This window comes from Mesoplodon mirus, assembly GCF_964341445.2.
Source record: "Mesoplodon mirus genome assembly, chromosome: 12".
Taxonomy (NCBI): Eukaryota; Metazoa; Chordata; class Mammalia; order Artiodactyla; family Ziphiidae; genus Mesoplodon; species Mesoplodon mirus.
In genome coordinates this window covers 80,367,760-80,511,938 of record NC_138988.1, presented here as the reverse complement: position 1 = coordinate 80,511,938, position 144,179 = coordinate 80,367,760, and the positions used below count along the sequence as shown (strand labels likewise).

Below are 144,179 nucleotides of genomic sequence, written 5' to 3'. Positions count from 1 at the left end.
CATCTCTTTTTGGTATATCATTGCTTAGTCTATAATAAATAAACTCTAAAACTTGAAACTAAAAGAAAACCTCAGAGGGATATTTTATATTAAAAAACTACTTAAAAATATATATGTTTTAGTGTAACTATTTATATAGCCATATATACATAGATATAATTTCAAATTTTCATATGTAATTTTATTTTATGGTAAAATAGATATTTTTAAAATTAGAAACGTCTGGAAATATTTGGTTAACATTTATGTAAACTCTTCAGAAAAACTGAAATCTGGTTTATTAAGAATGAAGCATAAATTTAAAAATATACATACATATAAAGAGATACCCAAAAAAATACATAAGTACAATTAAAGTCCGAGTCAATTTTTCAACGTGGGCCTTATTCAAAAAATCCTAGAAATTGCAAGGGAAATTTTTCTTAGGGAACCTTCCGTAAGTCATTGAACGGGCAACAGCGCCCTCTGTCGGGATTTTGTGTAAGCAAATCCTGCACGGCCGCTAGATTTTTTTTTTTTTTTTTTCTCCAGCGATATCTTCCGGTTCTTGAAAACCTTTTATTGCTTAAGAGAATTTTAAAAGCTCATTTTTTAGCATATCTACTAATTTTTGAAATGATTGTTTAAGCATCTATAAAGTTCAAGTGCCTCAAAAAATGTACAAATAAAATCTCATTCTCTACTAAGAAAAATTTCCTAACTTGAGCCAGCTTCTCTCGCTCTTAACTTTCTGTTGCATTTCGCTTTAACCTTCCAATCAACGTGAGGTAAGGAAAGATTTCCGCAAGGACTCAATAAATGCAAAACAAAATAAAGGCAAACGCAAAAACCCCTCTGGTTTTGAAGGGAAGATAAACGAGCAAAATATGTATTTTCATCATCATTTCATTTTCCATTTCGTCTTGCCCTATGCCCATTTTTTTGTTTTGTTTTTGTTTTTTCAGGGGTGGCACACGCTTGCCTAAATAGAAGCGCACTGGAGACATCCCAAGTAGTTATATTCGTATTTTCCCCTCTCACTTATATTTATTTCACTTATATTTATATATATTATTTCACTTATAATAGCAGAGAGGCGAGTTAGTAATACCTCCCCCCCCCCCACTTTTCTCAGCCTCGGATAGAGGGACTATTTTCCGATAAATGTAGGAGCCACTAATGGAGGTGAATGCACCTAGCATGGAGCCCTCTGCTGGCGGTTTTCCGAGTAAGTTTCTAAATTTTTTTTTTAATTTCACCGAAAAATATCATTATATTAAATCAAAGTCAGCTGTTAGCACTCTCTGTCTCACTTCTTCTTTCTTCTAAAAATCTAATTAAGAATTGTCTAAAGTTCTCAGACTTCCTTCCTTCCTCCCCCTATTCCTCACCTTGGCACCTGTGATTTAAGGCTTCATAAGCTCTCTCCCTCTGCGGCTGCCTGATGGACTGCCTTTTCTTTTACACAATACACAGTCCGCCTGGGTTTCCCTTTTCCATCTTCCCAAGACACACAAATAATAAAATGGTAAACACCAAGACTTAGAATTATTGTGATAAGTCAGGACCCCGACCCCTCTCATTATGGGCGGTCGTGTAAGCTATTTAACAGCCAGGGTACTGAGCTATACGATGGGAATGTATGTGAGAATTCGTTACGACAACACAGTATGAAAGGAATCTATTCCATACTGTCACTTTGTAAAACAATTTAATTTCCCCTCATCAACTCAAGACACGAGCTGGGTGTCAAGAAAGTGAAGACTTCCATCAGCTAGGGACGTGCATAATTTCCTGTTTAGAAAGTGCCGGTGGGAGCCCCAGCCTAGATCTCCCGACTATGTACAGACTGAGCGGTTTGCCCACAGCGCTGTGATGCTGTCTTTCTTTCTTCTGTCCTTCCTCCCTCTCTCCCTCCCTTCCTTATTTCCTTGCTCCTTCCCTTCCCTCCTTGCTTCCTTCCTTCCGAAATGAAGAAGACAGTCTTTTTGGACAATTACTTTTTTCCAGAGTTATTTTTGTCCTGGATTCATAAACAGGCAAAGGAAGAGAGACAAGGGAGCACCGACCTGTGACATACCAAGATACTACCTCCACCTCTTACTCCTCAAGAAGCATGATCGTCCACCAAGTCGATTAATAAGACGTGACAGGAGCACGTTTCATTGTGGTAGTCTAACTCTAGTTTTCTACCATGTTTCTATCTGGAAGCTTTCTCATGATCATATTTTGGGGGAATCTTATGTATTTTTAACATCAATTTGGAAAAATTACTGTTGAATGTGTGAAACTACAATTCGAACCCCTGCCCTTAGATTTATAGGGCTTTGCTACCACATAAGTGTCCGCGATCTGGGTGAGAGAACAAAATAAGAGGGACTAATGTTTGCATAAGGGGGTTTTAAAAAAATTAAACGGGGGTAGAATGATCTCCAGAACGACTCTGCGTGATTTTACAGATTGAGGCAAACATTGAAAAGGAAATAGCATTTCTTACTTTAACCACAATATTTAATCAAGGGCACATTGTGAATTTTTAAAGTGGTGTTTAAATTGAAATCCCTTGTGAGAATGAAAAGCAGTGTGACTATGGAAACTTGTACTTGGTCTTGAACTTTGAGGAGGAGCAGTAATTTTATTGCATATTTTAGATGTTCTGAAGTCCTCAGGCTTTTCTGTTTACTTGTGGGCTGTGAAGTTGCCAAAGGGACAGGTTTCAAATTTCTATCTCCTGGAGATAAAGAGGTTAAGGAATGGAAGATGGGGGCAGGGGGCGGGGAGTGGGCTTGGAGTAAATGGTGCAAACAGCCAGAGAACAATTGTTTCCAATACCAATGGATACTTCACATACACAGTGTGAGAGGTGCTCATCTTCCTTGGTGTGACCAGTGCAGAAGGACAGGTATTTCCATCATTGTGGATACTTTCCATATTATTGATTTAAGAAGGGGCAATCTCAAAGGGTGAGAACACTAAACAATTTGGTTTCAAAATGCAACCAATAGACCAATACACATCGGAGAGGAAAAATTTGCAAATAAAGACATGGAAAGATGTAGAGCAGAAATCTAACTTTTAAAGCATGAATAAACACAAAACGATGCATAACATCAGAGCTGAAATGTCTCTTAAGCACAAGGAACATTTAGGAGAAATTAGCATTACATTGGAACTACTTCCTAAAACTCATATTCATGCATTTTGAGAAAAATAGAGAATGATATGTATTCTATGACTCTCTTTATTTCTTTAACATAAGAAGATTCTTTCACTTACCAGCTATGTTATCTTGGGCAAGTCCTTTGACCTTTCCATGTCTCAGTCTTCTCATCTATAAAATGAGGCGAATTTACTGGATGATATCTAAGGTTTTTTTTTCTTAGAAACAGACTTAATGAGATTTAAAAGCAGCAAATAGTAATGAATAAAAAGTTTAAAATGAAAGTATTTCTTTCTGAACATGTTGCAGCAAAATCTCAGCTCTCTGGGACCCTCTAGGGTAGAGTTTAAGAGAACTGACCCTGATCTTTTGATAAATACTAATCACATGCACACACACACACACACACACACATTTTTAGGAATATCATCTTAGAAGAAAACAAAGAAAGGATAAGAATACAGCTTGAGCAGCTCATGCAGCCCAATAGCAAAAAACCAAACAACCCAATCAAAAAATAGGCAGAAGACCTAAATAGACATTTCTCCAAAGATATACAGATTGCCAAGAAACACATGAAAGAATGCTCAACATCACTAATCATTAGAGAAATGCAAATCAAAACCACAATGAGGTATCACCTCACACAGGTCAGAAGGGCCATCATCAAAAAATCTACAAACGATAAATGCTGGAGAGGGTGTGGAAAAAAGGGAACCCTTTTGCACTGTTGGTGGGAATGTAAATTGATAAAGCCACTATGGAGAACAGTATGGAAGTTCCTTAAAAAACTAAAAATAGAACTACCATATGACCTAGCAATCCCACTACTGGGCATATATCCTAAGAAAACCATAATACAAAAAGAGACATGTACCAAAATGTTCATCACAGCACTATTTACAATACCCAGGACATGGAAGCAACCCAAGTGTCCATCGATAGATGAATGAATAAAGTAGATGTAGCACATATATACAATGGAATATAACTCGGCCATAAAAAGAAACAAAATTGAGTTATTTGTGGTGAGGTGGATGGACATTACTTCATACAGAGTGAAGTAAGTCAGAAAGAGAAAAACAAATACCGTATGCTAACACACATAGATGGAATCTAAAAAAAAACAAAAAAAAATGGTTCTAATGAACCTAGGGGCAGGACAGGAATAAAGACGCAGGTGTAGTGAATGGACTTGAGGACGTGGGGTGTGGGGGAAAGGTAAGCTGGGAGGAAGTGAGAGAGTGGCATGGACATATACACACTACCAAATGTAAAATAGATAGCTAGTGGGAAGCAGCCACATAGCACAGGGAGATCAGCTCAGTGCTTTGTGACCACCTAGAGGGGTGGAATAGGGAGGGTGGGAGGGAGGGAGACGCAAGAGGGAGGGGATATGGGGATATGTGTATATGTACAGCCGATTCACTTTGTTATACAGCAGAAACTAGCACAACGTTGTAAAGCAATTATACTCCAATAAGGATGTAAAGAAAAAAAGAATACAGCTTGAGGGAAGAGGCTATCATTTTAATAGTTAGTACCTAACTAACGCTTTGAAAGAGATGGAGCATCAAGTCTAGATGAGTGACATCTTAATATAGTCAAGAGTTTGAAGTTTTGATCTTGAAATTATGATCAGTAACCTTTGATAACACATGCAAAAGGGAAGCAATGTGTAATAGCTGAGGCTGGAAAAAAACTTCATTTTTCAGAAAGAGGGAAGAAGAGGAGTTCTAGAAGTTACAGCTGGGGAATTACGCGATTGTTTCCTCAGAAAAATGATAGTTTCGGTTGTCAAAGTGGTTAGTCATGCACTCTGGGAGGGAAAGAGGGGATATCCCGAGGCACCAGCATGGCTTCAGGAAGAAGAGATCATTCCATGTATCCTCATGTCCTTTGCTATAGATTTCCTAGACTGAGTATCAGGCCCATAATGTATCTGGAGCTCACGGAGACATTTCAAAACTTTCTCATTGGCTCCCCAGTCTGAGCTGAGCGATGCCATGGTATATGGAGACGGCCTGCCTTCTGACTCAGGACATGGGCTTTGGAGTGGGACAGACATGTGTGATTGCAGATCCACCCCTTACTCTCTTGGATAGTAAAAAATTACTTAACCTCCCTGACCCACAATTTTCCTGTATGAGACACTTGAGGGACTTCCCTTGCCGTCCAGTGGTTAAGACTCAGCGCTTCCACTGCAAGGGGTGTGGGTTGAATCCCTGGTCTGGGAACTAAGATCCTGCATGCCACGCAGCCAAAAAATTAAAATTAAAAAAAAAAAAGAAAGAAACACTTGAAATATATTTCCATATAAGAGACACATTCATTATATGAAACATGTGCATAGCAATAATCATTGCATGGGTGTGTTCATGATGATTAAATGAGATAATACATAAGAAATGCTTATGACCTCCAGCATAAGGAAAGCACTCAGTATGTTGTAGTTACTGTTACAACCACAGATTTGCAGCTATTTGAATAATTCTCTCCCAAGAGGTTGATTGATTAATGGAAACCAATTTGAGGCAATTGTTTCAATAGTTTTCTATGGGGCTCGTTCTTAGTCTTATTCTTTCTAATATTAAAGAAAAATGGTGACTCAGAAGAAGAATTAGAATATGTGTTCATTATTTTTCAGGTGCTAAACATTGGGGAGAAGAGTTAGTTCCTTGGATTACAGGATGAGGATTCAAAAATATTTTAACAGGCTAATACTCTGGAACAAATCCCCAAAGCTATAATTTAACAAAGGTAAAAGTAGCAAAAACATTAAGTGTGAAGGGGAGGATCAGAGACTGATAGAGGAAGACATGAACATATGTACAGTTTGGGAATTCCCTGGCGGTCCAGTGGTTAGGACTCTGTGCTTTCACTGCCGAGGGCACGAGTTCAGTTTCTGGTGGTGGAACTAAGATCCTGCAAACCGCGCAGAGCAGCACAAAAGAAAATATGTACAGTTTTCCCCTGCAGAAGGTCCTTGTGGTTTCTGGAACACAATGATCACATCAGCATCATACCCAACAACTTACTGAGACTGACAAACCCAGAGAGTGAGTGAAATCCCAGGTTACATTAGTAAATTTCAGGGGTGACCTGCTTAAGACCTCATTGATAAATACAAATATCCCTAAAAGAAAGCAACCAGATTAAAGAAAATCCTGGACACCATGTCAAGGGAGAAGGAGTTGAGGAGACTGGGATAGTCATCCTAGAATAGAGAAAACTTAGGGATGTGAACCCTGTCTTCTAATATTTGGGGCTGGTTTTGGGGAAGAAGGTATAGACTGGGGGAGAAGTTGGCATTTGTCAATTTAATTTTACATTGCCAGCATATAGCAAAGTGGCTGGCCCAGATGTGCTCAAAGCATTTTAGGTGAAATAATGCTCTTTTCCTGTAAAGATACAGGATAAAGATCAGTACAGACATGTTACCAGGAGGCCGATTAAACTCAACGTGAGAAAATTTTTTTTCTAAAAATTTAAAGTGCTGGGAAAGGCAGCTTTGATTGTGAACTGACCATCCCTGCAAAATACAAGCAGAGCCTGGGCGACCTCTGTCAGGGGTGGTGCAACACAGCCTGTATAGAGCTGGGTGGGAGGTCCTTAATGAGGCCAAGGTATTGGGATTCTACTCCATGAGCTTAGCTTGACATTCTGTTGCAAGTTTAGCAGGTTACTAATTGTAAAGAACTGGCATTGAGAGGAATATGTGGAAGATCCCATTATTTCTGCATCTGTATAAGTATTATCTGATTGGGGAATTATACACATTTACTGAGCCCATGTTTCCATGTACTGCACATGTTATCTGATTTCTGTTAGTAGAAATAACATCACAGTAATTATACTCAATAGCCTTATTGGTCTGTCAGTCTCTGATTGTTTTGCTTCTGTCATTATCACTTTTTTTCTATATTTAATTGGATTTCTGTAGGTAGCTTTATAGAATTAAAAAAGGAAATTTATTTATTTAGGTTATGGATGAAGGGCACTTAGGCTTTCATTTGTCATCATTTTTGAGGGACATTTGTTTGATCCAGAAAAGTAATAAACCCTTTGCAGAGGATTTATCCACTGGTCACACTCCAAACAAGTTTGGAGCCAGTTTCAAAACTCTTTAAGCTATTAGAGCTTTGTTGCTTTAAACAATGAACAGTAACGTTTATTTCTGGATTCTTTTGTGTAATCAAATCTTTTTGCTCCCCATACTACAGTAATACTGTGTCAATTTAACTCACAGAAAGATATATATAAATGATTTTAAACAATGACAACAACAAAATCTTTAGACAATTTAATGAGCACACAATAATAGAAAAGTCATTCTTTCTAAATCTTTCCTTAATTGCTTTCACTATTGTTTCTAAAGAAATTATGAAGTGTGTTCTTTTCCTGTTGTATTGTAAAATATTTTTATTAACTCCACCATCACAACCTAAACAAAGAGTGAAAAAGTATTTTAAGACCCAACTAAGCATGGACAGTCAGTTTTTAATCATCTCTCTCTCTCTCACCAGTTTCCTTCAGAATTTTGGTCAATATATGAAATATGGAGTTTTTGGCATGAAAACTCTCTGAAAGCTTCCAGGGAATTGAAATGGAAATTTGCATTAGGTCATATTTGCAACTTCTGAAGCTGATGCTTTTATGGGGCTCGTTCTTTCAATAAATATTTACCAAGAGCCTTTTTTTTTTTTTTTTTTTTGCAGCACATTATGCAGATGTAAAGGCAAATCAGAGAAGGAAGTTGCTTGGAAAGATTTTACTGTCTTATCAAAGGAAGTGAAATATTATAGGATGAGAAGAGTTCGTGATTTCGACTATGAAACTAGATTAAATGGTATTTTATATTCTAATGTAAAGCCTTAAGTAACTTATCACTTTCTATCTAGAGTTTAAATGCCCTAGTTCAGACAAATTACTTTTTTGCCTAGGAGTTTTGTTTTATTTCAAATAGAAATCATGATTAGTGATTAGTAAATGAAATGCATGTGTGTGTGTATGTGTAAGGGGGAGGGTCTATTTGTTCTTTATCAGGCTCTACGATCCCAGAGTTTTCATTTCTTTTTTTGGCGTGGGGTGGGGGGTGCGGTACATGGGCCTCTCACTGTTGTGGCCTCTCCCGTTGCGGAGCACAGGCTCCGGACGCACAGGCTCAGCAGCCATGGCTCACGGGCTGAGCCGCTCTGCAGCATGTGGGACCTTCCCGGACCGGGGCACGAACCCGTGTCCCCTGCATCGGCAGGCAGACTCTCAACCACTGCACCACCAGGGAAGCCCAGCCCTTCATTTCTTAATAGGAGAAACTGTTCCCTATTCTGCCACTGGTGACTGTGTCCCATAAAGTCTCACCCTGAGCATCCCCAGATCTTGATTTACACACTCACTAGTGGAAGCCTACCTTCAGGGCCACATCTCTTATCATCCTTGGCCCAAGGAAAAAAAACAGCATTGGACTGTAAACCAAAGAGGAGGCTACTCCTGGCCTTGACACCAGTGTACCTACTATCTGGTCTTTTGACCTCCCTGGGTCTCAGAATCCAAGATCAGGATTCTGTGACTCACTGTGCCTGCCTGCTGAATGACAGATCATGGAGGGAGCTGGCTCCGGCAGTAACGCAACAACGGGTCAGTTGTTGGAGATGGTAAAAAGGATCTGTTCCAGGACTTAACAGCTTTACCAGCTTTTCTGATTTTCACAAATCTTGAATGCAAGCCTGACCTTAGATCATTCTTAACTTGGTTTCTTGGGACAATGGCTCTTTTTTTTAATCAGTGGGCTTGATGTTATTTTTGCAAATACTTTTCATTTCGGTTCTAGTATGGCGACAGTACTAGAAAATGAGGAATACAACTTTAAAGCATGTTCTAATGTTGGCTGCAAAGAGACCTATTACCCAAGTGATTCCAACAACAACAAAAATGACTTTGGACATATATACACTACCAAACGTAAGGTAGATAGCTAGTGGGAAGCAGCCGCATAGCACAGGGAGATCAGCTCGCTGCTTTGTGACCGCCTGGAGGGGTGGGATAGGGAGGTTGGGAGGGAGATGCAAAAGGGAGGGGATATGGAAACATATGTATATGTATAACTGATTAAATTTGTTATAAAGCAACAAAAAAAAATTAACCATTCATGGTGAAAAATAAAAATTTCTTATTAAAAAAAAAAAATGACTTTGGCTACAAAAAGAGGCCTTCCAAGTCACATTCAACCTGATGGGAAGCAGCATATCAGCTCAAGCCTTTGGAAATCAGGGTGTTTCAAAAATTTTCTCCAAACATTATTTAGTGAGTTTAATTATTGTTTCCAGCTAACATTTTTTTCTTCAATAGAAGAAGGGAGCAATTACTTTTGGAATGATTATTATATTAATATATCTTCTAGTACCACTGACTTACATTTGAGAATAAATGCAGTTGTTCCTGTGAAACGGTCACATTACAGACACTTTGACAGAATTAGCAATTTTTTTATGTAACTCGGCAGAAAGACTGAAAGGATGACCATCATTAACTTTGCCCTTTATTCTACATTTATTTTCTTAGGCTAATTAGATTGTACCTCTTTTGACAACTAATAATAATAATGCTTTAATTTTTTTTTATTTTGAAGTTGAAACTGTACTGATTTTTTTCCAGCTTTATCAATATACAATGGACGTATGACAATGTATAATTTTAAGGCAAACAATGTGAATTCGATACACATATATGTATATTGTGGAATGTTTACCACAGTAAGGTTAGTTACATCCTTCATTTAATGTAATTCTCATTTTGTTGTTGTTATGGTGGGAACATTAAAGCTCTACTCACAGCAACTTTCAAGTCTATAATATAATATAATATAATAATATAATACAACCATAATGCAACTATAATTTCACCACACCATACATTAGATCACTGGAACTTATTCAACTTTTAACTGAAAGGGTTTTTTTTACATCAACCTATATATATACATACAGTATACATATATACTGTAGTATATACTATATACAGTATATATATATAGTGATAATGCTTTAATTTCTATTGTGAGTTCTTATATTCTTAAAATCTCTTCACTGTGACTGAGGTATAGCTTCCTCATTTCTAGTAACATAATGTTATTAGTAATAGCTGCTGCCTATTGAGACCTCCCCATGTTCCATGCCCTCAGCTAAGGACATTATAGTTTAGCTCACTTAATTTAATCTTCACAAGGTCTATGAAAAAGGCATTTCAGATGAGGAAACCAAGGCCCAAAGAGATTAAGCAACTTTGCCAAATTTTCACAGAATGAGTAAATGTTGCAGAAAAAGGATTTGAGCCCAACCTTGACTTCAAAGCTGTCCCCTTAGCCTTATACCCATTCTATGGGTGCCCATCAAGGCCCAGAGTCAGCTTCTCTCTCACCTCCTAGTGCCAGTGGTTTGGACAATGGAAAAGCTAAATAGAGACAGAAAAAAGAAACAGAGAAGAATAAAAGGAAGAGAAAAAAAAGAAATCAAATTGAGGAAAGGGAACAAAGATGAATAGGGAAAGAAAGTTAGAAAATGGACAGAAAGGGAGGTAAACAGATACAGCCAGTGGTGGGCTGTTGACTTTCTGTCTAGGAAGTGGTCCTCGACATGGAGATGATCTTAATTCCCCAAAGACATTTGGAAATGTCTGGAAACATTTTTTAATTGTCACGATTTGGCATGTAGGGGGTGATACTGGCATCTAGTGAGTAGAGACCAGGAATGCTGCTAAACATTAAACAATGCATAAGACAGCTTCCACAGCAAAGAATCATCAAAAGATAAAAAGTGCTGAGGTTGGCTTCCCTGGTGGCGCAGTGGTTGAGAGTTCGCCTGCCGATGCAGGGGACACGGGTTCGTGTCCCGGTCCGGGAAGATCCCACATGCCGCGGAGCGGCTGGGCCCGTGAGCCATGGCCACTGAACCTGTGCGTCCGGAGCCTATGCTCCGCAATGGGAGTGGCCACAACAGTGAGAGGCCCGCATAGCAAAAAAAAAAAAAAAAAAAAAAGTGCTGAGGTTGAGAAACACTAGTCTAGGGTTTGCTGGTCCAACCATTAAGATGGGACATTTTGGAATAACTTTGTAATTTTCTAAGAGATTTTAAAGCATAATCCTCAAACAAGTCTAGGGCACATAAAAGAAAGAAGCCTTAGTACTGTCAATCTCTCTTTTTTTTTTCCTACAGGATTTGAAAGAAAAAAAATTCTATAGTGTAGTTTTAGAGTGATACAGTTTATATTTTTAATATAAATTGAAAATATGTATTATTCCATTCAATTCAATGGAATTCAATTCAACTAAATCCAGCCAGCTCTAAGGAAGCAGCCCTGGGTTGAACAATTAGTTCTAACTGTTGTGTGTGAGGACTTTGGGAGGCCAGTATTGGAGCTGGGAGGAACATAAGGAATCATTATGCCAGGCCCTTCATTTTACAGAGGAGCAAGTTAGGGCTCAGAAAGATGAAATGCCCTGCCTGAGATCACAGGTGCTGGGCTGGGACTAAACTCCAGTTCTTCCACCTTCTAATTCTTAGTTTTTCACCTTCACCTAATTTGCTTCTGTAGTTCATTACTAACCCTCACGTGGAAATGACTTTTTAAGCATCTTTCTCTTTAATTCCACGGGTCTACTGATTAAAAGCATCTAAAGACACAAGCATGTCCCCTAACACACACACTAACATTGGCACACTCTCTTAAAAGCTTTGTGATGATGGATACAATATTTGCTCTTTCTTCTGTGGAGAGAAATATAAGAATAATGAAGTACTGCAGTTGATAGAACCAGATTACAGTTTTGCCATGACTGTAGTTCATGAACTTTTATAACTCACAGTAACGGATGAAAATACTAATTGAATGTTTCTCTTCATTGAATGCAGTTTTCAAATGTGTCTGACTTCCGTATCAGTGTAATTTAACCACAGAAGAATGAGCTCAACAATTAAAATCAAATACATGAATGAACTGTGCATTAATATGTAAACATTTGTGAGATGCCTATTACTTGTTGTCAGCACTTAAGGTGATGATAAGGATGGCTAACACTTTTTAGGTGCTTCTCTGTGTCAGACAAAGCTCTAAGTGTATAGGTGTTATCCCATGTACTGCACTAACCACTGGATGATCTGGAAATGAGAAGAAATAGAAGTAGGATTCCTTTGTCCTTTGGGAATATGTATTTAATTAGAGAAGCAATGCATACGAGACTGAAACCCACTTATATATGTAAATGCCTGACCCAGGGAAACGGGTAGGAGGGAAAGCTAGTACTAGTCAGAACATGATTGTATTCATAAAGAATTTCTAGGAGAATGTAGATGTGCAGCTAAAACTTAAGGGAAGCAAGAAACAAAACAAAACAAACAAACAAACATGAACAAAAAACAACTTAAGGGAAGCAGAGGAGAAGGAAAAACACAAAGAGAGGCGCAGGAGAAATGGGTGCCAGGCATTGTGAAAATATAAAGACACCCCCTCCCAATGGCAACTGAGAAATCCTGTGAATGATACTAGAACGTGCCCTTGATTGATCTTTTTCCATGGTTATATCTGAAGGTGGAGCTCTAAAGCTAATGAAATGATTCAAGATGAATTCAAGATGAATCTAATTCAACTCGACACTCCTGAATTTGGGACCTGAATGAAGCCTTTGTGTGTAAGCCAGAGGCAGCCAGAGCTGGGTGGGGCTCCAGCAGGGGGACTGCGCTCTCTTCTTGGATGCAGAAATGGAGGTCCATGCCTCCAAAGTGCATTCAGTAGTTTGTTTCTTCATCCAGCTAACAATCTTACTCAGTGGGAGGAAAAAAGAAAAAAAAATTATCTATTTTCCTGGTTGACCAGAAATGTGCATAGGATGGTGGATAATTGGCTTACTGATGTAGTCAAATATTTTTGTTCAGTGGTGTAACTCATTCAAACCTTATATATATGAGTTGATTTTTAAAAAGCAGAAATAATACCACCTTTGGTTTAATAACACTACTTAATTACTTTAAAATTATTTTAGAGACATTGTAACAAAATCCTAAAGCTTAGGTGTGAAATTTCATTACGTGGTTTATTTAAAATATGTTTAAAAAGAATGGTTTTGGTTAAAAAATATAGTCTACTAATTTACTATAATATTTTTTGGGGAGCTACCTCTAGTTAAACTAATGCAAGAGAGACCTGGTTATCTTTTTTGTTATGTAAGGAAATCAGGAGGAATGGCAAGGTTCAGGGACACTCCTGGGTCCATGCAGTGACTTGTATCATTAGGGAGTAGACCGTTCTGTTTGTAAAGCAAATCTGGCTCTACTTTTACTTACTGATTTATGTTTGCTTTTACCTCTTTGATTTTTTTCCCAGCAATTCTCACATGTCTATTCCCTGGATCTTTACTTTTGAAATCTTTAAAAGAAAGTTGTTATAAGCCTTTGACATTCCCTATCCACAAGATCTCAGGTTAGGAATAAATTATATTAAAAATCATATTTAGGCAGTCCAGTGGTTAAGACTCCACGCTTCCACTGCAGGGAGCACAGGTTCGATTCCTGATTGGGGAATTAAGATCCCACATGTCACATGGCGTGGCCAAAAAAAAAAAAAAATCATATTTAAAAAGTTTTGTATAAAGGGGATTTGTAATTAAAATCAGACATTTCAGATTAATCCCTGATACAAAATGAAATAAATAAAATGAATGAAATATGGTGAAGGAAGATAAATAGCAAATGCTGATAAAGAAAATATTTCTTTTCACTAGCATGTAGCTTGGGTTTCATAAGGAATGAAACTTCATATGGCTCTGAAAATTTGAACTTTGGCATAGTTTGCTATTAGACAATGGGAAAAATATAGCTTTCAATTTCTATGCAAATAATAGCAATATTATACTTCGAGCATTCATGGGAAAAGAGAAAGAAAATTTATTTTAACAAATATTTAAAAAATATTTTGGGCGTTTAATCCAAGTGAGAAAGTCTACACCAGCTTCAAGGAATCAGATAAAAAATAACATAATAAGCAATCTTTTTTTTTTCCAAATTCTGGAACATTGGATAGCAACTAAATTTTCACTTCAACTTTCCAGATTATGGGTGTACATATTTACATACAGAGAAATAGTGAGAACATAATTGGTTAGATATAAAGGGTAGAGGAAATGATGGGAGCCTTGAAACCCAGGTGTGATTACAAGTGAAAAAAATATACTTGGAGTTGTCTTTGTAGCACTCACCCTTTCCTTGCTCTCTAGATCATGAAGTAAATAAGGTGGTAGAACTCAGTCCTTGTGAACTAATGACACATGGTTCATCCTGCAATTATGACACTTAGACAAGGGTAGAATGCAAGTAGAGACATTTTGCTTGAATGTTTTGGGCATATTACTAGACACAAAAGAACAAAATTAGATTCATGTTATGAATTTTGGGTAGGAATAGCACAGGAATTATGTGTTCTCATTGCATCCTATCAGGAGGCAAATGATGTTCAGCCTGTGCCATGGCTGGTGCTATTAACTCTGATTGCTTGGCTCCAGTGGTGTCTGCCACGTGTCTCTACTGTAAAAATTACTCCTTTTCCCTTATGAGGAGGGAACATGGGGCACATGCAATTTGAGAGATATATGACAAAATAATTGCTCATATAATAAAAGAAAGATGGAGAAACTGTTCCATATTAAAGGAGATTAAAGAGATAGGACAACCGAATGCAGTGCATAATTTGATATTTTCTTTTTCTTTAAAAGACCTTATTGGTATAATTAGTAAAATCTAAATAAGGTTGTAGATTATAAATAGTATCCTATCAATACTAAGTTCCTGACTTTGAAAGTTGTGTTGTGGCTATATAAGAGAATACTTTCGCCCACTATATATAAAATAGATAGCCTAATAAGAACTTACTGTATAGCACAGGGAACTCTACTCAGTACTCTGTAATGACCTATATGAGAATAGAATCTAAAAAAGAGCGGATATATGTATATGTATAACTGATTCGCTTTGCTGTACAGCAGAAACTAACACAACATTGTAAATCAACAATACTCCAATAAAAATTAATTTAAAAAAAAAAGAGAGAATACCTTTACACTTAGGAAACATACACTGAAGTATTCCAGGATGAAGCAGCATTACGTCTGCAGTTTGTTCTCAAATGGATATATAAAAAGCAAATGAGGGCCTCCCTGGTGGCGCAGTAGTTGAGAGTCCGCCTGCTGATTCAGGGGACGTGGGTTCGTGCCCTGGTCCGGGAAGATCCCACATGCCGCGGAGCGGCTGGGCCCGTGAGCCACGGCCGCTGAGCCTGCGCGTCCGGAGCCTGTGCTCCACAACGGGAGAGGCCACAACAGTGAGAGGCCCGCGTACCGCAAAAAAAAAAAAAAAAAAGCAAATGAGGTACAATGTTAATATTTGTTCTTCTTTAGGTTTACAGAGGGAGGCTGAGTCAAGACTTTTGCTTCACCTTTGGATCTTCCCAAATAGCTGCAGGTGGAGGACCTATAGGTATAGTGATGACAGGTTTCTTCTAGTGCACAAGGGGTACATATATTTCTCCTCTTCTTCCAAGACTTCAGAAGTTCACTAGGTCTGGAAAAGGAAGGCTTCTGATCCCTGGGAGAGGCTGACAATGTCAGGACATGCCTATTTTTGAGGGAAACTTACAGCAGACTCAGTATCTAGCTTAGATCCTCCTAAGACAGCACTGTTGGCGTCTCCCCTACATGCTTGAGACTTCCACTCTATTGCATCAAACTCTCTATCTGGTCTTTAAGGCCTCCAAAATGTTTCTCCATGCCCTTCGTAGGGCTTATTGTTTCTCTCAGTCCTTATCAAGCAATTTTCATAATTGTACATCATTACATCATTGTACATTTCATAATTGTTACATCATTCCAATCCCCATTAGTGACTTTTGTTACTCTCTTCCCAATTTCAATATTATTTAGGAGCAGTCCAAGTTTTACCTTCTCCTTGAATCATCCCCCAGTAGTTAGTGCTCCTTGATTTCTCCAACTGCAGTTAAAGCCAGCAGTACGCAGTTCAGTGATTAATCATTATCCATCTCATGGCATAGCCATCTCCTTGCACAAGATTAACACTTCCTTGAGGGTAGACAATACAGCTTATCCCTAGTCTATCCCATAAATGCCTCCTCTATTCTTTTGTGTACGTGGCTTTCTGTACCCTTGCTATTTTAAATTTCAAAACACTCAAATGAGGTGGATAAAAGGTATCTTAAAAAACAATTATTTAGGGCTTCCCTGGTGGCGCAGTGGTTGGGAGCCCGCCTGCCGATGCAGGGGACGCGGGTTCGTGCCCCGGTCTGGGAGGATCCCGCATGCCGCGGAGCAGCTGGGCCTGTGGGCCATGGCCGCTGGGCCTGCGCGTCCAGGGCCTGTGCTCCGCGGCGGGAGGGGCTGCAGCGGTGAGAGGCCCGCCTATGGCAAAAAAAACCCAAAAAAACAAAAAAACAATTATTTAATAGGAAGGAAAGCCATAAGGCTAAGAGAAGTGAAATGATCAATGGAGAATAAATTGGACAATAAAGATTTGAACTCAAATCTTGTTTCCTAGATCTTCCATTAGGTAACACAAATTAGAATGCAAGCTCCATGAGGGCAGGGACATCAGTTTGTTTTATTTGCTGATATATCCCCAGTGCCTAGAAGAGTGTCTGGAACACAGTAGGTCCTCAGTAAACATTTACTGATTAACTGATGGGAGCTTTTGAGCCTAGATAATAATTTGCTCTTTATTTAAAAAGACCATATGGGCAAATAAGTGTTGGTGAGGATGTTGAGGAAAGGGAACCCTCCTGCACTACTGGTGGGAATGCAAATTGGGGCAGCCACTATGGAAAACGGTTTCCTCCAAAAATTAAAAATAGAAATATCATATGATCCAGCAATTCCACTTCTGAGTATTTACATGAAGAAAATAAAAATACTAATTCGAAAACACATATGCACCCCCATGTTCATTATAGCATTATTTACAATAGCCAAGCTATGGAAGAAACCTAAGTGCTCATCAACAGACAAATGAATAAAGAAGATGTAGTTTGTATATATGTATGTATATATGTACACAATTGAATATTATTCAGCCATAAAAAAGAATGAAATCTTGCCATTTGTGACAACATGGATGGACCTAGAGGGTGTTATGAAAAAAGTCAGATGAGAAAGAAAAATACTGTATGATTTCGTTTTAATGTGGAATCTAAAATAAATAAATAGGGCTTCCCTGGTGGCGCAGTGGTTGAGAGTCTGCCTGCCAATGCGGGGGACACGGGTTCGGGCCCTGGTCTGGGAAGATCCCACATGCCGCGGAGCAACTAGGCCCATGAGCCATAACTACTGAGCCTGTGCGTCTGGAGCCAGTGCTCCACAACAGGAGGGGCCGCAATAGTGAGAGGCCCGCACACCACGATGAAGAGTGGCCCCCGCTTGCCACAACTGGAGGAGGCCCTCGTACAGAAATGAAGACCCAACACAGCAAAAATAAAGTAAATAAATTAATAAAGTTATGAAGGCTACCAATATAAGAATAAATATAGTAATAATAAAAGAGAAAAAAAATTAATAAAATAAATAAATAAATAAACAAAACAGAAACAGACTTACAGATGCATAGAGAAAACAGGTGGTTGCCAAAGCGCACCAGATGGAGGGGGGAGGGTGAAATAGGTGAAGAGGATTAAGAAGCACAAACTTCCAGTTATAAAATAAGTCATGGGGGTATAAGGTACAAGATAGGAAATATTGTAATAATTTTAAATTATGGTACCTAGACTTACGGTGGTAACCATCTCATAATGTGTATAAATGTCAAATCACTATGTTGTACACCTGAAACTAATATAACATTTGTACTTCAAAAAAAAAAACAAAGACCGTGGACATATAAGCTATTTTCCCATATATTCAAGAAGGTGTCAGAAGAAGGTCCGTCAATTTAATGGCAGGAAGCAAATAAAAATACAAGGTATGTTTAAAACAAAGAAAAATATGCATAAATATATATGAAGCACCTATTTCTCTCACGTTCTTAATTAGCTAATAAAATGAGACTTCAAAAACCAGGTTAGTAAAATTGCTATTTTTTGTGTTTACAAAACAAAGCATATTTTTAAGACACTAAAAGATCATTTATAAAAAAGGAAACTGATAATATATTTTGAGAAGTGAAGAATTCTTAAATGTGACTTTATTGCCATATAAATTTGTATTATATTTACAGGGGTAGTAATTTAGAGTATTTTTTAAGAAATAAAGACGGGGCTTCCCTGGTGGCGCAGTGGTTGAGAATCTGCCTGCCAATGCAGGGGACACAGGTTCGAGCCCTGGGCTTGGAGGATCCCACATGCCGCGGAGCAATTGGGCCCGTGAGCCACAACTACTGAGCCTGCGCGTCGGGAGCCTGTGCTCCGCAACAAGAGAGGCCGTAATACTGAGAGGCCTGCGCACCGCAATGAAGAGTGGCCCCGCTTGCCGCAACTAGAGAAAGCCCTCACACAGAAACGAAGACCCAACGCAGCTAAAAATAAATAAATTAAAAAAAAAAAAAAAGAAATAAAGACACCACATGCAGTTGGAATGTACTGATTAGTACCATGGAAACTAATATTTAGTACCGTGGAAATCCCCTCAAATTTTCCAACTTAGAGTCATAAAAGCCTGTTTCACCAGAGGGTTTATGAATGAAGCATATAATTTCATGGCTCACAAGTAAGGTGTAGTCATGGCACCGTCCCGTCTGTTACATACTTATGCAGGTTGGAGCTTCAGACACATGAGGAAAGATTTGAAGGATAACATTTTGATCCTTTGGAGTAACCACTTCAGCTGGTTAAGGCAACCAAGGAGTGTAAACATTCTGTACAGGGGAGGACATTATGGAATGATTAATGGAGTAATCTGGGCTGAAGACATGCCTGCTGAAAGGAAACAAAACACATCTTTCCTAAAGCCATTGAACCTGCAGGGAGGACACCTCAATGCCCAAGAGACTCTGTGAGTCGAGAATGACAACCTAGGGGCTTCCCTGGTGGCGCAGTGGTTGGGAGTCCGCCTGCTGATTCAGGGGACACGGGTTCGTGCCCTGGTCTGGGAGGATCCCACGTGCCGCGGAGCGGCTGGGCCCGTGAGCCATGGCCGCTGAGCCTGCGCGTCCGGAGCCTGTGCTCTGCAACGGGAGAGGCCACGGCAGTGAGAAGCCCGCGTACCGCAAAAAAAAAAAAAAAGAATGACAACCTAATACATCTCTACTGTGGTCCCCGGATCTCACGTTGCTTCTAAATAATGACTCATGAGAATGGATTGATTTTCACTTGTTCTATGCATTTGGGACATGTAGATTCTTATAATAAATATCAAGTTCAAATAGGGTGGGCTGGTCCAGGTCGCGGCAAGTCATGGGATTACACCATTAGTTAAGATGTGAGTGCTGGAAGTAGGAAAACCTCACCTTCATAGCTGCTCTGGTTGCGAACACCATCTCAGCTAGGTCAGAGAAAGGGAAACCGTCTTATGGCTGCGTCTAACCAAGCTGGTCACGAATAAATAAGGGGGAAAGAGCTGGGGAAGCAATAGCACATGTAAAAAGAAGGGTATTTCTCTCTCTCTTCCGATTCTCTACAGGGGCTCCAGTTTCTCCTAGCTGGTCACATGCTCTTGGGTCTCCACCCTCCAAATGGAGGGTCTAGGAAAGGTCGTTTTTTGGTTTTCTTCTAGCCCTGAATTCTGCAGAAAGACTCTGCAGTGGCTTTATTGAGTGATTTACTGCTGTTAGAAACTGGATAAATGTCAGGTAGTCCATAAGGACCAAGTCGTTAAGGGACAAAAATACCAGCTACAATTTTTTTCAGCACCTACTAGGTACAAGGATCTGTGCTCCACACTCTGTATACATTTTCCCTCATCCTGCCCCAAATCCAGCAAGCTGGGTCTCTTTACTCTCATTTTATAAATGAGGATAATATAATTCAGGGAAGAGACTGCATGACTTACTAACTCTGGGGCTTAAGTATGTGAAAGTTACTTAACACTTCCTGTGCCTTAGTTTCTTCACTGGTAAAATTGACACCTCTCTCCCGGGGCTCTTAAACACGCACATACTACACAAGTGTTTGCTCTAACAGTTATTCAGTGTTTTGTTAGAGCCGAGATCAAATTCCAAGTTTATTTGAGTCTAAAACCCATGCCTGTTCCCTGCCTGATGATAGGATAACATCCTTGAGCCAGTGTTCCAGCCCAAACACGACCGCAATGAGTCATGAATGGAGGCATCATTCAGAAGGGAGTGTCAGCAGTACCTGTCAAGGAAGGATACAGCATGTTCCCAAACGAAGACCTATCAAATTTTTAAGCCATTATATTTCACATAACCCTTCTGGAAACTTTGAGTTAAATCTATGCTTCTGATAATACTATGACATTAAATATAGCATCCATATTTTAAGAAAATTTACACAGAAGCACACACAGTTTATTTGTCACCCTCAGTGTGCTCAGAATGTTGGAGTAAAAACTTTAAAGGTAGGTGAGCTAAGGCACAAAGCAATGCAGCTATTTATTAAATGTTGTATTAAGTGCTCTCATGGACTTCACATAAGTAAATGGAGATTTGACAATTTTCCTGTGTCTAACCTAGATCTTTCCCCTCTCCTGTGCATCTTCAGCTTATCAGTTATCTGTACATTGGTTAGGAGCATCTCCTTCCACATTCCTTACTTGTCAAGTGCTTACCAATTAAAAAGTGTTATCCTAGATTTATTTTGCAGGTTTATAGAAGTTTGACTTAGATCGGAAAATAGATCTAATATAGTGGCAGAATATACTCAGTCTTGTCTCTGAATAATAGTCTATCTATCTATCTATACACCTATCAATTATCTATCATCTCTATCTATCTATCATCTATTATCCATCATCTATCTATCATTCATCTAGTATCTATCTATCTAGCTATCCATCGATCTATTCATCTATCTTCTGTCTATCTATATCTATATCCATCATCTACATTAGATGATACATTAGCTGTCTGGTGATAACTAGTAGTTGAAGGGATTATGGAGAGAGCAGCCATTTCCTCTCCAGTTGATGGGTGATAACTCCATCTCCCAGCAGAGGGCAGTAGAATATGCTCTCTTGCTTATCAAGGCCTTGGGAGCTATTGCTGATATTTGGAAAAGAAGTATACGTCTGAAGACAGAGTAATGTGAAAATTCTGGGTGCAAAAATTTAGAGGAACAGTAAGGGTTACATTCATTCCTGTTATGAGAATGAAAATTTATTTTTTATTGTAACTTTTTCTTCTTCAGGGAATTGGTACATGACTCAGAAACATTCATCATGACATAACCCTGTACTTTTCCTGTATCTTTGTGAATTATCTTCTATATCTGAATAATATTTCATCCATTTTGTATTTCCTTGTGAAATGAGTTATAGGGAAAATAAATATAACCCCTACGGTTACTAGTTTATTTAGCAAGGTAAATCTGTGCCTTATGGTTCCTAAAATATTTAGTAGTCAGATAAACCTGTGCCCTATAATTACTTGTTTGTTTACTAGTTATTCAAGAAACATTTAAAAATAACTTTAAAAAAGTTTTGGGGGCAGAGATCCTCTCCCAGAGCCCCGCCTCTATAGATGATTTTATCCCAAACCTTGTGTATTTATGCCACTCCTGTAAGTGTGTGAAGATATGCAGGAAGTTCCCTCAGTGTTTGATCTCACTGCCTGTTTGATCATATTTTCGTTCCCTGTCACCTGCATGTACACATCTCCACCATCCACAGATATCCCCACCGCCCTCATGCCTTCTTCCACTGCAGTGATCACTGTCGGTGCCAAGTTTCGATTAGGAAGACAAAGTGCAAGGAGTTAAGAAAATGGAACTGTTCCCCCAGATCACAGCTCCTTGGGGTCTCCTGGTGCTGGAGACACTCAGCTGCTTCTTAGCCGTGATGAAGGTGAAACTAGAATTTGGGGAACCAATGTGGAGGAAAGGAGGATGGGCCACCATAGAAGAGACGGAGGGTTTGCTGAGCAAAGTCACAAAGTGACACAGTTTTTAGTAGCTGTTCTCGCTAAGATTTAAAGTCTGTATCACCTCAAATACTGTATTCATTCTTATTTTTAGGACTAAGAGACTGAATTGTATTACACGTATGGTTCATTCCAACTCCATATTCTTTAATTAGCTGCTCTTACCTAAGAGTTTGTCTGAGTTGTTTGATGCAATATTTCCAACAACTCTTCCTGCTGTCCTAGGCAGTGTAGGAATAAGACAGATGAAGACCCTGCTCTCCCGTGGACATTACAGCTCATCAGAGCTCACAAGTGAATAGATAAATCTAATCAAGGATTATAGTGTTGCCCCTTCATTTAGCCTTTGTTTATTTATTTGACTAACATGTATCGATGACCTACTCTGTGTCAGGTACCCCACTCCCATGGAGACATGAAACAAATTACGAAACAAATAGATAAGATACTTTCAAAGATAAGTGCTATGAAAAAAGTAATCAGAGTAATACAATATGGAGTGGATGGGAGAAGCGTATGCTCTGATCGCATTCAACCTTGATTTGGGTGGTAGTTTTGGTGGTGGTGAGGGACATCAGAGAATGCTTCCCAAAGGATATAATATGTAAATGAAGACCCAAAGGGTTCACAGGTGTGAAAGGTAAAGGGGAAGGTGGTGGATGGAGACTGTTCCAGCATGTTCAGGATCTAGATGGTATGACTTGCTCTTTCAGATTGTTGAAAATGTTCAGAATCTTCCCAGGATCTCTGAGTGAGTGTGGTGGGTGGTGGAATTGGAGAGGTTGACAGAGCAAAATAATTGAAGGGTCCCTATGGCTAGTCAAGGTATTCGGACTTTGCCACTGAGTAGTGGAAAACTAATATTCACTTCAATAGAATTGCTTAAAGTTTTAAGAAATATTTTCTGGATGCACTTTGGTATTGGGTGCCATTTTCTACTTCGTGAATTCTTACTTAGGGGATGGCAGAAACAGTTTTTTGTAAGGACCCTGTTTCAAATGTGTATTTTCCAAAGATTACTTTTCATTTATTCATCAATATTTGAGTGAACACTTACATCAGTGAAAAAAACATTAAATTTTCCCACACATGGAAGTTCATTTGAAGGAATAAATTAGAAGAAAATTTCCCAGAGAATGGTTTTGTTAAGTACTGTGTAGAGTCTGAGATTTTACCCTACTTGCAAGCCAACAAGTTAGCTTGGCTTGATTTCATATAAGCTGGCAGAAGACATGAGACTTCTGGGTCAGAGACAAAGGACTTTATTACTCATGGTAATAGCAGGAACTAGAATGTTAGCATTTGTACCAGTTCCTACAGGTCAGTGTGAAGAGGGTCCATTGATACCTGTACATGCAGTGAGTTGTGTTATAAGAGAGGAAACCTCAGCTTATGGAACACGTCTTTTTTTTTTTTTTTTTTTTTTTTTTTGCGGTACGCAGGCCTCTCACTGTTGTGGCCTCTCCCGTTGCGGAGCACAGGCTCTGGACGTGCAGGCTCAGGGACCATGGCTCACGGGCCCGGCCGCTCCGCGGCATGTGGGATCTTCCCGGACCGGGGCACGAACCTGTGCCCCTGCATCGGCAGGTGGACTCTCAACCACTGCGCCACCAGGGAAGCCCCTGGAACACATCTTTTATAAAGGGCAGTAAACAGAAGCATGATTATCCCCTGCCCCAGAAGGAGACACTATTTTATCTCCCACGAATGTTTACAATACAAACAACCTCGAAGAGCTAGTTCAGACCAGAGTAGTCAGTGCAAAAGAGAGAAACACAGGACACTCACGGAGAACAGTCTTCCAACAGATTTGTCTTTGTTTTAGTCAACTTAAAACCTGGGCCCCAATATTATTACATGGCCAAACTAAGACTGAAGTTCATCGGCTCCTTTTATTAGAAACAGTATATCTAGACCTATCCTTAGTGGGTCTGTACAGGTGAGCTTTTGTGACTAGCTGGTCTCTGTACATTAGATCTGCAGAGTTTAGTCCTGCCTACAGACATGTTCTGAGGGGCTGGGAGGTTTGGGTTTTATATACTCCCTTTTATTATTGCTGGAAGTTTGTTACACATTTTAGCAAACTTCAAGGCAGCATTTTCTGTTTATGTGGCCATTTATGTGTTTATATAAAAAGATAAGAACAAGGTAGGATAAAATATACCCAGAAATAGGGGATTCCCTGGTGGCGCAGTGGTTGAGAGTCCACCTGCCGATGCAGGGGACACGGGTTTGTGCCCCGGTCCGGGAAGATCCCACATGCCACGGAGCGGCTGGGCCCGTGAGCCATGGCCGCTGAGCCTGCGCATCCGGACCCTGTGCTCCGCAACGGGAGAGGCCACAACAGTGAGAGGCCCGCATACTGTGAAAAAAAAAAAATTAACACAGCATGAACTGGAGTTCTTTAGGCTAGTCTCAGTGTTTTTTGCTTATTTTGTGCATCAGTTTTGGGAACAATCTCATTCATGTGACAATGTTAAACTTTACGGGAGCCCTGTGTTCTTGGGAAACAGCAATGGTTAAGAAATCCTCCCACTCTTCTATGTTCAGGGGAATGCCTTACTGCCAAGAAACATTCTTCCCCATATGACTTAGATAAGAGCCAGATGTCCCCTTGCTGACCTTTGGCAATGCCAGACACATACCCTCCACATTCTCATTCCTTGTCTCATAAATGATGGGTTGAACTGTTTGTACCCACTGACTAATCTGAACAAAATACCTGACTTGATCAAACTAGAGTGAAGCTGGTCTCTCTCCCCCAAGCCCTTGAACTCAGTTACTCTCATTCTGAGCCAGTGTACAAGCCTTCCTTAACCACCCTTCTGAGAATCAGCTGACCCAAAGGAAAGACATTCCTGGATTAACTGTCCTTCCACTCCACTTATTTCCCCACACCAGATTCCTTCTAGCCTTGTTTACTCCCCACCCTGTATTAAAGAAAAATCCTTTTCTGCTGGACCGTTGAGATCCCGCAGATCTTCCAGTTGGGGGGTTCTCTCTACTACAAGAGGCCCTCTTCCCTTCCTGACCCCTTTGAATGACCCATTTGAATGAAGCTTCTCCTTAACTAAGCCCAGATTAGTTTTTTTTGTTTTTTTCTTTTTTTTTGCGGTACGCGGGCCTCTCACTGTTGTGGCTTCTCCCGTTGCAGAGCACAGGCTCCGGACACGCAGGCTCAGCGGCCATGGCTCACGGGCCCAGCCGCTCCGTGGCATGTGGGATCTTCCCGGACCGGGGTGCGAACCCATGTCCCCTGCATTGGCAGGCGGACTCTCAACCACTGTGCCACCACGGAAGCCCCCAGACTAGTTTTTATTTAACACATGTTTAGTCTCCAATACTGTTCTTTTCACCTCTCTGCAAGGAAACTGTCAACCTTGTTTACATGGAAAATTAAGTTTAGTTCACAGACATGTTCAAAACACTTGACTGTAGATGGTGATGAATGTTAACTAGGTTTATTGTGGTGCTCATTTCACAATACATACGACTATTCAATCATTATATTGTACACCTGAAACCAAGATAATGATTTTTGGTTTTTGTTTTTAATGGTGGGAGTATGGTTTATTAAGCTGCGCCTTAGTACAGGCACTGGGTCTTGCCCATGGTCCTCTTAATGTACAAAGCCTGGACATTCTGCCAGTTCTTCTTGAGCAATGACACCAGGAAGTTGGCAGCTAAGTGGATGTTGAACACAAGCTCATCGTGTGTCATCTTCAGGTGGCCAACAGCCACTGCCAGACACAGCACCTTCTTCACATGGAACTTGATTGTGGACTTCACTTCATCAACTTTGGCCACCATGTTCTCATTGTGGATCAGCAAGGAAGGGAACTTGCCAGCCTTATTCAGGCCTGGGTCCAGGATTCATGGGATCTGCTTGATCAGCGACTCTTAAGACAAAAAGGCATCATCCTTTCTTGGCCAGCTTCTTGACCAGTTGCTATTCTTGTTGAGTTTCTTCAGTGCCTCAATGTCCATATACGGAATACTCACAGCCTTTGTCACATCACTATGCTGCTGGTCCCCCAGAACACATACGGAGAACTTGGGGTGGGAGTGGATTTAAGCCGGACAGTGCCTGAGAGGCATTTGTCCTTCTGAGGGTCATAGTTCTTCAGGCACATCTGAAGCTACACTGTCTCCAAAAACTTCCAGCGCTCGAGCTGATTCCCCTGCAGCACTTCGCGCACCACCTCGTAGAGGGAGTCGCCTGAGACTTTGCTGCTCACGGTGCCTCGGGCTGTGATAACGGGGAAAGAGCAATATAATGCTATTTGTCAATTATATCTCAATGAAAAACAAAACAGAAACACACTTGACTATACTTCACAAAAATGGTTGGAATACATATAAAATGTCAAGTTCACTTCCTAAGGAAGCCATATACTAAAGATAAAACATGATGTGGCAAATACCCAAATATCAATTGACTGCCAGATCCACTATCAGCAAGCTCCTTCCAGGGAATTTGAAACCTCGACATCAAAGAAAGTGGCTCTGACATGATCTTTATTTGGGTGTCTTCACTGAGGGCTTTAGCATCCCTGTTTTTTTTTTTTTGTTTTTTTTTTTGCAGTACGCGGGCCTCTCACTGTTGTGGCCTCTCCCGTTGCAGAGCACAGGCTCCGGGTGCACAGGCTCAGTGGCCGTGGCTCACGGGCCCAGCCACTCCACGGCATGTGGGATCTTCCCGGACCGGGGCACGAACCCGTGTCCCCTGCATCGGCAGGCGGACTCTCAACCACTGCGCCACCAGGGAAGCCCAAGTTGTCAGTTTTATTTTGCATTGCTCTTTTATTCATAATCTTGGTTTTAGCAACATGCTTACAGGGTTTATACATTGGAGACTGAATATGACAATGACTTTCTGGGTTAATGCAGGAGATATTTTGCACCTATCACTTTTCTTTCTAGCACTGTGAATCTGAAAACGCTTCTGGGGCTCCCAGTAATTTACGATTGTCTCTTTTCTTAGAAAGAACCTTACATATTTTCTCTGTAGACCTTGGACAAGTCCTTGAATTTGCCTCATTTGCCCATCATTCGTGTCTTACCAGTCGTATGCCAGGTAGGCGCTGGGCTAGTTGCTGACAGCACAATAATAGGCAAGATACATGGATTCCCACTTCAAAACCTAATGATGTTTAATACTAACAATTCCAATATTTGCAATAATATTAACAGCTAACATCATTTGGGCCCTTACTATGTCTCAGGCTCAGTTATTGTTTTACATGGACATTTTCATTTAATCCTTATAACAACCTACTGATGTGAATGCTATAATTATCTTCATTTTACAGTTATGGAAACTGGGGATTATCTGTCTGATAGGAAAGATAATTGAGCAAATTATTATTAAAACGTCTTTAATAAGTGACATGATAGGGATAAATGACGGTATGAGGGCACAAAGGAGAGAAAAGCAACTTGGTTTAGGGAATCAGAAAAGGTCTCTGTGGTAGGACCATTTCTAAAGATGAACTCCCATGATTTCCCACCCTAATCCCCGGGGATTCTGAATATAATGTGATATCACATTCATAAGCATATTAACTTGGGTGATCAAGGAATTTTGCAGAAGTAATTAATGCCACTACTCAGTTGATGCTGAGTTAATCAAAAGGAAGATCACCTGGGTGGGCATAATCTAATCATGTGAGCCCTTTGAAAGCAGTTTTCTCCAGCTGGTAGCAGAAGGAAAAGTCACAGAGATACTTGTGATTTGATGTGCTGTCACTGGCTTTGAACATGGAGGGAGGCATGTGATAAAGACCTGGGAGCTCTGAGTGACCCCGGATGACAGCCAGCAAAGAGATGGGGACCTCAGTATACTACAACCACAAGGAAATGAATTTGGCCAACCATCTGAATGAGCTTGGAAGTGGATTCTTCCCAGCCTGGCTGCTTTCTTGAATTCAGCCTTCTGAGAGTCTAAGAGGAGAATCCAGTTAAGCCTGGCTGGCTTGTGATCTATAGAAATGTGTGCAAATAAATGGATGCTGTTTTAAGCCACTAAGTTTGTGGCAAAATGTTATGTAGCAATAGAAAACTCATAAAAGTTGCACCAAATTAGTGAATTCAAAGTTGATATGCCAAAGATAAACAGGAGCTGGCTTGTGAAGGAGGTTAGGTAGAACATAATGTTTCAAGCTAAGAGGACTAATAAGCTAAATCTTAGATCATGGAGAGTTTCAGGAATTTAAAAAAGGCTTATGTGTCTGGACCATGGAGTGTGTGTGTGGTTGGGAGGAGGAGGGAATGTGATGGGGGAAACAGAGATACTAGATAAAGCTGGAGGAGGCTGGAGAAGAGTGCAAACGCCAGGTCAGAAGGATGTTGTAAATCTTCTAGAAGAGTTTGACTTTATTGTAAGGGCAACAGTAAGCCATGAAGTGTTTTATTTGCGATGTGCAAATCAGATTTGCTTTTCAGAATGATTCTCTGCGGTGTGGAGAATGGAATAAAAAAGAGCAAGGCCAGAGGCTGGAAAACCAGTGGAGATATGGATTTGGAATTCATCAGTACTGTGTTAGGGTAGGCTAACAAATAGACCCTCCTGCCCTCCACGCCCACCTCCAATTTCAGTGGTTTAATGTAGTAGAAGTTTAGCTTGGAGTAATGTGCACTTCTCTTCCATATGGTCATTCAGGGATCCAGGTACTTTCCATCTTGTGTTTCTGGCATCTCTAAGACAGTGGTTCCTAGCTAGGAGTGATTTTCTCCCCCCGGAGACATTTAACAATGTCTGGAGACAATTTTGATTGTCACAATTAGGAGAGATGTTACTGGCATCTAGTACATAGAAGCCAAGGATCTGTTAAACATCCTACAACACACAGGACAGCCCCTCACAATGAAGGCCCAGTAGAGAGCCAAGGTTGAGAATTCTTGCCCTAGGGCCTCATTGTCATCTCATGCAGCAGGAAGAAAAGGACATAACATGAAGGAAAGTAAGTACAGGGCTGGTTTTTATTGGTAAAATCTGGACATGGCAAATATCACTTCTATTCCTCTAATGGAGAGAACTTAATCATATAGCTACAAACAGTAGGAAATGCTGAGAAATTTAATCTAGGTTAGAAGTTAGCAAACTACAGGAATGCATGCTCTAATCCATCCCAATGCCTATTTTTGTAAATAAAGATTTATTGGAACAGTCATGGCCACTTGCTTACATATTGTCAATGGCTACTTTCATGCTACAATGGCAGAGTAGTTGCAACAGAGATCATATGGCCTGTGTAGCCTAGAATATTTACTATCTGGCCCTTTACAGAGAAAGTTTGCCAACCCTTGAAATAGGTAAACACCCAGGACAAATGTCCAATGGACTTTCATCAGATGGCTATTGGTCTTTGCCACAAGAAAAGACATGATAGTTGAAATTATACAAGAAGATATTGCCCAGGGAGAATGGATGTGGTAGGAAGATAAATGATACTAATATTTATACATACATTTAGCTTTTATTGACTACAACATCATGGTTGAACTTGGAAGGAAGACTAAACACAAACTTAAATATCATCTTAGTGCTCTTTCTCCAAATAGCTCTTGACATGAAAGAAATAATTAGGGAAATACAATGTTAAAGAAAAATAGCTTTGAAAACTTACATTAGACTTTAACTGGGAATAACTCACTCACATGTCCATATTCCATGTTTATTTATTTTTATATTTTTCTGCCTTTTATGGGGGGTTATTTCAAATTTTCTTAAGTGTCTTGGTCCTTTTCAATCCTCTGCGATGCACATGGGAAGTAGCTGAAATACAGTTTTTAAAAGTAGTATGTATGGGACTTCCCTGGTGGTGCAGTGGTTGAGAGTCCGCTTGCTGATGCAGGGGACACGGGTTCGTGCCCCGGTCCGGGAAGATCCCACATGTCACGGAGCGGCTGGGCCCGTGAGCCATGGCCGCTGAGCCTGCGCGTCCGGAGCCTGTGCTCCGCAACGGGAGAGGCCGCAACAGTGAGAGGCCCGCGTACCACAAAAAAAAAAAAAAAAAAAAAAAAAAAAAAAAAATCCTCTCTCTTTGAAATCCCTAAAAAGGTTTTTGTTCTCCTGACTGGACTCCAAGTGGTACAACTGAATATCCCATCTGGTCTTTGATTGACATGTGTCATGTTCCTTCTGTGTGTACGTGGGTCCAACCTGCATTGCTTGCCCACTACCTGGGTTGCTTCTGGCTGTGCCTGAAATATCCATTTTTTTGCTGCATCTCTATGGGTTGCAGGAATAGCTGCTTCTTTGTTTTCAGCTCCCACACACATCATCCTTGTCTCTCCAGGCCATGTTGAGAGAATCTCCTTGGGAGAAACCCTGTGAGGTTGTCTGAGAACCATCTGCCTAGACACACCCACATAGACAGCACCTCTGCTTCTGCATGATGCTGGGTGGTCTTCCTCCCTGGACCTTCCTCTGGGGTGAAGACATGGTTCCCTCTATCACCAAACACACCCCCAGAATGTGGCCCCTTCTCAGAGAGATGCAACGATAGCTACCCTTTCTTCAATTCTTCTTTAATCCTCTCCTTCTTTCACCAAACTGGGAACTGTTTTATGGGCTCCAATGTGTCTGGGTCTGTGTCTCCGTGTGTGTGGGGGGGGGGGGGGGGGAGGAAGGAAGAAGGTTCGGACTGATATACTTTTAAACCTCAAGTCCTCCTTAAGGCCTAGGATTTTGAAACTGAAAACTTGTATAAAAGTTCAATTCCTTTGTTGCCTGCATTCCCTTGGGTCACGTTCATTCTCTGAGGCAGTATGGACAAAATGTTAGGTGCCGTCGAAAATGGAGCGGAGGTATAGGAATAACCAGAAATACAAATGGCATTGGTTAGTTTTCAAAATCGCATCCTGCCCCAAATATTTTTAATTCACCCAGAACTGTAAAGTCTCCTCTTCCTGGTTTCCACCTTTCCCTTCCCTTTCACCTTTACAAACCCTCCTTTGATTTCTCCCTCTCCCCCTCCTCCCCTCAGTTCCCAGGACCTGGGTCTGGTTTGTGTTGGGATAACTTGTGCACATTTACATCAGGGCACTTACCATATTATAATGGCTGGGATCTTCATAGGAGACTGCGAGAAACTCATAAGAAAAATGCTTTATTCCTCACTTTATCTTCAGTCTCTAAGACAGAGCCTGACATATAGGAAGGATTCAATAAACTGAGGAGAAACTGATATCTAGATAAAAAATATGGTTTGTCCCAACTCTAAGTATTAATGACAATAGCTAACACTCACATAGCACTAACCATGCCCCTATTCTGCTCTTAGCAATTTATATATATTAACTCTGATTCTGACAGTAGTTCTGTGAGTAGGTATCTATTATTATCCTTATTTTACAGATGGGGAAATGGAGACCCAGAGAGGTTCAGCTATTTGCCCAAGGCCACACAGAAGCAAACGAAAGATCCATGATTTGAACCCAGGTTATTTGGCTTTAGAGTCTATGCTCTTAGTCTCTATGTCAGGTCATCTCTCATATATTGACTTGGCCTTTGTAGGGAGATGGCATATTCATTGTGTAAAGGATGCTGATACATTTTAAAAATTGCACTGGTCAAAAATGCCTCCAAAGAAGCCCAAAAGGAAGAAAATATAGGGTAATGAAATTATATTGTTTTACTCATTTTAACAAGGATAATTCATTGACATATTTACTTTAAAAGTGCCAAGTGACAAAAGGTCAAATCCTTATCACTGTCACACTAGGGTCAGGATGCTCATAGGTGCTAGAGGGTCATGTTGTGTCTTAGACAGTGAAGAAAACACACCCTCAAAGAAGGGAAAGGAAAAAGGAACTGCAAAGCCAGAAAGAATTGCCCATTTTTAAAGCATCTGAAAAGAAGGGTGCAGGAGAATAGACTAGGCATCTTCCCAGTAATCTGATCTTTCCAGAGAAGAAGATATAGAATAATTCAGAGTTTTCCGTTATTTTTCGAGAACCACCAAACTTAAGTCAAATGGTAACTCTAGTGAAATAGCCATAGAAGTGACATTTAAATGGTTATTGAAACAGCATTAAAATGAACATTTCTTTTTATAGGAGTTTGACTCAATTTTTCATAAGTTTAAGTATATTAATTTTGAGTAAGTATGAGAGGTTTGGACAAATTGTCTTGGCCAGTGATAGTTAATCTGGAAAGCTTTTTCATTGCTTTATTATTATTATTATTTATTTAATTTTTTTTTTTTTTTCTGTGGTACGCGGGCCTCTCACTGTTGTGGTCTCTCCCGTTGCGGAGCACAGGCTCCGGACGCACAGGCTCAGCGGCCATGGCTCACGGGCCCAGCCGCTCCGTGGCATGTGGGACCTTCCTGGACCGGGGCACGAACCTGTGTCCCCTTCATCGGCAGGCAGACTCTCAACCACTGCGCCACCAGGGAAGCCCCTCATTGCTTTATTATTGACTGCAACACTGAAAATCAGATTTTGGTGACCTACCTTCCTTAACTATAAACTATGATACTGATAACAATTATAACTTTACTTTTGTTGAAATTATGGTACTTACCTACTTGTTTTTATTGTTCTATATTAAATGCATCTAGGTGCAACTAATGTGATAGAGTGGAAATATTTCCCTATTCATTAAAATGTGTTATCCATAAATTACCATGGAAGAAGCCAACCAGATTGAAGCAATGGGTATCAAAGAAAAAAAAAATCAAAAGTAAAAAGTCCTTTGGCCCACTTTGGACAAAGAACACACACACATTCATTTACTCATTTATTTAAAAAGTGTTGAGTACCTTATATACAAGGTAAAAGTAGGTATGTTAACAATGTCTATTAAATATGATAATAAATAATTATTCTAAACATGACCAGTCCATTAATTCATTTATGTCCTAATGGCTGGTTAAGTTAAATGATGGGTGCTGTCCATTTAAGGCTCTGAAGACACCCAAAATCCTGGTAAATAATATGCACTGTAGTTATAGTTATACTTCTGTTTCCAAGGCTAATAAATAATAACACCCCATTGAGGTGTTAAGAACCCCAACTAGTCACAACTATGGGTTGAGAAGTAAGCTGGTACTATAAGCCAGATCTAATTTTTTATCTGATTATGGGTAAACATTTGACATGGTATATAACTACATTAAGTACTTCACATATATGCATATGAAAATGCCATATTAAATACATATGTATTGTTAATAATAAAAGGAATAAAAGTCAATGTGGAAATTTCATTAAGGAAATATTAGTAGCCCACATTATATGCATATAGCTTTCTACTACTTATTAAACTGAAATATTCATCATTTTTGTTTCACATGTATATTTTACAGTATGAGAATTTTCATGTAAATGGAAACTATTTTGTGATGAAATTTGGAACTGCAGCCAAATCTCAGCTTTATTCTATTTCAAAAAATTTAAAGCCATGAATAACGGTAAAATTTAAAAAATGGAACTAGATAAACTCATGAAGTCACAATTCATTACTTTTACATTTTCTTTATTTTAAATTCTTCTACTGTGTAACTGTAAAACCCCTTTATTATAGAATTCCTTACTAGTGTGTTTGGTTAATTGAATTTAGTCTAGAAAATTTAGATATTCATTGATTATGTTCCTCTTTTCTGTATAAGATTGAAGATAAAAGTTGAATGATTTTAAGTATTGTTAGATAAAAACATTTTTTGTGATCTCTTGATGAAAACTCTTAAGCAATTTTCTCTCAATTAAAAATAATAATAATATTCCTCATGGGGTTATAATGTGGCAGAGACATTCTGAAAGTAATTGATATATGTTAATGAGAGGAGAATATTTTCATGCTAAACAATGTCTGGAGTCCACATATTTTTTAAATGATTTTTATCATAGACGATGACCTACATCTTTATTTGCTTAGAACTTCGAAAACTGTTAACAGTAGAAAGGTTAGTACTATGTGGTACCAATCAGGTTTCTTGACACATTCAGGTTTTTTGTTTGTTTGTTTGTTTTTTCACATTCAGATTTTAATGGTCTGAACTTTCATTCAATTAGCCCTTGGCCTTTGCAGCCAGGAACCTCTTGTTTTCAGTATTTTAATTACAGGACAATAAAGCTTAAGAACAAGCTATGAAAAAAGGAAGCATCTTAAAAGCAAAAGCCTTCTCTGATCATTCTGTTTTTGTTTTCTTTATTGAACACAGACCTGTGTTCTGTGCCTCTAAAGGTTTAGAACACAGCTATCGGGCAGGTAGCAGAATCACAAAAGTAGAAAAAGAATAACGGCTGTCATTTTAACCATACAATCATTGGCTGCTAACACTTTGAGGGGCCTCCACTAGTTCCCTGGGCTCCTCTTCTGTCTCTGAGGGGCAGGGCTTCCTGGAAAGATCGCTGTTCCTATTCCCTTGCTTTTCCAGGCAAGACAATACCACAGCTTTCTGTCAGGACCCCAAGGGGCAAAGCTACCCTTTCCTATATCCAGCCTGCCCTGACCCACTATTTGCAGTCTGTTTCCTTGAACTGTTAGGTTGGGGAAGTAAGGAGAATGGATAGGCGAGGTCATCTCTTTTCTCTTCAATATTCTGCTGAGTCTCTTCTTTAAAAAAATGGACGTAGGGTGGGGTGGGAATAGTCACACAAAGAGGGGACAGATTTTTCTGGAATTTTTAAATACCACCAAGGCACTGGTAGTTAAGTGGGTTAGCGGTGACCGAAATTTTTAACTTGCTGTCAATTCACAGGACAAAGATTCATGACTGCCCTTTTCAGTTCCCAAAGCATTTACTGATGTATTGATTGCCAGATTGGTCTATTTAATGGAAGGAGGCACTGTTTTGTTATAGGGAATTAAGTCAAGAAAGCCTGGCGCTGTCTGCGCTGGTGGTGGAGTCACTGGTCTCTGGTGGAGTCCAGTTTGGTCATGCTTCCTGATCCCTAACTACAGAGTTGGATAAGAAAGTGCATCAGTTAGATGTGAAAAAGCATGTGCTGCCTCTCCAAAGTCCAGAAGTGCTTAAAAACTGTGATGTATATAATTCGGAACAATAAATTACGTGCACAAAAGAAGTTTATCATAACATAAAATGAAAAAGTGACAATTTCATCACACAGTTACACTGCTCTTTTCCTTTTTTTTTGTCTTTTTTTTTTGGTTTTGTCCTTTTTTGTTTCATTTTTCATTTCCATTTTTGTTTTTTATGGAGGGTTGGGGGAGGGCAGAGATTTGGTCCACTGAAGATTAATCACCCTCAATGATATATATATTAGAAAAAATATCAGCAGCAAGACTCTGGAAATAGATTCTGTTTGATGTAGCTAGTCTGTCTTTTCTGTTTTGCCCTCTTTCACAGCAGCCTCTGAAGTTTTCCGCAGGGGGGCTTTCTCCGAGGTGCCATGTCCTTGGCCAGAATCCGCCGCTCCGCCATTTTTGTGAGTAGTGTGTTTTTCCAAGTAGTTTAGCATTTCACTGAGGACTGTTTGGAAAGTGCTTAGGGCTGCGCATATTGCTGGGGTCCCAAAGCCATGAGTGATCAAACTGGAAATGAGAAGCGGTAGGAAAAAGAGATGAGCAATTTGCAGTATGATATGGGGCAACAAATCCCCCCCATTTAATCCAGAACAGTCCATTAAACAGGCATTTATTGTGATCCTAAACGGCACCAAGCATTGTGGAAGGTAGACGCAAGTCAGTGTATTGCTCTGAACAATAAGAAAGTCAGGGACTATCTGGAAGAAAACATCACTGATAGACTTGATAGGCACTGATTATTAGCAGGTCTGAGTGTTTAACACACGACTTGACTCTGAGTCTCTATCTCATTCAGAAAGCCAGAAAATACAACTTTCTATGGTGTGGGAATCATCTCGTTTTTAAGAATGGCACATATGCTTATATAAGCATATATCACACAAGAAGAGATCAAAATTGGCTGAGTGTGCCTGATGTTTAGCTGCTCCTCTAACTTCATTCTTCTCTTCTTCAAGGTTATGGAGTCTTATCTGGGCACAAGGCCATCCCGCTGGAGACAACATTCCCAAGCTTCCCTTGCCGCTAAGTTTAGACACGGAACTAATCCTTCCACTATAGACCACAGAGGAAGTGATGTTTGCAATTCCCATCTGCTTAAAAGGAAAGGGTGTGCCTTCTATTTCCTCTCAAAATAGCTATGGAGCTGTGCAGCTGAGGACAAAACAAGATGGCATGAACCTACTCACCTCCAGTCTCCTAAATGAGAGAAAAATAAAATTCTATCTAATGGAAGCCACTCTTTTGGGGGGTTTCAGCAGCTAACTAATTCATTAATAATCATAACTAGTGAGCCAGCATAGGGAGGGTTGTAGCAACTTCAGCATCGGTAGCCCTTCCAACCACAACAAATATCATCTCTAGCTGAACAAATATATAAGTGTAGATTCACTCTTTCTGTGAACAAAACCCACCCAGATGGTTCATTTGCGTCCACTGTTTCTGAAGTGACACTGCCAGGTTCTCCCCATAACTCATATCTTGTAAAATATAGAAAAACATGACTGACATATACCACGTATATATCTATCTATAAATAACATGGCATATATATTGTATATTAATATATGAAGCCATTAATTGCTTACAAGTCCTAGGTTGTTACAGTTAGTGTGATATTAGCAGTTTTTTAAATTAATTAATTAATTAATTTTAATTTATTTATTTTGGCTGCGTTGAGTCTTTGTTGCTGTATGTGGGCTTTCTCTAGCTGTGGCGAGTGGGGGCTACTCTGTTGCGGTGCATGGGCTTCTCATTGTGGTGGCTTCTCTTGTTGTGGATCACGGGCTCTAGGCAAGCAGGCTTCAGTAGTTGTGGCACTTGGGTTCTAGGGGGAGTGGGCTCAGTAGTTGTGGCTCACAGTTGCTCCACGGCATGTGGGATCTTCCCGGACCGGGGATCAAACCTGTGTCCCCTGCATTGGCAGGCGGATTCTTGACCACTGCGCCACCAGGGAAGTCCCATTAGCAGTTTTAAAATCAGATAGTACCATCCTTCACAATCTGTTAACTAGCTAGTTATCCTTCTTAGGGTATGTAATCTTTAGGGGCAAAAATCACAAGATCTTAAAATATTTCAGATGAGGGATTTAGGATCTTAGGCAGACTTTTTTTTTTTTTTTTTTTTTTTTTTGTGGCACGCGGGCCTCTCACTGTTGTGGCCTCTCCCGTTGCGGAGCACAGGCTCCGGATGCGCAGACTCAGCGGCCATGGCTCACGGGCCCAGCCGCTCCGTGGCATGTGGGATCTCCCTGGACTGGGGCACGAACCCATGTCCCCTGCATCAGCAGGCGGACTCTCAACCACTGCGCCACCAGGGAAGCCCATCAGGCAGCCTATTGATATGCCTCAGTGGTGATAATAATAATATTAGCACATGGAGTTGTTGCTCTGTTAATACACACATAAGACTCAAGATGATGCCAGACTTTCAGGAAGTGCTCCAGTAAATGGTTGCTATTGTTGGCTGTGGGATGTTCATGGTGAGAGTAAATTTTTCTCCATGTCCTTTATATTTTATAGGTTGCCACCATCTTTTTTTTTTTTTTTTTTTTCGGTATCCAGGCCTCTCACTGTTGTGGCCTCTCCCGTTGCAGAGCACAGGCTCCGGGTGCACAGGCTCAGTGGCCGTGGCTCACGGGCCCAGCCACTCCACGGCATGTGGGATCTTCCCGGACCGGGGCACGAACCCGTGTCCCCTGCATCGGCAGGCGGACTCTCAACCACTGTGCCACCAGGGAAGCCCGCCACCATCTTTCATCCAGTCATTTTACAAAGCCTGTCCTATGCCTAAGTCATAATTAACATATGTTAAAAAGAAAAAAAGATTTCAGTCTCCAATTATTTAGAAAACAAGACTAGTCAATGTTTTGCCAACTATGTATACCAAAGTTTGTAATGTAAGGCATCATCATAGTTCAAGCATATGCAGATGTTGCATTGCTGAGCAGGAAAACAGCTCTATTTCTACAATGATATAAGTAGAGGGGAATCCAAATGTTTTAGGACTTAATCAGGGAGGAAGGACATAAATGGAATTAACTGAAGTGATAGAAGAACTAATCATGGCGACACCCCCAAAAAAGAACCAAATAAAGCCATTTATTAGTGTCTAGATGCTTGGCCCTGGGCACAAACTGCTTCTTTTCTCTTGTTTTATTCCTGTTCAGGGCTCCTTGTACCATTAGATAATTTGTTTTTCCTCTCTATTACCATGTCCTCTTAGTTGTGACTCCCCTTTTCATCTAGGCTGAATATACAGAATTTAGTTCCACTTGGGTAAATATTAAGGTTAATAGCCAATATTTGAGTCCTGACCATATGCCAGGCCCTGTTCTAAATGCTTTATTCTGTACCCCCTCACATAATCCTGTCAACAACTGTAAGAAGTAAGTATTATTATTTCCATTTTACAGGTGAAGAAACTGATATCCAGAAATGTTAAATAATCTGCCTGAGAAATTCCGTATTGCCTCTGTGCTTATTTATGTTCCTCTCAGGCTGTGGGTGCATTTTACATCTTCACTGTGAGAAATCACATTCTGTTGGCAGTTTTAGCTCAGCTTCTCTAACTTAACTTTGTTCTATGGGCAGGCTCGTAGACCTGGAAGATCATTCTTACTCACTTTCCTGTCTAAGACCAAGGTTCTAAAAGGCCAGATACAAAGTAGATGGGTCTGTATAAATGTTTTACTTTTCCATGTTGAGAAGAGTGGTTGCCATGATGAAAACTTCTCAGGCTGGCATCCCTTCTTGACTGATGGCCTTCCTTACCTCTATCAATAGATTATTTCTTTTTATTGCTGGTAGGTATTCCATTGAATGGGATTATTGCAATTTGTTCATGTAATGGGTTATTACTAATTTAAGGGCTAATATTTAAGAAATAGAAGTGATCACTGAAGTGCTGCATGGCTTCAGTAATAATTGAGTTCACAAGGGCTAAAGGTTCCTCAGTTTCCAGTGGAGTGCTGCAAGACTTTCCCATTAATCCCACTCTGCTCCACATCTTAATTGACAATGTGACTGACAGTGTCATGGATTTGTAACTTAATGGCTATTATTAAAACAGAGAGAAAAATTCCTGCACTGGTTAGCAGAACCAAAGTGTTGAAATACCTTCATGTGGTAAAAAGCTTAGTTGGTGAGCTAAATCAATGATGTGAAATTTAGGAAAGATTAAGGAAAACATATCTGTTTGCAGTATGTTGAAAGAGGGAGAGAGTTGACTCAAGCAATTCTTAGGGAAAAGGCACACCAAGTCAGTAAGTCTAAACCATGAAGGGAGGATCAAAATGTGAGCTTCGGATCATAGCTAGTCAGGCTTAGAACTCCATTTACCTTGAACTATTCTCTCTCTGTCTAAGCAGATTCCAGCTCATTGATTTAATTTTCCTATTACTAATTTCACCCTGAGGAGCAGGAAGGTTCTGACAGACACCTGCTGAGAAAATCCAGACTGTTGAAGTTTACGCACCTGATGTTCTAGAAAATGTAACTTATATTTAAGTCATCTTCTTAATTTTATTCATGGTTTTAAAAACTCCTATTTTGCTAGACTTCCTAATTAACATTCTTTAGAGCATCTTTCTTCCACATAAATCATCTCTTCAAATTGGCTGTTTGCTGGATCCAGAGGTGAAGCTCTACTTTTGACTTTCCCCCTAAGTGTTAAAGTGTGTTCACATCTCAGCAACTGGAGAGATACCACAGGGTAGAACCACCCTTTCTAGGGAGACAGTGTTTGTTTGAGTGTACATGCACATGTACATGTTGTTGACTTACACTGTTTTTATTAACCTGAATACATCCTATAGATATAGATTTTAACTTTTTAAAGGAAAATATATTGCAACAGCTCAAAATGTATTCTCTATCAGTGGGATTAAAAATGAAGAAATTGAGACAGAAATGAAAGAGAAAATAGAGGATGGTAGAAAAGAGATTGCTATTTGAAAAAGAATAAATTATAATCCTTTCTCCTTTTTCCCCATGTAATTTTGCTAATAAGGTGTTATTAACAACCCATCTTTAACTCCAACAGTATTTATACTTACGAACTATTTGACGTTAATGATGAGGAGTTATCAGGAGACTTCCATATAATAGAAATTTCACAAACTCCCTATGATCTCTGGCTAAATGAATTTCTTTTGCTTGTGGACAAGGCCTTACGTATTTATCTTTAGACTCTCCAAAGCTTCAGTGCTTACTTGGAATATAGGTTAATATAGGATTCTGAATGAACATATACCAGAGGAACAAGAGCTGCTTAACTTTCCTTAATCTAAGTAAATATGGTTTACATTTCACCAGCTTTCTTGTCCGCTAGAGACATGGTGCAAAGCTGTTTCCATATTGCTCTAATTGTCCTTCAGAAATGTTTTATCATCACTTCAATTGATTTGTCTAAACGAATTCAAATTAAACCACTCAGGCAGTTTTCTAAAACACAGCCTAAAGCAAATTCCTATGGAATCTTCCCTTGAATTCTTCCTATCTTGGCAAGAGTTGGGCCTGGCATATGAAAAGATGCACAACACTGCTAATTATTAGAGCAATTCAAATCAAAACAACAATGAGACATCACCCCACACCTGTCAGAATGGCTATCATCAAAAAGTCTGCAAATAACAAAGGCTGGTGATGATGTGGAGAAAAGGAAACCCTTATACACTATTGATGGGAATGTAAATTGGGGGAAAACCATATGGAGGGTTCTCAAAAAACTAAAAAGAGAGCTATCGATACGATCCAGCAATTCCACTCCTGGGTATATATCCAGAAAAAAAAAGGAGAGCACTAGTGCAAAAAGATACATGTACCCCAGTGTTCAGAGCATCATTATTTACAATTGCCAACATATGGAAGCAACCCAACTGTCCATCAACAGATAAATAGACAAAGAAGATGTGGTATGTATTAGCCACACCCATAAAATTAAAGCCTCCCATTTGCAGCAATGTGGATGAACCTAGAGAATATCATGCTTAGTGAAATAAGTCAGACAGAGAAAGACAAATACTGTATGAAATCACTTATATGTGGAATCTAAAAAATAACACAAATGAATGACTATAGCAAAACAGAAACAGACTCATAGATATAGAAAACAAACTAGTGGTTACCAGAGGGTACAGGGAAGGGGGGAGGGGCAAGTTAGGGTTATAGGATTAAGAGATAAAACTACTTTGTATAAAATAGATAAGCAACAAGGATATACTGTAGAGCACAGGGAATTACAGTCATTATCTTATAACATTTAATAAAGTATAATCTGTAAAAATACTGAATCACTGTGCTGTACACGTGAAACTAATATAATATTGTAAGTCAACTATACTTGAATTAAAAAAAAAGAGTTGGGCCTGGGCTCAAACACATCCTTTCCACCTACTAAGGGAACACTGATTTAACAGGATTAAAAGGAAAATAAAAGTCTCATTCCTATTCGCCACTGAGGACTGCCTCACTCAGTTGTGTCTGACAACCAAGGACGGATTCGTCTAGCTTTTGGGATACAAAAAGCTGGAAGTAGTAGATACTATTATACTACAAGCTAGAAGACTGAAAATCAAGAGAAAATACTCTATCATCATCATTTGGATAATTAAAGCAAAAGCTGATTTTTTTGTGTCAAATTTCAACTTTCTATCTGGAAAAGTTTTTGGTGTGTGTAAAGGTTGAAATAGTTTGGGCTATCGTTCCTATTATTTTGTTATGCTGCATCATTCCAGGGGGTGTTTGGTCTCATGTACCTTTGATTTTCCGAATAGCATAGAGATGCCACTGTTATCAACCTCATTTCTGCTTTCCGGCCTCTGGGAGGCATGCAGGCAGCAAGATTTAAAGGGAAGACAAGCCTCCTTTTCCTTCTCTCCTGGATTATTCAGAGACTGCAGGTTTAGGTCCAGCTGTAGCCTGAGGCTCAGTCTGTACTCCTCACTACTCTTTTACATGGCAGATGGAAAAATGCCTTCTTCCACTCATGAGAACAGCCATGAGGGCAGGAGGCTGGGAGACAGACCCTGGAGAACACCAGCAAAGGATTGTGGGGCTTCTCTGCGAAACCTTAGTTCTTTTCAGAATCATGAGGGGAAGATGCTTCATCTCTCTGAAGTGGCACAACTCCTGAATATAGGTCATGGGAAGAGACCTCAGCCTGAGGAAAGCAGCTGGGTCTTATGCACCCAGAACTTGATGGCATCTATCCTTTGTAGCCAAACTGGTTGAGGAAGCAGAGAAAAAGGAAACTGACTGATTGTGTTTATTTTCTACATAAATTGTATTATCCCCTAGACCCCGGGGCTTTTAAAATGGAGTTTAATTGAGGTGCATAATTAAGGTATATGGTTCTCTGGTGGTGAGTAGCAACCCACTTGTTAGCAAGGCCTTGTCAGCACCCACAAATGTTCTATGGTTTCTTTAGCTGGTGGTTCTCAACCCTAGATACATGCAAGAATCACCCAGGGAATTTATTTTAAAAAATGCCAACGTGCGGGTCCCACCCCACAGATCCTGATTTAGCTGGTTTGGGATGGATCCAAAACATCAGTATTTTAGAAACAGTACTGAATAGTTTAAATGTAGCTAGGGAGTTAGGCGTGTTCCCTTAGAGCCAAGAAATGACACCTAAATACCGGGTTGGTTATCCTCCCTGGGTAAAAGAGGAAGATGAACTTTTCCAGCATTTCCCCCAAGAACTTCTGCAGAACCTTAGTTCCATGGAATGTTAATAGGTATTCTGAGAAAAAAACAGTTTCTGTGATCAAGTTTTGGAGACAGGAAGCTAAGCATTCCTTCCATTCAAAAACATTTTTGGGAGCTTATAATATGCCAATTGCATTGGCGTACCTCTAGAGGAGTATGGTAGTCAGGGTTTCTTGAGCCAAAAAAAACACTTGACCATGACACACTTTCAAGGAGCAGCTCATGGGACTATGAAACTCACTTTGGAGAAGTGCATTTATGACTGTCCTGAACCTCTGCCAGGTTGGGAGACGTGATTGCCTATCCACCACTCTAAGGTCACATTTCTCCTGTTTTTCTCAGCCACTTACTCTGAGGTCCCAAAGGGATTGAGTCCTTGTGATTCCATTTTACTTCACTCCATCTCATTAGCAAAGGAAGCTAAGGGTATAATCATTGCACACACATTAGGAGAGACCAAAGTCAATCACATCCAAGTCAATTTTTTGAAGGTAAAGACATTTTTTTTATATCTCCACCCTATTTTTTACATATGGAAATAGAGCTTTTGGGGATAAATTAACCATGTCCTTATATTCCTCCCTATCAGACAATTCATATTTTCTTTGTGGAATACGGGAAGGAAAATGCTAAGCTGAGGACTTGTGCTCTCTTAGATGAATTTAGTCAACTGTTGACTTCTGGGGAAATTTTTTTATTGAAGTAACCTTGGTTTATAACATTATGTGAGTTTCATGTGCACATTATATTTCTACTTCTGTATATACAACAGTATGCTCACTACCAAATATATAGTTTCCATCAACTGTTGACTTTTTTAAATGAACAAGTTGCTAAAACATAAAGAGAGGAAGTGAGATCACATGGAAACACAGCATAAATGATTGAGCAGTAAATGGAGAATGGAATAAAGAAGCTTAGAAGGAGCCTTCCAGATCATCCAGCTTAACTGTTGTCAATTTACAGATGAACCTGCAGAGGCCAGACTAGTAAATGTCTGCTCTAAATCCACACTTCCAGCTGGAAACCGAGAGGAGACTGAGCTAGACGCCCTGACATCCATTCTGAGTATTTCCCATGACTTCGTGCTGTCTCTCCCCCAACCCACAGATCAACAAAGATAGAAATTATTTAAATACAAATTTACCAAATTATTCACATGTAATTGTTAGGGGACAACGTTTGCAAATTTTTATTAGAAACAGTTGCTTCTGGTTTCTCTTGTTTGAATTACTAGTCTCCTATGTGCTGAACCTAAAAATCCATTAAAATGTCATCAAATGACTTGCAATAGATGTTTTTATGTTCATATCTCCTGCAGCATTTGGTTTGGGGCCACGCACTTTGTGAAGTACAATAAATACTGGCAACAGATTTACACTTTAATTTCCTGCTTAATGTTAAATAAAGGTAAGTAATTTAATGTAGATTTATGCAAGAAGGGCACCATGGTTCTACGTATCTGCTAAGGAATTGAAAACTGTTGCCTGTTTTATTTTATAGACTACATTTTTTTCTATTGAAAGTTTTACTTCAAGGGAAAGAGGTTTTTTTCTCTTACGTAAATACAGGCTGTCCTTTTTTATTTAAGTAGTGAATAAGACCACTTACAGGTATGTTTTTCTTTGCAGTTGAGAATGTAAGTGCACTTTTGGAGTCTAGGTTAAAGTTTTAAAGTTTAATTTCAGCCTTACCTAAAGGAGCTTAAGTTTGGAAAACATAGGATTTTTTTTCCTTCACAATTCAGGCCTATTATTTCCAACATTCTTAAATAAAATGGTCTTCAAAGTCCCCTTGAACTGGCAGAACATCCTGAAGGAGTCAATAATTCTGTTTCTTAAATCTAAGCCTAGGCATGTAATTTATTTTATGATGTTTTCTTTTGGGATTAGAGATTTAATTGAAATTTCTTTATTTCTCTTCTGACACTAAAAATGCTTTCACAAGATTAATAAAATCATCCACTCCTGATTACCTTCCCCACCATTTTCCCATCCCAAGAAAATGAAAAAATAAAAACAAAAAACAGAAACTATACACATCTTGGGCTCCTTGGAGAAGACGTGCTCACATTTAAGTAGAGACACACATCCTATCTTCAGTGTGTTGCCAAGCACATAGCACTCAGAAGATTCTAGTTGAGTTGGCTGGAATGCATGTCATATGTAGAACACAAAGAGAAGGGGGATGAACAGCCCAGGAAGAGAAAATTCAGAGAGACATGAGCGCTGCCTCTAGAAACTGGGAGGGAAACAGGATTAAACTGACTCTATAGGGCCCCCAAGTAGTGGGATGTTAGGGAGACAGATCTTGCCGCAACGGAGGGAAGGCATTTCTAATAGAGTTGTCAGAGATAGAAGGGATGCTGAGGCACGAAAAGAGCAGCCTATCATTGGAAGTTATCAAGCCTGGGATGGGTGACAGCTTGACAGGGATGTTGGAGGGAAGATCCAAATGTTGGAGGAGAGTGGGAAACTTAAGGGGCCTTCCAACACTGAGAATCAATGATGAAAATTTAATCTCCAGCAAACAAAGACATCTGGGACAGCCTATGCATTTCTTATTTCCAAAGTGTTACGGGAGTTGTAGGAGGGTCTATTTCTAAGAAGATGTGATGTCAGTATACTTTGTGACTCAAATAGAAGAATTTAAGCACATTGAACATTTCAGTTCCCCAGCCCATGGTCCAATTAAAACACCAAGGCCCTGGGAATGAACCAGAGGAGAATATATCCAAGACATAACAGAGTTAGTATCATATTCTACATTTAGTAACATATAGGTATTGGGCACATACTATGTACTAAGTACTGTGGATAGACAGAGGAAATCCTACAAGGACCTACTGTATAACACAGGGAACTATACTCAATATTTTGCAATAACCTATAAGGGAAAAGAATCTGAAAAAAAACATATGTATGTAAAACTGTACACCTGAAACTGACACGGTATTGTAAATCAACTATATTTCAATAAAAAATATTTACAGTAAAAAAAAAGGGGAGAAATCCTTTCCCAATTATCCCACATAATTACCTGCACTCTACTTAACACTCTTATAATCTCTCTATGTTATATTTTAAGTCTTTGTATGTAACTGTCTTCCACTTCAGAAGTACTTAAAGATGGGACAATCCTTTAGCCATCTTTGCACCACCTACCATTAGCACAGTAAAATACAAGAAACAGTAAAATATCAGGCTCCCAAGGTGGGTGTTGAGAAAGAAAACAACCTCATTTTTCCAACAGGTTGTTTTCTCTGAACTGAGCATTAAAAATAGTCTCGCTTCCTCCCCTTATTTACGTTGTTCAACGTGCTTTTGCTTGACTTTAGATTCAAGGATATTATAAGAACATAAGACACAAAGAAGGGCAAAGTTATTAAGATTTCTTGAGATCTCAAAGAAGGGAACTCCTAACATTTCAGAAAATTAGGGCTCTGGTTTCATCTGAGCTGAGTCTGTTCTGTCCATGAAGCCCCACGCCACCTTGGTCTAATTGCCATCACCATTCTGGGGAACTGTGTCTGTGGGGACTTCTGAAGATTTCAATCAATCGTCTTCCCCTTTCCAGTAGATGCTGTGGTGTCTGCTCTGTTCTCTAAAGCAATATACACTTTGGATGGTATTCAGTAAATTATAAATAATGGATAAACCTGCCTCCTGTCATTTTGATAGAAACAAGCAGCTTTCCAGGCTGTGAGTCAATCACAAGAAGGGTCACTACTCTCCCCACAGTTTCCCAGAGCACCCTGATATGTCAGCTACCACAGAAAACTGGAAGTAGTTATCTGGGCTTTACAAGGCCAGATCATTCCCTAGCTCTACCTAGACATATTCAATCTGCTGAAAGTAAGCCATGGTTCTCCAGGTACCAAATCAGCCACCCTGGAAGATGTAATTCAAGTGGTTTGCACTGGGAAGGAGATTCTGACGAAATAAAATAGTAGCATTAGTTGATGCGACTAATTAGATTCGTCTCTATGCTTATCCAGTCACACTCTCTCCTTACCTCTTTCCCAGCCAGCACTCAGCAAAAACAGTGGAAAATCAGACTCTGCTAATGGACTGTTTTCAACGCCAGATGTGATATGTTTCCTTTCTAACACATTTTTCTCTTGAGCTGATGCTTCTTTCAAATTAAAGTTACCACCGTCAGTAGGAAATTATGAAAGAGACACCTTCCATGCTAACACATTGTTACCCAGATTATTAGCAGGATAATAGATGTAGAATCTCTTTAATTCATTAGAGTATAAGACAGAACTTTACATAATTCTCAATGTCACTTTAAAAATGAATTAGAGGGCTTCCCTGGTGGCGCAGTGGTTGAGAGTCCGCCTGCCGATACAGGGGACACGGGTTCGTGCCCCGGTCCGGGAAGATCCCACATGTCACGGAGCGGCTGGGCCCGTGAGCCATGGACGCTGAGCCTGTGCGTCCAGAGCCTGTGCTCCGCAATGGGAGAGGCCACAATAGTGAGAGGCCCACGTACCGCAAAAAAAAAAAAAAAAAAAAAAAAAAAAAAAAAGAATTAGAAATGTCAAGGGAAAAGAAGCTAATAGTCTAGGAATATCCTAGGGCTGTGGTTCTTAAAGCTGTCTAATTATCAGAATCAACTTCAGGTTTTGCAAATTATACAGATGCCTGAGTCCAATCCTAGACTTGACCTATTGAATCAGATCTTTAAAAGTGTACTTCAGGACTCAAGATTTTTTTTTTTTGGCAACGCCACACAGCTTGCAGGATCTTAGTTCCCCAACCAGGGATCGAACCCGTGCCCTCGGCAGTGAAATAGAATTCTAGCCACTGGACAGTCAGGGAATTTTTGTCTTCTTTTTTTGGCTTTTTTTTTTTTTTTGGCCTCAAGACTTTTAAAAAGCTCTAAGGGAAATTCCACTATGAACCCGGGTTTAAGAGCTACACTTTTAAAGTGTGAGGTATTTTTCCAAGGTCAGGCAACAAGCTGATTTTACAGTCCTATTAAGATATTTTATTGAGGCTACTTTTAATAAATGCACAATGTAAATACAAAAAACCCCCACACATTTAAATTTGGTTTACATCAGAAGAATTAAATTTGGATTTTAATTGGAAATGTCAACCATGTTTAAAACTTTTGTTTAAAAGAATATTGTTTAAGACATGCAAAAAAATAAAGTTGGACACATCTTACACCATATACAAAAATTAACTCAAAATGGATCAAAGATCTAAGCATAAGACCTAAAACTCTAAAACTCTTAGAAGAAAACACAGTTGGGGGAAAGCTTCATGACACTAGATATGGCAAGGATTTCCCGGATATAACACCAGAAACACAGGCAACAAAAATAAAAATAGGCAAATTGAACTACATCAAAAACCCCTGTGCATCAAAGAACACAACAGAATAAAAAGGCAACCTACAGAGTGGGAGAAAATATTTACAAATTGTATATCTAATACGGGGTTAATATCCAGAATATATAAAGAACTCCTACAACTCAACAACAAAAAGCAAATAACCAGATTTACAAATGGGCAAAGGATGTGAATAAAGAGCTCTTCAAAGATGCCATAGAAATGGCCAACAAGCATATTAAAAGATGCTTAGCAACATAATCATTAAGGAAATGCAAATCAAAACTTCAATGAGATATCACCTCACACTCATTAGGATAGCTACTATCTACCCCGCAAATAAAATCACAACAGTAAATAACAAGAGGTAGAGGTATTAGAACACTGTGCCCTGTTGGTGGGAATGTAAAATGGTGCAGGCACATTGGAAAACAATATGACATTTTCTCAAAAATTAAAAATAGAATGACCATGGACATAGTGATTCTACTTATGGACATATATCCAAAAAAATTGAAAGCAGGATCTTCAAAAGATATTTGCACACCCATGTTCAGAGCAGCACTATTCACAATAGCCAAGAGGTAGAAGCAACCCAAGTATCCACTAATGGAGGACTGGGTAAGCGAAATGTGGTACACATGTACAATAGAATATTATTCAGTCTTAGAGGAAAGGAAATTTAACATGTGCTACAACATAGATGAACCTTGAAAACATTATGCTAAGTGAAATAAGTCAATCACAAAAAGACAAATACTGTATGAGTTTACTTATTTAAAGTATTTAGTCAAATTCATAGGGACAGAAAGTAGAATGGTGGTTGCCAAGGGCTGGGGGGAAGGGGAAATTTGTTGTTTAATGGCTATAGAGTTTCAGATTCGCAAAATGAAAAAAATCCTGGAGACTGGTTGCCCAACAATGTGAATATACTTAACATTACTGAACTGTACACTTAGAAATGATTAAGATGGTAAATGCTGTGTTGTGTTTTTTTAATCACAATTTTAAAAAAAGATATAATTAAGGAAATTTGCTGTAAAGTGAATTTTGGTTAAGTGATTTTTAATGTCATACTACCCACCATTGTGAAATCCAGAAGATTTCGTCTAAATAAATAATCAGAATGTAGTTAAAGCAAAATATATGAAAAAATCTGACCAACATTACAAAAGCATAATAAATGAGAGTCATAACTTTCTGATAGCAAACTACTCAACATATCAATAATAATACCAAAGTTTTATAGGTGATACATTTATAAGTAGATATACCATGTAATGTTAAATGTGTTAAGATACGGCTGTACATTTCAAATTGTTGTGACTGAGAATCTGCAGCCATATATCTTCTTGAGAGTTTTATACCCAAAATGTAATCTCTCTTTTTTACAGAGAATGAGGAGGAGCAATTTACCATATATTTAGCTTTTCTCTGGGAAACATCAGACTAGTTTCTCTGGGTAATTCTAGACTAGCTTGTTACTATATTTTGCATGGGGAGGAACCAAAGAGCATATAAAGCACATGTAGGAAACATTCAGCTCAAGTTTAGAAATGAAAGTTTTCTCTAAAGAGTTCTGTGGCATTAAGTTGGCAAATGACTCAGGTATCAACAAATTAGCAGATTGTGTGTACGCTAAACAGACAAATAGTTTGCCTATTTATTTTACACTGTAGCTGATATCCAATTTACCCATTGATGCTGTAGTCTGTTTTGAGCCTGAAAAAGGACAGCTCACTGTCCAATAAAGGCTGTGACCTCTGTGATTGGACATGACACAGAGCCCCAGTTCTCTGTATTCCAACAGTAAGCTCCTTCTTGGAGTAAATCTGTAACTCAACAAACTTTCTTAAATCCAGAATTGAACTTGTGTAAAAATTATTAAGCTGTGAATTGAACTTCTGTAAAAACTATTAATCTCTTAAGTATGTATACAAATAAAAATGTGGAAAACATTTGTACAGATATGATACTTTTTAAATAGATATGGCAAGGATTTTAAATAGATATGGTAAAAAGTACAATATTTAGATATTGTACTTTTTAAACTTGGATCAGTGGTGCAGTAAACAGTATATCATTTATTGAATGCTTACTCTGTATTCATTTTCTCATTTTAGCTCACTACCACCATGTAATGGAGTGATTCTTATTCCATTAAAAGCTAGGGAAAGAAAAGCTTGAGAAGAGTACATACATTACCCCAAATAACCCAGCTCAAATGTATTAAGGGTCTGGATTTGAAGACCATTCTCTTGACTCCAAAGTCTTTTGCTCTTAACTTTTGAGCATTATGCTTTCTCCCAGTTTTAGTACACTCACCTTCACTAACCCAATTGAATGGTAGAAGAAAAGTCCTGGGAACTTATCCTACATTTGGTGCATTTTTAGAAAACAAATCCTTTAGTCTTCAGAGATGTGTCTATTACACCTTGAGGAGTATTGTGACATTATAAAAAATTAAGTATTTTATTTAAAAGTCTCTGATGTTGCAGATAAAATTCCAACTTCCTTAAATATCCATTATTTTGTGTAACGGAATATCTTCCTCAAAAGCATTATAAACATTGAGAGGTATTGAAAGCATTTTGAAATTTAATTATGTTGGTCTTTCCTTACCATTGTTTTTTTAAACTAAATGATAATAATAAAAAGAGGATAAATAAATATTTTTATTGATGAGATATGTCATGTAGGCATTAGAATTCTAGAGTTTAACATTTGGAAGGCACCTGAAAAATTATCATGTTCGTTTCCACATTGCAACCAGGGCATAAATTAACCAAGAAAAATAGTCTATTCTCTTCCAAAGAATTTCAGAAAATGAAATTTAAGATATACTTTCAATAATACATCCTGGGTTCTTTAAAATATGCTTGTGTGGTCTAACTTAAGAACCATGCACTGTTTCTAACTGCAGAGAAATCATTAGCGTACTCCTGGAAAATCAGTCTAGGATGTCCCATTAGTTTCTGTCACATCGTCTGCCCATTCAACAATTCACCTAATCAAGGTAAAGAACTGTGTAAAGGATTTCAGGATCCTGATCTAAAAGTGCTATTGTTTGAAATAATAGTGCTCACAGTCACAGGTTCTTTGAAATCACACAAAGATATAAATTTTCTGATCCAAAGTGCTTCATGCTTGAGCTATTTTTACAATTTGTTCTTAGGTGCTTGGAATTTCAAAAATTTCAGGCAGTCACCATATATATACATATGTTTTATCTCTAAATGGAACTGTGATAGGACTACAAACATGTCTGGGTTAATAAAGATGGCTTTAACAATTTAAAAGAGAGTCTTAACAAATTGAAAAAACAGTCTTACCTGAAATGTGTTAAGTGTCTCTGGATGTCAAGGTCTAGAATTGGAGTGGGTCTGGAGGATCCCAGTGGTGATCTATCTTGGCTCAAGAGGTCTTGAAATTCTTTACAAATTTGTCTAAAATAAAAGATTCAAAATTAAAGTTGAACTCTTGAAATGGGGCTTTACTTTCATCCCATGATATTTTTTCAAAGGCTTGTTTTCTCTTTTAAAAGAGGACTAGATAAATATCATAAAGCAACCTCTGAAGTACCATCTACAACATACAGATGAGGTTACAATGAGTTACAATAGTAACTATGCTCTCAAGTTGATCATGCTCTCAAGATGATCATGAAACCTTTCAAGTGAGTAACAGTCCATGAACATTGACAAAACCAATGTCCATTTTTAAGGTGAATATTCATAGATTAACATCAGTATAAGGGGAAAATCTATACAACAGGATCACAATTAATAATTCCTTTTAAAAAAATTAAAATGTGATTCTGGGGGTGGGGTATCATGTTTGTAAACAAGTTTAAATCAGGCTATAGGCTTATTTCAGAGCCAGGATTCAAGTAGACTTTGGGAAATCCCTTTCCCCAATATTTCATTATAATTCAGACTCTTCTGGACTAAATTTGTAGTTTTAATATTTGAAGTAGACAATCACCCAAATTTAGTCTACTAGCCTCATTTTGTCTCAGAAAGATGATTACATTGTGCTCCATGTAAGATAGTTTCTTGCAAAAAAGTATCAGCAAGGGCATTTTTCTGCTGCTTTTCTTAATTAAAATGATTATGATTTCTGATCATTGGTTTCAGTTTTAATTACCATATTACCATGATTGTTCAATAACAGTAAAGCCCTTGTGATACATAGTCCAAAAGATATGTCTGAAGAAGCAAACATATGAAGGAACCGTGTGTGTGTGTGTTTTTTTTTAACAACAAAACACTAGATTAATGCAGAAGCTGAAGAGTGAAGTAAAAGACTGCTGAGGAATTGCTCAAAAGAATCCATCAACTAAGTGAAACCACTCCATATTCAAGGCATAATATGATAGTGATTAGGTTTTTTGTCTGGATTTACAATGGGCAGTCACAAAATGTCATAATGTAGCCCTGACTATAATTACCTATGGAGCCAAAATCAAGTACAGAAGGGTCAAATTATTCCAAGTGAAAGTCACTCCATGGGCCCAGCCACTAAGTCCTCTCCAAAGCATTTGTGTCATTAAGCAAAAAACTACTACAAAGGGACAAAATGTCTTGAAGCCCAAATAACGTACCATTGAGTTAAAATCAGAGGAGCCTTGTTTATTATAAGGTACCCCATATTTATCGAATTCTTCTGGAGATCATTTGAGACTTTTTTTTTTTTACAAGCAGTGAGTCTCAGTTTTAATGCCAGTGTTCAAATATCATCATTTCACAGAATTTGCCTTACTCATTTTGAACAGAGGTGAAAGTAAAAGAGGGTCATAGGGAAAGGAAAAGCCAAACAACAAACAAACAGATAAGTCCTTACCTGCTCTAAATCAAACAGGATCCTCCATACCCCCCTGCTAATGTTTGGTTGAGTCTCAGATGTAGCATCTAAAGGCATGTTTTAACAGTGCATGTGTGTACTTCCACTGAAAATATTTGATCCTGAACTTCTCACTTTTTCTGTTCTGAGTTAGACTCAGTTGGCTGACTTTCAGGTGTATTGCCTATTTTTAATTAACGAGTAGCAACTTAAATTAAATGTTGATGTTATTTGTTGGCATCAAATGATGACATTTGGTGGGACATCGTTATCTGTTGCGCTTTATGTTATTTAATAGAGTTAGATGTATTGTTATCTTTGTTTTTAGAAGATGTCTTACTAAATTTTAAAATACAGACTCTTGCTATCATTTTTCAGACTAGCAATGTGAATTACTACATGGTAGGTCATCAGTATGATGCATTATTACAAAGGAATATTGGAGTTGTTTAACGACTGGTCTCTTAATTTTCTATCAAATTAAAATGTATTAAAAATTTAAATGGAGGTTAAAACATTGCTTTACTTTGTGTGTTATGATATGGGAATTTCTCAGATAATTGAATAAACTAATGTATAAGTTGGCAAATCAACTTCTTTACTGTTTAAACAACAGAGCAAGTTACAATAAACTTAAAGTTGAGGAAGAAATGAGGAAAAGGCAAGTGTGGAAAAATGTAACTTATGCTAAGCAAGTCAACTACTCCACACATGAAGCTGTATCAGGAGAAGTTTCAGAATTTTCAACCTTGATATTTGATTCTTCTGCTTAACTCACTGACTTCGGACAGCCTCCAGACTTAAAAACAGATGACAATTTTGTAGATTTCCTTTAGGCAATTATCATCATCACATTATGACAGTAACAGAGTTATTATTTTTATGCTTAGTTTTATTCTTATTTAAATTATTATTTATGAAGCTACAGTAAGAAATACTCTTATTTCTCCAAACAAAATGTCACATTATGAATTACGTAACACAAGGTGATCTTCGATGAATCATAAATTCTAACTTTATCACTTATGTCATTGTTCTTAAGGATATAATTTTTTAGCTGATGTCTGAATTTAAAGTTCTGTTTCTCCTTTTGACTATTAATGTTATGGTAAAAATTAAAACTCACTAACTATTCCGCTTTACCCTAATGCAGATCAAGTGTTCATCATATTTAGTTCTAAATTCAATGAAGAGGTTTAAATGTGTTTTTCATAAATCAAATAAATGTTTTGTCCAGTACATTTTTAGATTTCAAAAACTGTCTAACTCAGTTTCTATTACTCCCTTAAATAATTATCTAATTACACGAAAATATTTGGTTAATCAACAAAGCACTGGGAATAAAGAGGAATTAGGAGGGTAACGGCACTTAATCAATGAGTCTTTCTTACAGTTGTATACTCGGCAATATAATTAAATACAACAGAATCTGTTATTCATAGAGGTAAAAAAGAAATACGTAAGCCATTGTGCCCATGTGGATCAGCAAATGGATCTCTCATCTAAAGGATTTTGAATTTTGTATATATTTTTGATACAATTGTCACAGTCTTGTGAACAAAGGTGAACTGATTAGAATGTAATGAATATCCATGTAGATTATTTAATTTCAACACTGAGCATTTTAATTGAAAACAGCCAATGCTTTACCATTGGAAAATTTAGAAACTACTCAGAACACATGTTGGATCCATTAATATGTTGCAGAAAGGCATTTATTCCCACACACCCCTTAATTTATCTACTTATATTGATGACTACTTGTATTGAGTATGTTTGCTATGACTGCAGAGTCTCCGATTCTTCAATTCTTGTTTCACATGATCTAATAAGGAGATGGAATGGCTATAAATAACCACAAAAACAAAACATTTAGTCTGTCTCCTAATTTCTAGATGTTTATAGCCTATTTACTCTTACTTAAAGTAAGGTAATTGGAATTAGTGAATTCAATTCTTGCTTGACATTTAATGGTCTGCAAATGTCCAGCTATGGGCAGAGGGATCAAAGAGAATTACATGTTCTTGAAATATTTCATGAAATCAAAGTTCAAAATATCACCTAAAATAATATACATTACTTAGATCCCATGTAAAAGGGAAATACTACTCCCTAGTTGAATCCACTACTATAAAATAGATGTCTCCATACAACTTTGACAAATATGAAAGTACTTCTCTTACTTCTCCCAAGTTCTTCTAACATTTACTTCTGTGAAAACAAACTCTCAACATCAGTTTGAATGCACTGACTCCCAAACACTTAAACAGAGTGATGGGAATTCCCAAGAAAATGGGAACTTATGTCTGGAAATTTAATGGTGGCCTTGCTGTGGATGGTGGGAGTGAACAGTTTGAAAATCTGGAGGAAGGAAGACAAGAAGGATTTCTCTGGATCGGGGGTGAAAGTCTTAGAAAATGCATGATAAAACCACAATCGAGTAATTTTGAGGTAGGAAACATGAAGGTGTTTTCTCTTGGATAATTAGTATTTGGGGTTAATAGTATCGTTCAGAGGTATCACATGGGTATGTTGGGAAATTTGTAAAATCCTACCAGCTAGAATGATATGCTTTGGGAACACCTAGGAGATACTACCTAACTTCTAGCACTGTCTGTTTCTCCTGATCTGTAACAATTTGTTATAGTCTCCTGAGATTTACATTAAGGATACAAACTAATGAACTAAATGTACTTTCAGTTCCTTCTGGAAAAACTGAAATATGGAGGATGAAGACCCCTCTGGGTCAAAAACTGTTTGGAAGAGGGAAAAAGTAGAAGCAAAGTAGAAGTGAAGACCACCCCCCGACCCCCCCCCACCCAGGGAGATAAACTGCACAAAAAATCTAGGTTTAGGTCTTTCTACTAGCAAGTGTTCAGCAGCTTCCCTAGCACAGAGCTCCTCTCAAAATTTTAAATCCAAGTGTTATATCCCTTATAATGTTCTTTCTCTAACTCTTAGTCTTACTTCTGTCTTTCTGCTATTCCTTTCCCCTTTATCTCCTTGTTTTGTCTTTTCTCTTCTTTTGCCACCACCTTTCATTGCCCTTTTCTTTGGGGCAAGATGAGAGAATTATCTAGTACTCTCATAAGAGCAATGAATAAATATATCTGAAACCCAAACAGTGACAGCCACAAGCAGCACAAACCCCAAATAATGGACTTAACGTTTCTTGGGCAAGCCTGTTGAGTGGTAGGTATGCCATACAAAACCTTAAATTTATAAGAAGATCTATGTTACTTTAGATGTAGTAGAAGGAGGAGTATTTATTTTTGGTTTTGTGCATTCTGAGACATTTACATTTTAGCCAACATATCGTAAAGTCATTTTAAAAAATCAGTTTCTAAGAAGCAATGTTTCTAACACTACCTACCACACACTTTCTCTTTAAAAGTTTTCCCCAAATAAGAAACAATTTATAAATGATAATTTAACCACCTGGGACTCTTAGTTCTAAAATCTGAATATAGAGTTAGGAAATTAAATAAGATTATTAATGGTTTATCTGTAGCAATAACTTGTTTTAGTAAAGAGAAGAGAGCAAGAATTAGCTACCACTTGAAAGATTTTCATCTAAATTTTTTTTTGTCCATGCAGTGCAGCATACGGGATCTTAGTTTCCCGACCAGGGATCGAACCCGCAACCCCTGCAGTAGAAGCATGGAGTCCCAACATGCACTGTTTTTAGAAGTCCTCTAAAAATTTGAACGTGATTTGAGTAGTACTTAAGGTTCTGCTGGGTTTTCACACAGTAAATAGTAGTTCTTTCATTAATTATCAAAGAACTTTCAAGTTTGAGGGAGTTTGAAGTTATCTTATGAAAGCTTCCCCTTTTCCACATCATTTCCCTCATTATTTTAATTCACATTTTAATTGAACTTTTTACAATTTTCAGGAGCTTTCTCACACATTCTATCTTTTCTTTTTGACAATATCACTACAGGGGCTGGGGCAGTTCAGAGATTATTTGCTTAATTATATACAAGAAAAAATGGGGCACTGATGCCAATCCTTGATGCCAATCCTTGATCCCAGAGGTCTCTCTGTTACCTCTCATGCATCTGGGTCTTCAATTTTTCACATTCTCCGAGAACTTATAGTGTTTTAAGATCTTTCTCCTCATTTATTAAGGCACAGTGAGTGGCTTAGACCGAATTGCATAGCAACCAACCAGCATATTTGCCTGGAATCTACATCTCTTAAACATGTTAGGCATTCCTACTATTCCGAAGAGGTTTTCTAAGAACTTTTGTCAGTGTCAGTGGTAGCTCCATCACTATACAGTTTGCAAATCTTGCTATGGGTGCAATGTTGGGGAAGTCCTTGTTTAATACATCTAGCTGCTGGTGTGTGAGACCCCCCTTAGAGACCAGGTGCTTTCTAAACTGTTTCCCTCATTCAAAGAAAATGAAAAAAAAAAAAAAATAGGATGAACGCACACAGTCTTCCCCATTCTGCTTACTTGGTCGCTAGGATCATCTTTTTTCTTGCTGTCTGTTCTTTCTGTTCCATGTGTTGTCTGGCAAGATGTTCTCCTACTGCTTTGGCTGGAAACTCTGTTTCACAAGTGTAGCCAAAATCTCGAGCCAAGTGTAACGCCTCCCCTGTTGGCAGACAATAAAAGTCAGTTTCTCACTAATTTCGTTGGAAGACAATAGAAGTCCGCTTCTCACTAATGTCCAAATTCAACAAGAGGAACACTTTCTCTTTCCTCAAGCCACATTCCTGGTTGTGGTCATGTGGATCATTTTTCCTATTCATTCTAAATAATCCAAGGGAAAGGAGCTTTGGGGGTGGGGTGGGGTTAAGAAACATGGAGAAACAGAAGCTACTTACCCGGCAGGGGTATGTGGGAAATTGAGGGGGAAAATCAGAAGCACAGTCTAGGAGTTTTGATTCCCCTCGAGGCTCTGACCATTAGACCAGATGGACATCTGAGATCTTACACATGAATGCCCTGGGGGAAAAGCTCTACGGGCATGTCATTTTGTTGCTGCCCAACCTACAACCTATTCTCAATGTATCCTAAATATTCAGATATCTTTTCCATGAGACCTATCAGAACACTGGCAAAAGGTCCACATAAATTTTCAAATAAGTGGGAACACTTTGGAAAGGGAAATAATTGAATTATATCAATTTCACCACATTATGTTGCTAAAGAGATTATACTGCCTAGTTATGGTACTAGCATTATCCGGCTTTATGGTGAGCCTCAGTACCTTTTAGTACTATGTATAGTACTTCTTCAGTACCTTATAAAAAATACAGTGCTTCTTAAGTACAGTATAATGATAAATAACTTTTGTTCTTTCACAAAATCTGAAAGAAATGGGGTAAAAATGATTTATTGGCAAGGTAAGATTTGGCCATGGACTCCAGTTTGGAAAACAACAGTTTGTTTGTTTTTTTTTTTTTGCAGTACGCGGGCCTCTCACTGCTGTGGCCTCTCCCGTTGTGGAGCACAGGCTCCAGACGCGCAGGCTCAGCGGCCATGGCTCACGGGCCCAACCGCTCCGCGGCATGTGGGATCTTCCCGGACCGGGGCACAAACCCGTGTCCCCTGCATCGGCAGGCGGACTCTCAACCACTGCACCACCAGGGAAGCCCAAACAACAGTATTTTTAAAGCTCAATCAAGCCAGTACTTACTTGACCATTAAAACTTTAAAAAAGCAAGCTCTCACTACATATATATTGAGCACCTACTTCATTCAAGGCAAAGTGCTAGGGAGGAGTAAAGGCAGATGTAAAAGGGCACCAAAGATTGTCCCTGTTTCTAGGAAGATGACGATCATATCAATGATAGTAGTCACAGCAACAACAAATCCAGAAACACCTTAGTAGCACTTTATAAGTTATATTGCATCTACATAAGCATTATCTATAACCTGTACATGTTCATTGACATTATATTGATATTATATATAATACAAGCTATTGTATTACACGTATCAAATAAATGTTAGAGATAAAACGTTTGACACAAGTTCAAAAGAGGAGAAGGTGGTACTCATGGAGAGGTGATCCAACAGCTACGTAGTCAATCAAATTTTGCCATGAAGAAATTAAAAACTAGTCAGGTTTGATGACCAAACCTCATGACACTTGTTTGGTGACTGGCCAAAGTAATGGATTTGATCCTGCTTTATATTCATAGAATAACAAAGTAGTCGATGAATTAATATCAGCAAGAAGTAAAAATGATTAATATTACTATAGAAAAGGAGGAAAAGTTTATAGATATACACAATAGGCTAGTTAATATCAATGAAACATTCCTTAGTAAAGATACTATTTTTTTCTCTAAAAACAAAGAAATATTAATCTTTCAGATTGGGAAACTCATATTTATAAAAATGACTAAAAAATTACCAACAATGGAAAACAGGAAAACATTTTAGAACAGTATAGAGCTGAAAAAATATAATCCTAAGAGTGTTTGTCCCTTAAATTTTTCTTGGATATATGTTTTCCTCTTAGGATTTTTAATTGTAAAAAATGTAAATAATGACGTTCAATGTTTGTGTGTGAGTTTTTCTTTTTCCCTAAAATCTTCTATCTCAAAAATTTTCCCTTATATGTATTAAGGCGAAGAAGGAACAAGACTAAGGGCTCTTCAATGATGGTTTATTTATGTGATTTATGCCCACAGAGCTAATAGGAACGGGTGGGGTTCTCACCCTTGTTTGTTTGACAGAAAGGCACATTTAGGCTATGGAAATCTCCACTGTGACTATGCAGATATTAGTTAATACCCTGATTTGAAGTTTCAGTGTGTGCAAATATTAACCACACATTAAAATTAGACTCGAGTTTATACAAGTGTGTTTAATTTTTATTTATGTTACTGTGAGACACGAACATTGTAATTCATCCTTTTCATGCATTCCCTGAGTCTTTAACAACTTTTTTTCATTCACAAAATGTGAGAAGCCCTGTTCTAAGCCTTGGAAGAGTCCAATAAAAATATGACTATGTGGTAAACGTATTAGATCAGATAATGTTTTGTGAACTATCCAATCATGATTTCCCCCTCAGTCTGTTTCAAAGCAGCAGCAGGTCTTTAGTTAAGATTTTTATATTCCTGTGGTAGAAAACATCGTTTTCCCTCCATTTTAAGCAGAAAGATGACAAAAGTGGATGAAAAGTGTCTCTATATTGACTAGTCTAGGTAGTGCTAATTATTGAGGGGGGTCACATTTTTGGGTAAACTGCAATGTACAAACAATATTTTTTTTTTTTTTTTTTTGCGGTACGCGGGCCTCTCCCGTTGCGGAGCACAGGCTCCAGACGCGCAGGTTCAGCGGCCATGGCTCACGGGCCCAGCCGCTCCGCGGCATGTGGGATCTTCCCGGACCGGGGCACGAACCCGTGTCCCCTGCATCGGCAGGCGGACTCTCAACCACTGCGCCACCAGGGAAGCCCTAACAATATTTTTAAAGCACTTATTACCAGCAGTTTATCACCCTAACCAAATAGGAAAGAAAATGTGTGCTTATTTGGCAGAAGAAAAGGCATGAAGATTTTTTAAAAAGAGACATTGTAATGCCATGTAGGATGGTGATTTTTGCTAAGAAAATGACAGAAGGGAGATAATTCAATAAATTTCAAATCTGAGGTAAAAAGTCATAAAGCTTGACCCATCAAAGAATGGCTACAGCACCTGACCAGAAGATAAGCTCATGTGACCTTAGGACTCAGAAGAATTTTGCACCTAGCCCAATAGCACTGTTCCTAACATCATGCTTGTATAGCAAATCGAGTTATGTGAACTGATATATCTTCATATTGCAATATTGACACAGAAATAGATATTTAAATAAAAACTTAAGAGATTATTTTACATATATACAATATATACAAGTCTCTCTCTATATATATATACAATATATACAAGTCTCTCTATATAGAGACTATTATATATATGAGACTATTATATATATATATACACACACACACACACATACACACATATGCATATATGTGTGTATATATATATTTTTTCCCCCTCTATTGTTTGTGCCATAGTAAGAGAAGTGAAACAGTGCAAACAGGAGGATGGCAGCATGCCTCTTAAATTTTGTGTTAAAACCTGATTCTTGAGGATCTGGCCCATTTTATGCAAACCTCTCACCGTGTGGTAGTTTTAAAAACAGTTTGAATGGAACAGCTGCTATTTACATTTACACTGACAGCCAGATCCTTCCTTCCCTTAGCTCTGTTTACTGCTTTCTCCTGCTTGCGACGTAACATTGTTACTGGATGTATAGTGATGCTACATCAAAAGAAGTGGCAAGTGAAGACACTCTGATGTGTAGTTAAAATGTGTAGACCATGCCACAAAAGCTTTGTGCGTGAGGACCCAAGAATGAACGAATTAATGGATCCACGAATTAAAAGACACATGATATTCAGGAAAAATGACAAATCTACAGTTCAATCCTGTACCACAGATACCTTAGAGTCAACAGGTTTAAGAAAAATAGAAATTTTTGGAGCAGAAAAGCATGTGAATAAGACTCTAGGGGATTTGACTGATTTGTGAAAATAAAGAACTATGAGCTTCTCTGTCTCTGTGGGGAGATGAAGTACCCACGTGAACAAGTAGGTGCAGTAACCTGGGGTGACAGTGTGATCCCTGGAGGGCTAGATCCCATATAGCAAACATGGCGGCTGTTGTCTCATTTCTGTGCACGATGAGATGGGATGCCCCGTGGTGGCTGTTTTCCAGAGAGGATTTAAGCTCTTCCTTTATTTCAGTGCAATGTGCCACCTGACAAACCAGTACCACCCCACCCCTGCTTCTTTACGCCACTGAAGCAACACAGTAACTTTGGCAAATACGTCCACTGTACTTCATGTCATTCCAAAAATTACTGTTTTAGAAGTAGGATACATGGGGGATAGTTTGAGAGCTTGGACAGGATATTCTAAGTGCAAGGCTTTAGGCTCTCTACGCCAAGTAGTGAGACCCCCCTTCCAAAAAAGGGGAAACCATTTTTCAATAGTAACAGCGGCAGTTAATGACTCATGCTGAGGACCTCTCTCTCAAAAAACCAACACAAGCAAAGTTACAGAATACGGGAAGAGCATAAAAAGAGAATTTGCTCTTTTTCAGGGCATTCATTTTTCACACTCAAAAGCAAAAAGTAAAAAACTAAGGGTAAATATTAGGAAACACTTATATGGCAATTATTGTTGAAGCCCAGAAATGGAAAGTTAATGCGAAAAATGTTTTCTGAGGAAAGTGGATTGATCATTTTACTGAGATTCTCGGTTCCCACATTATTTTACCTGAAGCAGGTCTAAATGCATTTTTAAAATAGAAATGAACACACCTCATTTCAACATTTTATCCAGTCATTAAGGATTTTTTCTCCTTTTAGAATTATTGTATTTTAGAAGAAAATGTACTTTAGACAACTGTAAATCAATATCTAAAACTAATTTGTACTAAAGGATACTTGTACATTGTTATTCACTAGACAATTCTCACCAACTGTCACTAAATTCATTGCCTTAGAAAGAACTCAGGTTTAACTTCTTATTGTAATACCCTATATTATTAAATGAAAGCAACAATTCATATGTGTTAAATTCCAGTCACATATCTGTGATTTCAATTTTAATTACATGTATGGAAAATAGCACATTCAAATCTATCTCTGGGATTATTCTGAGAAGCATCTATTAGATAGCAAATTTGAGAATATTTTCAAATCTGGATGAGATATTTTAAAAGTTATTAAAAAAAATATCAAGCTTCAGTAAACCCTAGAGCTGAAGGACAGGTTTAATGTACCTGTTACAGGCTTCCAGAACGATTCTAAAAGGAGTGCACTCTGTGACACTATATATCATATAATCTACACTATAGGTAAGTGTCTTATAATGTGGTAGTTTCCCTAATTAACGAGGACTTTGTTTAAATACCAACACTTTGTTCCTCAGAGTGATAGTTTTGTTCCCCATTCCATACTCTGTGCTTAGTACAGTACCTGACTCATAATAGGTACTTAGTAAACATTTGTTAAATGGAAAAGCTTTCAAATATTTTATTGGTTAATTATAACAATAATCTTGCGGGGCACCCCTTCCAAAGAATATAAGTGAAAAACTAGAGCAAAAGAAAATTGCTAGAAAGAATGAAACATATAAAATACCCGTTGAGTATATCATTGTATCAGTGGAGCCATTTAATAAAATAGATTATGCTTGAAGACAGTGTTTTTCAATCCTTGCTATTCCCATAGCCTGGGAGTTTGTTTAATATGTGTGTATACAAGCATGTGTGCATACACACACACACACACACACACACACACACACACACACACACTAGGGTTTTACCCCCTGTCATTCAATCTCTGGAGCCAGGGCATCTGCATTTTTTGAAAGCTCCTGACCTCATCTCAAGCCACGGTTGTCCTAAGGTGAAGGGAAAGCATTATGTGGGGATGAAATATACACCTTCCCCCAAAACAAGGATTCTGTGGCTTATATCAGTAAAAAAGAAAACAGTTACTATGGAGTTAATATTAAACTGTAAAGACCTCTGTCTATCTGGGTTCTTGCATACTGAGTTCTGCCTTATTTGGCTGATATATAATACACACTCTAGAAACAAAAATGGCTATGTGGTGGGGTAAAGGAGAGATATTGTTAGGGGAACAAAGTCATCAGTCAATTTAAAAAGTATATTTGTTTAAGGAGATTTAGTGTAAGATGAAACTTGCTTTTCATAACAGTAGGGGAAAATGGATTATCAATAAAAGATGTTGGGACAACTGGCTGGCCATCTGGGAAAAAAAAACAAGTAAAATTAGATCTATATCATACATCCAACAACAACAAAAAGTCCAGATGGATCAAAGATTTAAACATAAAATATAGATCCACAAAGTAATTAGAAGGTAACATGGGAGAAATATTTTATAATCTTGGGATGAAAAAGGACTTTCAAAATATTACAATAAAAATGAAAGGCCATGGAATAAAATATATGAGAAATATGATTATATCAATATAAAAAAGTTCTGCATGACATAGATCTGAACAAATAAGCAACTAAACAAAAAACTCATAATAGCGAACAGACAAACCAGAGCCAGGGGTGGAGACGCTTAGCAACTCATATCAGAGGCACACAGCCCGTTTTCCTTATATACGATGAGCACTTACAAATGAATGAGAAAAATGTAAAAAATTACCCTATTGGTACAAAGCAAGTGAACAGACAAAAAAGCTCATAAAATTCTCCTAAGAATATACTCAACCTCCTTCATAATAGAGGTAGTCTATTTTTTTTCCACTCAAATTAGCAAAGATCAAAAAATTGATAGCGCCGTGCTTGGGCTAGAGTATAGGGGAGTACTAGCATATCAATGCTTCTTACCCCCATCACTGATAGAATTATAAATTTACAACCACTGTAAAGAGCAATCTTCCAATAATCTTTTAAAATTACAAATGCGAATATCTTTTGACCCTGCAACACATTCTTAGGAATTTATTGAATAGATATACTTGCATATCTGAAGAATTATTTATCTAAGTGTGAGGTTGCTTATTGTAGCACTATTAGTAATAGCCAAAGATTAAAAACACCCATATGATATTTAGTAGGTCACTGGTTAAATAAGTTATGATGCACTCAAACAACGGAATACTGTGCATGTTCAAAAGAATGAACAACTTGTAAAAACTGAAAATAAAACTAAGATAATGTGTGAAAAAATGTGTAGAACAGTGTGTATAGAATGCTATAATTTTTAAAATAAAAACCAAAACTATGCATACACATATATATCCTTGGAAGGAAATAGAGAAACCAGTAACATTTGTTTCTTCCAGGAGAGGATCTAAATGGGGAATAGAGTGAAAAGGAGACATTTCACTATATACCCTTTGTAACTTTTGAATTTTTACCATCTAACGAATGACCTACTTAAAATTATATTAATTAAAAAGCAAAACTACCCTCTGACTCAGTTCTTAGAAAGATTTCATCTAAACTCAAATACTTGTTGTAAATGGAAACCTAAGCAATTCCAAAACTTTCATTACTATTCAGTAGGAGTTAGACATCATTAGGAATAATTATAATCTACAATTTTATTAGAACACCGACAAATTTTGACAAACGTAAACAATGGAAAAAAGCAGACACTGAGTTTTGAAAAGCACATTAGTTGGCATGAACTTTGAAAGAGAGAATAGTAGAAAAAAGAAAAAACCTAGGAAAGTCACGCAGAGACGTGCTTCTAAGGAAGCTTTGTGATTTGCAAGAGTGAGTAGTATGCTGGACCAAAGGGGCAAAGGCAGGACTGAGCCAAACAGGCTTGGATACATCTGTTTTTTTGTGCCAGAATAGGAGTAGGAATCTAAGCACGCCACAAGCACACAGACAGACACAAGGGCATATGTGCAATAGCCTATTTCCTCTACCCCCTACATGTAAACACCTTTCTCCCTGAAAATGAATGAAACCATAAGATGCAGGTCACGGGAGCACTATTAGGAAGTAAGCAAATGATTTAAGAAGATTCCTCTGAGATGATGTGTATTAATCCATAATATTGTAAGACACTGAGATCAATTATTGAAAATTCTGATAGACATGAGTTCTCAGATATTAGACAACAATATCGAATTGCTACCTAATGATCAATTATCAAAGCAGGGTCTCTCGAGAGAAACTATTCCATGACTTAGAATAAGAAATTTACAGGGGCTTCCCTGGTGGCGCAGTGGTTGAGAGTCCGTCTGCCGATGCAGGGGACACAGGTTCGTGCCCCGGTCCGGGAAGATCCCACATGCCGCGGAGCGGCTGGGCCCGTGAGCCATGGCCGCTGAGCCTGCACGTCCGGAGCCTGTGCTCCGCAACGGGAGAGGCCACAGCAGTGAGAGGCCCGCGTACCGCAAAAAAAAAAAAAAAAAAAAAAAAAAAAAAAAGAATAAGAAATTTACAGATAATACCTATAAGTCTGAAAAAAAAAGCCATTTTCCAAGAAAGACCTTAAGATGACTGACTAACATAGACTGCACTAGCATTTACTTATTGAGCCCAATTCCACTGGCAGCTCTGAAATGCAAAGCTGTGCCCAAGAAGACATTGTCAATGCCAGAGTGTTTGTGTGCAAAAGGGGACACCAGGGTCCCCTAGTGATTAGGCTCTTCCAGGTCATCGTGTGACTAAAGTGAGCACCAATTAGAACTATTATAACAATATAACAAGGGGTCAATGTATGACCCTTTTAATATCACATACATTTTTAGAAGAAAGCTGGAAACCTTTATCCCAGAGGAGGGACTTAGGTGGAAATGTGATGTCTGGAATGGCTGGTGAAGGAGTTATGTTGGGATGATGGTCCTTTCAGACCTACAGCCATGCTGTGCGTCCTTGGAGATTAGCCCTAAGCTCCACACACCCAGAGAAACCCACTCTGGTACCTGTGTGAAGACAAGGGGAATAGCACCTCTGTTCTAAATTCCATGAGAAGAGCAAATAATGCTGAGTGTGCCCTGTGCGTGTATTATCACTGATGCTTGGCAAAAGGATTTTGGCATTTGAATCCTACAAGCCTCAAGCAGTGAACAATACCTCTTCCTAAATTAAAAAGCCATGGACTAATCATACGAAGAAAATTGCTCCCTAATAGCTCATTTATAGGAAAGCGTTCATTGTCAAGTTGATCGTTCTTTTCCCTGGTTTCTTGGAAATGCAATCATATAGGCTCAGGATTAAAGACAAAGGGGGAAATAGCACCAAGTGATTGCATTCCTGTCTCCTACCTTAGGTTGATTTGGCTGAAGTGGAAGGAAAAGGTTTTGTAGGATAGTCTCCTAACTAACTAACTAACTAGACTGGCACCCTTTTGAAAGTACAAGAGACACTATTGATAATTTTATTCCAGAAAAACAGAAAGAAGCAAGATTTAATGTCATCCTAACTTTGGAGGATTAAGTGGCAGCAGATGGTGCATCAGGATGTTAAAAACAGCTTGTCCTATTGGATGCAGAAAAGCCCAACAAGCTTGCCCAGGATTCCTAGCAGCATGGATGTCCAATCCATGGTGAAAAACAGGCTCAGGAATTGATAACTTCTTTCTATTCCTTAGTTATATTGTTATAACTGTTGTAACTCTAACTATAAATATATAGTTAAATTCAGAAGTAGTTCAGCAATGCAACTGTTCAGAATCCATGCCACTAACATAAATCCGAGTGGAAAACACATGGTGATGTTGCAAACCAGAAGAACTGGGTTCTCCTCCTTGCTGCTCCCCCAATCCTGTGCAAAATGGTTAATCTCACTGTCCCTTAGTTTTCTCATTTGAGAATAAAGATAACTAAAATTTATCGACACAAACTTTTTGCTGGGCACCCTGTGAACTGCTTTATAAACATTCTGATTTCACTCCAACAACAACCTTATTATTAACACCCCTTTATAGGTAAGGACACTGATGCTCAGAGAGGTTGTGAGTCTTTCCCTATAGCACACAGCTAGTAAGTGGTAGAAGCGGGTTCAAACAAGGCTATTTGGCTCCGGAAGCACACTCTTTAACCATGTGTGCTATGTCCCACTGCCTTAGACTACTCAATCTTCCATTTCCCTCCAGGGTTAAAGTTTTATGATCCTGAGTAAATTCTGCTACTAAGTAACACTATTGTTTAGGGAGAAAGAGACAAGAGAACAGGTACTAATTTTTATTAAGTGCCTCTTTGCCCCACGGTGTCAAGTGTTTAATGTAGCGAATGCATTTAATTCTACAAAAGACACACAAAGCAGATGTGGCGGAAATGGGAGCTGGACCATCCAAGATTTGTCCTTTCTTTTATACTATAGAGTTGTTGCTGAGAAGATTCTGCCCAGCTAGGCACTACATTTTCTGGCATATCTCATGCCTCTGGAATTAGGCATAGCCATGGGACTAGTTGTCATGGAATGTAGACGGTAGCAATGTAGGCCAATTCCTGGCCAAGTGGGTTGGAAGCTGTGTCCTTTCACCATCGTGTCTTTCCTTATGGTGAGCTGAATGCATAGGGCTCCCAGGACCTAGAGGAGGGCATAGCTAGAGGTGGAAGTACTCTGGTCCCTGAATGAGACTAAGAGGAAGGAAGGGCCCGGGGGAGGAACACCCACGTCATCTGTGAAGAGTGAGAAAGAAGCTTCTATCGTGTTAAGCCACTGAAAATTTGGAAATTAACTGTTATAACAGCTAGCATTACCCTAAACATCACAGATAGTGTGATCCTTATCTGTAAATTAGGAAAATGAAGCTCAGTCAGGTTAAGCAACCTGCCCAAAGTCAGCCAAATGTCAAAAGTGTTATTACTGGGGGCAGAGGTGGAGGTACTAGTCCAAGGGATGAGGTGAGAAGCGCAGGACAGGGGCTGGGAGCTTACTTTAAAAAGAAAGGAAAGAGGGCTTCCCTGGTGGCACAGTGGTTAAGAATCTGCCTGCCAACGCAGGGGACATGGGTTCGAGCCCTGGTCCGGGAAGATCCCACATGCCACGGAGCAACTAAGCCCGTGCACCACAACTACTGAGCCTGCGCTCTAGAGCCCGTGAGCCACAACTACTGAGCCCGTGTGCCACAACTGCTGAAACCCACGCGCCTAGAGCCTGTGCTCCGCAACAAGAGAAGCCACCGCAAAGAGAAGCTTGTGCACCACAACGAAGAGTAGCCCCCACTCGCCTCAACTAGAGAAAGCCCGCGCGCAGCAACAAAGACCCAATGCAGCCAAAAATAAATAAATAAATAAATTTATTTTTTAAAAAAAGGAAAGAAAGAATTAAGGAAGGAAGGAAAGAAAGAAAGAAAGGAAGGAAGGAAGACGGGAGGGAGAGAGGCAAGAAAGGAGGGAAGAAAGGAAGGAAGGAGGGAGGGAAAACTAAAGAAAGAGGCAAAAGGGACAAAAGGTTTAGATTTGAAAAGAGTGAATAGATATCACACACAATATTTGTAAATGGTCCCCTTTCTTTTGTTGATGCATATTTATACCCTTCACTGCCCCATACTGTTTTTTAAATATATATATAAACAGAATTTGATACCTGGTCATGATAAACTGAAAGCCAAGGTATTTATGTTTAAGGACTTAACTATGCTTGTGGAACTCCTGGTGTTGCCTGAGAATGCTATATGAGCCCCTGTAAATTGAGCAGAACTGTCCCAGGAAAGCACCCCACTCAAGTGAACAAAACTTCCCTCCAGCAACACTCCGTAACTTTGGCCATCTTGGAAAACCTCAAGTGAGGTGGGAGTGATACACAGGAATGACTCCTCATTCCTGCCATAATCGACTCCTTATACTTGTTTTAACAACCGCCAACGCTGCAAAGATTGTTCTGGAATAAAATATAGAGGAAGCAGCTAATTGGTGATTCATAAATAACAAATACATAGCAAGAGTATTAGAACTAGAACAATAATATTGGTCAAACTCTTTGAATGTTCTCCAGATATAGAATTTCTCCCACTCTGGAAGAGTCTGGGATTATCCCAAGATCTCAGGAAGATCAGCGAATCAGGTTAAGCAATTCTAATCCACTGAATTTTCCAGAAAATGACAACTCTCTAATGTTATAGATACCAGAGTGGACAAAGGAGAAGTCATAGCAATGTGATTAACAAGGGAAAATAAAAAGAACTCCAGGCTTATGATAAAGTGGGTACAAGAAGGTGTACCAACCATTAGTTATATATTTAAACCCCATTAACTGAAGACATATGGGTAAAAAAGGAATATTTTCTAGTATTACATTCAGTGGACTCTGAATTCAAATACTCATATCTCATTGTAGGTCAAATATATCTGTGCTATGTGGACCAAAAAAAAATCCCCACTCTAAATACGTGCCTTACTAAAATGTTCACTTTTCAAACAACTTTATCTGGTGAAAAAAGTTAGTCATGAGTTCTTCATCCCACTGGTTATTAGGCACAATGCTATTTGTAACAGAAATGTTGTGGATAATTTAAATATTATAAATTTGCATGAAATAGCCCTCTCATAAATTCCTAAAATATTCCCTAAAATAATGACTCTAATATGTTGATTTGACAACGATGCAAGAAGGGCACTATTAGTAGAGTGACTCCATTTAAGAGAAATACAGGGGGAAATGATTATAAAATAATTAAAAACAAAATGATTGGAAACCCAAGGCAAATGTGGAAACCCAGGAATATCACGATGAAACCACTGTGAGGTTAGTGACAAGGGTAGTGTTTGAAAACCATACCTTCATTTGCTAATTTCATTCCCTGTTATAAGGTACCTTACTGTTCACTGATTGAATCTTGACAAAGGGTAAATCATGTCTGCATGGAGAGTCTAGCAGTGTCCCCATACACTACTCTTTCTTTGGGATTTTTATCATAATAGCATCAATGGCAAGGCTGTATTCAAAGCATCCCCACAAAGGGGCCGAGACAAGTACTAAAAAGTCACAGAAGGTCGACCTTAAGGAGATTTATTTCCAAGTGTGGTCAATGAGGAATAAAGCCAGTCAGAATTATCTTGGTCTCAAGTGCTGTACCAAAATGGGGAAGGACTGAACCATTGCTGGATTGAACCCCAGCAATGTCTTGGGCCATCAGGGAGATAAAGAGTTTCTAAATGATGAAAAGGATTAGTATTCTTTCCTACAGAGCCTTAGGTTTATAAGAAAGCTGATGGACCATTTCTGACAATTAGAAATCTCATTTTAGAATTTCTGGAAAAAATTAATCTAAAATGTCACTGGCTCCCGCAAAAATGTTTGATTGAGGGGCAAAAATATTACCAAAGACATGGTCAATTCAAGGTCTATGAATACCAACCAGTAACCATGGTAAAGTTTTAATTTACCAGCTAAAATGGTATAAGCAAAACAAACTTGAAATAACTGAATCAAATCCATGTTAGCACAAAGAGGACGAAGGTCACAAAATATTAGGTTCTCCTCTTGTCCTAAGACCACTTGTAGTTTTTTAAACCATGGGTCATGACCCATGACTCAACAGTGAGTCTTGAAATAAATTTAGTGGGCTTACATTCAGCATTTAAAAGTAGTGGGTTTACAATCAGCATTTTAAAAGAATACAAAAATATGGAATAGAATAAAAATACCATAGAACATAGTACATAGTAGTGAAACTTAAGGCGCATGCGCGTGTGTGTGTGTGAGAGAGAGAATGCACACATTTGAGGGTCATAATGTAACATGTGGGGAGTTGAGGAATACAAAAGGTCCCTTTGCCCCTAAATCTCATTTCCTCAGTTCCATCAGAATGCCTGGAATTCAACAATAAAATATTTATTTCTCTACACCATGAATATTTGGGGGATTTCAAAAGCATCCAGTTAAAGTGAGATGCATCTGAGAAGGATAAAATCTTAAGTTCCATCAGCCGAGGCTGATGTGACACCTCTGTGAGCAGAGGTGAACACAAGCCAAGCACTTCTGTGATAGGAGAGTTTTGCTGGAAGAGTAGCTGGCAAGACCACGAGATGGTCCTAGGATTTCACGTTTTAACCTGTATCCTTTCTGTGAGCATCCATCAATGATTCCCACACAGGGTGCTCTGGTGTTTTGGGCTAACATAAAAATCAATAAGAAGAATTTTGACTATACCCTTTTAGGGTTCTTCAGGTTTTACTGGATGGACATTCACAGACACCTTGGATAAAGGTCTCTCTTAGGGCCTTTACTTTTCACACCAGTTACATGAAAAGTATCTCAAGGAACATTTAAGTCAATGATCCTTAAACCTCATTATACATCAGGGGGTGTTTTTAAAAATGTAGATAGCTGTGCCATACCCCCAGAGATTGCATTTCAAGTGGTTTGGGAATGGGGCCCAGGCCCATGATTTTACTGTGGAACTGGGCTTGAGAACCAATCATGTTCTACGATTCATATGATTCTTGAACCCACTCTTATATTTTGAACATATTTTGTTCTTTTGTTAGATAGCTATAATTTTCATGATGTTTTCACTTATATTAAGCAGGAATCTGTCTCTCTTTAGAATCAATCCATTAGTCATTTTTTTCTACTTTGCTCTTCCTTTAGTACGCCCAACCCCCATGGATGGATTATGGGTCAACTCCCTTTACCATATGCCAGCTCTTAGTATTAGCGCACACAGGCAAACAGCACAAGATATATACCATAGTAACAGTTAACACTTATTAAATGTTCATGACCAATAATATTATTGTGGTTGTTATCATTATTACAATTAGGAAGTAAAGCAAAGATACCTGTTAATAGCAAAATCAGGGACTTCCCTGGTTGCCCAGTGGGTAAAACTCTGCGCTCCCAATGCAGAGGGCCCGAGTTTGATCCCTGGTCAGGGAACTAGGTCCCACATACATGCTGCAACTAAAGATCCCATGTGTCACAACTAAGACCTGGCACAGCCTAAATAAATAAATTAATTAATTTTAAAAAAAAATCACCAAAATAATTTTGCCAAGACCAAGGTCAAGAACACACTATTTCACAGAGTTGTTCAGTAAATAGTGTGTGTTGATAATCTGGAAAAAGGCAAGATGTTTGTTTGTATGTTTCACTTACCTTTTACTTCCTACAGTGTCTTATGGTCAAGTGAGAAACCAATGCAAGAAAAGTGTCATAGGTGTGTTCAGATTAGGCTTGGCAAAAGGGATTCTTCGTTCATATTTAAAACAATAGCATTCTAGGTTATGGAAGAACTCTCCTTTGAATTCAAAAGCTCTTCCACAAAGTTTAAAAGGTCTCCAATAATACCTCTTCTTAGAAGACTGAATGAGAATATGTAAAGTTTAGTTCTTACAGAAGAAACACAAGGGAAAAGGTAAATTGGAAAAAAAAAAAAACTTCTGGGAGTATGTTTCCACGTCTGCATCTACCCCACTGGCTAACCTTAACCTTTCTGTGAGTCAGCTTACCCACACATAAAGCCGTGGAACTTCACTGTACTTTAAGAGATGTCTATCGGATTAATACAATGTGCTCTCAGGCTTGGTGCCATGCCTTGACTCCTGTGAACTCTCTATAAAGGATTATTATTTATCCTGTAGATCATGTTGCACTGAATAACAATGAGTTAAACCAGATTTATCTGAACGCTAAAATAAACAATAATAAAAATGACAATTGCAGAGTTTTTTTGTTGCTGTTATGTGGGGAATACTTATCTAAGTACCTAAATCTTCTATTGTTATCTTCTTTCCTATTACTGCCAAGATTAGTAAATCAGATGATAGTTTATGAATCAATGTCTAAGCCTTATATTAAGTCGAATTTAATCTTCATTATCATGATTAGTTGGGAAATTCACCTGTAACTATCTTAACAGTATAGACAAAAATGACACAGCGTAATCAAACAAACCTGAATTTCAAAGAATTGCTAACCCTCCATCATTAACTTGCGGAGCTAAAAAGTCATACCTTCAACTAAGGAAGTGAGGAGGGTAACATTGGCTGCTTTCCGTCTTCCGGCTGGCAAGTTCAGGCCAAGCCTATCCAGCTTCTCCCTCAGGCAGCGACCCCCATTCTTGGATTTTGCTCTGTCCGAAAACCAACAAAAGCTAGGTTTTGAAAGTTGAAATTTGGAGTAAAATGACGAGAAGACTTGACCACGTGGGGTATTCAACATGGGACAGAAAACGTAAGGGCTGAGGGTTGGGGAGCATGGTGCCAGTACAGTTAGAAGACCGCAGTGCCAGAAAACACCTTTTTCTTACCTTCTCAAAATGCCTCCCAAGAGTGAAGCATTGAGGCATTCAGGTGGTGAGAGGCGTCTCTTCACCTCAGCAATGGTCACCTTGTATTTGGAAGTAGAACTGAGAAGGGACAAACGACCGGGGACAGAGCAAAACAAGTCTGTGGGGTTGACCATGCAGGTGCCACCTTTGGAGGGAAAAGTATATTATATATTAGTGACTGTGTGAGCAGATAACAACATGAAACACATGCGATAAACTTACTATCACAACACTACATAGGATTTGGAAACACATGGCACAATTTTCCTTATACATCTACCACCTGGATTGTCTCAGAAAGCTGCTCTGAAGATGTCCTTTCAAATAACACTCAAGGTTTTCCTTTCAAATATCACACAGAAAATATTTGTGAGGGTATAAAAATTAAACTATTTTAGCCAAAATTAGCATCCTGTGGAGTGTTGGCTGGCCCACCAAAGTTAATTTTGACATCATCCACATCAAGAAACACTTCAATTAGGTAAATACCCACAAAGGGTAGGTATTATATATCCATGGCTCTGTGTGTGTATGTTTTTGTATGTGCACGCATATACACAATAGATAGATTTTTTTAATCCATGACTTACTATATAGACAAAACTTTTGAAGCTCATTTCTAAAATGTTTGAGAAGTGCCATCTCTCTCCCCTCGTCCAACTAACAACTATAGGCACCAGAGTCATTCAATCCCCAGGTACCACTAAAAATCATGTGCCCATTGCCAGAAACTCTCAACCCATGTGAGTGGATAATTGGTCAAATTTCTCTACATATGTCAGCCGTCAGGATCAGCACACACAGTCAATCAAACACAGCACCAGACTTAGAACATAGTAATAGTTACATATTAAATGTTAATGGCCAATAATATTACTGTATTTGTTATTATCGTTATTACTAGTAGAGAACAAAGCAAAGTTAACTGCTGTTAGCAAAATCACTAAAGCTGGGGCTTCCCTGGTGGCGCAGTGGTTGAGAGTCCGCCTGCTGATGCAGGGGACACGGGTTCGTGCCCCGGTCCGGGAAGATCCCAAATGCCACGGAGCAGCTGGGCCCGTGAGCGATGGCCGCTGAGCCTGCGCGTCTGGAGCCTGTGCTCCGCAACGGGAGAGGCCACAACAGTGAGAGGCCCGCGTACCGCAAAAACAAAACAAAACAAAACAAAAAAATCACTAACGCTATTTCGCCCTGCTGGGGCTCCTGGAGCAGAAGCCTTCCGTCTCCAAGGTCCAGAAAGCCCCCTGGAGCTTTTCTCTCCTCCAGGAATAACAGAGAACATCCCCTAACCTCAGGCAGCTGCAGTAGACTCGAGGACCCAAAGCGATCATCAGTGGGGAGGGTTTCCTACTGCCAGATCCTCCCTTAAAGCAAAAATCCTGAGCCAGTGTCCACGCTGCTAATGCAGTGGCTGTACAGCCTCAGGATCCAAGGCTCCTCCCTGTGCACTGAACAATCTGAGGGCAGAGCTTTGGAGGCTCAGTGGCAAGTTCAAATTCAAAGGTTGCTTTTCTGAGCATACATTGTATTTCTTCAGTTATGGGTAATCTTAAGACCCATCTCCAGAAAATGGTCAAGTTCCATGAGGGAAATGAAAAAAAAAGTAGGTGGAGGGAGAAAAATGGGCAGGAGAGTGTTGTCCAATATTTTTACTCAAAGGGTAGTTCTCAGCTGGCAGCATTGGCATCTCCTTGGCAGCTTGTTAGAAATGCAGAATCTCAGGCCCAACCGCAGACCTTCTGAGTCAGAATCTGCATTTGAACGAGTCCCTCAGGTGACTCATGTGCTCATTATGTTTTGAGAAGCACTGGTCTAGGACTCACCACCTGCCTTCCCTTCCTTGACTAAGCAGCTCAGATGGAATGTCATGTCGATCAGGTCTGTGGCATTCAGATTCAGGTGTGTTTTCTAGGCACAGGGGCTAAGGAATCTGGGAGGATGTTTAAAAGGGCAAAGGGGCCCTGGACCTGGGTGCAGAGAACAGGCTAACTTTGCCCCACTCTTAAAGTGTTTCTACCCCTGTGCTTTCTGGAATTCCTCCTGCTGTCCTACAGTTATCCAAGATTCCCCTGAAAGTGCTAGGACCCGGGTCTTTCTCCCTAAGCATTCCGAGGCTGGAGATCACCCTGAATGCCCCCTACTCCAAAACATGAGACCGGATATTGAGAACATCCAAGCAGCCAGCTCTCTACAGGCTGGAAGACGAGTCCTGTACACTTGGCTAAATTCCCAATGCTAGTGTCTGGAAACCTGCCCTCAGTTTGAAGCCTGAAAGGTCATAGTCTCAATGATCGAAATGAAATCTTCTTCTTGGCAGTTAAACTTGTGGCCAACATAGTGAAAAAATGTACAAATGCCTGCCTCAGGAGCTGGAAAACCAAATTCAACTGTGCTTCCCCACCGCACATTCTCACAGAGAATTTTTAAACAAATAATAATAATAATAATAATTTCTGCAGATTTCTGGTCTAGAAACTACCACTATACTTTCACTGATACTCTCACTTTTTACCTCTAGATGCAAAATGTATTTTAAAAGTAAACTCAAGTGACCTGTCAAAAGTTGAGATGAACAGGAAAGTAAGCTAGATATCAGTGAATCTGGGTTTTATTGTCATGTTGTAAGAATCATGACCCTGTTAGCTTTAGGACTTAGGCAATAGTAAGGTCATCTGAAGCAAAAATATTAAGAAAATAAGGGAGTTCCCTGGTGGTCCAGTGGTTAGGACTCTGAGCTTCCACTGCTGGGGGCCCGGCTTCAACTCCTGGTCAGGGAACTAAGTTCCTACAAGCTGCATGCACAGCCAAAAAAAAAAAAAGAAAGAAAGAAAGAAAGAAAAGAAAAGAAAAAGAAAGTAAATAAATAATAATGTTTTTACTGAAAATTCACACATTTTCTCCTGAAAATGGGCTTTCAACCGTGGTCACTATGAATCATCAGCAAATTTATATTCTTACATAAATCTTCCTCTCTTGCATGCTAGCCAGTACACACACAGTGGAGAACACAAGAATCTCACCCAACCGGTCTCAAGTTTATTATGAACGTACGTGTTGTTTTCCAGGAAAGGAAAGGGCACAATTTTAGAACTTTCCTATCTTTGTTAATCTGCGGTAGGTTAAAAATCAAATTTAGGGAGTTGCAGAAGATTATAATTTTTGTAAAAGAAGGAGTTATATTGGGCTTTCTCCAACTGGGAAACTGCCCCCTTTGGGCAAAGTGAACCCCCTGAAAGCCAGCTGCTCTCAGGGAAGTCACTGAGTCTGCCAGCTAGCCAAGAGAGAACTCTCTGGGCCCTGGGTCTTCTCTCCTGCATCCAGGTTAGCCTTCTGGCTTATGCTCAAATAAGCATTTATTAGGTAAGTCACAGAGGCTGCATATTAAGAATATGCTTTATGCACACACAAATTGCCTGGAGGATTTATTTTGTATTCAGGATTAGCCATCAACTCCAGAGTCTTTTATTTTTTATGTCACAGCATCTTTAAAGGGAATTTCTGTTACTTTGATACTTGGCATTGCTGCAGCCTTGGGGAACTCTCTTGTCCTGGTTAAAGATTTGGCAACTTGTAGAGCTTACAGCAGCATGTGGGGAACCTGATATCTTTCCTCCCAGTGGTTTATTTTTTAAGGAGAAAGAAAAGAGTAATAGGTCAACATAACCAGAGTTTTGCATTTGGAATGAAGGTGGGACATCTCTAAGGGGCTCCAGACTACAGACGGCAATGATGAGATTTCAAAGAAGGAAAGTCATGAAGGGTCAACTACGTCAAGCCATTTAGAGTGTTCCTCCCCAGTGTCACTAGCTGAAGTTCCTCTTGGTGTCTGTGTCGCATGTCAGCTCTTATTAAAATTACATAATATTCATTCTAGACCCCGCACTCCAATTAGGGGTGTCTCTGGTGCCATAGCTAGGGTCCTCATGCCGAACTTCTCTAGAGTACATCCCTTTTCCATTCATAGTGCACAGACGCAATACTTCCATGGGATTGACTAATTTAAAAATCGACATTTGGAGATAGAGCTTCCTACTTCCAGTGATGCTGCAAACTCAGATGGGTAGCTATAGTAACAGCATAAGAAATCATCTACTCAAGGTCACTTGTTAGGACGTGGCTATCATAAAAGGGATAACTTTGCCAAAACTACAGTGAAAAGTCAACCAAAGCCTGTGTGGGGAACAAAAGCAGCACAAAACACAGAGATGCAGATCCTCCAGCGGCCAGACTTTGACAGATCCCGTGGGGCCAAAAAAGCACGGGGATGGGGCTGCACCCGCCTTGGCGTGCTGGGGACGATGTGGGGGAGGGAAAGAGGTAAAAGATTGGCCAACAAGTGACCCATGCGACCTTAGGCGAGGAATTCTGGGCCTCAGTCTGCCCATCTCAAAAATGGGGATGCTCACACCTGCTCCAGTTATTTCCCTTATTTATTGTGAGGAGGTACAACGGAAAACGGACGCACGCGTGCTCGTTCACCCGAGTTAAGGCCACTCAACCTTACCATTGTGTTGAGCAACTGCCGCGGCGCTGGATGCAAGCTGCAGAGCGCGACAAGACCCGCCCACTTTTTACGCAGCTACGGAATCGGAAAGCCAGGCGCCAATGCCTGGGTCCGCTTTTCCTCTTCTTCTTCCAGGCAGTTAGGGCAGAGGAAAGAGTCCGGGCCCTCTCCCAGGAACTGCGGCTCCCCTGGAACCCCTAAAGCTGCCTCTAAGCTACTCTTTCCCTCTGGGTGCCTTCCCGCCTCGGAGCAGAGCTGAGGACGGCTAGAGGCCCCGCGCGCTCCGCAGGTGCGATCAATACTTCCCGGCGGGCTTCCGGGCGCGGGCCCGTGCGCGCAGCCTCTCCAAAGCCGCAGCGCCGCCCCACTCGCCGCCGCCTCGGCGTCGACATCATTAGACCAAATCTGGAGAGCAAAATAAATGTTCTGTTCGCCTTACAGCCAAACAGATGTTTACAATTCAAATGAAAGAAATACAAATGGCAGGGATTTTTTTATCTCCCTTCTTCATCTCCAGTGATCGCTCGTTTTTTTCTGACACATTAAAAAATGTGTAAGTGATTACAGGAGTTTCCTGTCCCTGTTTGTTCTGCGGCTGCATTTCTGTGAGTTGCGTGTGTAAACGGGGTGGGGTAGGAGCATTCTCGGCTGCTTTCTCTCTAGCCTCTCGCCCTTCTCAGCCCCAATTACACCCCCCCCAGCCCCACGTAATCCCCTCCCTCCACGCAAAGCAGATGTTAATTGTAATCAAACAGTAAAGGGATAAGGGGCCTAACTGCCATCAAATAGGCCTCGGATGCCGTATCCGCAGCTAGTTGCACTGTCTGGGGGAAGGATATGTCGTTACAGGTATTACTGGGTTACCAAGTCTGAATGCGCTTATCCAGGTCGAGATTCCACGCAGAACAAAAGAAAGGGAGGTCTGCACGGAGAGACCTACTGGTTTAAGGTAGTGGTGGGTGTGTAACGTGTGTGCAGAGCCTGCTTTGGCTTTTGGTGATGTTCAAAGCAATAAAGAAATTAGAGAGACACCAGTAGGCTATGGAAAAGTAGCCCCCCTCCCCCTAAAATAGATTTCCAACAAACCATGCCTCTAGATCCTTTGGTACATGAATTTTATACTTCATATAAAGGAGACTGAATTCTGCATCTGCAGCATCTGTGTTTGGGGACTAAGACGGCAAACGAAGCCCCAGGTGTATTTCTGACAATATTTTCACAGTGGATGAGCCACAGAGATGAGTTTTGGTGATCTGAGTAAAGAGAGATTCCAGGGGTTCTGACAAAAGAAGAGGAACAGGGCTTCTCACCCCCCCACACACACACCCCTTTAATCTTACTCCTTCCAGGAGCTGCTGAAAGACTCAAAGTCTCTCTTTAACTCCAATTCCAAAGCCCAGGGCCCTCGCGAAACCCGAAAAAACAAAGGAAATCTCATCCTTCTGCTCAAGCCGCCTGTGGACAGCCGTGAAGGCTGCAGACGGGAAGCGTGGTCGGGTCCATCCACCCGGTTAATGGCAGACTGGGCGACTGATGGTAAGCCCCCTTTCACGGAAGCTTTTTTTTTTTTTTTTTTTGAAATTAAATCAGATCTGACAGTGTTTGCACCGTAGCGTAAATGCCTCCGCTGGCGTGCCAGTCACCTCTAAGCGATCTGACGCACTCCAGCTCTCTTAAAACGTGCAGAGTTCAGATCATATTAATTCCCCCAAAATGTTTTGATTCAAAGTAGTTTGTATTTTGTGTAGCCACGGGCAATCCAGTAAGCGCTCCTTCCTGCCCGTGGCCGGGTCCGCTCCCTCTCCGCGTGGCCCAGAGGCTATGGCGGTATTTAAGCTTCTGAAATTAGCCTGGGGCTGCAAGGCAGAGTGATCACAAAGCGAAACAAGGGCGCTTCCCCTCTTCACTTTTTTCTTTTTTTTCTTCCTTTTTTTTTTTTTTTTTTTGAGTTTGCCATCCCGATTTAACAAAAAAAGACCAGGGCCAAAATGTCACTTTCCACCCAAATATGAAAAAGCTGGGTCTTCTCATCTCATCTCCATCCTCTTCTGAAAGCCATGGGCCAACTGAACCCCTACCCCTGCATTTCCAATCTGGATCCTCTCATTATTAGTTTCATCATCATCATCGTCGTCATCAACATTGTTCTCCTACTATTAAATTCTCAGAGCGAGAAATGAAAGGGATGAGCAGCTGACAAAGGGGAAGGGGCCATAAGGGAGCCTCAGAAGATTCAAGGGGAAAAGAAGAGTGGGTTTTCCTTTCTTTTTCTTCTTCTTCTCCTTTTTTTTTTAATGATTAAAAACACAGACGACTCCTGTAAATAGAAGCCTCATTTCTTCAAGAGATGCCTTTTGAAACCCAGTATCTGAATATTCAACGAAGGCAAAGCTCCACTCTGTACGTACAACATTAATATGATCTCTGCAGAATTTGCTACTCAGAAATATTAACATATCAAAGCCAGTGCCGGAGGCGAGAGAAGCTATCGATACGCGAGCACAGGGTAAAGTAAAGATTATTGGTTCTGATGGTTGGAGTGGCGGAGCTGCGGGCAAAATCGCGCACGCCATTAACCGAGAGTGAGCGCTCGGGGAGCTGCACCTCCGACGCGGTGGCAAATATTTTATCTAGGTGGTAATTACCTCGCCGCTGCCCCTCTTCCGCGTTCTTTGGCTATAGGGCTTCATTATAGGTAAGAACAGTGTAACTGCCACTTACCAGAGTGAGTCAGGGAAATGGTATTTTGTTCTTTGCAAACAGAAGTGGCCAAATTTAAAGAACTGAGACACACACCTCCCCCCGACAAGCACACATACCACACTGCAAACAGGACAGCCTCTCCCTGGTGAATTCGTGTAGGGCATTTAGGGCACTGTCTTTTTTTTCTAAAAGAGCATCCAGGGGTCTTGAGAAGTGAAATCTATTTTTTTCCTCCCACAGTAAATTCTGGAAATCATTAGAAATGTAAGTGCATCCGAGAGCTCAGCAGGAGAGGAAAAAATGGCAAAAAGTTTTGCTTTTCAAGAAATCATGTTTCATATGGCGAGTCACCTGTAAAGCATGGATTAGAAGAGAAACAGACTTTTCCATCTGAGCTATTGCACAATATGGCGACAGAGCAGAGCGCTTGAGTTAAAGCCCTCCCGATTTTTGATGAACAAAGGTGACTCGAGCTGTTGATGTTAGAATCCTGTGTGCTACCAGTGACAATAGAGAGAAGGGACTTCCTTAGCGTTTCTTCAAAAACGGGGAGTCCTGAGATGACGGAGCTGGGCAGGCGGCAGGACAAACATCACCTTTTAATGCAAGACTTCCTTGCTATCCATTTGCAAATTGTCATGAACATTGATCCTTTCAGAGTAAACAGACACACAGAGACACACACCCTGGTCTCTGAGGCTCAACTAAATTAATTGGCCTTTCTCTAAGACATGTGGAAATGGAAAAAACTCAGCAGCTAAATTCTGAATTCCTTTGCATGGAGGGGGGAAGGATTAGGCTTTAGTCAAACAATACAGACGTAAACCCCAAGTTACCTCCCCTCTCTCCTTGGAGCCACGCTGTTCTTCTAAAAGATCAATGTTTGGTTTAAAATAAATTCGGCTCCTAGTTTTAGGTGAATGACACCGAATTCTACAAGAGCAATCAAACATCACCTAAGGAAGACCATTTCCATGGCCCTGAGAGGATAGGAATGTAGTTTCCATCTTGTAGTGACGGGAGAGCTTTGGCCTTTCTTGGGCGGGTGGTGAGGGCTATCCCCTAAATCTCTTTCTGAAAATTCAACTGATTGCACAGCCTCCTCCCTTCCAGCTCTCCGCCTCGGCCTCAAATAATTCTCACCCCCTGCCAGCTATTGTACGATCGGATGTAATTGCCAAGCATTTGAGAAGGTGATGTTGGAGCAAGTGCGGAACTGAACGCAAAAACGCAGTAGCTCAAGCCGGGCTCTGGGAGGAGGCAGCTCCGGGCTCTAATTAGTGGCGCTGTCCTTCAGCACCACCGACATCTCCGTGCGCCCTGAGTGCTTGGCCTCACCTTTAGTGTGAACACCCCAACGGACCCGGATCAGCACGTCACCTGGTCCCTCTTTCATTGTGTATTTTAATCCCTCTCTCCAATAATATGTATATTTTATTTCAATTTTCACTAGTCTGGGCCTATTTCATGTCATTTCAAAATGGCTGAGTATTGGCCTGGCTGACAAGCTTAATACGGCCCATTTTAAAAAATCTCTGTGGAGCAACACTGGCAGTTTAAAAAATAATAATTTTCAAATCGCCATAGGGTGAAGCAACAGATTTAAATAGCCATTTTCCATGTAATGGAAGTTCCAAATATCCACTCTGACAATAATCAGTTTCCCAAAGGAAAACTCTGTTTTCTTCCCACCTCAATTTAAATGGAGTTTCACATTGGACATTGGGTTGTAAAACCTGCAGTTTAAACATGAAATAATCCATTGCTTCCTATAGATGCATATTTTTCTTTGGAAAAGCACTGGAGTCTTTTAACAAGCTTTGAAAGGGATGGACAGGGACTGAAGGACAATTATTTGGTGCCATCAGAAGTGACTCAGTTTTTAGTGGTTCGGTTACTAGAGACAACTGCGGCCCTGGAGCTGGAATTAGTCCTAGTGAATAGGCCACATCTTATTAATTCGTATGAAGTTGGGATAACAGCTGGTCCGCCTTGCCTTGTGTGCTCCTCGGGTTACTCAGCTTGCTAGGAAAATAAGCTTCAGAGGCTCTGGGTACAGTGAAGTGGGGAAGCCAGCAAAATTGGCACTGCCTTGAGGCCCTTAAAATGTCATAGTTCAAAACCTTTTGTCAGAATGGAATATTTGAGATGCAGCCCCCATCAGTGTCTGAGCCAAAATCAACAGCTCTCCACCCTTGCCTCCCCCACACCTTCCAATTCCATGGGTAACTCTGGATTCAGATGTTTCCCTCAACAGATGGGAACAAGAGAGCTTTATCCGGTACAGTTAACACCACCTCCTCCTCTCACCCTCCCTTAAAGAAAGAAATGTTCTGGACACTTAGAAAAACGAGGGCAGCTACAATATTGGTGTTTCATTAGCCTTCCCTGAAGCCCAATGAATTTAACCTTTCAAAGCCTCAAGCTAACACCATTACCTCAAACACCCAGGCTGTGGCTGGCACATTTAGGGCTAAAAGAGACCAGAAATTCTGCTCGAGGATGTGGTGATGGGGAAAGGGAGTGTGAGAAGGATTTTTTCCCTTTTTTTTTTTTTTTTTTTTTTGCCTCTAACTTTGGTTCTGTCACTGCTCCATTGAGGAGCAGCAAATCTCTTCTATCACAGCCTTTTGGACACAGGCTGGTTCAAGCCTCAGTGGAGGAAGGGAAGCTTTCTAATGTGGGTATGCCTGTGTGGGACAAGAGTGATTGACCAAGAGTCATTGTTTCCTTTATCATCAGATGGGGATCTGATGTTTAAAAGCATCACTGGACTTTCAAGACAAAGTGACAGATGAGAGAAGAATGTTTAGTTGTAATAAGTTGTTACTTACCTCTTCTTATCACTCCACCTTGGCCATTGAGAACGAGACCACACTGGGCTTCCACAGAGCCCTTAATAAAAGAAAAAGAAAGAAAGTCACTCATATAGATACTAATAGACACGTTAATTAAGTCTTTCAACCTGTCCCACCCAGAACCCCGTCTCCCCATAACCCCATGGTAGACATTTAAATGCAACCATTGAGCTGAAGCAAGTTTGGCAGCACACACAATTTTAAGGGGGAAAAGTGCCAGAAAAACCACAATCTAAAAGTTGTATAAATTTTAAGGTATGCATTTTACAGCACCATACAATATTACACTTCAAAGCACAGGAGTGCCTTTTATCTTGGCATAAGAGAATGAGAAACCCTTTGAGTCCCCATCAAGGCACATAGCATATATATAGACAGTTTCCACGGCACTTTCTGCGTGGAGCAAATTACACCAGAAGTGTCAAGTTGGCACTGTGGGTTTCTTGGGAGCTCATAGGAGCTATTTCAAGCGCAGGATTCAAGATATCTTATGAGGGTTCTGTTTTACCCCAGATGTAGGAGCATCCTATCATGCTACCCAAAGTGTGTCTTATGGAGGAAACACCTTCAGTGTCACTCACTGTAGACCTTCAGCCTCCTAATGGATTGAGGGATCATTTGAGCTGGGAAGGAGGAAAAGGTCTGCTGATTTTTGATTAAGAAAAATAAAAATTTCTCTCTCTCTGTCTTCTTTCTTTTTTCTGAGCCTAAATGTGTTAAAGGCTCATTTTCCTTTACAAACAAACGAGGTATTGGACTTGAAAGAGGCCTTGAAGGGTGTTAACCTACCCAACAGCCCGTGAAGAGTTAAGTAAATGCGGAGAGAGTCGGTGCATAATAAAAACCCACTTTACAAAACAACCTTTACAGCCCTGGCTCCCTTTTGCTTCTCCATTTTCACCATATTGAGGCAGGCCTGTAAGACCCCCCTTTTCAACCTACTCACGAGTTCTTTCTTATTTTAACTGTTCTGCCTTAAAGTGATTATCAAATCAATATGAAAAAAAAAAGTTGGAGACTGAGCATAAATTAAAGCGGTGATGGGAAAAGGTGTGACAGTTTCCTTTGTTGGCCATAGCAAATCTTTTTAGGGGACTCAAAGATGGAACTGAAGCCACAAGACTGTTTGCATCTGTTAGGCAGACTTAGACCGCCCTCCAAACCATTGGACTTTCACTTAAAATTCTGTGCAGGGAAAAGTATATTTACATTTGTTGCATTTGAAATGAGGCATATGCTGATGAATGTTTTAAAAAGGAAGAAATAAAAGGAGAGAGACGGGTTTCTCCCACACACCCCCTCCCCATTTCTCTTTTTAAAAGTATCTATGACTTTTTCTTTTTCTTTTTCATTCTGACAACTAAGTCCAGGAGGAGTGGAAGAAAATAACTTGCCAGACTTACAACTTGCCTCTATATCTATATCAAAAATGTATATACACACTTCTGTAGACATAGATACATAAATATATCATATACCGTTCTCCTCTATTTCTTCTAGTGTCTTGGAGTGTTTCTCTCATGATGAATTTTCCCTCGGTATGAGCAAAAAATGGCAAAAAGGAGGTTAAGAATGTTAAAAGACATAGGATGAAAGTAAAGTTTTCAAAATATCTGAAATGGAAAAGGTAGAGGCCAGAAGTTCTCCAAGGAAGTGAATCACTTTCCCTCCCAGTCTCTGGCGCACCGTTAAGATGTTTATTTTCTTAGAGGAAATGAATCTTTGTCTCTTCACTTAACAAACTTTTCCCCCTCATAAGTAAAACATGTTGTTTGGTCGGATGACATTGCATAAATGACCAGTTGAATGGCACTAAGTCGAAAATTGGATAAACTACGGTGCTCTTTTGCACGGGATTCGCTCTTTGTCTCGTGCTTGCAAATGTTCTAATCCCCTCTTTTGAAAAATGCCCGGCTTTGTGCCTAGCACAGGAAAAAAATTTGTACAGATACAAAAAAATCAGCGGCAGACGTGGCTATTAAAAGGAGTAAATAGGTTTTAGTTGAGCTAAGCATTGAATGGCAGATTTTTTTCCTCTTGAGACATAAGGAGATCCTTGTGAAAAATGTAAAAATGCCCCGAGCGTATAAAATTATTTTGTGAATGTAAATGTAGAAAGCAAGGTTTATGGAGCCAAATCTTTTTTCTCGTGCACCGATTTTGTGGCTTGGGCTCTTTGTTGGGACTGTAAGGGCTTCACTTTAATTTTTAAATAATCCCTTGCTCAGAGGTAAGTGAGGGGGAAAGATTTTCTGTGCGCAACGAGGGATCTCTTATGTCTCCGACTCGTGCTCTTCCAGTGTCTCTCCTTTCATTTTGGGGACCTTGGAGAAAGTGGCCACCTTCGTGTGAACTCGCAGACAGAGCTGTACTTTCAGCCAAAAGAATGCACAAATTCGTGTCTTCTGGGTTCTGTTTGGGACATGTGTGGACTTATTTGTTTGAAATGTGGCTGTGACAGTATGTCTGCATAATCATATATTCTATTGTTGGCAAACAATGTGCAAAAATACATTAAGAGAGAAAGTAGGAGAGATCATTTGATTGAGTCATGGCCTTCACCATATCTGAATTCCTTCTTCCTTCCTCTCTTTCTCCCTTTATTACTTTCTCCCTCGCTCCCTCCCTCCCTTTTCTCCTTTCTTCCTCCCTTCCTATTCATTTTCTCTCCCCGTCTCTCTTCCCTTGTTTCCTTTCCTTCTTTCTAAGGAGTTGCATCTTTTCTCAAAATTAATGGCTTGGAGAGTAAAAACAAAGTTGTGAATCGTTCAGCCAGGTGACGGGATTGGGTGCTGCTCAGGCGGCGAGCATCAGGCTCAAGCCCACAACCCGGCCAAGTGCATTGTGCACAGCCTTTCATTGGGGTAAATTTTTGAGGCTTACATTTGCGATTCTTTACTGTCCACAACAATCTAGGATATTTGGTGGAATTTTCGCTGGCGCTCAGGGTCCCCCAAATGTTCTGAGAACAAACCAGCCCCCCCAATTCATAGTAAGCGCCCCACAAGCTCAGTCTAGGACAAATGCCTGGAACACGAGGGTAGACGCAGCAAAGCGCCGAGACTGAGGGTGCGATTGGTCATCAACTCATCGGGTCTTACTCTGAGTCCAGTTGGCCCAACCCCAGGCTACATGATCTCCCCCACCCCATGCCTCAGGGACAGAAACGTGGATTCACAAAAGACCTCAGTGCAGACCGCCGGAAAGTGGGGGGGCCCGCAGCTAGCTGGACTCCCGAGCGTCCAGGTGAAATGCCTGCTCCAATGAGAGGGACAGAGTGGCACACGCCTCCTTTAATTGTTTTGATAACTTTCCCTAAGTGGTGTGTGTGCGTGTGTGTGTGTGTGTGTGTGTGTGTGTGTGAGAGAGAGAGAGAGAGAGAGAGAGAGAGAGAGAGAGAGAGAGAGAGAGAGAGGTGGTGGCGCGGGGAGACGGCTTACAGTCGGATTATTAACGGCGCGGGAGGGGGAGGAGAGGAGGGGAGGGCGCCAATTCGCCGCATGCTTATTTACCTGCAAGTCGTCGGCTCCCGCGGCGGCCAGCCCCAGGCTGGGCCCTGGCAGGAGTCTTTGATCTGGGTGCATTCCATACTGAGAGCCATGGCTCATGAGGGACAGGTCGTGGCGGCGGTAGGCATCGAGGCAGCCCAGCTCCCGCCTCTGCTCGTCCAGGCAGGACGACTTGAGCGCCCGCGCATTGTGCAGGTTAATAAAGTCGGTGGGCTCCCCGTGGTGGATCTGCTGGTAGTACTGTTGCGAGTGGTGGAGCGAGTTCAGAGAGTAGGCGTCGGGGGTGACGGCTGGGTGGCTGTGCTGGAACTCGTAATGGAAGGACTGGTGGTGGAGCGGGGTGTACTGGTGGTTAGTGGAGAAGTAGGGGGACGCAAACTCGGTGCCGGTGGTGGAGTAAGTTAGAGGGGAGGAGGAGGAATAGGCGACAGTGGAATTGGCTACGGACTCCAGACAGCCAAGCTGCATCAAACGGTAGCTGTTTGATCCGTCGTGACGTATCTGGAAGGAAGAGGGGGAAAAGGGAGAGCAGAAAAACTTGAGGTTTGTCATTTTGCAACCGAGGCGCGGCTCTCCCGGAGCCGGGAGCTTTCTCTGAGGGGCGCGAGCGCGCAGGGCTCGTGCCGAGCCGCAGCCGGGCTGCGCGCCTTCGCCAGGGAGCCTGTGCGAGCGGGCGGACTGGGGGTGGGCGGCCTCGTCCTCACAGTCGAGAGCTCGGAAAAAAATCCCCCACCCTATATAGGTGCGGGTGACACACACACACACATACACACACGCGCGCGCGCGCACACACACACACGCACACACAGCCCCTGCCCAACTTGCGCAGGGAGCCGGCCCCGGGAGCCAGGTTTGCCACTGACTCCGGGGCTGCGGGCAGCAGACCGAGAGCGTCCACGGGCGCAGCGCCTCGCCACTCCAACCCGCTGCCAACGACAAGATGCCGCGGCTGTCCACGCTGGGATATTCTGCCAGAGCTGCTCAAAATCTTTATCGATATATTAAAAAAAAATCCAGTCTGTGCAAATCGTCCAACGTGCTCATTTTCTTAACCATTTGGGGCAGGGAATCCGACCCCCCCTTTCTGCTTTAGTCTCCTAGAATAAGCCCATTCCAAAAGGGGTGCGTGTTCCCCACCCCCCTGTCCACCTACCGCCCCCCACCCCATCAGTCTCTTTGCCTTCCTGAGTATCTTTTTCCCAGCTCTATCTCTCTCTCCTCACCCCTCCTCCCTTTCTTTATCATTAGGATTATGTTTTTCCCCCTAATTATGCCAAATGTTTCTTAACGTGGCAGAGAGTTGCCCTTCCTGGCGACAGATGTCATAACGAACTTTCTCCCTTTTCCTTCCTTAACTTCCCCCCGAAAGCCAGATTATAATTAAACGTAACGGTCCGATATAAATTAGAGACAGAGGAAGCTGCCACCGCCGCCGCCACGCCGCCGCCGCCACACACACGCGCGCTCAAAAAAAAAAAAAGTAATAATACCTCGGCATCGTGGACTAGTCCCGGAAAGGTAGTTGACATGTTGGGTTTCTCCGAAAGCTTACGATGCAATTTCCCCCTCCAAAAAAAGAATCGGGAAAAAAATCCAAACTTCTTGTATTTTCCAATTTTTTTTAAGGAAAAAAAATGTTCTATAGATAGAGATCTAAATTGTAATGGCTTTGCCCGGATCAGATAGCTCCTTGCCTCGTACCCACTTAAAAACCTGTAGGAACAAAATTTTCCCTCTGCACAAAAGCAGCTCCCTGGAACAGATTTTGTACTTGCTGAGTATTTCTTTGGCTGATGTCGTAGGTCCCTTGGTAATATAGAAGTTTTGAAAATTAAGCATCAGCACTGAGAACTGGGAGGACAATAGGCAGAAGAGATTTATCCCAGGAGACAAGGAATAAATATTGTATCTTCGCCTAATAAGGAACTGGATGTTCTTTCAACATTTTTATCCATTTTTTCCAACCTTTATCATGCTTTTCTATACCGACTGAGGTGGGGACTCATCTCTGCAGAGAGCATTTGTACACATTTTATTGTGAAGATAGAGATCTAGCCCCGATGTGTATATATTAGAGATAGAAATATATATTAATTAAAGCTTTCTTTTACACAAGTAAGTGTTCATGCCTATTGGTTCCACTCCCTGGATGCTGAAAGCTGCTTTTTCCAACGAGTACCCAAATCAATTTCACCCAGACTTGGGGTATCTGCCTTTGCCCAAGTGGGAACAATACTCCTCTTTCCATATTTACATGAATTTGGGTTCTTTTCCCTTTTTTGAAAGGCAGCACCTGGCAGTAGCTTACACTTTCAGCAGCTTTAAAACAAATAACCATGATGGACAGTCCCAAGTTTCCATCGTAAAGAAATAGTGTAACTGGCAATCTATTTAAGAAAAATATAAGAGAATAAAGACTTGTGACAAGATTCTACATTTAGGTGAAACGTTGTCTTCCACTCCTCAACCCAACCCATTTTCCCCCTCTTTTTGTGTTTTCCTACTTCCTTTTCGAAAAGACTGCTGAATGGGGGGGGGCCTGTGTTGTATGGACCATTTAGCAGGGGCACCAGGTATTTGAATACCATTACCCCCCAAAACCCTTAAATGTTTGAAAGTAATATTTTACAAAGAGAGGGCATGAAGGAGGCAGTGCACACTTATCTCTGTCTCCTCGGTGGATTTCTCGACTTCCAAACAGTATTTGAGTTTTACTTCATTCAAAATTCATCTTCCCGCATCAAGTGGTCTAGTGCCTAGAGCGGGTAGCAGTGGCTACAGGCCCGCAATACTGAGGCTCTGCTGAGTCCGCACACCAGCCCTGCCTACCTCCTAAGAACCGGCTGGCCCCAGACTCATCTCAGAGATAGAAGGGGTAATTTCGTCTTAATTGCCATTTCATTTGGTTAGCTTTTGAGTGTTTAAGCTGAGAAGGTGTCTTAATAATAAGCCGCAGGCAAACAGGCAGGCATGTGGCTTTTTTTTTTCTTTTTTTTTAGGTCGGGGTTTGGGAGGGTTTATTAGGATCTGCTCATGCAGGCTAACTGGGGCTGTCACTCAGCGCTCTTTGCTTTATATAAATGGACAAAGGCACACGACAAGAATTGAAATGCACTGTCTGAAATGGAGATCCGTGATGCCTCAGTCCTGCGCAAGGATCAGCTGCCAACACTTGCTCCCCTTTTCAGGGTGCGCAAGTGCCCCCTCCCAACTTCTTGAAATTCCATATTTTGGTCTAATGAAGTCAGCCCAACGAAGATGAAAAGGAAGAATGACCAACTTGATCTTTAAGTAGGAGGGGTAAGATGAAGGCCATTGCCACTGAGAGGCTGACTCCCAAAATGCTTGCAGTGGAATCTTTTGTTTGCCAGGACTGAGAGAGGCCTCTATATTCCACCCACAGACAAAATACGCGTCCGTGGCAGCCGGGGCCTGCCCCCAACACCTTGCCCCAGGAACGCCCTCCCCTGCGGAGGTACAAAGCTCCCCCCAGAAGAATCTACAGGGCCCGCAGGTTATCTGGGGAATGGCCAGACGTGCTTTTCCTGGTGGCTCTTGTTGGTTTCCCAGTAAATCCCAGCTCAAATGGGAAAGGACGGCCCCTTCTCAGACAAGCCGCAAACTCCTCCCTCAACTCCCCTACTGTCAGATACATCTTCATTGAAGGCGAAGGGACCTTCTTTCCCCGGCTTGGGTCCAGGCAGCAGACGCAAAACCCTCTCCCTCGGGAATGACCAGGAGGCTCAGGACGTCTTGGCCGCCTGCTCTGACTGCTGTCCCAGTGCGTTTGGCCTCTGCGTTTGGCCCTGTCGGGGCGAAGGTCCACACGCGGCCCCCGCACTTCTGGTACTCCCGATAATGAGCTCTGGCCTGGAGCTGAGTACATCCACAGAATGACCTCCATTTGTCCCGGCCGTCTGAACCCTTCTGGACATCACCGAAGAACTGGCAAACGTACCTCTCCCTTCCATTCCCTAATCCCACCCGGTTTTCCCGAGTGACTTCTAGGTACCAAGACAAAAGGCGTCCAGGCTTCATTTACTGTGCTTCTTGACCGCCCCCGCACCCCGTGGTATTAGAGGAAAGTAAAGATCACGAGGGATGAGAAAAAAACTTGTATTTAAAGGAGATGAAGCGGGGAGGGTAAAGAGCATCTCCTTTAGCTTAGGAGTCTACTTTGCCAGGGCCTATGGCTTCTTTGGAAAGCTCTCCTTCCATCCCAGTGCCCCAGCTTCCCACACCAGCGTCTAAACTGTAGGGAAACCCCATTTGGCCAACTGCTCCCTCTCGCCTCATCCCAACTTAAAAAAAAAAAAAAAAAGAAAGAAAAAGAAAAAAAAGCTGTTTGTCCGTGAAAGAGAAGTTGGGGAAATCATCAGCGCCATATGCACATACTGGTCAGCAGCTCCCTTCCATCTGCTCTGGGGTTGCTCGGCGCGCCCCTTTTCTAAAGAAACTCATTGAGGCAGGTGTGTGCTGTGCTTGGTGTCTGTGTGTGTGTGATGAGCGCGCGCGCGGGATTTGTTTCTGTCAGACAGTCCCCCCCACCATCTTCCCTTCCCATCCAATTAATAGTCTTGAGCAATTAATAAGTGCCATCCTGCTTGACCCAAAGGCTGGGCTTTTCAGCAAAGCTAATTCCCCTTTCTCTGCTTTGGCCCTTTCCGGGAGAGCGACTGGCCACACATTCTCCAGCGGGAGGTGTAATTGAATTAACTGGCCACGGTGAGTTGGAGACACAGTGACAATCGCCTGGGGCTCCCTCCCTGGGGAAACCGGTAGTGAGCCCGAAGCCGGGCCCGCTCCCGCGCACTCAAGATAGCTCATAAAAGCACAGAGCAACCCTGCCAAGCCGGCACCCTAGAAGCTGGAGAGGGTCTCTCTTAGCACCCAGCGCTTCTGCTCTGCCTTCTGAGTCCACGCTCCACTCCAGGAGGGATTGTTCCACCGCAGTCCCTTTAGGAATCAGCAGAGAAATCTTTATATCTAACGTGTTTGTTTTGGTTAGGATCCAGAGCTAGAGAAGAGAGTTTCTGAATGGTTTCCTACAGTTCAGACTCTGGTGTAGAAAGCTCAGGTCCCTTCCTGGGCTTCTAGGCTGGTACCATACTGGTCACCCCAGTTTTCATCCATTCCCAAGCATCTCCATGGAAAGGGTCTGCCACTCAGTGCGTGTTTGAGTTTTGTGGGCAAGTAGCAACAAGCAAGTGCCTATCCCTAGTTTTATTAAACATGTGTTTCTCCTCCTCCTCTTTCTTCTTATTCCTACTTGGGATTTCTTTTGCTCCTCCAAATGGATTTTATATGGACTTTGTTCTCCTGTTGCGTGAACAGACTTTTCCTACAAAATTGCTTGCATAATTCTAAGTGAAGTAGAGTGGTTAAGGACTGTAGTTATTTGGGCATTTTCAACCAAAAATACTTCCTTGGATATACACATACATCAACCATAGTATCTTCTTTCCTCCCTCTGTTTTTCCTCATTTCTTCCTCTTTAGAGGAAGGTAAAGATGAGATTGAATCCATTAAACATATGCCTTAAGAGAACATGTATGTACATTGTCTAAGAATGAAATCGAGTGTGTTCTGCTCCAGTGGGGCACACAGTTCCAGAGCCCAGACATAAGCTGGCACAACAGGAGACAATTTTCATGATCACGAAGACCCTGGCTTCGGAAGGGTACTTGTACAGGAGGACAGTGGAACACTGAAAAATCCACTATGTTCTTTTCACAAAGTGACCAAGAGGTGTAGATCTGTTCATCAGTACTTCTCCTAACCTTCCAAGCCTCCAAGCCCCTTTCACTCCTTATTCTGGATGCATATAAAGAGCAGAGGTGACTTTAGAGATTCAAAAAAAAAAAAAAGTAAACAACTGCTCTGTCCTATCTTAGTGGTGTTTATTCTGGTTCTATCTGCCCTCACTTCTTTGTGAATCTACTGCCTTCTGAGCACTTCCATCCTGGATAGTCTAAGACAAACTCAACCTGGGGTTTCCAAGAGCCAACCACACAGGGAGCCCTCGGGGCCCTCTCTCAAGAAGTTCCAGTTTCACAGTTACTCAAGCTTTTAATGACCTAGCAACGTCTTCTTATTCAAGGACCTACTCTGACGTGGTTCTCCTAGCGTCTACCAGTAGTAACCGTGGGAGGGTGGGTGGGTGGTGTCAATCCTTCAGGTGGTGGAAAGGGAAACATGTTGGGTCCACCAGGCAGTATCCTAATCCCTGGTTCATTCAGTTTTCCTGATTAGCCAAGGTGGACAGAGAAGAGTGCTCCAAATCAGGCAAATTCTGGGCAGGAGGCAGACATCGAAACTTGACCCAGTTACAGGACCAGGATATTAAGGGAGAAAAGTCATGGCAACGTGGGTATGTAGGTGCTCGGGGTCAGACTCCGCCTCCCCCCCCCCAGCCAAAAATGAATTGCTTGCCTTTCTTACTTCAGTTAGCCTCAGCTGGTGCCAACTCTGGGTGTCTTCCTAAAGGTCCCTCCCCTTTCCTTTCCAGTTAGGATTTGCTAACTCTTCTTCCTCTTGGTATTCCCCACCCGCATCCCCATTCTTCCTTCAACAACAGAAGGGTCACTTTTTGAAAAACGTTACCTTAATTGCAAACGAGAAATGGCAGACCATTCTTTAAAAAAAAGAGCTGTGGGATATTTAGGGGAAATTAACATTTCTGATAGACTCCCCAGTCATTTCAGTTTAAGGGTTGTCATTGATTTTTTTAAACTCCGTTTTCTTTTTCTTTCTTTCTTGTTTTTTTTTTTTTTTTTTTTTTCCCCTCGGTAAAACCTCCTCCGGCAGAACCCTACTGCCCCGCCCTCTGGGCTGATTGTCAAAAGCCTAGCGCGGATCTGTATTCCGCCTTAGCCTTGCAGCCCACAGGCAACATGGATTCCGTAATCGTACAGAGAAAATGCATTTGCAAGCAATTAAAAAGCCTCGCGAACGTATTAGTCGAAAATTAAACAGAAGAACTCTGTCGTCTGAAGTCTTCCCTTTGATAACAGTGAAACTTGGAGCGGAGGCCCTCGTCCGAGAGGGCGGACTCCTCGCCCTTCTGCAGCAGCTGCCTAGTCGGACCGGGGCTCCCACCCTCTCCCCGCAGCGCCGCCGGGGCGCCTGCAGCGCCTGCCTTGTCGTCCCCGCGTGGTCTGGGGGGCGCTCACCCCCAGGCAGCGGGGCGAGCCCGGGAGGGCGCGGCGCCTGGAGACCTCTGGGCTGGCTGTGCTCTTTGTGACAGGAAGCTGAGGCCTAGCTCTCCCGAGGGAGACTTGCCTCTTGTAGCTAAGAAATGCATGAGTTCGGAAAGGACCGCGCTGCGTGCTCTAGCCTCCCTCGGTGGTTTAACCTTGCAGCGCAGTAGGGGTTTTGGGAAGTCGGCCGGCCGCCGTTTCAGTAAATGGAGCCTTCGTTTACTAAGCACTTTTACAAGTGTTGGCTCCTCTGATGTCGAGAACACTCCCTCTCCCCATTACTTTCTTTTTATAGAGCAAAGAATAACAGGAAAATGACGGCAGCAGCTAACACTGAGCACGTCAACGTGTCAGCTCCGTTCCGAGCTCTTTACGAGCATGGTGTCATGGTATCCTTACAGCATGCCTAGGAGTTAAGTATTCTGGGGTAGGTAGAGTGTGTATTAGTGTCAGGATGAGGTAGTATGAGTGCAAACGGGGACCCTGAAGCCCTGGACCCTCCCTCGCCCAGCAGGTAGGCAAGCGGTGAACGTGAGGGTCAAAGAGGTTTCAGTGATAGCCTAGGTCACACGAGCTTTTAACTCAGTGACTTTGGGCCTCAAATCCAGATCTTTTTTCCCCACTACTACATCTTCTGGCTTCTACTGCATCTAAACTTTTCCAGGTTTTAATTTCCTCCTTTTATCCCACATCTCCATTCCTTTCTAGATGCCTAACAGAACATACCCACATTGTACCCACATGGAGGCCCGGCCCAGGTTTCTTTTGCAGTAAGGGAGGGTCATCTTGACGCCTCTGGCCACAAATCCAGGCTCCCTGATCTGACCCCTCCGTTTCCTGGTGACGGACTGCGTGCGGGGCTTCCAGAGTCTGCCCGCCCTACCCAGGCAGGTCGGGTTCTGGCTCTGTCCCCGGTAGGCAGTGGCATAGGCCGGCCGGCTCCGCATGGATGCTCTGAGGCTGCGGCGCGCACCCAGAGCCAGGCCACAGGGGCGGCCAGCGGTACCCGCCAGGCCCCTCTTAAACGCGTTTCCCAGTGCCGCGGCGGCTGTGGCTTTGTGGATCCACTGCTGGCCTCCGGGACCCCCTCATAACCGAGATGGCTAACTGTGCAGTAACAGGACTGTTGGATTTGGAACCACAGAACCTGAGCTTCAATCCCGGATTCTACCTGAGCAAGTTACTTAATTTTCTCACTTGTAAAATGGAAAAAAAAAAGTTACTAGCACTTAGCTCCTCTGGCTCTTGTGAGGCTTAAGTGGAAAAATTGCCCATCTATTATCTCTCTATCTATCTATCATCACTTTGATTAGCCTGGACTGAGGGGAGCATTTAGTAAATGTGGGGTATTATTATTTGGAAGGGGGTATTGTTAAGAAGGCCCCAGAAGGGAGCCTTTATTAGTAGGACATCCTTGCTTCCCTAGGGTCCATTTTTGCAGGCCTTGGACAGATGGCACCAAAGAAAACCCGGCTGGGAAGGACTTCAGAGGTCACAGGATCCTACCCTTTGCTGACATATGATGTATAAAGTCACACAACTAAGCGAGCGACAAGGCCAGAGCCAGAGCTAGAACTCAGACACTTGCATCCACTCAGTCCAAAGCCTCTCATTCAAGATCCAGGGAATGGACCACCCGCTACCCGCACCCTCCCGCTTCTTTTATGGCTAATTTGTATTTCCTCCTGACTTAATTAACATTTTGGTCTTTAAATGTTTTTGAATTTTGTTTCTTCTCTTCTCACTTTCTCTCTCCCCCCTCTTCATCCTCCTCTTCCTCCTCCTCTCCCCCCCACTTTTGCCCCAGGGTCCCCATCCCATGCCTTCCTGGGATTCTGCTGTTTTAGCTCCCTATCGTCTAATCTTCAAAGGCTTCTGTCTCACCTTTGGCTCAATATCCTGGGCATTTTCTCAGTGACATGGTTGGGGGAGGGGAGCGTGTGTGCTTCTCCATCTGCAATACTTTGAGTCCTGGTCACCCTAGCACATATCACATCACCTACCTTCTAACCAACCCCTGTGGGTCTGCCTGGTTGCTGACCCCAAGCCCCTGCCTCTGCTTCTTCTCCCTCCTAGTAGCCTTGGGGAGCTTTGAGGCAACCAGGCAACCAAGGCCTCCTCTTTTTTTTTTTTTTTTTTTTAAACTAAAAGAGCTTTGTCTTCCTCTTCTGTCAATTACCCCAGCAGCCTCTCAGAGGTCCCATTTATTTTTCCATTGACCTTTTCTTCCTTATGTACTGGAACAATGCCTTATTATTTTATTTATCTTAATCTCTGGTGCAATCGCCCTTTTATTCTTCAACTTGGCTGCGCTAGTGTTTGCCTTTACACTTTCTCGACTTTATTATGTAATCTTGCCGAATCTCCACGCTCTGTGCATGCTGTTTAAACCTCATGTCTGTCTTTTACTTACCCTTGAATAGTTTTGTTTTGAAACTCCTGGTCCACCCATATTTACCGTATTCCTTTTTTTCCAACTATCTGTCTGCTGCCTGGAATGCCCAGGGATATTGTCCAGAAATTTATACCAGTTCTGCTTTATTGCACACCTTACCCAACAAGATGTTCCGTTAAAAAAATTTTTTTTTCTACTTTGGCCCTGCCATTTTTGGTGGGCTGTGGTAATGCCTCTTCCTCCAAAGCCATTTCTGCTTACAGGGTTCATGTGGTCCTTAGACAATTGTTAAGATAAATTTCTCTCTTTTGATTTCCCTTTGAGCAAGTAGAGGATGATGAAGAATACATAGATCGTGCCACTGGTTAGCTCTGTGACTTCAGAAAAGTTACTTAACCATTTAGCTCTCTCTCACAACCAGGTTATATTAAATGCGGGTACATGTATATGAAACAACATTGTAAATGATAGTGTGCTTTAAAATGATTGGTTATGATTTATTTCTGCAAATAACCTTCTTGCTGGTAGGTCAAGTTGCCTCATTAGGTTTGTATCAGCCCTAATTGTGATGAGGAGTACTGTTTCTCTTCCATGACCCGTCCTTTCCAACACTAAATTCTGGTTTGTCTGTCTTCGCAGAAATGTCTATGTTGCTACTAATTTCCATGTCAGAAGACTGTGTTCTAGAAGTCTAGAATCAAAAGGGGACACTTCTCCATTATGGATTCACAGAAAGCCTTGAGGGAACCTATAGACACACTCTAAATCTCCTCTGTCTCTTAATGTTTCCTGCAAAGGATGGAGATTGCCATCCCAGAAACAGCCTATTGCCATTCCTACCCTTTGGTAATCCTCTCTCCATCAATTTCCTTTCCTTCTCTCAACCACTCACTCCTTTCCTCTCTCTCTGTCTTCAGGTAGAGAGTCTTAACTGAAGGAAGAAATAAGCACAGAAAAGATGACAACCCACTTGGAGCTTTTTCCCCTGAGGGGTATCCTGCTAACCTGGCTGGGAGTAGATCATGTCACGGAATGTCCATTTTAAGAAGTTCAGTGAAGTGGGACAGTATGGGTTAATGTTTTGTGATCTTCAGATGTGAAAATGACACCTCTCAAGGCTTCCCTTTTGGAGGAATTAGAGATTAAACTTAGCATTGAGATTTCTCTCTGGTACAAGACCCTGGAAACACGTATAGACTGTGATGTATTAAATATGTGCCATATATTAGAAATATCTGTAATGAATGCAGACATTCTGATAAATAATACAGTGTACAGTTCTTTGTATGATTGAACACTATCTACTTCTCATATATTTATGTGCCAGTAGTTAAAGAGAACAGGTTTCTTTCCCTAGTTAAATACGTTGAAACAGCATTAGTCTTTTAGGAGTGTGTTCCAATTTGAATGCTAAGATTTAGATGGTGACAAAACTAAGCACATGTAGTTTCTCTGCTTTGGTACATTCAGTTTTGACTTAGAGGAAGAAGCTCTTCCATTAATTATCTGGGCTCTGGTGGTAGAGGAGGTGTAGTAACACAGGATGTTAGAGAGACATCATTTTAATGGACTTTTCATTGACGAGGTCAAGTGTATCTTAGATACAGCTGGCAGCAAAATTCAAAATTCTTGAAATGAAGAAATTGTATACCTTGACCATATGCTTGTTTACCACTGTTGTATAGATTATGGTGACCAAAATAACCCAAGCTTTAAAGAAGTCTAGGATTTCAAATTATTCACGCTAATATTTTTTTCTCCCTTTAGAAAATTAGCAAACCAAAGATAACTCCAAAATCTGTGTTTTTTCCAGAGAACATGGAACCTAACTCCTACTTCCACAGATAAATAAGACTACTGGCTTAGTAGGAAATAAGTGTAGAAAGGTAATCTTATCTCTTCCCAAGATGGTATATCATACATGAGACAGAGGCTGTGTTATGACTCTTACTTGGTTGGAAAGAATGTCAGTAGGGTGACTTGAAATGACAGAGTTAGGGTTTTATGACACCGTAAAATCTATTTTTAAGAAGTGAGTCATTGACTGGGCATTAAGAAATGCTAAAAAGCAGAAAGATGTTTCACCCATTTTATTTAACTGCTCATGCAACTCCACACTAATGCAGAAAATTGGGCCATCTTCACACCTGATTACAGAGCTCTTTACCATGAAGTCAGTACATTACATTATAGGCGAAAAAAACATAAAGAAAAAGAAAGACCAAAGAAAATCCAGAGCTCCTTTACTAGGAGTGAAATTTGCAAAATCTTTTTGATTCTACTGGAAAATATTTCCAGTCAGTGTGACTCTAGCAAATAGACACAATCAATTTCAGATTGTCTGAAATAATTGTGCTGTCTTATGCAGTAATAACTAGGCACATGTGGCTATTGTGCACTGTTATGGACTGAATTGTGTCCCCAAAATTCATATATTGAAGACTTAACCCCCAACGTGACTATATTTGAAGATGGCGCCTTTAAGGAGGTAATTAAGGTTGGGATTTCCCTGGTGGTCCAGTGGTTAAGACTCTGAGTTTCTGCTGCTGGGGGCCCGGGGTTCAATCCCTGCTCAGGGAACTAGATCCCACATGCTGCAACTAAGACCCGGCACAGCCAAGTAAGTAAATAAATATTACAAAAAAAAAAGGTTAAATGAGGTCATAAGAATGGAGCCCTAATCCAATATGACTCATGTCCTTATAAGAAGAGGGAGAGACACCAGAAATGTATACCTGCAAAGAAAAGGCCTTGTAAGGACATGATAAGAACTCAACCATCTGTATGCCAAGGAGAGAGGCTCCTGGAGAAACCAAACCTGCTGACACCTTGATCTTGGACTTCCAGCCTCCAGAACTGTAAGAAAATTAATTTCTGTTCTTTAAGCCACTCAGTCACTGACATTTTGTTGTGGCAGACTTTGCAGACTAACACAGGCACTCTGAGAAAAAACAAGACAAAACAAAAAAACAAAATGGCCCTCCCCACCCCCGCCCAATGTCCAAGAGTTGGACTAGTGTTATCACTTAGGCCCTGGTGTTGCTACAGGCTGGCCTGACACTCAGAGTCAGATCTTGGTGTTTGGATGAACACAAACCATCTCACAGAACATCAACATCAGACAGGGCCACTCTGTGACCATGATGGATCAAGACAGAAACAAGACTACTCTATAAGCATGTCCAGACACAGAACACAAAAGTACTCTACATACACCTCTCTTGGTTAGTATTAGTGACTGCTGCTTCTTCACCAATACAGCTTTATCTTCAGTTTTTCCTCTCTATAAAAATTTATTGATACACCTAATCATAAAGTTCTCCCTCTTTCTGAGAGCACTTAATCTAGTGTGAACCTTTGCTCCCTTGGACCATCCCTGAAATCACCCAACCAAGACCCAGATCCTATAAGTTCTTTCTAACACACTTTATTGGGTGTTCCGTGATTCCTCATGATGTGTGTCCTCCCTTACTACATGTTATAAACCCAGTGTCTTCAACTACAGACATGTGTTTGGTGGTTTTTGACTAGAAGGCACTGGCAATTTGAAATGAAGCTAGTCCAAATTGAGATGTGCTGTAAGTTTAAAATACACACCTGATTTTCAAATACTTAGTATGAAAAAGATAATGTAAAATATCTCAATTTTTGTACTAATTATAAAGAGAATATTTTGGATATATTGATAAATACATTATTAACAGTAATTTTACTTGTTTCTTTTTTCTTTTTAAAATGTGTCTACTAAATATTTAAAATTACTCATGTGGCTTGCATTTTATTTCTTTTGAAGAGTGTTGGTTTATAAAGTCCCAAGAAATGTCAATCATGGACAATTCTGACCATGGGCAGCTTACTGTTTTTTTTTTTCTTTTAAAGGAGTTTATTAGTCAAATTACAACATGCTTCATTGTGGTAACAAACAAGTCCAAAATCTCTGTGGTTTAACACAACAAAAGTTTATTCCTCTCAAGCACACAATCCATTGTGGGTTTGGAGACCTCACCAGGGCTGCTATCCTCCATTTCCATAGCCTCAGGGATCTAGTGAGATCTTTATCTCTGCATTATCACAAGGTTCTGGCACAAGTAAATTAGCCTTTGTTCCAGAAATATGTTGGCCAGATCTAGTCATGGCCAGATCTAGTCATGTGGCTCTGGTTAACTATAGGGCAGGGAGAGTGTAATCTTCCTATTTGCCCAGAAGAAGGGGAGAATTGAAAATGAGAAGCAATAGTAATTAATATCTGCCATAAGGGGAGAAATGTAAATAGAAATACAAGTTCTAGGTCTTAGTTTAACACAAACTTGTGACATATTTGATATATACTTAAAATATTTTATTTAGGAGACCTAGACTCAGAGGACATCAGCAATGATGTTGAACACACAGTCAGAAAAATCCTTACATTTTCCAACTCACATTTCTATGATAACATTTTAATGTTTCAAGGCCCTTAAATGAACATAACGTGTGGTTACCAATAGCTCACAGTTCCTTACATCTTTTTTCTTATACCGAGATAAGCCTTATATATATATTTTTTCTTAATGAACCTTAGAACAAAGTTCGAACTTTGTTTGAAAGCAGTGTATAATTGAATTAAATTAAAAAGGAGAAGCTTTGCAAGATCATTGATATTTTTAAGTTCATGGATTAGGCTCTGTGTCTGTATCTATCTATATTTATATCTACTCTATTTCCCTGTCTCTCTCTATACTTACAGATATATATACACACACACTCATGTATATACACATGTATTCACACACACACTCCACTCGCATGTATTACTTTATTCAACAAGGTTTCATAACATTAAAAACAAATGTGATCCTGGAGATTTCATTAGTTAGAATCTTCCCATCTGCAGGAGGGATTCCTAAAATGCAGGCGAACTTGCCTTTCTTATCTTCAAAGGTCTCCTCCCAGCATTAGAAAAGTTGTTTGTAGTAAGCCCAGGGGAGGGAGGAGGGTCTAACAAGCTTTCTCCTCCTCTTTTGTGGCTGAACTGAGCAGGTTTCTAGTATGACTGATTTTACCAATATACATCAGTAGGTTAATTTCTAGAGGAGGCAAGCCTATGGCTGTGTGGAGCGTGGGCGGGGGGGGGAGGGCGGGAGTCAGCACTCGATCTCACTCTCCCGCCCCTTCCTCCTCTTCTCTCTCCTGGGTCTGCCACTGCCCTCCTACACTGCTAGCCCCCAGCACACAGCCTAAGAGAAAGGAGCTGTCCGTTCAGTACCAGGGCCACGTGCAATCTGCCCGCCAAAACACAAAGAACTGAAATATTAATTAAAAAAAGCCAATCTGCTCAATCCTCCGCCCGCAGGCAGGCTCTAACGGAAAACCGCATATGCTTTCCCTTTCTCCTCAATAAATCTTCATCTGGGCATTAAAATACCTAAAAGGATTAGTCATTAAATGCTTGTACATTTGGCTTAATTCACAAGAAACTGTGTGTCACAGGGTTACATCAGAACTGCAGTTTAATCTAATTTGCAGTATTTGTGTAAATGCTTTATTTCTTCTGCTGATTGTTACAGAGGATAATATTAATATCCCAAGTGTCCAGAGGGAGAAGGTTAACACACCAGCACGGAAATGAGCTGGATGCTGACTGATGTATAAAAATATCAAAGCTTCTTTTAAGGTAAAACACAAAAAAGAATAAATGGGAGTGTGGCTTTTCCTCCTCAAGCTGCATTTGTTATTATTATTTATTATTTGATCCTCAGGTAATAAGGAAAAGGCATTTTTTTAAAAGGAGTTTTGCACTTCCGTTGGGTATGCTGTCCTACAATAACGCGTTCAAAAGCTGTCTGTATGGAAACAGTGAAACGACTCTTCAAAGGATTTAATTGCAGCATCATTCTTATTTTTTTCTGAGGAGTTTCTGTTGTAACAACAACATCGAGTCCAGTTATGTGAGTCACCCCTTCCTCCCACCCCCCGCCAAGCACTTCTCCTTCCACTGAACTACTGGAGCATGTGTTTTCTGTTTTATGCATCTACATCTGGCCCTGATAATTTACTTTTCGGTGCTCTTACTTATTTTTGTACAAGGTTTTTATAATTTTTCTGGACAGTAAATCCACAGGCAAAAAGGGATAAAGCTCTATCACTAGCTAGACGAAAATAGTCTTATTTATTAAATGCATATTTATTGATTACCTACTCTGTGTGAGCACTCTGATGATTTTTACTTATGATATGTTTTCCAAACGTTTTTTATTTTATTATTTTTTAAATTTAATTTAATTTTTTATTTTTTCACATCTTTATTGGAGTATAATTGCTTTACAAAACATTGTGTTAGTTTCTGCTGTATAACAAAGTGAATCAGCTATATGTATACATATGTCCCCATATCCCCTCCCTCTTGCGTCTCCCTCCCACCCTCCCTCTAGCTGGTCACAAAGCACAGAACTGATCTCCCAGTGCGATGCAGCTGCTTCCCACTAGCTATCTATTTTACATTTGGTAGTGTATATACATCAATGCTACTCTCTCACTTTGTCCCAGCTTACCCTTCCACCTCCCTGTGTCTTCAAGTCCCTTCTCTATGTCTGCGTCTTTATTCCTGTCCTGCCCCTAGGTTCATCAGAACCATTTTTCTCTTACAGATTCCATGTATATGTGTTAGCATACGGTATTTGTTTTTCTCTGGCTTACTTCACTCTGTATGACAGACTCTAGGTCCATCCACCTCACTACAGATAACTCAATTTCGTTTCTTTTTATGGCTGACTAATATTCCATTGCATATATGTCCCACATCTTCTTTATCCATCCGTCTGTCGATGAACACTCAGGTTGCTTCCATGTCCTGGCTATTGTAAATAGAGCTGCAGTGAACATTGTGGTACATGACTCTTTTTGAATTATGGTTTTCTCAGGGTATATGCCCAGTAGTGGGATTGCTGGGTCATATGGTAGTTCTATTTTTAGCTTTTTAAGGAACCTCCATACTGTTTTCCATACTGGCTGTATCAATTTACATTCTCACCAACAGTGCAAGAGGGTTCCCTTTTCTCCACACCCTCTCCAGCATTCATTGCCAAACTTATTTTTTGATTACATATTTTGGACATATCTTAAATTAATGAAAGAAGCCCTTCATTTGGGTTAATGCTTGCTTTCTTTTGCCAGAATGCTCATGAAATACAAGCGAATGTATTTATTAAAATATGCATTTAATAATTAAATTTTACATTAATTTTTAGTGGAATTAATTTTTAAGAATATAGTGAAAGATTTGAATATGAAGTTAACACTTGATTGCCCAAACTTTATCTATTGGCAATAAGTAGTCTCAGACTGGTAAAGGGTCCATTTCAGTCCAGGTTTTTTCTTTGCCCATGATGTGCTAGATGATGTAAACAGGTATGTTTCCTCTACCAACTTGGAAGGTTAGCAGTAAATACTCTATTGACATATTGTACAGGGGGTGAAAAAAGATGATAAATGGACAATTTGAGACATTCATTGGAAAAGAAGAAGTTTTTAGGTGATTCCAAACAACAGCATTTACAATTAAGCCAATGTGCATTACTATTCATGATAGATGAGTGAATATCTGTATATTGTGCTAAAAAGACCACTTACAGAGAGTTTTTTCTATTCTTGGTTTAGTCACCAGTTTTTACATGTATAGCAACTCTCTTAATCTCTGATATGTCAGGCTGGTATATTGGGCATTTTTAAGATTTCTTCATGCTCTGACCTTCTATGAGTCTAACTGAACATCTTCAACTCCTGAAATTTTCATTCCACGTCCCATCATGACATTCTTATCTAAGTTAAAAATTGTCTTCGAGTCACTCTTTTTAGTTTGTTTTTAATAAAGAGATAACTAAATGGAGATTTTAATTAACAAAGCTGAATCACCAGAATTATTTCAGCTTTCACTTATTTTCTCTGACAATTTACTGTTTGTTTGTTATTGTTTTACTCTTTTAGCTTGTATTATTGCTGAATAATTAATTGTTTATCAAAACATAAATGATAATTATTGGTCATGACTTGATGTTTTTATCATCAAAGTTTTGTTTTACTTTGAAGAGATTAGTTATGCAAAATTAAACTGATTCTGATATTCATTGTTATTTTTGACTCTATTTAGATGCAAGTTTAACATGCTACTTCTCAATAATTTAATTAAATTCAAATAAAAAACAATTACATAATTATCAAGGGCCCATTATATTTATATCCAATACTTTATTAAATAGTGAGGAAGGCATTAAGAAGTGTATACAAATAATTTTTAGTGTCTGGGGAATTTACAGTCTAGTTGGGGAAACAGTATTCATATCAAAAAGTTAATTAAGAATACAAAACCAGGGCTTCCCTGGTGGCACAGTGGTTGAGAGTCCGCCTGCCGATGCAGGGGACACGGGTTCATGCCCCGGTCCAGGAAGATCCCACATGCCGCGGAGCGGCTGGGCCCATGAGCCATGGCTGCTAAGCCTGCGCGTCCGGAGCCTGTGCTCCGCAACGAGAGAGGCCACAACAGTGAGAGGCCCGTGTACCACAAAAAAAAAAAAAAAAAAAAAAGAGTACAAAACCATATATAATGAAAGGCAAATGTGGTAACAAAATGTGACATCATGAAGTGGGACAGAGAATGGTGTAGGTTAGTTTTCTGGGACTTGATGAAGAGGGGCATTCTTAAACAACGTGGTCACAGCCCAGGCTTTGATTCATGGCATTAAAACTCAAGTTACAGAATCATAATAATTTATTCACATTTTCAACCTCTAACTCTTCTTTGACAGATAAAAATTTTCTCCCAGTTTTATATTAGAACATGGCTATCATTTTGTCCTTCAGATAAAGCCTTTTTTCCCCCAAGAAACACTCATCTTTTCTTTGCTCTGAGGAAGGAAATGATACTCACATTCAAAGCATAAACCTGAACTTCCCATGGGACTGCTTGGATAATAACTGGATAAGAGAATTACATTAGGGCAGAAGTGCAGGTCATACCATATCAAACCAAAAGCATGAGGCGAGAGTCAATTTTGAATTTTGTTTGTATCTGATCATTTTTAGGTCAGCTCTACAATTTGTCTTCCCTAAATAAGGATAATATACTTGTCAATGAATATTAAATTGAGTTCCTTTTAAAGTAATGAACTAGCCGAGGGTCACAGACACAGACATTAGACTTCATCTGGAACAAATTGCGATGAATAATTCCTAATTAAAATAATGACAAAAGGGCTTCCCTGGTGGCGCGCAGTGGTTAAGAACCCACCTGCCAATGCAGGGGACACGGGTTTGAGCCCTGGTCCAGGAAGATCCCACATGCCACGGAGCAACTAAGCCTCTGTGCCACAACTACTGAGCCTGCACTCTAGAGCCTGCAAGCCACAACTATTGAGCCCACGTGCCACATCTATTGAAGCCCGCGTGTCTAGAACCCATGCTCCGCAACAAGAGAAGCCACCGCAATGAGGAGCCCGTGCATCACAGCGAGGAGTAGACCCTGCTCACTGCAACTAGAGAAAGCCTGAGTGCAGCAACGAAGACACAACACAGCCCAAAATAAAAATAAATAAAATAAATAAATTTATTTAAAAAAATAATGACAAAATATGTGAACCATAGAATTGATTATACAAACTTTTAAGCTAAGGACATCACTTTTTATCAAATGCATCATTTCTAATGCACTGGTAATTCTAGGGAGGGAGGTTTGTGGGAAACTTATCTACAAGACTATTTAATATCATCTGTTGCCTACAAAAATACATAGCATTTACATCTAATTTGTATTTTTAACAATTATTTTGAGAAAGTTCCCGCTATTACAAACACTTTTTGCTAATATATTCTGTCTGTTACATTTGCTACATATTTCCAAACTCTGAAAAGCGAATTTAGGGTAAGATTCCTTAATTAAAAATATCGGGCTTCCCTGGTGGCGCAGTGGTTGAGAGTCCGCCTGCTGATGCAGGAGACACGGGTTCGTGCCCCGGTCTGGGAAGATCCCACATGCCGCGGAGCGGCTGGGCCCGTGAGCCGTGGCTGCTGAGCCTGCGCGTCCAGAGCCTGTGCTCTGCAACGGGAGAGGCCACAACAATGAGAGGACCCACGTACGGCAAAAAAAAAAAAACAAAAAAAAAACAAAAAAAAAAACTACTACATGCTATATAATAGTTTTGTTTAAATAATGTTTGAGCTATAGTCTTAGATCTCAAAATATGTGGTATGTTCAGTATCCCAGACCCAGAATACATATGTTAAAACCTAGACCCTGAGTCAAAAATATAATAATATATCATATGGAGTTTTAAAAGCTTGTCTGCAAAATTTTTTACACTCTTTCCATCAAGAAGTGTTTGTGTGTGTGTATGCGTGTGTTTTGCTTATTTTTGAATGTAGGATAACTTTAGTGATTCTTTTTAACTAATAGAATGCTGTGGGAGTGATACTGCGTGACTTTCGAAACTGGGAAAGCGTTCACTCTGTGGGCTAGGACACTTGTTTTGGGACTTTTTATTAATATTTTCTTGTTCAGACCAAGAATTCCTACTGTATCCCCAAAATGTTAAAGCTGGGAAGAATGATTGCTAGAATTTTGTAATATTCTCCAGGCAACATTCTAAAGTGGTTTAAGACGATCATTTCTCTTCTGTTTCTTCCTATTGTTATATATTTGTGTCTCTGCCTTTCCTTTTTTTTTTTTTTTTTTTGGCTGTGCCTTAAGGCATGCGGAATCTTAGTTCCCTGACAAGGGATTGAACCCGTGCCCCTTGCAGTGGAAACACAGAGTCCCAACCACCAGGGAATTCCCATCTCTGCCTTTCCTTTAATACCCTCCACTAGATATATTAAGGTCCTTATATCACCCTTGGTCTAGGTGAAGGTGAACAAAAGAAATGGCTATCTCCATGAGGTTAAATACTAGTTTAACTGACTCAGGCCAATGGCTGACCATGGTGGGTGCCTACCATGGTGTCCCACTCCAACCATCATGCTTGGGAAATAAATAGACATATCTTTGCCTTACTCAGACCCCACAGAAATGTATTTCTTTTCTTTTTAAAAATATTATTATTTTGGCTGCACCTGCTGTGAGGCATGCGGGATCTTAGTTCCCCAACCAGGGATCCAACTGGAACCCCCTGCAGTGGAAGCGTGAAGTCTTAACCACGGGACCACAAGGGAAGAGCCTGTATTTCTTAATAACGATTGATTTGGCACATACTATGTGCCAGATACTATGCTAACTATGTATATTGTCTTTTATATTCATCACCAAAATTCTAGGAAGTATTCATTATTGTTGTCCACAATTTATAGATGAGGAAACTGGCTTAAAGAAGTTAAGTCACTTGCCTAAGGTGACCCATATTCGTCAGGTCAGGAGCCCTTATCATCCCAGTGAGGGCAAGACTGCCTCTGCTTGTGGAACACTGGAGTCTATCTTGAACCTTTTTTACCACCTCCAACATGGATCCTCCACACTCTTGAGTTTTGTTCTGTTAGCTCAGGGAATCAAACCTGCAGCAGCTATGGCTGATTGACCAATCCCAGTTCATGTGTACTGCTTAGCTGTAAAAGAGGCCAAATAAACAAGTATCTAAATGTCTAATTCCCCCACCCTGTCCCTGCTCCCCACCCTGGGAGACAGGTTTTTCCTTCTACCAAAACCCATTCAGTGAGGAATTCTCAAAATAAAGCCAAATCTGGCCTCTGTGCTCCGACACCGAATTAAATCTCGGAGACAGAGTTTTAGGTGAAGTAGAAAAGAGTAGCTTTATTGCTTTGTCAGGCTAAGGGGACAACAGAGGGCTAATGCCCTCAAACTGTGTGTCCCAACCCGGTGGGGTGTGGGAGGGATGGGGGGGTACCTGTGAGGAGTCTTATAGTCCAGGGGCGTGTTGCAGATAAGGATCAGGGTGCCATGCAGGGTCTGCATCCCTTCAATCCAGAGATCATCAGGTGTCAGGTGATGATGGGCAAACTGTGACCTCTGGAATGAAGAATGCTTCATCAAGTAGTTAACCTCTTCCATTTGGTGGGGTTTTAGTTCTGCAGAAGAGCTCAAAGATATTGTTATGTGTATCCCTTGAAGCAGAACCAGGACCCTGCCCCTAAGGCTGCACTATTGTTTCTTGACCGCTCCTCCCTTGTTTTTGCAACCCCTCCCTTCTCTGATTAACAGCTGTTTGAACTTGCCCTTTGGAACTCAGAGAAGGGGACACTGAAAGGCTTTTGTGCCCAGGACCCCGAGGGTCCTGCTCGGTTTCAGAAACATGGGAATGGGATTCAAATACTGGGAGTCATACATGTTAACTTCACATAGGTATCCATTTTCATCTATATCATATATATAAAATGTCCAGGTGATACTAAAAAAATGCTGTATCTTAGGGAAATTACAGACTGATGTTCTCCCAGCTCTAAACCTAATACTGATCTTCAATAACAAGATAAATTTTAAGAAGACCAAAAACATAATACTGGTGTAGAATAAATGAAATCACTTAATACTTACACAAGCATCAAGATCCAAGCAAAAAGAGAAATATAAATCATGCATCCCAAGTCTTCCTTAGGTGGTCTGCACATGGTTAATAAAGCTTTATACATTTCATCTTAAATCTCCAAATCATGGATTTAACCAACTGTGTAGCTTTAGTTTTAGATAATACACACTATGTATCTTATACTGTTTAAAGGCACATTTCGACAGCTATGCCTCTTGAAAGGGCCTAATTATCAGTACAACAGCAAATTTTTGTTTCCCAACTGAAAATAATTTATGAAAATGTAGTTTTCCCTATGTTATCCTATGGATTTGGGATTGAAGCTGAAACCGTGCCCCTCAGATGGGGACTTGAACCCACGTGGCCGGGACTTGAACCTGGTCAAAACTCACAGTCTTCCAACTGAGGTCACACACCTGGTTTCAGGACTTAATGAAGCTCAGGTTCTTGATGTCTCATCACAGAAAGAATTCAGTGAGAGACAAAGTGATAGGTAAGAAATGGATTTATTTAGAGAGAAACACACTCCACAGACAGAGTGTGGGCCATCTCAGGTGAGAAAAGGCCCCAGGGTATGGGGTTGTCATTTTTTATAGGAGTGGGTAATTTCATAGTCTAAAGAGCAGGAGGAGTATTTCAGCTATTTTAGGAAGGGTCGGGGATTTCCAGGAATTGGGTCACCACCCACTTTTGATCCTTACCTTCAGTCTTTGAACTGTCATGGCACCTGTAGGTGTGTCATTTAGCTTGCTGATGTGTTAACAGTGAGGGTATACTGAGGCTCAAGGTCTAGTGGAAGTCGACTTGTCCGCCATCTTGGGCTCATTTGTTCGAATCAATTTATGTCATGTCCTCGGGCTCTGTCATTCTTTCAAAAGTTGTGCCCTGCCTCCTTCCCTCCTGTTTAAAAACCAAGGACTTGGACTCCATTTTGATGCTCATTTTCCTTTTGGTCTGCTTGAGGGGAAATTACCAGTACTATTTTTTTCTATCTGAAGAAAGCAAAACTTGCAATCTTGGCTATGATCTCACAATACTAAGAAAATCTGGTTTCTTTCAAATAAGGTAGACAATGCTGAGATTTTTAAATTTTATTTTGAGCCAACTCTGAAATATACAGAGAGAAACTTAGATGTGGACATGATATGTCAGAAAAATTTCATGTGTAATTTTTATGTGGAGTAACAAGAAACTCTGCTTTTGAATAATGACTCAAGAGTGATTTGCTGGTTGGAGACACAATATGCTTCAAACACATGTTATTTAAGATTGGAGCAATTTTCAGAGTCCAGTCTTAAATAATTTCTGAGAATGTCCTGTGGAAAGAAAATGAATTAGAAAGGATCTGATAAGGAAATTCATTTGCATCCCATGTGCAGCAGAGAACGTGTTGAATGACATTTAAAAGAGGATTAAAGCTGATTTCTTACAAGCTCTGGGATAATCAGATTTCTAAGCTACAGCAGAATGAGGACTTCCAATTCACTTACAAAGTAACTGATGTCCTTGACCAGAACCCTCGCAGTGCATTTGCTTCTGGACATACGGACCCAGAATCTTTTTATCTCCTTCAGGACTTTGCTTCTTTCTAATATTTTTTCCTAACATAAGGCTAAAGATGTATTGTTGTTTTGTGTTGCTGCTGTTATTGATATGCAAATTCTAACAAGGTATTTTATAGTTAAGACAAATGAGGCCATACCATGGTTCCCCGGGCTCCATGACATTTCTTGAACAGCATACATCCTTCCGTTAAGAAATATTAATTGAAAGACATAAGCACACTGTTGAATGGAGCATATTTCTTGAGTGAGTAATAATGTTACCATTTTCATGTTGTCAATGCAATGAGTACTTTTGAGATCATGCTGCTCTCCTTCTAGAAGCTCTGGGTGCTGGGGTCTATTGGATTTCCTAGGGAATAGTCTAATGTTCCCATTATATTTTCCCTCTGTATTTGTCAAATTTGACTCTGTTCATTTTAAAGTGAAAAATACATCCTGAGTGTGATTTCTGGCTATCTGCTTTACAATGAGGATCTTTCCCCACATTCCTTTTTTTCTTATTTTTAATTGAGATAAAACTGAAATATAACATTGTTTAAGGTGTATGATTGATACTGAGCAGGACCCTGTGCGGCTCCTGGGAACAAACGCCTTCCTGTGTCCCCATTTTTTTTTAAATTGATTAATTAATTAATTTTTGGCTGCGTTGGGTTTTCGTTGCTGTGCATGGACTTTAGTTGCGGCAAGTGGAGGCTACTCTTCATTGTGGTACATGGGCTTCTCATTGCCGTGGCTTCTCTTGTTGCGGAGCATGGGCTCTATAGGCATGTGGACTTCAGTAGTTGTGGCTTGCGGGCTCTAGAGTGCAGGCTCTGTAGTTGTGGCGCACGCGCTTAGTTGCTCCTAGGCATGTGGGATCTTCCCGGACCAGGGCTCGAACCCATGTCTCCTGCATTGACAGGCAGATTCTTTACCACTGCACCACCAGGGAAGTCCCCTCTCCTGTTTCTTGATAACAGGAAATAGGCTTCATTCAGCCTCCAGTGACCTTCCCTGAGTTCCAATGAGCAGGTTCAAACAGTTGCTAATTAGGGAAGGGAGGGGATGCAGAGGCAAGGGAGGAGCAGTCAAAAGAAACAATAGTGCAGCCTTGGGCAGGGTCCTGATTCCCCCTCAAGGGATAGACATAACAATATCTCAGCTGTTTTGCTGATACTGAAACCTCTACTAGGTGAGAGAAATTAACAGTATGCTGCCTACAGGCTGGAACCAGAAGGTTGATGATGCTGACTCCCGCTTACCTCTTCACCTTGGACAATCAGTAGAATGTCCACACTCTCTTTGAGCCATTACTATAAAACTCCTCACTACCCCCTCCAGGTTGGGACACACAGTTTTGAGTTCATTAGCCCTCTGTGGCCCTCTTTGCCTGGCAAAGCAATAAAGCTATTCTTTTCTACTTCACCCAAAACCCTGTCTCTGAGATTTAATTCAATGTCCAAGTACAGAGGCTGGATTCGGCTTCACAGTCTGTTGGTATGATACTTTGATATATTGGAATATGATTACCACGATAGCGTTAGCTAACACGTCTATCACATCACCTAATTATCATCCTCTTTTTGTGGTGAGGACACTTAAGGTCTAGTCTCTCAGCAACTTTGAAGTATCTAATAGTATTGTTGATTATAATCACTGTGCTGTGCTTTGGATCTTCAGAACTTATTTATCTACTAGTTGCCACTTTGCACCCTTAAACAACAGCTCCCTAATTCTCCAACCCCTGCCCCCCACAGCCTCTGGTAACCACCACCCACCCTTTTTTTCAACTTTGGCTTTTTCAGATTCCATGGATAAATGTTTGTCTTTGTCTGACTTATCTCCCTTAGCATAACGCCCTCGAGGTCCATCCGTGTTGTCACAGATGGCAGGATTTCCTCCCCACACTATTCTTTCTTTTAAAATTCCCACCTTCTCTATCAGTTGGCGATAGGATAATTGTTCAGCACACATTCACTCCCTTCTCCTCTCACTGAGGGTAGAGGATGCTTTACTGCCCCGTTTAATATCGGCTTTGGCCATGTGACTTGCTTTGACCCATGGAGTGTTCTAGAAGTCTAAAATACACGTTCACTGTTTTGCTTTGCTCCTGCACTTCTGCCATGGCCATGAGAATCTGTCCCAGTGCCTGCTGACCCTCAGTCTGACCCCAGAATCAGACCCACGGAACAGGTCTGAACTAGCTCTTGCCCTAGACCCAAGCCCAGTTGAGTCTGGCTGAGATCAGCAAAACTTGAACACCCATGAACAAGAAAAATAAGTATTTGTTGATCTAAGACACCAAGAGTATGAGATTATTTGTTATGCAGTATTTTGGTGGCAATAGCTGATTATACAGATGGGTAAATTCATTGATTTAACATTTTGTGATAGATACATCAAGACAAGGAAAAAGGATTCCCAGAGCATAGGTGAATTGTTAAGACAATGGGCCTGTCACTTTATTATTTTGAGAGTAAATGGCTTATTTTATTTATTATGGACGATATTTAAAACCAATTGAGCACTTGCTATATATCCTGCACTGTGCTAGATGCTTTACGTGGAGTATCTTATTTAATCTTCACAATAACTCTCAGAGGTGGGCCAGGTCATTACTATTTTAGAACGAAGGAAATGAAGGCATAGAGAGGTTCAGTAACTTTACCACAATCATTAGCTGGTAAGTGGTGGATCCAGGATTCAAACCGGCAAGTGGGCGTAAGACCATACTCCTGACATTGACATAATAAGGAAACACCTCTTTAGATGAGACAAACAGTCCACTGTGTCCAGTGCTGACAGACTAATAAGAACATAAAATGGTGTTTTGTGTGAAAACATCATGGTCTTCATTTACTTTTACTTAGAACAAAACAAAAGCAAAGCAAGCAAGCAAACAAAAAACCTCAGAGACATATAACCTGATTTCCTTTCTCTATAGGTTTATCATTTTGATCTCTTTCCAACATATATAACTTCTAGTTTATGCCACTCCTTGATGAAATCTGTATCATAAATTTACTACTCACAAAGGTGATTGGTTTATCCTAATAACATCTCCTTCAAATTTCATGGCTTAGGTCCTGGTTTTGAAATTTTTTGATTTGGTGACAAAGTCTAATTGACCTTATTCGTAGTTTTATTTATTTATTTATTTTTGCAGCATGCAGGCCTCTCACCGCTGTGGCCTCTCCCATTGCGGAGCACAGGCTCCGACACACAGGCTCAGCGGCCATGGCTCATGGGCCCAGCCGCTCCGCGGCATGTGGGATCCTCCCGGACCGGGACACAAACCCGTGTCCCCTGCATCAGCAGGCGGACTCTCAACCACTGCGCCACCAGGGAAGCCCTAGGAATGTGTACTTTTTAGACCTTCCAGAACACTCAACCGCACTTGGGCCACATTTCACCAATGATACTTTACTTTTCCTAAAATAAGTTTTCTGTCAAGTTATAGTGAGTCAAGTTTGAGGTTCTCTTTCTGGTAAGGATGCTCAGATTGAATGGCTTGTTGGCTGGATAATGCAAATATTGTGGGAGTATTCATACATATTATAGCTACTTTTGAAACACCTCTGACAAATGCCATGTCATAAGAGGACCGTAAGCACGTCCTCGCCAGAGTATATGTTTGGTGGGGACAGTGAGCTGTAGAGTGAAAGTGAAAAGTGTGTTGTGTTTCTGCTTGGCTATGATCTTTCAGCCACAACAGAGACAAGGGAAGACACACAAATATCATGCCACTAGGCAGGTGGGATTCCTGTTTACTCAGGCCAATTAAAGCAATTATGTACAGTCTACAGCAGAGCAAAATCCAGCATAGAGATTGGGTTGAGGCTGGGATGTGGTTCAGGATAGAATCTGTTAATTATGATTTATTTGGTTTCCCATTGCTTCAAGTGGGAATGTATTGCATAGTTTACATAGGGATGAAGTAGGCCTTCCAAAGTGTATCAGTAGAAAGTAGCAAGATACACACAGACACAGACACACTCACACATGTGCATATACATACCTGGCTTGTGTTCCCTGCCAACTAGACTACTAATATAGATGTTTATTCCCTTTGGCTAACTTTTCACAAGCTTGTGATTTGGGGTCTGAGAGCTTAAGACTAGTCGTGTGGCAATATCATCACTCTAGGTAGCTTTTATTTTCACCTCTTTTCTTGGCTTATCACAAGTACAAGCAGAACAGACTAATAAGTTTGAAAAATCCGTTTTCATCCATCTTAATGGCTAATATAATGTTTACATTTAATATCTTATCATCTTAAGAAAGGCTGATGGCCTTATATGAAAATACAGGGGATGTGACTGCCATTATATGGCAATTTGCCATGGAATGGAGGCTGGTACAAGAGTTCAAGGTTTTTACCTCATCCACCAGTGGAAATGCACAGGGATATAACCAAAAGAAAGAAAGGAGAAATTATATGCCTTCTATCCAAAAAAGGAAGGGCTGCAGAGGTTGGAGAAACGATCCTCAGCATGATTTTTAGGACTGTTGTTACTTTAATTGGCAGTGGTTTGGGGTGGAGCTAGAAGTTGCACACATATAATGATGGTTTCTGTACAAGATTATGTAAAAGCATTCTTAAGCAGGTTTCTTTTTCTAGGAGCAGCAGGGGCCTTGGATCATCTTTTCTCTGTCACTCAGGTTTATGGCTAACTAGAGAGGAAAACTCTGTAGGAACTGAAGGGACATTCTTCTCCCTGCCCCAACTCTCCAGGGAGATGTTTAAAGAGAAGAAAGTCAAAACCACTGGATATCTACTACTTATTTTTATAACTGTAGCTAATTTCTGCCTGTGACCATCGACATTATATCCTTCCTTTCATCTTCCTGTATGCACCCCTGGACAATACTCTGAAAAGGAGGGCAGAGGGTGCTTTGATGGGTAAATGAAAACCGTCCACTAAACAATAGACTCAGCAGCAGGTTTGAAAGAAGGTAATAGAATGTCTGGAGGAAGGGTAAATCACTAACAAACAGAAGTAGCAAGTCACTTCCTCAAAATTTCAATCAGCAACCCCCGTTTTTGAGCAGCTTGACTGCAGTTCAAGAGCTCATTTGAAACCAGGAGAGCGTGGCCCTCTGGATTAAGAACTAATTTCATAGTTCTTCTTCTTTTTTTAAACCCTGTTTCTTTGTTTTCCTAAATCTCTCCAGACTTTGTTGAACTTCAATTCTCCACTGTCATTCTAGCAGCTTATATTCAGAAGCTTCCCTCCAGGCTAAGAAATCATCAGAAGGTGGCCAAACATCTTCTTTCCTCAAAAAAATAATGATTGTATTTCTTTTCATTTAATGTTCACTTACATTATATGATAAGAAGTTACTAACCAAGTTACCACCCTTTTACCCTTTAATATCCAGGGTGAAGTATAAAATTTAAATTCAACTGTGTTCATGACTTTTATTTTTCAATATCTGAAATATTTGCAAGAGTAAATATTTGAAATATCTGCAATAGTAATTAAATAAGGTAATTCATGAAGGCAATGCCAAAGTAGTCATGTCTTTCCTTAAAAAATAGTAAAATCAGCAAAAAAGAAAGTCTTAAGTTTTATTCTACTTAGTAGCCAAATCTCTTTCTTGCAGAAAGCTATATAATTGGGATAGATCTATTTTTAAAAATGTATACATTTATTTATTTATGGCTGCATTGGGTCTTAGTTATGGCACGCGGGATCTTTCGTTGTGGCACAGAGGCTTCTCTCTAATTGTGGCACGAGGACTCCAGGGCATGCGAGCTTTCTAGTTGTGGCACATGGTCTTAGTTGTCCCGTGGCATGTGGGATCCTAGTTCCCTGACCAGGGACCAAACCCACATCCCCTGCATTGGAAGGCGGATTCTTAACCACTGGACCACCAAGGAAGTCCCAGGGATAGATTTTTGTAAATTAATTAATGAATTAATTAGTTTATTTATTTTTGGCTGCATTGGATCTTCCTTGCTGCGCACGGGCTTTCTCTAGTTGTGGCAAGTGAGGGCTGCTCTTTGTTGCGGTGTGCGGGCTTCTCATTGCAGTGGCTTCTCCTGTTATGGAGCACTGGCTCTAGGCATGCGGGCTTCAGTCGTTGTGGCACACAAGCTCAGTAGTTGTGGCACATGGGCTCTAGAGCCCAGGCTCAGTAGTTGTGGTGCGCAGGATTAGTTGCTCTGCAGCATGTGGGATCTTCCCAGACCAGGGCTTGAACCCGTGTCCCCTGTATTGGCAGGTGGATTCTTAACCACTGACCCATCAGGGAAGTTCCCCAGGGATAGATATTTTAAATTGCTTTGGAAAATACTGTGGTTGTGATATGACAAATGGTTTCCATAGTAAATTATGAAAATACTTTACAAAATAATGATATATATAATGTACTAGAGGAGGGAATTTCCATGTGCTATTTCCCTACTGTGTATGTACTAGGTAGGTACTGTATATTTTGGTGAGTTATCTAATTTTTTTTCTTTAGTGGTTGAAGATCTAATTCAAATTACGTTTAAATTTTGTCCTCCTCTTTCTAGATCTTCTTAGAGAAAAAAAAAAGTGAATTCCAGCTTAAGTCTGTAGCAAAGATGAACTATAATTATTTCTGGGTAATTTTCACCTGTTAATATTTCTCATTCACAAGGAGCATTTTCTTCAAACTATCTTTCAAACTATTTTAAGTAAGATGTTACCTTTGGAAACCAATTGTTTCCAAAAGGTTTATATGCTAATTACCAATAACTCCTATCTATTAATTCTAGAAAGACTTTAGAGGACTTTCTTAGGCAATGCTTCATGAATCTGAGACATTTGATAAAATGAAAATGTATCTACTACAGACTTTTTGTTGCTCACTTTCTTTTGGTTCACTCATTAAATATATATTTAACAGGCTCTTACTATGTTCCAAAATAGTGCAGAAAAAGGGGTTAGAGACTGCTGAAGCTGGTGAGAAAGGGTTGAAATGTTAGATAGGGAGGGCTGAAGGACTCCCCTGGTGGTCCAGTGGTTAGGGCTCCGTGCTTCCACTGCAGGCGGCATGGGTTCGATCCCTGTTCGGGGAACTAAGATCCCGCAAAAAATGCAGCCAAAAAAAAAAAGGGAGGACTGAGATAATTTCATTGAGTTGACATTTGAGTAAGACCTGAAGGGAGTGAGGGAGCAAGCCACCTGGGAGAGGAATGTTGTGGGCAGAGGGAACAGCAAGAAAAAGATCTGAATAGGAGTGTACCTGGAGTGTCCAAGGGACAGCAAGGGGACCACTGTGGCTGGTGGGCAGATAGCAAGGGGGAATGGAGGAGATCAGAGAAGTTTTCAGGGGCTTGATTTTTTTTTTTTTTTTTTTTTTGCGGTACGCGGGCCTCTCACTGCCGTGGCCTCTCCCGTTGCAGAGCACAGGCTCCGGATGCGCAGGCCCAGTGGCCATGGCTCATGGGCCCAGCCGCTCCACGGCATGTGGGATCTTCCCGGACCGGGGCACGAACCCGTGTCCCCTGCATCGGCAGGCGGACTCTCAACCACTGCGCCACCAGGGAAGCCCGGGCTTTGATAATTTTGATGAGGCTCCACGTCCCCCCTCCCCCGCCACCCCCTTGTGCTTTTACTTTGAGTGAGGTATGAAAAGATTGCAGAATTCTGACCTCTTTGACATAGTGGAATCACTCTGGCTGCCGTGCCGAGCATTTTCTCAAGGAAAGCACACGAAAAGAAGTGAGCTATTGTAATGATTCAGGTGAGTGATGATGGTGTCTTGAGCCAGAATGCTGAAAGTGGTAAAAAATGATGTAGTTGAGGACATATTTTAAAGCCGTATCTCACAGGATTTGATGACAGATTGCAATATGAGAGAAAGAGAGAAATCAAGAATGTCTCCAAAGTTTTTGGCTTGAGCTACTGGAATTGCTGAGTGATAATTATGACGGAAAGCTTGAGAGAGAAACAGTTTGAGGGAGAAGTTTATGACTTTGATTTGAGCAATGACTGGGTTTGAGAAGCCTATCAGACTTCAGAGGGGAGGTGTTAAGGAGGCAACTGGATATACAAGTTTTGTTATTCGGAGGTAAGTTGGTCCTCAAGGTATACATTTGGTATAAATTTTGGAGTGCTCAACATTTTCGTAATTTTAAAACCCATGGGCATGGCTCTGATAAATACAAAGATAGACAAAAAGTAGGTCAAAGCTTGCGCCTTGGTGTCCACCATTTTGGAAAATGAGGGGAAACCAGCAAAAGAGGTTGAGAAGGAATGCAGTGAGCCTCTAGGAGAACCAGTGGAGTATGTGTCTTCAAGATAAATAAGAAAAGTGTTTTAAGGAAGCTCCTTGCTGCTGAGAGATTCAGTCGGATGAGTACTGAGAATTGCCAACCTTAACAGCAGGTGGAGGTCATTGGTGACTTTGATAAGTGTAGATTCAAAAAAAAAAAAAAAAAGAAAAAGTGAGAGGTCTGATTGGATTCCAAAATGAAATAGAGCAGCAGGAAGAGGCAGAAGTGGAGTCAAGTGAGAGTTTTCTTTTCAGGATGAGAGATATAGTAACATGTTTGTACACTGATGGAAAAGATCCAGTGGAGAGGGAGAACATGATGATTCTATAGAGAACGAGAAAAATTACTGAAGGAATGATTATCCTTGTGTTGGTGTGAGAGGATGGGATCTATCGTACACGTGGGTGGGTTGACTTGCTCAGGAGCATGGACAGTTCATCCTTAATAGTAGCAGGAAGAAATATCATATGGGTACAGGTGCTGATAGGAAGCATATGGGAGCTTGTGGCTGTTTACTTTTGAAGCAAGTGTAAAGCAGGGGGTGTTGGAAGATTGAGGATAGAACATGAATTCTGAAATAACATCTGCAAGTGTTGCTTGAACGAACCAGGGAAATACAGTATGATTGCCAGGCAGCTTTGAGGACCCTCTAGAGGTTCATGGTCATACATTAGAAGTGAGATCAAGTCAGCATGCTTTTCTCCAGCCTGGATAAACCGTCCAGGTCAATTATTAAAAATGTTAATATTTTTTCATGCTATATGTCATGCACTGGTGATATAAAAATGACTAGGGAAGAGTACCTGCCCTGGAGGAGCTCACAGTCTACTGAATTTGAAGGACCTTTAAACTAATAGCAGAAAAAAAGTATTGTGACAACTTCTATAGTAGTTGTACAAAATGTGCTCATGACTTACTTTAAGCTGAATGGAACTCAGCCTTTTACATACCAATCGGTCATAGCAAAGTGAATAACAAAAGATCTTCAGGGAATACTTATTCATTTTGATATTTGGCATGTCTGTGTGAAATGTACCTGTGGTATTTGTAAATGGTTGTGAAATACATGCTTTAGGGAAATTGTTAGAATTACAAAAACTCAGAGCTGGAGTGCAACATATAATTCAGTCTCTTATTTCTGCAAATGAAGAAGCTGGGTCTCAGAGAGGGAAGGCAAACTGGTTAAAAGGACAAGCCTGGTGACTCTCAACCCAGAGTTCTTTCTGTTTCACCACCCACTACCTCTGGACCAGGACTTCACTCAACCCAAGACTCTAAGATAGTTTTTACTTGTTATTCTAACTGGACCTGGTACTGGACTTTTCTATTTTGCAAGGCTTTCCACTCTTCCGTAGTTTGAGAACAGAAATTGCTCTGGTTTATTTCAGAAGTTAAACTTGAAACCATGAAAGCAACCCAGAAGTGAAAAAGAGACAAAAGAGAAAGTAGGAAACTCTTCAGGACAGAGTCACTACAAGGGATTTAAATTTTCTCTAAATTTCTGTTCTTCCTTACACATATCTTCCATAACACATATTATTTGAGGATTTATTATTTATCATCAGGCATTGTGAGCATATAAAAAAATATAGAAGAAGATCCTCACGTTTGAGAAAATTAAAATCCATGGGCTCAGTGAGAAAACCTGCTTATCCCTCCATTCCGTCCCCTTCCTTTTGTAGACTCCTCCATTCATAGTCCAGACTTACAGACACTCCTAAGTGAAATGAAGCATTATCTGTAGTGAACCCAGTAACTTTCTCCTTAAATCTCCAAAAATATCAGCTAGGTTTAGGTTAACAATACATCATAGAAGAGAGGAGTCTTTTTTTTTTTTTACCTAAAAGTCATAGTAAAGACACATAGTCCAGCCAGCCCAATTACTCTATTAGTTAATTATTAAACAATTAAATCAACATATGTTTAACAATTAAATCAACACTTGAGTGTCCATTACCTGCTCTCAACTGTTTTAGAAGCTAAAAGATATGTATCAATTATCCATGCATAATGTGTAATATATAAACATGAAAACTGATGGTTGATAATGAGTCTAAGTTGATAAAGAATATTTCTTAAAATTTTCTGTTTCTGGGCTTCCCTGGTGGCGCAGTGGTTGAAAGTCTGCCTGCCGATGCAGGAGACACAGGTTCGTGCCCCGGTCCGGGAAGATCCCACATGCTGCGGAGCAGCTGGGCCCATGAGCCATGGCCGCTGAGCCTGTGCGTCCGGAGCCTGTGCTCTGCAACTGGAGAGGCCATGGCAGTGAGAGGCCCGCGTACCACAAAAAAAAAAAAAAAAAAAAAAAAAAAAAATTCTGTTTCTATACTTAAATAAGAATATATGATTTCTATTTTTGAGTCATAATAAGGTGAACTCAAGTTGGAAATATATATGTGTATATATATATATAGATGTATACACACACACACACACACACATGGCAAAGGAGTAGTGACAATGCAGTCGATGACTTCATCTGGTGTTTGGGGGTGGAGGCTGTTGAAAATTAAAGGGACAAGTCCAGATTGAAGTACATGAAAATCCCTTTTGAATGATCATAAACAGCTGAATGTGATGTTTACTATTATTTTTATTATTATTAATTTTAGGTTTGTGTTTCCCTAGTTACAGACAAAACAAGAAAATTGGAAAACCACATCCATATTGCACCATTAGTCTTGCTTTTCCTACTGGTGAACAATCTTCCCTAGTTCTCCATCCTTTAATTGGTCCTTAGAGAGTCCTCTCAAACCTTTACAATGACATTCAGTGAACATTTCTGAGTCGTGCCAAGCCAGAATCTCTGTGATAGCTCACAAATTACAGATTGAACTAAAGCTGTATTACTTCCTTTTGCGATGTTTAATGCATGAGTTTTCTTATTCGGTATGGCTAAGCTGATGACATACAATCTTTTCTTCTTAAAGCTTCATGAATTTCTGGGAATATGGCTTAATATATGTTCTTTAAAAATGATTATGTGACTAACCTTTCCTTCTATTGTTTCCTCTGCACATGGTTTAAAGCCAAATGATTACACATGAATGGTATATTTCTGAAAAAGTAGAAAGAATCTGTACAGGTGGATTTAAAATACTTACAAGTCACTGATTCTGCTTTGACAGTTCTACACAAAGAAAAGTGAATTTTGGAATATTTGCAGATATCTTCACCATCTCATAAAATGAAAGAAAAGGTATATTTTGGTGGTTATTTTACATCAGCTTGAAAATATTTTCAGTATTGACTAGATAAGCTTCAGATGTAGGAGAAAACTTTAATAACTTTTTTGATAAAGAAGAAGGAAACAAATTTTCAAAAGTTACTCATAGGTGATTATTATTTTCTATCTGAGTTTCTCTGTATTCCAAAATTATGGAACATATTGTGCATAAAAATCTAATCAATGTTATTCTGAAAATAATTATGGACTTATTAAATAATGTACTCTCATCCCCCTTCCACTTCTTGGTTTTTTTTAGCATTTATGATTTTTGGACATATTTTATATGCATTAATTTTTGTGTTTCTGACTTTCTCTAATGGCTAGAATGAGAAGTCCTAGAGGCCAGGGATTTGGTCTATTTTGTTGACTGCTGTATCTGAGCAGTACATAGAAGAGAGGCCAGGGAGGAGATGAGGTTGGCCCTGTCTGAACAATACATAATAGATTATCCATTGGACAAGAGGAATTTTTCCAGGAGGTAAGAGTTGCTAGACAGAAAACGTAAGAGTCTACTGTATTTGACTTATGGTTTCCTAACCCCTCGTGTGGGGACGCACATACAGTCTCACATGTGTGTTTTTGTTCCTGTTGATGATTTTAAGAACAGTATCAGCTGCAACTAGAAAACCACTCACTCCTCGCCAGTGGGAGACATGCATTTTGACTTCTAGCTACTGCATCTAGTGCCCATTCCAGATGATATGTTTTCCTTGAGGTTCGGTCCAGGTGTGGCTCCACATGGTTTGACAATGAATAAATTACACATTTAACTGTCCCTAGCGCTCTCTTGGGCAGGAAGAACAAGGAATCTCTGTCTTGGCAGGGGAGATGGCTACTTGGTTAGCTCACCAGAAGACTCTGCCTGGCTCCTTGTTTCCCAGGACCACAGCGGAAGGAGATAGAGAGGGACTTCTCTTGTAGGAGCTGCACCACTTTAGCCTCTCACCTCTATCAGGAGTTGTTTGTTGGGGGGTGGGGTGACAGGTAGAGCATGAGTTACCTAAGCCCAGGGAATAAGCAATGAAGGACAAGCCTCTGTTTGTCAGCCTTGGACTTTTTTTTTTTTGGCAGTGCAAATGCTGTAAGAGTCTAATCAGTTGCTACTTTATTGAAATTCTTTTCCACATTGCCAGCTATTCAGGATGTTCTTATGTAGTCACGGTCCTTGAATACAGACTGCTATAAAATCCTCAGCCTTGCCTCCCTTTGTAATTCCCTCTCCTTAGCAATTGGCTTCAGAACTCTGCCCATTTCTCTCATCCTCCTAACACTGGCTTTAGTCTTTGCTTGCTCCTTAGATCAACAGGAAAGGACAAGTTTCCCCCAGGTTTGTTGTATGTGGATGGTGGTGTTTAATCTGTCTATCTATCGATCTATCTATCGATCTATCTATCCATCTATCATCTATCTATCCATCTATCACCCATCATTTATCTATCTATCTATCTATTATCTATTTATCTATCAAAATGAAATATATTTAAAATATAACACTGTGCGAATGTAAGGTGTATAGTGTGTTGATTTGATACATTTATATGTTGTACTATGATCGCCATTGTAGCAATAGCAACTCTATCATGTCACATAATGATCATTTCTTTTTTGTGGAAATAATGGTTGGAAAAATTAATATCTAGACTCTTAGCAAGTGTGATGATTATTGTCAAAGAATATCGTTGTCTATATTCACTATACTGTGCATTGGATCTCTAGGACCTCCTTATCTTCTAGTGATGCCAGAAACTCCAGCTTTGTGTACCGGTGCTGAATTGGATCTTGGACATAGAGTTTTGGGTGAAGTAGAAAAGAATAGCTTTATTGCTTTGCCAGGCAAAGGAGGACACAGGAGGCTCATGAGCTCAAAACTGTGTGTCCCAACCTGGGGGGGATTTGGTGAGGAGTTTTATAGCAATGGTTCAAGGGCAGGATTGCTGATAGGGACCAGGGTGTGTGCAGGGTCTGCACTCCTTTAATCTGGCCTCAGGAGGTCTCCTGATGAGCTTCTATGGTTCTTGAGGTTATCAAACAGTGACCTTCTCTTTGGAATGAAGAATGCTTCATCAGGTAGTTAACATCTTCCATTTGTTGGGGGTTTTAGTTCTGCAGAAGAGCTCAAAGATATTGTTATGTGTATCCCTTGAAGCAGAACCAGGATCCTGTCCCACGGCTGCACTCTTGTTTCTTGGCCGCTCCTCCCTTGTCTCTGCATCCCCTCCCTTCCCTGATTAGCCACTGTTTGAACCTGCCCTTTGGAACTCGGGGAAGGTCGTGGAGGCTGAAGCCTATTTTCAAACAAGAAATGGGGAACACAGAAAGTCTTCCATGCCCAGGAGCCCCCCAGTGTCCTGCTCGGTTTCGCTAGTTGCAAGTTTGTACCCTTAAACAACATCTCTCCTATTCCTAGCCTCCTGTCCCTACCCTCACCCCTGGTAACCACTATTTTACTCTCTGTTTTTATGAATTTGGCTTTTTAGAATTCCACATATAAGTGATATCATGCAATAGTTTTTTTTGTCCATGTGGATGGTGTGTATAATATAGATAATTATTACTTTTTTTTAAACCTCACAGTAGTGAAATTATTTTATTTATTGACGGTTAATAGGGTGTGTTTTTTTTTTAATTGGAGTATAGTTGCTTTACAATGTTGTGTTAGTTTCTGCTGTACAATGAAGTGAATCAGCTATATGTATACATATATTCCCTCCCTCTTGGACCTCCCTCCCACCTCCCCACCCCCATCCCACCCATCTAGGTCATCACAGAGCACTGAGATGAGCTCCCTGTGCTATACAGCAGGTTCCCACTAGCTATCTCTTTCACACATGGTAGTGCATATATGTCTATCCTAATTTCACAATTCGTCCCACTCTCCCTCCACCCTTACCTCCCCTACCCACATGTCCATATGTCCATTCTCTACGTCTGCATCTCTATTTTGTCAGGCTAGAGCACATTGCAGGAGGGGTTTTGGGGAGGCCGGTCAGATCATGCTCCCCCTTTCTCTAGCTCTTCCCATATCACAACTCAATTTTCCCCAAGTTCTACCCTCCCACACTTAATTTTTGCTTATACTTTGACTCGAAGCTACCTAATGGGCTTTTGCAAATTCTGAAAAATGCATGATTAATATAACCCTTAGCACTCTTAGGTTTCTTGCTCCTGGCAAAATAAGATCTCTTGCAACAAAAACTCTTGAAGTTACCTTCTTTCTTTTCAAGGGATATATCAGTCTGAAGAGCCTCCCTTCAAATATATATTTGTAACCCCTCACTGAATAGCCAGCAAAATCTAATTTTATGATATTTTTCTATCATATCTTTCAAATTTCCAGTCTAGGTATGAGTTGCAAGATACAAAATTCTACAAAATAGGTAAAGATAAGGCTATCATGAAGCTAATTATACTTTTTTTATGGGCATAGTAAAAGAAGAAAAACTTCCTAATTCTTATGAAGAAACAAGTATAAAATAGTATAAAAACCTGAAAAAATTATACCAAAAAGAAAACTATAGCTTATCAATGCCAAACTTGTAAATCAGATGTTAGCAAACAGATTACAAGGACACTTAAAAATTCATTATGACCCAGTGGGGTTTACTTCAGGATTGTATGGGTAGTTCAACAAGAGGAAAACCATTAATATAATTCAAAATATTAATAGAGCTAAGGAGAATAAATATATTATCATTTGATAAGAAAAAAGGCATTTGACAAAATTTAGTAGTTAATAGTATTAAAAGTACACAATCAATTACATTTAGGCTTATAGGCCTTCTCAGACTAAGTTTTGTGTATAATGTGAATTAGAGATCAAGATTTGGACTTAGCTGGTGTTAACTGGTTCAGACTCTGAGTTTCCACCTCAGGGGGTGAGGGTTTGATCCCTGGTTGGGGAAGTAAAATCCTACATGCCAAGTGGCATGGCCAAAAAATTTTTTTAAAAAAAAGGAGAGAGTGGGTAGGATTCACTTTTTATTCCCATATAGATACCCACGTCTCAGTGCCATGTATTTAAAAGATCATCCTTTCCTTACAGAACTGAAACAATCTCCTAATTGGTTTTCTTGCTTCCAGTTTTGCTTCCTCTAGAGTCTGTTCTCCAGGTAGCAATCAGGGTGATTTTTTAAAAATTGTGCATTGTACGATATGATTTCCATGCTCAAAACTCTCCGATAGCTTCCTATCACACTTTAAATAAAATTAAAGAATCTCATGACCCCGAAGAATCCACAGTATCTGGTTTATACATAACCTGACTCCACCTTTGACCTGAAGCTCTGCCAATCTTTCCATCACTCATTCTGCTGTAGCCCCACACACACTGGACCCTTGCTGTCCCTTGACCTCTTTGACTATGTTCCAGTTTAATAGTGTTTCCCTCTACTCAGAGTGTCCATCTCTAGGTATTTGCATAGCTCACTCTACTGCAGTACCTCCAATGTCATTTCCCCAGAGTGGCGTCTTTTGAAAGATTGTTGTCAATGGTCTATAGTAGAACCATTTCTCTATTCCTATGCTGCTTTATTTTTCTTCATGGCACATTTCGCTACCTGACACTATTATTTAAAATTTTTTATGTATTTATTTTTATTTTTTAATATTTTGTTCATGCCACGCAGCTTGCAGGATCTTTGTTCCCCAACCAGGGATTGAACCCGGACCCCCAGCAGTGAAGGTGCCTGGTCCTAACCACTGGACCACCAGGGAATTCCCACTACCTGACATTATAGTTGTTTATTTGTTTATTGCCTGTCCAACTTCCACATTAGAAGGTAAACTCCATAAGGGCAGGGACTTTGGTTTGTTTTTTTTTTTTTAAAGAAGATGTTGGGGGTAGGAGTTTATTAATTAATTTATTTATTTTTGCTGTGTTGGGTCTTCGTTTCTGTGCGAGGGTTTTCTCTAGTTGTGGCAAGTGGGGGCCACTCTTCATCGCAGTGTGCAGGTCTCTCACTATCGCGGCCTCTCTTGTTGCGGAGCACAGGCTCCAGATGCGCAGGCTCAGTAGTTGTGGCTCATGGGCCTAGTTGCTCCGCGGCATGTGGGATCCTCCCAGCCCAGGGCTCGAACCCGTGTCCCCTGCATTAGCAGGCAGATTCTCAACCACTGCGCCACCAGGGAAGCCCCAGGGACTTTGTTTTATTTACCTCTGCCTCCCAACAGTATAATAGCACCAGATATCATTAGGGATTCAATCAATATTTGTTAAATGAATTATTGAATAAATGGAAAAATAGAAATTGTTGTTAATGATGTTGAAACTCATGAAGATGCAGAGAGAAGAGGGCTGAAATTACACTTCTCTTTTTCCTTTGAATTATTTTGTACTGTGATACTGCTGCTTCCTACATGTGCTTTCATTGTTCTTCATATAACAAAGTACAGAAAGATTTGAGTTGAAATATTTACTTCTATGTACCATTTCTGTGATCTTTGAGACTCTCTGAGCCTCAATTTCCTATAAAATGGGAATAAAAAATGCCAGCCTTACGGTGTCATTATTGTTAGTATTATAAATAACTCAAGTAAAACACCTTCCCAAAGATGTATATAGAGGCTTGCAAAAACTATAACGATTTTTAGTATTATATTGTTTCCTATTTATAAACTAAATGGAATATCACTGATTTTTAAAAAAATCTCTTTACCTCCTGCAAAGTTGCTAGTAGGATTTTTGCATATATTAAGAGTACAACAAATGCTTGCTGAATAAATGAATAGATGCAGACAGGCTCTTAAGAACTAAAATTACAGCAGGAGTCTGCCTACTTCTTTCTCTGTGTGTCTCATGTTGATTTATTGATTAATAATGGAATTAATGTGTCTTTGGGCTAAGTAGAAAAATCTCTAGAGAAGAAAAACAATCCCTATTTTACATGGACTCTTAGTCCTTACAGAATATCTTTGACTTCTTATTTCTTTTCTAACTTTAGAGCCAGAACTTTTGATTCCTCAGCATGCACAATTGTATATTTCAGTTATTTTTTCAATAGGCAAAATACTTCTCCCCCTTCCCTTTTCACTTCTAAACCTCACAAGCTGTTAAAATGTCCATCCCTTCTGCTCCATTTCCTCACCAAAATCCTATCACATACCATATGAATTTTTAACCCTAACACCTGTCTACCCACATGGTTCCAGAGGGGTAAATTAAAAAAAAAAAAAAGCCCTATGCAACTAGTCCACAAAGTCTATAAAAGATAGTTTGTCAACATGGATTGTCTACTGTGAATGTAACCACAGGGACCAGAAGAACACAAATGTTATGTATTAAAAAAATCACAATTTTTCCACTTTTCTTGGGTCCTGACCAATGATTTTGCTACTCTTCAATTTGTATAGCTTCAAAAACCTTGGGTTTAAGGCTTTTGCCTCATTATCCAGGTGCCAAGCAGTCCTCCAGGCTGCAGAGAAAGCTGTTCTGTGAGATCTGCTTCTGCCTTAGGGTGTGGTGTATGACAGAAAAGAACAAGAAGGAAGTGTGTTATTGCCAATTTTAATCTGATTTGTTAATTACACAAATGCTTGATGTTATAATTTTCTTATCTGTGTATTGGGAGTGAGTAGGAAAACCTTTAAAGAAACCTTCTGTGTGAAGCTCTTAACTCTGTGAATATTTGAATTTCTGTATACTGGGAATCAGTTAACCCTTCTGTAGCTGCACCTGGAATGATTGACAAGCTTCTCCTCCAAACAGCATTTACTGTCCCATACTTCTCCACATTAACCTCATTTTCTTTTTTGCATCTGATGATCCAGTTGGGAACCAAGGGGAAATGATACATGAGAGTAGCCCAATCTGGCAGGGAGGAGAATGACTGACATTGTTCAAAATCTGGTACATGGTGACCAAAAAAAAGCAGATCAACTTTTAGTTGGTTTTATCATTGTTGTAAGATTTTCTATAGACAACATAATCTCTTATTGCTGGCACCCAGGGTGGACCTCTCATACTTCCTACCCTTCCTTGACACGCTACTGATAGCTTAACACAGTGAATTTCTCAAGAGATATTGAAATATATCATTGGGAGGTCAATTCCATAATGAGAAGATGACTATTTTGATAAGAAGAAGAGAAAGACCTCTCAATAGCTCTCCATGTTATGTATATTATTTAGGGAATTGCATTTAGCTGTTTCCTCCCCCCACCCCCTTGGCTCATTCTTTTTTTTCCCCAAAATTTCATGATTAAGTGGCTTGTTGGTAAAGAAAGAAAAAAATGATGCGAATTATATATGATACAATGGTTTCTTATCACTAAGATGCTGACAGGACTTCCCTGGTGGCACAATGGTAAAGAATCCACCTGCCAATGCAGGGGACATGGGTTCAAGCCCTGGTCCGGGAAGATCCCACATGCCACAGAGCAACTAAGCCTGTGCGCCACAACTACTGAAGCCCGTGCATCTAGAGCCCATGCTCCACAACAAGAGAAGCCACTGCAATGAGGAGCCCGCACACCACAATGAAGAGTAGCCCCACTTGCCGCAACTAGAGAAAGCCCCCCATGCAGCAATGAAGACCCAACGCAGCCAAAACTAACTAAATAAATAAACAAATAAATAACAGAAAAATATCATGTGACTTTAAAAGAAAGAAAATTCTGATTTTCTACATATGGAAGATAGGTTTTGATATCTATTTAGACATAAATTTTATATTTTATCACACTTGGATATGCATATAAAAGTATATAAATAAAATGAATTGTTCAAGATATTTATAAAGTTTTTATCACGCTCAGAATCTAGTCTACTTGGGATCACTTAACTTAGGTTTTTCAATGTCAGTATTTTTCTAAACAATACTGTTCTTTGTGTCATCAAGAGTTTTGATGATTTAGTAACCTTGTGCAATGACAACCTACCTGAGTTCAGTTTCCCTGAAGGCAAAATGAGGATAATAACACTTCATTCTATTTACAAGAATGCAGTGAGATACTGTATGTTACAGTACTCATGTAACTCTTAGAAAACAGTAAGTGCTCAGTAAATGGTTGTGATGATAATGGGGATCATGATTTGATATGTAAGAGCAATATTTATAATAGAAAAATCATCAATCAATCTTAGAATTATAGACAAAAAAATCATGAAGGAACTTTTACAAAGTTACATTTGAGAGTATTGTATTATTCAGAGTATCTGAATATATCAAACACACAAAAGTTGAACAATTCATCACAAATAGATACTCACAATATTGTAGCAAGTTCTTTTTTTTTTTTTTTTTTGGCTGAGTGGCATGTAGTATGTCAGTGCCCTGACCAGGGATTGAACTCGTGCATGCCCACTGCAGTGGAAGCACAGAGTCCTAACCACTGGACTGCCAGTGAAGTCCCTGTAGCAAGTTCTTTAGGTAGAAGAGAAATGATATCAAATGGAAATATGGATCTACATAAAGGGATGAAGAAATGGTAACAATACAGATAAATACATTTTTTCTCTTGTTACTCAAATCATTTTAAAAGATAACTGGCTATTTAAGCTAAATAATCACAATGTTGTGAATATAACGTGCTATGACAGCAGTAGCATAAGAGTTGGGAGTGGATAAATGGAAATATGATATTCTAAAGTTCTTATATTACATATGGTGTACTCTCACCTGAGAGTAGATTATGATAAATTAAAGATTTATAAAGATGCAACAAGTTAAAGATGTAAATACTTAAAGTAACCTATAAAATGATTAAAAAGACATTGAAGTCAATAAACCAAGAAAGAAGATAAAATAGAATTATTTTTAAAAAATCACATAATCCAGAAAAAGAGAAAAAAATGGAAGAAAAACAGATTGTGCACCCTCCTCTACTTTAAACAATGTGCCTCTACTATTACATATCATACATAGTGAGTAATATTTCATTTTAAAAGTCTCACTTGGCTTTACAAATAGAAAACAAAAACTGAACTTATCCAACCATCTCACTTATGGATAAAACATAAACGGAACATGAGAATGTTTACTGTATCAGTCAGTATAGTTTTGGTTATGCTGTAACAACAAACAAATCCCAATCTCAATGGTTTAACATAGTAAAGATTTGTTTTTTGCTCATGCTTGTTGCTCTTCTAGATTAGCAGGAAGGATATTTTAAAAATTGCTACTCAAGAACCAAAGTTAATTGAAGCTTTATCTTAACACACACTTTTAGGATTTATTTGTCAGAGGAAGGAAATGTGGTAAATCACACGCAGTCCCTTAAAGCATTTTTGTCATCTTTGCTCACATCTCGTTGGTTAAAGTATGTCACATGGGCTTGCCTCACTTCAAAGGGAGCAGGAAAGTAAAGTCCTATCCTGTACCCAGAAAGAGTTGGTATATTTATGATAAGCCCTAAAAACTGTCACAGTTAAGAAACGTGACCAAGCTCACTCAGCAGTCCTGGTCTTATATAAAGGTCTATGTTCCCTCTCTGCTCTTTCCACTATACAATAGTTGAATATTGAGTCTGGAATAAACTATGAAGTACTTTGTGGGTTTACAGGAGAACAAGAGCAATAAAAACTAAACAAGGCAAGAGAGGTTTTCCTTGATTATCCCTCTTCTCCCGAACATCATCAGTCCAGATCTCTGCTTGATTCTCCTTGGTCTACAGATAAGCACTATTTTCTCTCTATTCAAAGAAAACTATGCTCTGTTCTATTGCCTCCACTAACTAAAGTCTTATTATGTTTTTTGCTTCCATTCTCCCCTTGTATTGGAAAGAAGAAAAACTAAAATAAACAAAAAAGAACAAGGACGACATTCCAGGGATGAGTCAAGGGCCAAAAAAGTCTGTGCATATAGAATTTAATTTCACAACAAAGTAGTCTATCATAGTAAACTGTTCTTTTAGGAGAATGGTGAAATTATGGCAGAAGACATAATTTGAGAGCTTTGCTCTCCTATATTCTTAAACTTTTAACGGTTCCTTCTCCCGTTTGACTTTGTACTACTCTTCTAAGTGCCGCCAAATGGATACGCTTTAAAGCCAGTTTATTAGTCCACAATGACTCTCTTCTAAGATGGAAAGAATAGTGAAATTAAGTTTAAATCCTAGGTCTAGCACCTACTATTGTGAAAACTTGAATGTGTTAGTTCACTTCGCTAAGCTTACTTTTATTTAGTAAAAATGGTGATATTACTCATAACATTTTAAGGGGGATTAAATGTGAATGAACTTGGTGAATAATAGGTACTACCTAAATGCTTTTTTCCTTTCTTCATTCTCCCTTTCGTTTCTCAGACTCCCTACTTCAGACCTTATTTTCTTTTGCCAAAATTACTGCAATTGTCTCCAAACTGACTTCTCTGTTTTAAGTCATTCTAGTTTAATTCATTTAAACAGTTCTACTAGACTATTCTGTATAGGATTAAAAAATATTTGTTGAGTAAAAAAGTAATATTATGAGGTGTACTTTAGAAAATTTAAAGTTCAAATCCACTCTGTCAGTTAAAATGGCCCCAATAGGGTCTCAAATTATGTCTTCTGCCATAATTTCACCCTTCTCCTAAAAGAACAGTTTACTATGATAGACTAATTTGTTGTGAAATTAAATTCTATATACACAGAGTTTTTTGGCCTTTGACTCATCCCTGGAATGTCTTCCTTGTTCTTTTTTGTTTATTTTAGTTTTTCTTCTTTCCAATACAATTTTCCTTTGTGAAGTCACCCAGGGCTACTCCAGCCTACGGAGATCTTGTCTCCTCTAGATTCCTATAGTGCCCTCTGTCTGTACCAATGATTTGATGGTAAAAGTATCTGTAAGTGTTTTGTCATGCATTTATATAATAGGAATGTATTAATTAAGGTTGTAATAAGCAACCTCAAAATCCCAGTAGCTTTACAAAGCAGAAGTTTAGGTCTTGCTCATGTAGCAATTCATAGAGAGTACTTTGGAGGTGGCCTTTCATGTAGTGATTCAGAGTCCCCACTCCTTCCATCTTGGGACTCCACCATCCCCTAGAGCCATGCTGTCCAAAATTGTCATCACGAGCCTGCATGTGGCTATCGAGCATTTGAAATGTGATCTACGCGTAAACTGAGATGGATTGCAAGTGTGGAATACACATGGATTTTGAAAACTTAGTGTGATTAAAAAATGTAAAAAATCAAATTAATAATTTTTAATTGATTACATGTGGAAATGACAATATCTAGTATGTATTGGATTATATAAAATACAGTATTAAAATTAATTTTACTTTTTCTTTTGTGTGTGTGTATGATTACTAGAAAATTTTAAATTTCACATGTAACCATATTGCATTTCTACTAGATTGCACTGTTCCAGAGTTCCCTTTGATCTTCTGTAGCTGGTGAAAGACAGAGGAAGAAAAAGAGTGCAGATGTTTGCAAGCTTTTATGAGCCAGGCCTGCAAGAGACATATATCACTTCTGTCCCAATCCCATGGCCAGAACTGAGACATGTGACCTCACTTTTCTGAAGGAGGGCTGGGACATGAAGATGAGTGTGTTCTCAAGAGAAATAGAAAATAGATTTTAGCGATCACATAGGCTGTCTTTTCTGCATGTATTTGTGTGTGTGTGTGTGTGTGTGTGTGTATGTGAATAAATGTTTTGCTACCTGTGTTAGATACCACCTCTTTAAATCTTAACATTTTTGAGAATTTCCCTACTGGGCTTTGTAAGTCACTTGAGCACACAGTCTCGCTAAATATCTTTAGACTGATCTGAAAATCAGTGGAAAAAAGGAAGCAGAGATGAGAATACCTGAATTGGGAGATAATGAAGATATTGACCTCATTGAAATGGGTGGATGTGTATGAATGCGTGTAGGTTGGGGGATGAGGGGGAGGTGAGATACAAATGGAAAAATAACTGGAAATTTGACAGAGGAAAATGTTTTATGGAAGGCAATGAATACCAGGCAAGGAATATAGACTCAATGCTATCGACTATAAAACGATTTAATCAATGAGTGCGGGGTGATGGTGAGAACATTATTGAAGAAAGTTGAAGCTGTGTGCCTGATGCACTGGAGTGGGGAAAAACTTTGAATCAGGGAGGCCTGGGAGAAGGCTACTGAAGATGTATTGAGGTCAAGTCAGGGTATTTAAAATATGTATTAGGAGGCAGAAAGGGAAAGATGCTGTGTTACTAACCTGCTATCTCCCTCTCTTAAACTTTGCTGCTCCTCTTTTCTAAACAAAGACGTTATTTTTTTTTACATGGTATGCAACAGACTTCTGTTTGTTTATTCTTCACCTGCAAATTGCCTCTTGTTTTCCAGCCGGTCTGCTCATTTCAAAGCCGACAAAGGATAGGTGGGAGGCTTATGGCATTACACCCTCAAATAACAAGGAAATGCTAAAGTTTCTTCAGTTTTAGAAAAACTCCATGTGGTGTGCCATGAAGTCAAGCTGTGACTGTTTGGTGCCAGTCTCTTTTGTCATACCAATTGTTTCAGAAACTTTTTCCCTCTGAAGAGGGTAGTAGAAGTCCATATACCTGAGAAAGGAGCCACCATGGGGTCTGGGGATGCCCATGTGGGTTGGCGGGAGTGTCAGTAACAGTCATGGGTACTTGGGTGTTAACCCATCTGCATTGTTTTAAAAGGAGTTGTTATCTTTTATCGTTTGGTGATGTCTAGACAGGAGACGGTGGAAAATCTGCCCACTAACTTAGCAGTGGCAACAATGTGTGTATATGCATGTATGTGTGTGTGTGTGCATGCACGCAGGTCCACATGCATGTGTGTGCACTTTAATAAAGGATTTTCTACACTACATAGTCATTTTGGTTAAGGCTAAGTCGGTTGAAGTGCTTATGGATGTGGACTGAATGTACAACTATTCTTTGCTATATTGTGATTAGATAACCCTATGTCAAAGCATCCAAATAAGCTTTGTGTTTTATGGTTTTTTTTGTCATTGAAATATACACTTTAATACTCTGCTTTTAAATAGCACTTTCCACTGTTATAAACATTGTGGCATCTACCATGTCATTTGATCTTTGTATCCATTCTTCGAGGTAAAGAAAATATAATTATTCCCATTTAACAGGCTAAATAAATGAGGATCCAAACAGGAAAAGTGGTTTACTCTGGTTTATACTACATAATTGGTGGTAGAGCTGAGACTGTGTGTATGTATGTTCTTGCTTCATTTTTAGAGACAGACAAGAGGAAGCAGGTGTAGTCGAGTCTTAATTGGAATGTGGAAGAATTGCTTCAGAGCCATCTGGGATGTTTGTTAAAAATTCAGGCTTCTTAGCTCAAAGAAGATCTACTGAGGCACAATCCTCAGAAGTAGTGCCTGAGCATCTGTCTGTAGCAACCATCCCGGGTGATTTTATGCATACCTAAGTTTGAGAACCACTGGAAAGCGGAATGTAATTAAGCCTTGGAATTTAGTAGTTCTACATGTGGATTGCAACTGTTCTACTAAGCTGTTTGACACTGAGCTTCAGTTTTCTTGCATTTAAAATAGGAGTAATATCACATCCAACTACAGAATAACATACAAGAATTGCAGTGGAAAAATGACTTCTGAAAAAAATGGTGAATATATCAATAGCTTTATGCCAAATATGGGTTTGCCCTATTGCTGATGGATATAAACAAACTCAAATCCTTTTATGTTACCCACATGAGACTAAAGAAAGAAAAGAAAAATTAGTAAAAATCAGTAAAGAAACATAAAAAAATAAACTTGGCTCTAGGTCATGCAAAATTATTTGGGTTACTTAAGCCATTTGAAAACCATGGGCTCCAAGTTTAGAAAGAAACATAAAATTGAACTTTGGAGTTTAGGTTTTCTCTAGCATAATATAACTCTGATCTCTTGCTTGGTTAATTTTTTTTTTAAAATTCAATTCCCCTGGCAATCCTAGAAGCAGGGCATGAATAACTTCCAAAGGAAAAAAAAATCTTTGTTGTTTAATCTTTGTATAGCTTTCCATTCAGTTGGAAAAATTACTAAAATTTCCCTTGAAAAACAGTGACTGAAATGTTCTAAAAAAAATTCAAAGAACTTTTTTGAAAATATCAGCTTCAAAACAAAATTTCTCAAGGTTTTCATAAAACCCAAATACCAAAACCCTGATGGATGCTCTCTTATCTCTGGCCCTTATGTTGTCAGCTAATCTGATACTCTGAATATTTGGGGGAAAGGAATTTTATGTATCATGGAACCAGATTTCCCAGTGCTTCAGCTTAATGCTGGGATTGGGCCAAACACTAATGGCAACTTTTTTATATCTGACAGGTAGAAAAATTAACAAGAATACTAAACAATTTTAGAACCTGTGGTTTGGGCCAGACACTGTACCAAGCACTTAGAAAACATGAGATGAATAAAATAAGGTTCCTACCCTGTAAACACTGACAGTTTCATATTTACAGGCTGTAGAAAGGAAGTTGAGATGCTGGGGAATCTATATCAGCATCTCTTATTACTTTAGAATTCTTTAAGTGCTCTAAGCATGAAACTGTCAGCTTATTTTGGGGGAACTTCAGGAATGAAAGATTTCCTGTAATATCCATTATGCAAAGAGATTTTGGTGAGTGGCTTAGATTTGGTCACCTGAAGAATCAAGAATTGAGGATAGTTTTTAGTTCTGACTTTGACAACCTGTGTCAGCAAAGACCAATCTTTTTGACATTTCACCCAAACTTTAGAAAAAGAAATTATGTAGAAAACATTTAAATCATATTGAGATGCATTTTTGCTGGATCAGCTGGCTAGTGCAATACTCAAGAAAGGGAAACCATTTTAATTGATTGATCGTGTGATTGATGAAAGTTGAGAAGGTTTATTTAGAAAACAAAGTACACATAAGTGGGAGAAAGATTACTTTGCATATTCTGGATGAGATATCACCTCATTTGAAGAAGATTCTAATGGAAGCTGCTGGGTTGATCACTATCATAACTGGTTCTGCCTGTGGGAAAGAAATTTAAGTATATATTTAATTCTTCAAATTTGCATTTCAGTTGTGTCATCATGGTTTCTTTTATACTACACTTGATAAGGGAAGAGAATAAACATTTGCTCAGCTGATAACAGACAAACCCATCTCAAAAATAAATCATGCAACCTGGCCTCTAAATCAAGAAATAGAACTGAGCCGTGACTTGTGCATAAGATGTCACATCTCCGGTCCTTCTGCTTCTAATGGACACGTGTGCCATGACTGTTTCACAGGAATACTGGAGGGGCTTAAACAAATGAAGGAAAGTTCTTTGAAAACTGTGAAAGGAGCATGCAAACTTTGCCTGTATCTGTACAGTTCTTAAAAGTTGGCATGAAGTTGCATAGTTGCATATCATAGCTCTGCTTGAAGGGAAAATATCGCCAACAATGGAATCAAATGAACTAAAACATTGAAAAAAAATTGACCTCCCACAAAGCCAAATTTCACGATCCCATGAAGAATTGCTTGCTGATTGTTTTTCAGACCTGAGGTGGTCTAAGCAGGTTCCATGAAGCATTATTTCCCAGAGTTACTTTGGGTTAAAGGGTCAAAATGGCACCCTTCCCTTCAAAATTCACAATGAACATAAAAATATTATTGATTGTAAGTCCTGCAAAGAGAAAAACCATTGTGTTTAGTTTTGTTTAGCCTAACACTTCTTAAACTTATTTGATGAGAGAACCCCCCCACCTCTTTTTTGGCAAAGGGTAGTATCTATTCATATCTGGGGTTTTTTTGTTTATTTGTTTGCTTGGGGTTTTGGGTTTTTTTGTTTTAGTTTGGATATAGGTTCATCCAAGGAGTTTTGAAAAGTTAGTTAATTTAGGTGGAATTGGGAATTTCTTAATAGGCAATCCTGTATGGATGTCTTTTTTTCGAGTTACACCTATTACCATCCTACAGGATTTATGGTATACAGAGCGCACCCCAAGAAATACTGCTCTATGAGAATGGTAATCCCTGTCCATTCCAGAAATCAGGCATGCTGAAGGTCTTTGAGGTCCTCACTGATGACTTGCTTTTAGTTTAGAGGTATTATCTGTTACCAGAAGAAGCTTCTGCCCACAAACCCTCTCCATCACCCTGATATTATCAATCACCTGTTGAATCAATGCTGACCACATCGAAAGGCACAACAATGGGCAGAATGTTCATTCCTTTCGCTATTAAAGTCTTTGTACAAGTGACATTCTGTTTACTTTCCCCTCTCCATTAGTTTTTGTCTACCAGATCCTTTTTAAGCCTTGTTATCTTGTCTTTCATTCCTTCAATAGATATTTGAGCACCTACTTTATGCTTGAAACCCTGCTAGGCCCTGGAAGGCCTGTGGACACAGCGGTGAATAAGAATAATGTTTTCTTTGCTCTCAAGAAGCTTCTTGTCTGCTTTTAACCTTCTGGTTCTTCTGCCTGGTTTCTACCGCACTGCAAGCTCTAACACTGATATTTTATCCATTCCTCGACTATGATTTACATAATTGATTTCTGGCTTTCAGCCCCTTCATACAACACACTTGGTTACCCAGCTTGGCATAGACAACTAATTTCTCAGACCTTCTCTAGACCCATCGTCCTCTCAAGCAGGCCTATTGAGGACCCTAGTTTTGCCTCAAGCCTTTGAATTTGTCCTGGCTACTCAACCACAAGGGGAATGATGAAGCTGTTGAAGGCTGTATAACTTCATCAAGCAAGATTTTGGAATCTACTTTTGATCTATTCAAATAGGCAGAATATCTAAGATGATCTAGGAGTACTAATAGGAGATTTGGGGTGGTTTTAAAGCAGTTTTTGTGCACAGAAAAGATTCTGTTTCCTTAGTCTTTTAAATTGCTACAAAGTTTATTAAACTGAAAATCTTGTTTTTCTTAAGCTTTTTGATATTCATTTATATTTTATATGTATTTTCATATGAATTTTAGTAATCATTTTTAAGGGGGCTTTTGATCAATGTTCAATCAATTTAGATAGAAAAGAATAAACAACTTTAATAATCAGTCCATTTTCACAGTTCATTGGTTTAATTTCCTTAAACCTTTAAAACTGTATTCATGAAACTAAAGATTAACATACTAAGTGAAGTAAGTCAGAAAGAGAAAGACAAATACCATATGATATCACTTATATGTGGAATCTAAAATATGGCACAAATGAACCTATCTACAAAACAGAAACAGACTCACAGACATAGAGATCAGACTTGTGGTTGCCAAGGGGGAGAAGGGGAAGGAGAGGGATGGACTGGGAGTTTGGGGCTGGTAGATACAAACTATTACATTTAGAATGGAAAAACAACAAGGTCCTAATGTATAGCACAGGGAACTATATCTAATCTCCTGAGATAAACCATAATGGAAAAGAAAACAAAAAAAGAATGCATATATGTGTATAACTGAGTCACTTTGCTGTACAGCAGAAATTAGCACATTATAAATCAACTATACTTCAATAAAAAAAGAGAATAAAACTGTATAAATTCAATATATTCAACTTTCATTTATAAATACTTCAAATATTTAACCCAACAAGTAAAACTTTCCAGGTACTGAACTCTGATCTATCTAACAACTAAAATTTATAGATATATTGAACCACACATACTCTTAATCATTTCAAGAATATTTACAAATGTAATTAGGTGATCCTATACCTTTCAATTTGAAATTAGAAAGCTGAAATCAATTAATTTAATTACATATTTGCATACTTAATTATATATCCACAATTACATGTTCAATCACAAGGCTGAATCTTAAAAGATATTTATCTAATTTTACAAATAGTTTAACTACCAAATCTGCAGATTAAGTTTTGCACAAAATTAGTAACAAGGTTGGGATTTACTTAATAAATGTACTTAATTAAAACAAGATCTCTCAGAGTTAAAAGACACTTATCCACTAGTGAACAATTTTATTTTTCATGAAAGTTGTGGTTATCAACATAGAACCAGAGAATTCTGGCCAGGATACAAAACCTAGGATTATAGAGCTACAGGGTAATTCTTATTACAATACTGACAGATGTGTTGAGTCCTTGTTTGTGGTCTCCATGACAATAGAAGCTTCATGTGCTACAAAGGGGTTAGTCCTATAGTCTGTAATCCTGGGTACAAGTCATCCTATTAATTGATTTTTCTGCCTGAATTGAATAAAGAGAAGTCTATAATTTCTTCCACCGCTGGTTTGAGCTTGAACCCTTGTAAGACAAATCTGGCTCCAAAGACACCCAACTGTTATTCCATTGGATAGTTCACACCCTTGTATAAATTTTTTAAAACATGCTTTAATTTAAAAAAATTTTGTAAAATACACATAACATAAAATTTAACATTTTATCATTTTTAAGTACACAGATCAGTGGTATTCACATTGTTGTGCTACCATAGCCACCATCCATCTCCAGAACTCTTTATCTTGCAAAACTGAAACTCCGTACCTGTTAAACAATAAATCCCCATTCTCTCCTTTCCCCAGCCGCTGGCAACTACCATTCTATCTTCTGTCTCCACAAGTTTGACTACCTAGATACCTCACCCAAGTGGAATCATACAGTATTTGTTCTTTTGTGACTGTCTTATTTCACTGAGCATAATATCCTCAAAGTTCATCCATGTTGGAGCAGATGTCATTTTGTTTACCCATTTATCTGTCAGTAGATACCTAGGTTGCTTTCATCCTTTGGATATTGTGAATAGTGCTGCTATGAATATAAATGTATAAATATCTCCTTGAGTCTCTGCTTTCAGTTTCTTGGGGGTATATATCCCAAATTGGAATTGCTGAATCATATAGTAATTCAATTTTATTTATTTATTTATTTATTTTTTTTTTTTGCGGTATGCGGGCCTCTCACTGTTGTGGTCTCTCCCGTTGCGGAGCACAGGCTCCGGACACGCAGGCTCAGCAGCCATGGCTCACGGGCCCAGCTGCTCCGCGGCATGTGGGATCCTCCCAGACCGGGGCACGAACCCGTGTCCCCTGCATCGGCAGGCGGACTCTCAACAACTGCGCCACCAGGGAAGCCCCAGTAATTCAATTTTTAAGTGTTTAACAAATGGCCTTACTGTTTTAACCTCTTTCAATTTTATGTCCTGATTAGGTAAAGAGAACGCTGCTCACCTCTTGCACCCCAACAAAGTTTCTGCTAACTTTTTAAGCCTTTTTTTTGTGGCCACACCCCGCAGCTTGCGGGATCTTAGTTCCACGACCAAGGATTGAACCCGGGCCACAGCAGTGAAAGTGCTAAGTCCTAACCACTGGATCACCAGGGAACTCCATCTGCTAACTTTTTAAAAAAACTAATTCTTGTACTGACTGACCGAACTCTTTCAATAGTGTTCACTGAGTATAGAACCATATTAACTGGGTCCTCATGCTTTGCTTTCCTTTAGAACTGGGAAAAAAGCTTGAGCCTTGCTGCTTACAGTGTAGCTTATGGACCCAAAGCATGGATATTAGCTGAGAGAGTTCTAGAAATGCAGAGTCTCAGGCCCCACCCCAGAGCTAATGAATCAGAATCTGCATTTTAACCAGATCCCCAGGTGATCGTTATACACGTTAAAGTACTGGAGGAGCACTGACTTAGATGATTTCTCTTGCCCACCCCCCCTTTTTAAAAAAAAATTTTGTAGGCTTAGGGTGATCTCAGATATTATTATCTACTGTTTGTTGAGCATGTTTTCCTCTTTTATTGGGTGGTTGCCAGAGCTCAATGGATTAAGACTAAAAGAAAAATCTTTCGATCACAGGTCATAGCAATGGTGAGGTCTGAAACATTCTAAGATTCAGGATGTCTGGGAAATCAATTATTTAGATGATATTAGGTTCAGGGTCAGAGTAAAAAAATTACCAAAATACAATAAACTTTTCAAGGGTAGAAATCACGTCTTACATCCTCAGTCTAGTACTATATGTGGCACATAATGGATGCTGAATAAATGTTTGTTGAATCCAGTTTTTGCAGAACTAATAAAAACCAAGTCTGAGCTCCAGGCATGGGGGTCTGTAGTCATAATAGTAGACTGGAACAGTTATCGAGTGTCATAAGCAGTACCATTAACCTTCTGGAGACTGAGACCCTTTTGAGGGTAGATCTGGGCATTTATATCTAGCTGTACTTTGACCTAAAGCAGCTCTGCCATAGGAGTCTGGAGAATTTTAAGTTCTGACAGTGAAGCTGGACTCTAAATAGAAAAAGGTAGTCTTTGGTCTTTAGGAAACCACTTTTTAAAACAGAGCAAATGGTTGCAGAGAAAGGTGACCTAGCTATGAGAAAGCCCAATACATAAATATCAGAACTGCCAAAAGAGATCAATGTTACTGTCATGAAACTACCTTAAATTTCCATCCCCAAACCTTATTTTAAAATAGTTTTATTTTAAAATGTTCTCTTCTCGAGGAAGAACATAAACTCTTTCAGGAAACAGCTCTGGGAACTCTGTACTAGGACAGGTTGGGAACTCAAGTTATTACTAGAGTGTTTCTGAAAGAAGATCTATTGCACATACAGTTCAAGGTCATCTAGCTACTAATTCTAATAAAAGAAAACATAGCTAGGGTGTGTAATGTTTCCTTTTTTTTTTTTTTTTTTTTTTTTTTTGCTGTACGCGGGCCTCTCACTGCTGTGGCCTCTCCCGTTGCGGAGCACAGGCTCCGGACACACAGGCTCCGCGGCCATGGCTCGCGGGCCCAGCCGCTCCGCGGCACGTGGGATCTTCCGGGATCGGGGCACGAACCCGCGTCCCCTGCATCGGCAGGCGGACTCTCAACCACTGCGCCACCAGGGAAGCCCTGTAATGTTTCCTTTTAATAAGGAAAAAAGAATAGTGTTTTTCTTAAAGGTTCTGATGTTAGACTTTAAAACGAAGCTTATACAGCAAGCAGAGAGATTCATGGGCAAAGAGGGAGCTAGGACTGGAAAAGAAGAGTCTCTTTAAGTGATTCAAATAGTAGGTAAGATAGAAGAGAATCCAACTTTTGTTTAACCTGGAAAGAGGTTGATGATTTGCCTCAACAGTGGGGCTGAGTATCTCAAGGAAGTGTTGATACTTCAGGAATATTGATTCCAGCCACCCAAAGTTTAACGATGTGGTACTTCAATGACTTTTAAACTATCATGTAGGAAATTTGACTTCAAGTTAGAACTCAGGATAAATCATAAAGAAAAGTTAAGAATCAGAAAAAGGTAATAGTTTTAGGAATTTCCTTTTAATTTTTTTCTCTAAAATATGATATTGAAATGCATTAATTCAACTAATAGTCACTGAATACCCAAAAAACTGTTCTAAGGGCTATGGGAGATTAAAACAGAGGAGTAATGTTCAAAACCTATAACTTAAGGCAGTGCATAAGAGCTACAGTTGTGCTAAAAACAGAGCACTACCTGAGTATGGCAGGGGGGAGATCACTTCCTGCTGGGATAATGATGGAAGAGGTGACATCGAAATTGAGCTTTCATTGAAGAATTTTTGTAGCTAGATAAAGGAGGTGGTAAAGCCTTTTAGATAAAAGGATTGAACGAGCAAAGGCTTTCAGTAAGCATCTATTTAGCCCCTACTAGTACCAGGCTCTATACTCTGACACTGTTTTTTTTTTTTTAAAGATGAATATGATACAGAAGTGTAATGAGACAAAACATATGTGAGAAGTAGTGAACAGATCAGATTTGACATAGCAAATGTTTCTTATACAGGGGAAGT

General features: G+C 40.0%; 2 protein-coding genes across 3 annotated transcripts; both read right to left on the bottom strand.

The window, feature by feature from the left end:
• Positions 1 to 25,797: 25,797 nt before the first annotated feature.
• On the bottom strand, positions 25,798 to 26,199 carry LOC309813189 (large ribosomal subunit protein uL1-like; the record flags this gene model as incomplete). The annotated part of the gene is given in 3 exon segments (XM_082637766.1): positions 25,798 to 26,085; positions 26,089 to 26,112; positions 26,116 to 26,199. Coding segments are annotated over 3 exon segments (396 nt in total).
• A 9,187-nt stretch (positions 26,200 to 35,386) lies between these two features.
• On the bottom strand, positions 35,387 to 89,113 carry TFAP2D (transcription factor AP-2 delta; the record flags this gene model as incomplete). 2 transcript variants are annotated; one of them, XM_082639119.1, is made up of 8 exons in its annotated part: positions 35,387 to 35,716; positions 51,593 to 51,706; positions 57,565 to 57,706; positions 73,538 to 73,656; positions 73,834 to 73,999; positions 83,896 to 83,956; positions 87,432 to 87,929; positions 88,919 to 89,113. In XM_082639119.1, the coding sequence occupies 8 exons, from the start codon at positions 88,955 to 88,957 to the stop codon at positions 35,497 to 35,499; spliced, it is 1,359 nt and encodes a 452-aa protein (XP_082495245.1). In that variant the 3' UTR covers positions 35,387 to 35,496. The 2 variants fall into 2 exon arrangements, with proteins under 2 accessions (XP_082495245.1, XP_082495244.1); XM_082639118.1 differs by lacking the exon at positions 88,919 to 89,113 and having other exon boundaries at positions 87,432 to 87,980.
• Positions 89,114 to 144,179: the final 55,066 nt, after the last annotated feature.